The sequence below is a fragment of the Pipistrellus kuhlii genome, unplaced genomic scaffold (genome assembly GCF_014108245.1).
Source record: "Pipistrellus kuhlii isolate mPipKuh1 unplaced genomic scaffold, mPipKuh1.p scaffold_m20_p_1, whole genome shotgun sequence".
In the NCBI taxonomy this organism is placed as follows: domain Eukaryota; kingdom Metazoa; phylum Chordata; class Mammalia; order Chiroptera; family Vespertilionidae; genus Pipistrellus; species Pipistrellus kuhlii.
Genome location: NW_023425404.1, coordinates 107,659,278 through 107,779,835, shown reverse-complemented (window position 1 = coordinate 107,779,835; position 120,558 = coordinate 107,659,278). Strand labels below are relative to the sequence as shown.

Below are 120,558 nucleotides of genomic sequence, written 5' to 3'. Positions count from 1 at the left end.
CCTGTATCTGCAGTAGAAGTGATTACATAGGATCCTTCAGACTCTAAAACAGGCTCTCAATGAATTACTAGTGAATAAATGACTACAAGAACAAAGTGGTAAATTTTACAGGACACAAGAGAAGGTAAAATGCAAACTTTCAAAGTGGACTGAGAACACATAAATGGCACATAGTACACAGAAACACAAAGTGACTCTGAAGAATGATGGGTAGAGATTTATGAGTTCAATGCCATAGGTGGCAGATGGGAAGGAGTGGGGCTACTATTGGTGAAGAGACAGAGGAAATGAGAAGAGAAAGAAGTTAGGATAGTTTCCTCAATCACTAATTGGATATGAAAACTTGGAACAATAGAGTGACATAATCCTAAAAGAATGCTGGTAACACTGATAGGAATATGGGTGGCACAAAAGCTCCCAGAAAATGCCTGGTTTCTCATTAATTCCAAATATGGAGCATTTGGATTCATCTAAACCAGGGGTGTTGAACTCAATCAGAGAAGGGGCCAAAATCTAAAATCCAGCCTAAATCGCGGGCCGAATGGTTTACTGAACAGTCATAAACTAACAATGTTAACCAGAAATGTGAATTTAAAATGAGTGGAACAATCTTTTCCTTAACAGTGCTGTTAACCAACTCACATGCTATCAAGCAAAACAGTAATATTGGTATCAAGCAAAACAGTAATATTGGAATGTACCTAAAATGCTCATTGTTTTGTTTTCTGGCTAGATGTCTGACACCATTTTCCCCGGATCAATGAGTCAATGTTCGGTTTTATTTCTTGGGCTGTAGCAACCCGCAAAACAGCATGGAGGTTGTCATCGGTAATGAGTGATCTGTGCTTGTTTTTGTTCAGATTCATTATTGAAAACATCTGTTCACAAAGATAGGTGCTCCCGAACATGGCTAGAATACGGGCAGCATGAAGTCGGAGCTCTGGCATTGAGTCAGGGGGCAGTAGAGGGTAGAAGTCCTCAATTTCAACATCCTGAAACCTTGATTTCAGGCCACTGTCAGACTGAAGCTCGATTATCTCCATCTGAAGGTGATGGGGCACATTGTTGACATCAACTGTAAAAGGATTGGCAAAGATGTCAAAGCCTGAGTGCTGTGTTCTAAAATCAGAGAAGCGCTGCTCAAATTCACTTAGTAAACGGCTAACTTTGGTAGCCAGCCGACTGCAAGGAAAAGTACCAGAAATAGTGGTTGAGATACTCAAACAAACGGGAAAGTGGGCAAGATTGTCCTGTTCCAGTTGGGACTTCCATAGTTGAAGTTTACGCTGGAATGCTGTGATCATGTCAGACATCTTCGTGATGACTTGTTTGCGTCCCTGCAGCTTCAGATTCAGTTGGGCGAGATGCTCGCATATGTCACACATCATAGCAAAATCACATAGCCAGGCGGGATCCGACAGTTCAGGCAAGGGCTTTCCTTTACTTTCCATGAAAAGAGCAATTTGTTCTCTGAGCTCAAAAAATCTCTTGAGGACTGCGCTCTTGCTCAGCCATCTTACTTCTGTGTGGTATGGCACGTCTCCATGCTCTGCACCCACCTCCTGTAAAAACTGCTGGAACTGGCGATGATTCAGGCCACGTGCCCGTATAAAGTTAATAGTTTTAATGACCACAGTCATTAAAACTATGTCATTCATGTCCAGAACTTTTCCACACATAGCCTCTTGGTGGATAATGCAATGATAAGTAATCAAGGGTGTGTGGCAGTGACTTTTTTGCATTCTTTCCTTCATTAGTCCAACCAAGCCTTTCTTTTCTCCGCACATTGAAGGTACGCCATTGGTAGTTAGCCCCACCAACTTTTCCCAGGGTAATTTAAAATTATTTATAGATTTCTCCACAGCCTCAAATATATCTCTACCAGTCGTCGTCCCATGCATGGCAGCTACATACAAAAGTTCCTCAGTGACAGAGAGGTCGGTCTTCGTAGCACGTATAAAGATGGACAGCTGCGCTGTATCAGTGTTGTCTGTGCTTTCATCGATAGCAAGTGAAAAAGCGAGATAACTGCATGCCTGTTCGGCCAGCTGTGATGATAGATTTCCTGGGAGTTCTTGAACTCTATCTGCAATGGTGTTTCTTGACAAACTGACATTTTGAAAACTCTGTATCTGGTCTGGGCATACTTGCTCACACACTTTTAACATGCATTGCTTCAAAAAGGCACCCTCTGAAAAACACCTTGAAGTACGGGCAATTTCTTCAGCCACTATAAAGCTTGCTTTCACTGCAGCATCATTTTTCGCTGTAGCCTTTGTAAACATTTGCTGCTGTGATTGTAGTTTGCCTTTTAGTTCTTTAACAATTTTATGCTTTTCTTCCAAAGTATATTTGCCATACTTAACATTATGTTTGGTGTCAAAATGACGACGTATATTGTACTCTTTCATCACCGACACTGTCTCATAACACAATATACACACTGGTTTGCCCTCTCTAAGCACAAACATGTATTCATTTTCCCATTTGTCATTAAATTGTCTGCCTTCACGGTCAACTTTTCTTTTCCTGGACATTTTGGGATCAATATTGGCAGTAAAAGATGTAGTTTATTGGAAATCTGCGTTAGAAGGAAAAAGTTGAAAACTGCACAGGGATAGCTTGATTTGGCAGATGGAGTGGAGAAAAAAAAAGTCAGTCAATAAATGCCTGGCTGGGTACAGATAGCAGATTCTGTTGCGATTTTTATGCCTGCACTTTATGCCAGGAACTGGCAGCTTCTGCTGTGTATTTTTTATGCCCGTACACTCACTCTCTCCTCTGCTCTGCCACCCGCACAACCACATCGGATGCCGGACTATATAGGTCATGCCTCCTGAATCTCGTGTGACTTGTTATCTATGCGCATGCGTAATAGATAGCAAGTACGGCGGCCTGCGAGGCGGCAGGGGAGATCACAAGCCTCCTATGTCACCGCGCGTCATTGTGATGGAACGCAGCGGAGTGCAGTGATGACAGCGCGGTGCGGGCCACATTGCAAGGCCTGGCGGGCCGGATTTGGCCCGAGGGCCTTGTGTTTGACATGTGTGATCTAAACTGTCAAGGGAAGGGGCTTGGCCTGCAGTGGTGAAACCCAGTGCAGTTCCAGCCGCCTGCTGCAAGAAAAGCCAAATTCATGAGACAGTGGTGCTGAGAAGGAAAAGGGTTACTACCGTAGTTAGTATTCAAGTGTGGTCACCTGAGAAGATGGGTGACTCTCGTCCCAAAACCCATTTTAACACCTCAGTGCAGGCAGGGGTTTTTATCAGGAAGGAAAAGGAAAGCAGAACAAAGATATGAGGGGAAGAGGGCTGTGGACATGCAGGCAGTGTTCTTGCTGGTCCTGATATCTTTTACATCAGCCAAAGTCTTGTATTCAAGCTGCGCAGGCCCATGCAGGATCCTTCAAAATATATAAAAAAATAAAAAATAAAAACCAGGTTCCTAGTGATTTATGGCAGGCATGACTCACCTGGCCTTTTTTGAAGACTTATGTCCTGTTTTCTGACACAGAGAAAGGTATTGGTCATTGTACTGTATGTTATTTACTAGAGGTTATTTTTCAGGTTAGCGAAGATTTCGAGGAAGATGTGCTGGATGTTCAGGCTACACAGTATGTCTTCCCATCGGCCTGATCTGTGCAGTGCCAGCACAGCCAAGGGTCTGGCAAGTCTGAGGGAGGGCGGGTGAAAGATGAAGAATAAAGACAAAGAGAATAAGCTGGGTCTAGGTGGATCTTCTGTGCCTGGCTGAGGCCACCGGACAGATCCAGACTGCAAAGCTGTTGCTTTATTTATAGTCAGGGGCAAACAAGGTAATTTACACTGTTCTTGTAAGTTTCACTTGTTTTGGCAGCACTTGCTGGGGCTCCCACAGCCCACTAGCTACCCAGGAAAGATCTAGGGAGCAGTCACAAGATCAAGCTTAATTATGCTTAGAGGGCTGTACCCTCCAAGCTGGGACTTGTTTGCGACTTTACCAGCAGGTCAGTCCGAGGCTTAACCCTATAACTGCTCCCTACACTGATCTGGATCTTTAAGGCCACCATTCCTGGGTTGGCCATCTGGCCTTTCTCCCCGCTGAATTCCTGTTGACTGAGTGGTTGGAATTAGCCGGGTGGACCCTGAGGCTGGGGCTCTTCCTATTCTCACACAGGAATGGAGACTATAATGTAAACTAAAGACTTTTAACATCCTTGTTCTATTTTGAGAGAAAAATCAGGTTATAGTAACAAACTGGCTTTAACATTTACTAAGATTGACATGGGTAGCTTTATAAAAATTTTGTAAGCTTACTTTGTTAGTATATTCTTAGTTTGGTTCTATTCCATGGCTACTCAGTCTACTATAAGTTGTATAACACATTCATTCCTGTCACAGAGAGACTCAGTGGAGTTAGAGTCCAGAACGGTCAGTTAAACAGAAGAGTAAGGAGTCTGTCAAGACCTTCCAACTGTACATCCAGTGGAGACAGAGAAGCAAGGAGGGAACAGGCTCGGGACCGTGTCTCCGGAATTAGGCCCTTGCTTTCTGACCCAGCTTCAAGTAATAGCTCTAAAATTGCCCATCCCTGCCCAAGGCCCTCTGTGGCACCTGCCTGGTTGCCACAGAACTGGAACCTAGTGTGCTCTGACCAGTACTCACAGGACAGTGCCCGTGCTGTGGCTTGGGGTCCTTTTTCCTGATTGCCTTGTGCTGGTGTTCAGCCTGGAAGCGCCATAATTCCTGGTGTCAGGTTTCCCATTGTTACTGATGCCCTGTAACAGAGCCCAGCGAGCCATCTCCCCCAGTGATTCCTGAACACATCCACTAGCCTCAAGGGCTCCCAATACCTCCACCATGCTAGCCACAAACCCCAAGACTCCCAAAGTGAACTTCCTCTCATTGTCACAAGCCAGTGTCCCTACTCTGTTTGGCCCCAAGATTCGTTCCACCTTCCCAGTCAAACCTATAATTCAACCACCAACCAGGTTCCTATTCCTGTTCCAGGGTGAGGCAGGAATAGAGGGTCAGGGAGAAGCCCTGGATGTAGGCTGTAAGGCCGGCAAAGCCAAGAAGGGCTGGCAGGCAGATGATACAAAATAGGAATAAGAAGGAAATAAAATACTTGGCAGAACATGGCAACATCATCTTCTTTGCTTGACTTTGAGCTATAGCTCTAACTCCAAGTGCCCAACCTGCCTGCTTCCCCAGCAAGCCTGAAGTCAGCCTTTCTTAAACATAACTACATTTGCAATCCAAGCAACTTCTGGGGGTCATGAGTTTCACATGTAAGCTCACCATCTGTGTAAAGGAGCTAATTTACTCCAGGTTGGTACTCGCATGCCCGTTAACCCCCAGGCGGGGACAGACTCATGGGAGGCAGTTTCTCCTGATATGCCACTCTTACATGTGCTATCACAGGGAGATAGAGGGGTCAGGAGGCAGGAGGGAAGAGGGGAGGGTTGAACTAACCAATTTGTCCTTAATTCAGTTTTGACTCTGCCTTCTGGTGTGCTCTGAGTTTCAAATGTCTTCCTCATGCCTATTTACCAGTAGTAATGTAGTTCTATACCCACCCTGCCTTGACCTAGAAAGAATTTAAAAGGGCCCACCAGGAACATGAAACAAAAGACTGCAGCAATTTAGGAAGAGATTGAAAAGAGGGTAGAGCCGTCCTGTATGTACAGTGTATAGTGCAGGGCTGCCTGCCTTGTACTGTATAATAGGTTTGGTCATTGTACAACTCCAGAGACCATCATTCATTTCTACAGTCATTACAGATTTATGTTTTGACTTTCATGACAATGTAGTCTAACTAATAAAGAGGGAATATACTAATTGACCCTCTCACTATTGCAAAGATGGTGGCGCCCACACAATAAGAAGGGGATATGCTAATTGACTGTCCTGCCCTCAAATATGGCAGCACCCACAGCCAGTAAGGAGGGAATATCCTCAAAGATGACAGTGCCCATAGCCAATAAGGAGGGAACATGTTAACTGACTGCCAGGCCCTCAAAGATGGTGGTACCCACAGCCAAAAGATGGCGATGCCCAGTCCCCTCAGCGCCACCTGCTTCTGGGGTCTCCCAGTTTTCTCTGCCCCCCAGTCACCCAGTTGGCCCAAGGCACAAACAAGCCCCAGATGGTGGCTGCCCAGATACCCAGGGCCACCCAAGGCTCAGGTAACCAGGGCCAGCTGAGGCTTGTGCTACCGGCAATGGCAGCAGCAGAAGTGTGATGGGGCATTGCCTTCCCCTAATCACTGAGCCACCTCCCACCCCTGATTGTTGGGTTGCCTCCCACCCCTGAAGGCTCCCAGGCTGTGAGAGGGGGCAGGCTGTGCTGAGGGACCCCTCTCCAATACATGAATTTCCAATTTCAGCATGTTAGCAGGGCTGAGTCATCTGGATATGGCTGAGGGCATTTCCCCAAACCTGAAAAGGATGCATTAAATGATTGCTTGCTGTCTGACAGCTAAGGGCATCTTAATCTACATGTTATTGTCTTCTACTGGCCAAACACCTGAACAGCCAAGGCAATTCTTCCAATCTGACAATGGATTGTATATACAAACCCTACCTTTTGATGTGTATATCTTTACTTTGCCTTAGGACAAACCCTACCTAATAAAAGAGAAACATGCAAATTGACCACACCTTTGCTATGCCCACAAGCTCTTCCCATGAGCCAATCAGGGTGAGTATGCAAATTAACCCAATCAAGATGGCAGTTAATTTGCATATCCAGACCAGAACAAAGACTGAAGATGCATAGAAAGAAGCCAAGCACTGTGGAGAAATAAGCAAGTGGGGAGGGGAGAAGGGAGGAAAGCAGGCAGGGCAGCAACCACAGCAGGAAGCCCTATTGCAGGAATCTTCCTGCAAGGGGCATCTAGTTGTGTTAATAAAAAGCAAGGGGTACTAAGACAAGGAGAACTTAGTTCCTTTAGCTAAGTCTTCTCTGACTCCCCATAATGCCTTCCAAAATTTGTTTCATCTTTGGACTCTTATTTAATTTATGCACAGTTCCTTCTCCAGGTTCCTGAACCCTTCTAGATGCCAGATCAAGACCACTGACTTTAATTGGTGCCTGAAATATAGACAATTTGGAAATGAAGTATTCACCTGAGTGGATAAGACAATGATGATGGTAAAATTAACTGTGCATAAAACTCATGTTAGCCTCAGAAGCCTGCAGATGCGTAAGTGCGTGGGTGATACTTTTAAAGTCATATTATAATGGGGAAGAATTTTATTAAAAGGCAAAATTATTTTTAAAAATTGGAATATTAAAAAGTACTTTTAAAAATCAGGCTGAAAAAGGAGTGGTGTGGTCATACTTAATGTGGTTTCTTGTTCAAATCATAAAATACCTAATTTGTATTGAGGATCGAAAATCTGTAAATTCTAAAAAACCCAGATCCTCTGCTCCTGATCTCAAAAGTGGCTGGAGAGGGCGGAGCTATCACTATTAGTTCTGTGGCAATGAGATTTTCTAATGTTTTGTTTAAAAATTATCTAAGAAAGCGTTGGGAAAAGCAAAATTCGACAAAAATAACTCTAAGGGCTAGTCATTACTTTGGAAAGCGAAATTGGAAAAAAATTTAGAATCTGTCTATATCTATTAAGCATGCTTTTAATTGGGAAAAGAAATGTGGCAGAATTAAAGTAAGCAGGATGTGGGGAGAAGGGAGACACATAGTGATCCTGTAATATGGACCCCCATTCCCCGAGCATGCTAATTTAAAAAGTCTCCTTTTCGCCATGAAAAGTTTTACAAAATTTAGAAATGTGTCTGGGATTTCTGTGCACAGATAAAGAGATAAGCTAGCTTAAAACAAATGTATGCAACTGTCCTATTTTTGGACATTTAGATAGGTTTTGAGCTAAACTTAAATCTCTTTGCAAATGCTACAGAATAAAACCCAAAAGACTGTTTTTTTCCTCAGAAAGATGGCAGAAATGACATACACTCAAAAAAATAGCAACAAGATTGCTATTTCCATAATAAAAGGTAGTTTATTTAAATAATCATGGACCGCACTCAAAAGTTAACCTTAAAGCCACCAAGAAAATCAATAAATTGTCTCTGTTACAAAAATTTGCCTAAGAAAATACCTTAAAATAATTATAATTGGATTTAAATCTCATAAAAATTGTTGAAACATAGATAAATAATGTATTAATTATAAACTTCCAATAGCTGGGGATGGGGGGAGGGAGGAGCTAGCTGTGTGCCTCTCTAATGGAGGAAGGGGCTAGTCGCCCTTCCCCCAGCAGAACAGGCAAGTAGGCCAAAGTTTCTCTCCAGCAGCAATCTCAAAGGAAAGAATGGTCAATTTACATCTAAATAGACTAAGCTAGTCCAAAACCTGTTTTGGCAGCCTCAAACATGGTTTTCCAGAGCCACTGGCAACTTAAAACTTTAAAGTTTACTAAATCAAATGATAAAAACTTGTTCAATAATCTGAATTTGCCTCATGAAAAATCTAGAGGACAGAATTAAAGCTATTAATTATGTTCTTATATTTTTGAAATTTTTTCTTAAAAATATAAAGGTTTTTATTATTCTAAGAAATGTTAATATTTGACCACTAAAAATTTAAGGTTCAAATTAAATTGGCAGAAATTATATAGTTGTGATAACTAAATGCCTAAAGTATAGAAATTTATTTTTGAGATGATAATTCTTGTATTTTCTCTAAAGAAATTAATAGTTTAAAATATATTGCCGAAACTGGTTTGGCTCAGTGGATAGAGTGTAGGCCTGCAGACTGAAAGGTCCCGGGTTCGATTCCAGTCAAGGGCATTACCTTGGTTGTGGGCACATCCCCAGAAGGGGGTGTGCAAGAGGCAGCTGATCAATGATTCTCTCTCATTGATGTTTCTAACTCTCTATCCCTCTTCCTCTCTGTAAAAAGTCAATAAAATATATTTTAAAAATAAATAAATAAAATATATTAATATGCCAAGTATGGTAAAATTTCAACCTAAAATATAATATTTTATTGGTCTAATTAAAAAAGAGGTTAATTCTGTGATCCCAACCAAAATATTTAATACAAAAACCAGTTTAAATTTAATTAATATCTTATAAGACAATTATAAAAAATATATAATCTTTAAATCATACATAAATGTATGATTATGTAAAAATCTTAAAACATACATTCTTGTTACATTTAAAAAATCAAAAAAGTGAGATGCTGGAAGCCAATTCCAGCATGTCAGCAGGGCTGAATTATCTGGGATGGCTGAAAGACATTTCTCCAAACCTGAAAAGGATGATTGCTTGCTGCCAGACAGCTCAGGGGATCTCAATCTACAAGTTATTGCCTCCTGTTGGCAAAACATCTGGACAGCCAAAGGAAGTTTCTCCCAAACCTGACAATCTGACAATGGATTCTGTACCTAATCCTAACCTTTGATGTGTATATCTCCACCTTGCCTTCAGACAAATCTACCTAATAAAATAGTAACATGCTAATTGAACATACCTTCACGAAGCCCACCAGCCAATCAGGTGTGAGTATGCAAATTAACCCAACAAAGATGGTGGATTAATTTGCATACATAGGCACCAGGAATGCTTGCATCATCACCATGGTGATAACACAGGTGTTCTGAACCACCCCAGCCACTCCAGGACTCTAGGCAGCATGGGAAGGTGGAAAGGCAGCTTTGGGCCAGAGCAAAAGCAGTGCCAGCAACCAGGGGAAGGAAGGCCCATTCTGCACGAATCTTTATGCATCAGGCTTCTATTTGTGTTAATAAAAAAGCAAGGGGTTCTGAGATGAGAATTTAGTTCCTTTAGCTAAGTCTTCTCTAACTCCCCATAATGCCTTCCAAAATTATGTTTAGTCTCTGGACTTTATTTAATTTATGCACAGCATCTTTCCAGGTTCCTGAATTCTTCTATATGCCGGATCAAGGCCACTGGCACAAAACATCAGAACATTGGTGGTAGTATTAAAATTGCTGCAGAAAGTCATGCCACATGACAACAAAACCAATTACCTCACAATGAGGTGTGATCACCAAACATTCTTTATGAGGGATGACTATTTAGAGTTAAATATGCAGACTATAGTTGTAATTCTATAATAGTTATTTATGGCAATGAAATAACTACAGTGTTTTTACCAACATATGGTCTATTTGTTGAAATTTGTTAAAAGTAATAGTGAATTAATAATGCACACACAAAAATAATGTGTTGATTTAATTATAAGCAAATCTTGGTTCAAAGCATTTTAAAATCAATAGGGTGCTAATTTTCACATAAGACATGTGGACCAGAAATTTTGTCCATTAAATCCTAAGTCCATTAATAAATCAAGGTCCAATGATCTCACTCATTTATGGATAATAAAGAACATTATAACCTGATGAACAAAAAGATAGATACAGAGGCAGAGAAGCATCGAACAGACTGTGAAATTACAGCGGGAAGGCTAGGGAGCATTGAGGGTGGGTGTGGATAAGAGATCAACCAAAGGACTTCTATGCATGCATATAAGCATAACCAATGGACACAAGACATGGGGGAAGGGTGGTGAGGGCATGTGCCAGGGGGGTAGGGGAGAACAGGGGAAGGTCAATGGGGGGGGGGGGGGGGGGAGGATGAGACATATACACTACTATTTGTAATACTTTAAACAATAAAATGGAAAAAAAATCGAGATCCACAAAATTGAAGGTTTACTGTCCTACTAAGCAATGACCTGTTGCAATGCCATCCTGTGTTTTTATTTGTAAGTCCACGCCTCATTTTACAATGAAGCACAGGGAAGGGGGTGGGGGAGGCACAAAGGAATCAGCCAAGAGCCCATCATCAAGGAAATAGTCTGTTCCATTTTGTTTATTGCTTCCTCCCCAAAGCCTCTTCAGCCCAAAAGTTCTCAGAGAAAAGAAACTTCAGAAAAATGTAGAACTTTAAAACAAATAAAACCTTCGGCTCTCCTCTTCGGTGATGCTTAGCAACAGGCTACTGACCAGACATTGGGAACAAATGCTCCTCCCTCTCTCACCTGTTTCTTGGAGGAGAAGCAGAGTGTCCCACTGAAAAGGCAGCCTCCACGGGCGAGGGACTCACACGTCTTCTGACTCTGATACTGCCAGATCCCTGGATTTCCAACAGTAAGAAAATGTCTATTGTTTTGAATTCAGAATGTTTTACATTCTCTGATTGGGAAGCTGATAGTAAAAATTATTTTTAAGAAACATTTAATGACCGAAACCGGTTTGGCTCAGTGGATAGAGCGTCGGCTTGCGGACTGAAGGGTCCCAGGTTCAATTCTGGTCAAGGGCATATACCTTGGTTGCGGGCATATCCCCCGGTGGGGGGTGTGCAGGAGGCAGCTGATCGATGATTCTCTCTCATCGATGTTTCTAACTCTCTATCCCTCTCTCTTCCTCTCTATAAAAAATCAATAAAATATATTAAAAAAACATTTAATGTGCAATTTTCAAACAATATTTTTCTTCTTATAAAAGTCATATATGATCACTAACTTTTAAAAAGCTGAGAAAATATTGAATATTAAAAAAAATGTGGCCTCTCTGCCAGAGAAAACAGATATTGATACCTGTTGTAGCTTCGCTTGCTTTATTCTTTTAACATCATTTGGATCATGTTATAGGCATTATTTTGAAGCTCATATTTTTTACTCATTATATTGTCTATTGTCAGTCTTTCTAGTGATAGAATTATTTTAGTAGTCATTTCAAAAATTCACCTTTCAGTTTGGTTTCAATGATCCTCATTATAACTTGCTTTCCACGTCATTAATTTCTCTTTTTTTGTTGTTGTTTTCTCTCCTATTTTTTCTTGTCTTTCCTGGTTCTTTATGTGGCAGACTTTGCTAGATTCCAACTGATATCCATTCCTCCTTATTCCATTTATTTGGGGCAACAAAGTACTCAACTAAAACCCTTCACTTTTCCAGACTCATTAGAAGTGAGGCTCACATGGCAGAGTGTGAGGTCAACATGAGTGGAAGTTTGCTGAGAACATCAAAGAGCAGGCCTCCTGCCTGGAATTGACACCCATGTGGCCCCAGTGAGATAAGGAGCAAGAGACCAAGGATCAAATTGGAGGAGCAGGAAGACTGAAGAAGGAGCCTGGGTCCTGCAGGTATCATTCACGTCACTGCAGGAGTCCTGGCTGCCTGTGCTTGGAGTTTTGGTTGAGTGAGATCCAGTTGTCCAGTTTTTGGTTGATTTGCACCAAACGCCAGCACTTGTACACCTTGACACAACAATGATAGGCCTTGTAATCTTCAGCCTTGAAAAAGGTCATCCTAACCCCTGTGTTCTGTTTTTGTTCACTGCCTCTGCTTCCCCACTCTGAATCTTTGCCCAAGACCAGCACCCACTGTCTGGATTTTAGGCACTTCTCTGAAATCTTGTCACTCCAGGGCACCACTTCAATACAGTGACTTAATTTCTGGTCCTCACGGGACCCAGTGCCTGTGAGAGTGATATTTCCTTCTTTCTCCGTCTTCTCCCGGAGATCCTTGCTTCTCTCCTCTCCTCCACAGGGACCCAGGGCATAATGCCCCTGATGCTAGTTAGCTTTTCTGTAAGACAGGAGGAGCCTTTTATGTCATACAGTTCAGCCTTCTCTGTGCAAAACCCCTGACACAGAGGTGCACGAAAATGTTAACTTCTAGTTCAGGACAGGGCAGGAAACACAGAGATGTGTGTGTGTGTGTGTGTGTGTGTGTGTGTGTGTGTGTATGTGTGTGTGTTAAGTAAATAATCCCAGAATAGTTAATAATAGAAAGTTACCCTTACCGTTTCTTAGAGAAAGTTTCCTTAACAGTACAGTTCCCAGAAACAATTTCCAGCAAACCTTTAATCCAACAAATAATAACAACTTAATTTAGCAAGCACCGGCTTAAAACCTGTTACGTGCATGTTATTGTTATAGTTTGTGTGAAGTACACAGATCTGTGATATCAAGGCCCTGCTCTCAGATGTGCTTTGTCTCAGGGGGAGACCCTGGCCCAATCCCCTGGCCCGCCCCAAACAACCCCGATACAAAGTGGTGGAAGAGTGTGTCATGCGGGGGAGAAGGAATTCCTCGGTCTGATTAAGGAGGAAGGGTGGTGCTTCATTTTTAGTGGATAAAATCCAATGACCAAAATAACTCAATCCAGGGATTTCCATTTTAATTAAACTTTGGAGAACTGAAAGAAAAATGAAAAGATAATCCCAACAAGGGGTTTGTAAAGACTGGGAGCCAAGAAATGGGGCCGCCCCACCTTGGGGAGGCGGCCTCGGCCTCACAGGCTCTGTGCCTTTTGGCCTTTGCACCTTCTCCACCACACTCCTCTGGGCCCCCCCTCCCTCCAATGATCCATTTGCTCATCTGTCTCTCAGTTTTCTCAACTATGAAGTGAGGATAACAACAGAAACTTTCCTTCTGAAGCTGCTGTGAGGATTTACATAAGTTAAATTAAACAGCAATACAATTAATGACTTCCACACAGCTCATACAAAGTGCGTGATAAGGGGTAAGCATGGTTCATCTGTTTTCATGGTGTTATACTCAGGTGTTTATTTAGCTTCTTCCTATGTCACTGTATGTTAGTGATACGGCGCTGGATGAATGGGATGTGACCACTGCCCACAACGCAGTTTGTGAGAGGCAGAAGACCTGGTAAACAGTTCAACCGAATGCACCAGGGTAAGTGCTATGATAAGGGATGCATAGAATGTATTTTGTGTGAATCCCTAACCACATGTTGGGGTCTTGGAAGGTGGATGGCATCTTCAGCATCTTTACAAGCTCTGCTAAGACATTACTGAGAGTGGCTTCAACCCCAGATTTTTTTGTCGTCAATAATCTGCATAATATGCCAATATCTTTGTTGACGATTGTAAGGTTTGCTGGCCTCCATATGATATGGGGGGTGGCCCATAGCCAGAATGGGTGGGGCATTGGTTGTTGGCTGGACTCTTCATTCCCTAGTGGTGATCACTGCCTTAGACAGGAATCCTTGGGGGTGATGGTGTTGATCATCCCTGTGGTAATGGTTCTGGCCTCCAAACTCAACCAAATCATTGTAGTCTGCTTTCTATGCTAACTCTGAAATAGTGGGCTACTATCTCCGAGGTGATAAACGTGTCAAATGTTGGGGAACTGTGATGCTACGACTGGCATGTTCAGAAGAACAGTGTGTGGGTATGTAACCACTTGCCCTCGGCTAGGTCCCAGCAACAGCTTTTGAGTTTGTATCTTAGATTGTTGTCAATTCTCTATTTTGTTTTTCCACAGAATTTTACTACTTGACACTTCAGTATCAGATACAGCAGAAACTGAAATTGTGTTAGTTGAAGAGGACAAAGTCAGAGCTGAAAAAAAAATGCAAGAATTATAGATGTTGATAGCTACTGTGTTGTATCTATTACCGTCTTTGAAATGCCACATTTTTCACTTTGTCATCTTTTCTGTGACTTCAGATTTCCTTTGGTTGGTTGATGAGTGGAGGAGTGACCGTGGCTGTATCCACCAAGAACACCCTCTCATGGTATTTAGGCTTTTGGGGGTTTTTGTCTAAGCCGATGTGGTATGTACGGGCTGGGCTGCCCTCTTGGCTAAATCATTCTGTTCCTTATGAGAGAGGAGTATTTTGTAAGTGGTTCTTGGATATCCTGAGGCTCAGCACTGGGAATACACTTGCTTGAAGATAGTCCAAAAGAATACAGCAACTTGGATTCTCCGAAGATCAACCTCAGGAAAGGCGAGCTGATACTTCCTGGCTTCCCTAAACCTGTTCCCTCCTCTTCTCTGCCTGCACGGAAACCTCAGAGGATTGAGATTTTGCTGACCTTCAAGGAAGAAATCTGGCCTTTGGACAAGAGCAAGGAGGAGCTAAACAGGCGCAATGACTAGATACATCCTGAGAGGCTGCTCCGAGGAAAGGGGTGGCTGCAGAGGTTCCAGTTGGCGGAGGCCCCTGGAGATCGTGCCAGACTTCCTGTGCCTGGGCAGTGACTCCAGTCTGGTCAGGCGAAGGTCCTAACCAGAGTCTTCCTCCATCATGCTCTGCCGCTTTGGATTTGTGGTCCACACCGGGTGGGGAGTGGCCTGGGGGATAACGAAGTACCTGTTTTGTGATAAATACACCACAGCTGCTTGAGACCAGCACAGGTGTGTCAGCCAGGCTGCAGTCCCCATGGGGAGGAGGCTTATAGCAGAGGGAGAGGGCTGGCCAGGTACGCAGGATATGCGAACAGACTCTTCTAACAAAAACCATCCATGCATTATCTGTCTCCTGTTACACATGGAAGCAAGGTCTCAAGAAAAGCCTCAAAATGTCTGGAGGAAAGCCGGGCCTTCTAATTATGAGACCCAAATCAATAACATAAAACACGCTGAGACTGTAGGGGTTTGGCCCATCTCTTAGCCTGGTTTCTCCTTGAGGGAGACAAATCTTGCCAGATGAACAGACTGTCCTATTCAGAGAAACAGGTTCCTAGAGACTATCAATCTCCTACCCACCTTCTCCTCCACTGGAAACTCCCCTTTCTCTGTCACCTGTGAGCTTTGGAATAAACCTTCAGGCTGGCACATGGCAGTCAGCAGAATATAGTAGGACTACCTGGAATTCATTTGAATATGTACTTATTGAATATGATAGGTACTTACTCAGTTTCCCCTTTACCTTTAGCGCCAAGCTTGACTCTGATTTCCAGAAAGTTCAGGAAAAATAAGGAGGGACAGTTGTCTTTGAAGTACTTATTACCATTTTTCTCCAAGAAGCTGATGAGGTTTATTCTGCTCTTTCACTTCTCAAGAGAATGAAATGAATTGCCGAGTTCTGGTGGTCATGAGCACGAGGTTTCCCTTTGCTCCCTTTTATAAGATGGGCCAGCTCTGAGCCAGGGAAACAGACACTCTTAGGAGATGGGAGTCTCTATGAGAGGAACCACTTTCTATTATTGTACACAGCATGGGAAAAAAATGGTACTTTTCACAGATATCTAGAGTTCTATCTGGGACCATGTAATTTCTGGCCTTCCCCTCCTGGATTAAGATTACATAAGAGAAATAAATCCTAAGATTACATAAGAGAAATAAATTCTCAATTCACATATCTTTATGAATGGTGATTATAAAGGGGATGTGGGAACAGCACAGCCTTGGGAAAATGTCTTAGTCCATTCAGGGTGCTATAACAAAATATCACAGGCCTTATAAACAATAGAACTTACTTGTCCCATTTCTGTTGGCTGGAGGCCCATATCCAGGAGTCAGTAGTTCAGTATCTGGTGAGGTCCTGTGTTCTGGTTCATAGGCAGTTGTCTTCTCTCGGTGTCCTCACAGAGACTCTAGTGGGACTTTTTATAAGGACTCTAATCCCACTCATGAAGGTTTCATTGTCATGACCCAATCATCTTCCCTAGGCCCCAGCTGCTAACATCATCACATATAGGGTTAGTTCTCAACATAGAAATGTTGGGAGAGGTCACACTCAGTCTGTAGCATAATATAAGGGAGTCCAGGAAAAAAGTATTGAAGTAGATTTTAGCATCTACAGTTCCTGTTTAATTAACAGACAGAACAGAAAACTGCAGTTTTTGCTAGCTCCCATGCTATTTGGCTGTACTTTCTTTAACCCATGGATTATGCAAGATGTCTTACAGCTTTGGAAAATGCTATCTCAATGCAGAATGATTCCAAACTCCAGTGCTCATCAAAGTCAGAGCCTGGCAGCACCAGACTCTTCTAGGTGCTTATTGAAATGCAGATTCCAGGATTCTGACCCAGCTCTAATCAGAATCAGGAGCACGGGCCCCAAAGACTCTGTATTTTTGAATAAGCTTTCCTTGTGGCTCTTATTCCTCATCAAAATTTGAGAATCTATGCCAAAACCCCAAATCAGGAGCAAGCCCAAAGAGTCTTAAACTCTCTTGCAAGTAAACAGGAAAAAATGTCCTGGCCCCTTTGTATGGTTCTTTAAATCTGCTAGAGAACTCTGTGTACCAAAGCTGTGATCAGAACCCTCAGGAGCAACTGTGATAAGAAAGGTTTTCACTCAACCCGCAGAGCTAGTTGAATGGGATCAATAACCTTTGCCAAAACCTCTCATGCAGAGATGCCATGGATAACTTTACCATTTTAAAGTCCACACAGTACAACCAGGATCTCCAGCCTATTCAGGGAGCCTTTCCAAGTCTGTGTCAATTGATTGGAAGTACTGAAGAGACTCTTCAGTTATAGTGTAAGGTAATTAATGAAGAGAATGGAGAAAAGTGAATCGTACGAACATATTCTAGAATATGAACATACTAGAAAAAGATATAGTTTTAGCTGATTTGACAGAAAATACCAACCCCATCAAAAATTGTAACATCCCTTATAATAAAAGGCTAATATGCAAATAGACCAAACAGTGGAACAACCAAACAACCGGTTGCTATGATGTGCATTGACCACTAGGGGGGCGTGCAGACCATGGTGAGCATCAGCTGCAGCAGGATGGTAGAGCAGGTGAGGTCAGGGTGCCAGACCAAGGCAAGGCATATGTCACTGACTTTGAAGGGAGCCTCTGGTGGTTACTGAAAATTCTTTGCGCCCACACACTGTGGTCCCTCATGGCACTTGCACCTGCTGCTGGCACCAGCCCTGCTCACAGCCACTGCCGGTGCCTGGCACCAGCCCCTATCACTTGGCACTGTCAGCAGATGCGAATGGCTGCTGGCCCTGATTGCCCTTGAGGGCTTCTCCACCTCCCCCTGCTCCTGAGGGGCAATTGGGGCAGCAGCTACTACTCAGACTCACTGATGGTGCTAGCCCTGCTCAGACCTGCTACTGCACCAGCCCCAATAGCTCTGTGCTATCAGTGGAAGCAATGGTTGGAGTGCAGTTGCTGGCAGAGAAGGGATCTGGCCATGGTGGAAGGGGCCAGATGGGCAAGTGAAGGATGGGCTGTGAGCTACCCCTGTGCCCACTGCAGCCTTCTGGCTCACATTTCCTTTCAAGGTGCATGAATTTATGCATTGGGCCCCTAGTTACATTATAAAAACAATGTCAACAAACTGATTAGTGAGTGTCAAATTCAATAATATTTAAGACCAGAGGCTCAGTGCACAAAATTTGTGCATGAGGGGTGTGTCCCTCAGCCCAGCCTGCAACCTCTCCAATCTGGGACCCCTTGAGGGATGTCCAACTGCCTGTTTAGGCCTAATTTGCCTTATTCTGGTAGAATTAGGCCTAATCGGGCAGTCAGACATCCCTCTCACAACCCAGGACTGCTGGCTCCCAACTGCTTTCCTGCCTGCCTTTCTGATTGCCCCTATCCACTTCTGCCTGCCAGCCTGATCACCCCCTACCCACTCCCCTGTCAGCCTGATTGATGCCTAACTGCTCACCTGTCATACTGTTTGTCCCCAACTGCTCTCCCCTGCAGGCCTGGGTTCCCCCCCAACTGCCCTTACCTGCAGGTCCGGTTGTCCCCAACTTCCATCCTCTGCCAGCCTGGTCATCCCTAACTGTTCTCCCCTACAAGCTTGATCACCCTTAACTGCCCTCCCTTGCAGACCTGGTCCCTCCCAACTGCCCCCCCTCCTGGCCATTTTTTGGTGGCCATCTTGTGTCCACATGGGGGCAGACATCTTGTGTGTTGGAGTGATGATCAATTTGCATATTACTCTTTTATTAGAAAGGATAGAGGCCTGGTGCACAGGTGAGGGCCAGTTGGTTTGACCTGAAGGATATTCCGGATCAGGGTGGGGGTTCTCTTGGGACATGGGGCAGCCTGGACAAGAGGTCTGTGGTAGTTTGCAGGCCAGCCACACACCCCCGGCCCTGGTATCTGGGATTTATTTATCTTCTATAATTGAGACTTTGTAGCCTTGAGTGGAGGCCTGGACCCACCATTGCCAGGGAAACCTAAGCCTCCTGCTCTCTCTATGGTTGCAGCCATCTTGGTTGGGTTAATTTGCATACTTGTTCCTGATTATCTGGTGGGTATGGGTGTAGCGGAGTGATGGTTAATTTACATATTACTCTTTTAATAGATAGGATTACTCGCTGCACATAAAAAAAACCCACAAAACACCTCAAAAGCACTACTCTGAAATATCAGTACTTGTATATGAATGCAATTTAATAGAAATCTTTTTATTTTTCACCGTAATCCTAAAAATTTGTGCCATATTTTCATTAGGAAGTTGTTTAGGTAAAAGGATCTTTTCTAAACTATCAAAGGTGTTTTAATTTTTGATCAATCATGCTAAAGATTTCATTATCTTTCTACTCTTTCCATAAAAATAATTACAAAACTATTACTATATAAAGGAGTGTGATACTTAATTTTATATCTATCTCAATTTGACTGAGCCATAGTGCCCAGATATTTGGTCAAGCATTATTCTCAATGATGTTATGAAAGTGGTTTTTTGGTGTGTTTTTTTATGAGAATAACATTAAATTAAATCAGTGGTCTTGGAGTAAAGCAGATCACCCTCCAAAATGTAGGTGAGACTCATCTAATCAGTTGAAGGCCTTAGTGGAACAAAGAGCCAGAATAATTCTGACCACAGACTATCTTTGGACTCCAGATGCAGCTCTTCTCTCACTTTTCAGCTTGCTGGCTCATCCTGTACATTTTGGACTCATTAAGCCTCCACAATAGCATAGCATGAGCCAATTCTTATAGATGATACAGAAGAAAGATAGATATGAGAGAGAGAGAGAGAGAGAGAGAGAGAGAGAGAGAGAGAGAGAGAGAGAGAGAGAGAGAGAGAGAGAACAACCCCTTGGGAAAGGAGACAAGGATGAGCTGGCAATATGGTTCATGTGTCAGATGTGAAACCTCTGATGTATTTTACAAAGAACATGATACTTTAAGGCAAAATTGTTGAGCAAATCTTATTTGTTAAATTGAGAATAAGACATTTAGAGATCTAATTCCCAATAATAGTACCTTTGATTGTTGAATTCTGAGCTGGGTCAATATTTTGAGGAATATCTGGAGGAACTATGCAAGTCATTATGGTAAAATTCATTTTATACTTAGTGTTTTAGCACCCTCTCTGTTTTAAAGAGATAAAGAGTTTAATTGAAAGAATTCCTCTACTAATAAGATTGTTTATTTTAATGGTAAACTTAAATGTAAAGTAAATGGGTAAATATAGCTCATTTAAAAAAAAATTCACATTTAACAAAATCACCAAAATTCAAACCTTTTAAAAATAGACCTTGTCTTTGATGTTTATTTCACATTATCAAAGTACATCCAGTTATGCAAATTTACACTTTTATTTCACATCTTTGCATTCCTGATATACATATAACAGGACAAAGAACACCTCTGCAATATTCAACCTCAAAATCCTGCTTGGTGAAAACAACATTCTCAGCTGCCTTATTCTTTCTGCACAGGTACAAATACGATTCTAAATAATTGGAGTGAAAACTCAAGATTGACAACAACAAAAATGTGACCAAATTTTTATGCCACCTGAGGTTATTTGTACTTGATTTTTAAAATGGTCTTCTAATCCCTGAATTATTATTCAATAGGTAACATTTCTTTGGGAGCTCCTTAAACTATTTCAAGAAGCCTAATTGTTTCTGGTGTTCTTACAACCTACACGCAGTTGACAATAGCTATATACCAATGATGCTTAAATATTGGCATTATTGAGCTATGTACTCACCTAAGATATTTTTTAAATGGTAGTCAACATTATCTCTCTTTTGTGAAAACATCTTGCTAGGTTAGAAAATGAGCAATTATTTCTGCAATTAGGCAAAGGAAAAGGACAGACCAGTGCAACACAGTCCTAACTTTAAACAAAATTATCAGATTGCATTAAAGACCTTAACATTTTAGTTAATCCTATGAAATTCAAATGCACTTCAATCACATTGTGGTTCTAGATGACTGCATGCTCATTCTGTTCAATGTTGCTCACAAGATCTTTTGTGTCACTAGTTCCTGTGCTTGGTCTGCTGTTGAAATAGAGGGTGTTTTCAAAAGTGCTCTCCTGAGGTAAATGCACACGCTTCTTCTTATAAAACATATAGGCCGCGAAGCCAGCACCCACTGCCATCAGGAGGACCACAACTATGACTCCTCCCGCCACACCAGAAGACTTTTTAGTGGGCTCCATCTTCCTAGGGTCAGCTAGAAATAAATAAAACCATTAGGAAAAGGGTAGACGGAGGCGGAGGGTAGGATGGTATGCAGAAAAACATAAACTCCTTTTTTGGGAAACTAAAATATATAAATATTCTTTCCAGCAACATTTGTCCAACAGAAATGCAAGACATGAAAACAGAACAGATGATTATTTTAGATGTTAAGATTATTATTCAGTTGCAAGAATATCTTATTTATCTATGTAGTATAGAGCTACATAGGTAATCAGTGTTTTAGAATATTTATACCTGCTTTAAAATAGTTAAGGCTGCTTACAAATACATTATATGAAGATAAATAGAAGAGTAATAATAATAATGATGATGACAATAAAAAGCCAGTGAAAATATTAGGGGGAGAATAAAGTAAAAGTAGCAGAAATCTGGGCTCATGAGTGTCATTAGTTAACAAACAGCACTCATGAGGTAATAAGGGGTTGTAGCAATCCAGAAATCTCACTGAGTTTTTTAGCAGCCATAATTCAAGTTGTATATAAAATTAAAATTAAAACCATTGCTTAAAAAAAGAAAAAAGCCACAGGGATTATTAAGAGAAATTTCTTCTATGAGTTCTTATAAGGTAACTCTTTGAAATGGAGAAATTAATGTATTTAAAAACATCAGTGGTAAAACCACCACTCTGACTCCAAAGCCTGCTTTTTGAGAGTGTCATCAAGGGAGGCTGATGCCATAATGATAAATTTTTATGTAAAACCCAACTACTGCCAAAACCAGTTTGGCTCAGTGGATAGAGCGTTGGCCTGCGGACTGAAGGGTTTCAGGTTCGATTCCCGTCAAGGGCACGTACCTTGGTTGCTGGCACATCCCCAGTAGGGGGTATGCAAGAGGCAGCTGATCGATGTTTCTCTCTCATCGATGTTTCTAACTCTCTATCCCTCTCTCTTCCTCTCTATTAAAAATCAATAAAATATATTTAAAAAAAAACAACTACTCATCTATCCAATTTAACTAACTACTCTTAGAAAGGAGTATAGAAAAGAATTATTATGGTTATTTAAACAAACTATATTGATACTATACTAATAAGGAACTTGAAATTTCATAATGGCCTTACCTTTTTCTGTCATTGATGTATGGGTAGGTTCAGCATCAATAACTGTTTGTAAAATAAGAAATTTATTAAATACTTAAAAAAATCCATGATAATTGCATATAGAGAGTATCATTTGGTTCACAGATACATAAAATTTTCCATGTTTGGGTTATAATACCATGTATTATATGTTATATATTACTTATATATGAGAGATAGATAGATTTAATATACAGATATAGATAGATTTATTATATCTATTTATACATATTCTATAACAGTATCCTATAGCTGTATGATGAGTTTGAACATATTGAAATATCTGAAAATGCAGAGGTAGGAAAAAAGGTTTATAGCTTTAATACAAATAAATAATACAATAATTAATCCTATATAATAAAGAGGTAATATGCAAATTGATCCTCATGCCCTCACAAGATGGCTGCCTATAACCAGGCTGGCAGGGGGGGAAGTTGGGGGTGAAGAGGCCAGCAAGGGGGGGTAGTTAGGGGCAACCAGGCTGGCAGAGGGGGGGAAGTTGGGGACCACCAAGCTGGTGGGGATGGGGGCAGTAACAGGTGCAGTTGGGGTGACCAGGTGAGCAGGGGGAGCAATTGGGGGTGATTAGGCTGGCAGGGGGAGCAGTGACCAAGCCTAAGGGATGACCAGGCCAGCATGGAGGACAGTAGGGGCAAATCAGGCCAGCACACAGAGGCAGTGAGGGGCAGCAATCAGGCTGGGGGTGGGGGGGAGGCAAATAGGGCTGACCAGACAATTAGGGGTGACCAGGCAGGCAGGCAGATGAGAAATTAGAAGCCAGTGGTCCAGGATTGTGAGAGGGATGTCCAACCACCTGTTTAGGCCTGATCATGGAGACCCCCCAAAGGGTCCTGGATTGGTAAGGGTGCAGGCTGGCTAAGGGGACCCACCCCAGTGCACCAGGCCTCTAGTAAATAATAATACAAGAATAAACTGATTCACATACTCACAACTATAAAATTACTATTGCCCACCCCTGTACAGTTCTCCAATTTGCATTTGAGTCTCTGATACTGACCCTCAAAAATCTACCCAATCTATCCATAAATGTATTCTAGGCTAGCAATTCTGAAACTGACCCATGGAGGCCTTAGGTATTACAAAGCATTTAAATGAAAGTGAACTAAGACTCCAGCATTGCACCAAAGGGTGGATAGTATCTTAGAACAGAGTTTTAAAAGACTGAAGAACTATAAAATTCTAAAATAATAAAATCTACGGGGGTGAATTCATCTAATTCATTTACTTACATCTATCATGAAATTAACAGTTTTATCTGTTGGGAAGGATATTATATGAAGTGGGATAGATAAAAACATCATTAATGTCCAGATATCACATCATGAACAAATAACACTATTTGCCCAATCCCTGTCCTTCCGTGGTCTGCCACTTGGTCTCGGTAGGAGGCTTACTTCGTCTTGGAAGAGTTAGTCCTTAAATCTTACATGATGGAGTCTTATACAGGACTTGCTGTAATAAATCCTATTTCCCTTCCACAACCTGGCTCCTTCTGGTTTGCCAAGGTGACTGTCTCACTCTTTTCTTCTCATGATATAAGGCTTTTGTGGCTGGCTCTCCAAACTGCTGCAATTTCCCAATTCCATATTAATGGATATCCCATTATAAATCAAACCATTTTGTCAGCTCAGCAGGCACGGAGTGTTTTTTGCTCCCTCAGAGCTGCAGATAGCAATAGGTCACTTATGCAGGGAGAACTCACAAGGAAGTTGTATTCACATTATAATCCTACACCTGACATCTTGATATTACAAAGCAATGGTAGCCTGTGAACATATGTGCCATAGGGCAAATTCTTACTTACTTTTTGGTCTTTTACAAATAAACCCTTTGTAAGAAGAACAGTGAATATTATTCCAAAATCCAGAAGATGCAACTAAACAAGCGCAGTCATTTCGTTCACCAGAGGGATCTCCCGTGTTCCAGTTGACAAAGGAGACTGGGTTATTGTTTATCCATTGCCACTTTCCTGTTTATCAGATGCAGCCAATAAAAGCACAAGTTAAAAATAACCCATCTTAAATGAAGTTCAATTTGTCCAAGTAAAACTTGTAAGCATACTATACACTATAATTAATAATTGTTTATAGTCAGACTTTTAATAGGCAAGATTATAATGACTACAGGGAAGTAAACTGAGAATACAGCTCTTGGTGAAAATTTATTACTAATTAATACAAATATGAATACATATTCTTCCCTAAGTCTTATTCTGGCAAAGGCAGAAAATATTTTCAAAGCTTCTTAAACTAACTTAGCTTCTGAAGTTACTTTTTAAATTAGCATCTTTTATATATTATGGGTCATTTAAAATTAGCAAATTTTAAATGACCCATAATATATTTCAGTTCTTGTAGCAAATGAAAATATGTTTGGATAGTTCAAATTCTTAACAAATTAACCATTGTTTAAGGCAAGACTTTCTGGAATGGAAATCTTGTTTACCACACAATAGTTTGACATATTTGTGATTAAATCATCCTGAAAAAATTACCTTCAACATTTCTGTACAATCCTATCCAAAAATTGGTTTTGCTTTGAAGTGGCTCAACTCGGAATGACAGAAAACTTGCTTCAGCAGCACTTTCAATAGAAGCCAAAGAACCCCCTGCAAAATATAAAAGAACAAATATGCTGGAAGTACATTTAAGTAGCTGAAAATATTTTTATCACAAAAGTATTTATATTAAGACCAATATAAATCATTCTAACATGCCCACTTAAGGAAAGTTTTTAAAGAGTAGACATTTGTCTTTTCAGAATTTCAGTTTCTATTCTGAAAATACATTTTTTAAGCATCATTTGTGTACATACACTGAGTTGCTGCAGGATATGCAAAAACATAGAATGTCTTAAAAGGGTTATCCTATAGAATAAAGAGGTCATATTCAAATTGACCCTCACACCCTCACAAGATGGCTGCCTACGACCAGGCCAGAAAGGGCGTTAGTGAGGGATGACCAAATGACTGAACAGCAGGCTGCCTGGAGGACCAGGATGGCGGGGAGGTTGGGGGGAGTGGCAGTTGGGGGTAACCAGGCCAGCAGGAGAAGCATTTGGGAGTGACTAGGTCGGCATTGGGGGGGGGGGGGCAATTAAAGATGACCAGGCCTGCAGGGGGGGCAGTTAGCTGTGACCAGGCTGGCAGGGGGTGGGGTGGGGGTGCAGTTGAGGGTGACCAGGCCAGTGGGGAGGGAAATTGAGGGTTATTAGGCTGGTAGGGGGTGCAGTGAGGGGTAACTAGGTTGGCAGGAGGTGACAGTTGGGGGCAACCAAGCCTGCAGTGGGTCAGTTAGGGGTGATCAGGCTGGCACACAGAGGCAGTGAGGGGCGATCAGGCTAGCGGAGGGGGGGAGGAGTTAGGAGCAACCAGGCAGGCTAGCAGGTGAGTAATTGGGAGCCAGTGGTCCAGGATTGTGAAAGGGATGTCTGACTGCCGGTTTAGGCATGATCCCCAGAATGGGGCTAAACCAGCAGTCGGACATCCCCCAAGGGGTCCCGGACTGGAGAGGGTACAGGCTGGGCTGAGGGGACCCCCCCATGCATGAATTTTGTGCACTGGGCCTCTAGTGATAATATAGGTAGCTATGAGTTAAGAGTATAAAAGAATATATTAGAAGATAACATAAATACAATATGCTATTGACATGTCAAAGTAGGAGAGAATTTATTTTAGGTGAAACAGATAAAAGGCAGCATGGAGGAAATAGAATTTAAGATATTAAGGAGCATTGGATTTCAAGTAGAAATAATAGAAAATAATCCCAGGAAGAAGAAGAATAAAATAAAAGACAAGGAAAAGAGAAGCAGAGAGCTTCTTCAGGAATAGTGATGGCTCACAAATACTGGAGTCCTCTATATTGGTGATATGATATAGCTAGATAATAGATAGATGATAGACAGATAGATAGATAGATAGGTAGATAGATAGATAGATATAGATATATTGGGAGGAATTAATAGTGTTAACAAAAAGTGCAGTTTTGCTGGACTAATATGATAAGTGGGTGAAAAAAGGTGGGTTAGGCCTCACTGCAGATGGCAGGAAATGGGTATTTAGGGCAAGGTGGTAATAAAAATCATTTAGTTTTTTCAGGCATCAGAATGGTGCAATGCACTACAGGAGTATTAATCCAGCTGTTATGTAAGGACTGTACAAAATAAGAAGAGGGAAAACTGAAAGATTGATTCAATGACTATGACATTGACAACATACACTAGATTAAATCTGATTCAGTGTCAGCATTAAATTTTATAGTAAATAGCTATATTCTTAATAATAACAACTAATATAATTGAGCACTTCCTGCCAGACATTTTGCTTTGGGCTTTATAAGCATGATCTCACTAAAATTTTACAACAACCTTATTAAATGGGTACTATTAGTGCCCATTTCATAGTTAAATATAAATGCAGAAGATAAATAATTTTCCAAGATTGTAATGATAATAGAGGGCAAAGTCATGGCATGAAACAGGAATTCTAAATGTTGAGCGCTTAACCATATGCCTGCATCCCATGTTACTGGGTCCTTTGGATGTTTGATTTGATCACATGTTACATAGTCCATTAGTAAATATATTTTATAGACAATAGCTATTTCAAAATATTTGTGATGTATTTTAATATATGAGAATTGTTTACATTACTTACAGAAAAATACAGTCACCTAAAACAAAGTTTGTACATATTCATTGAAAATTTAAAAAAATACTCAAACATAAAATAAAACATATTTTGATTAAAAAAATCCAAAACAAAATTCAGTTGACATCATAAGACAGGGCAGAGTAAGGACCCCTGAGTATCCTCTGCTCCTCAAAAGCAATAAGAACACCAACAAATTTGTCAAAAATCAACTTTTTTCAAAACTAATTATGTGTAACTACCCAAAGGAAGCATTTATTTAAAATAAAGATTGGCCCTAGGCAGTTTGATTTGGTGGATAGAGCATCAGCTTAGGGACTAAAGGGTCCTGGATTTGATTTGAGTCAGGGGCATACCTTGGTTGCAGGCTCCTTCCCGGCCAGGGCCCTGGTTGGGGCACATGTAGGAGGCAACCAATTGATGTGTTTTCTCTCACATCAATGTTTCTTTCTGTCTTTCCCTCTCTTATCCACTCTCTCTAAAAATCAATGGAAAAATATCCTTTGGTGAGGATTAAAAAATAAATGAATAAATGAATATTGGATTTTGGTAAGAACATTGAGTTTCATGGTATTATCACTCATGCTAATCTCATTGCTCTTTGGCTGCCTTAAAAACCAACAACCCCCAAATAAAAGTGAAAACCATTAGCCTAGAAGACATTGGAAAAGTCAAAATGGTGTTGGAGTTCTTTGAAAGTCCCATTATTTGATCTCCCCGACAGTTCTCTGGAAAACCTCGCCTGCAAAACCTGCCTTTATTTGACCTGACTCAGAGCTCATCTAGTGTAAACAGCCTTTCCTTCCCTGGCAGTGTTTCTCAACAGCTATCGGGGCAATTGTGTCAATTGCAGCTACCTGAGGCAGTGATTATAGTGAGGAAAACAACAAGCTAACCACAAAACATAAGAGGAAAAACTGAGAAATAAGGCTTTAAAAAGCATTGGCCTATTCTGGGAATCTAGAAGGCCATAGACATACTGAAGTGGCACATGCCCAGGACTATGTGCATTCTCATGAGAGATCTGAAAAGTCCCTAACTCTCACCTCTGGCTGACCTTGAAGCACTGCACAAGTATGAAGAGAAGGCTAAGACAGAGTTTTAAACTGTCTTTTTTTTTTTTTTTTTTTAGATTATAATTCTTTTAAAATATGATTTGATCTAAGGACACTATAAAACAATAATAATAAATCTGTGCTGATGGACATACAATGCATAAAGGTGTACTTGTATGAAAACAGTATCACAAAGGATTGCAGGAGGAATAGAGCTATAGAAGAGCAAAATTGATATTAATCTAAACTAGATTGTTGCATATTATTAAGATGTTAATTGTCATTTCCCAGGGCAACCACTAAGAAAATAACTAAACAAAATATAGTAAAATTAAAAAAAAAAATCAAGAAAATTAAAGGTACACTAGAAATCATACATTTAATATGAAAGAAGAAATAAATAATATAGAGAAACCAAAAGATGTAAGACATATAGAAAACAAATGGTAAAATGGCAGGAATAAATCCTTACCAGAAGATACATTAAATATAAATGGTTTAACTATTCCAATTAAAAAGGAAACAGAGATTGGCAGAATAAATAAAAATAAAAATTTAAGTTATTTAATCACCAGAGGCCCAGTGCACAAATTTGTGCACAGGTGGAATGCCTCAGCCTGGCCAGTGATCAGGGCCATCTCACCCAGTACCAATTGGTGCTGAGGGGGCCAGCTGGCTGGGGAAGTACTGCAAGAGGTTGGCCAGCTGGGGAGAGACATTGGTAGGGCTCCAGGGCATGTCTGGCCTTTTGGCCTAGTTTTGATCAGCCATATCCCAGCAGCAAGCTAACCTACTGGTCAGAGCATCTTCCTCCTGGTGGTCAGTGTGTGTATAGCAACTGGTTGAATGGTCGACTAAAAGGTTGACCGATTGGTCAGACACGTAGCGTATTATGCTTTTATTGTATAAGGTATGCTGCCTACAAAAGACACACTTGAGATTCAAAGACACAAATGGGTTGAGAGTAAGAGCACAGAAAAGATATGCAATGCAAATAGTAACTAAAAAAAGAGTTGGAGTGGCTTTACCAATATTACACAAAATAGACTTTTAAACAAAACTTATTAATAGAGACAAATAAATACATTTTACTAAGATTAAAATTTCAATTCATAAAAAAGATGTGACAATCATAGACAGATATGTATCTAACAGTAAAGTCCCAATAACTGAAAAAGCAGACTTCATCTGACTTAGAATTCATAGGGAGAGACAAAGATGACAACATAGAAAGCTCCTGAACTTTTCTCTTTCAATTGACACATCAAATGAACAGCTACACATGGAACAATTCCCTCAAAAAAATCTAGACACTAGCTGAGTAACTTCTTCCTATTGAGTGACAGAGAAAATGCCCACATCTAAATGAATAAAGACTAAGACATACTTTCTCCATAAAACCCATCCCTAGAATAGTGCTAGATAATAAGAAGGAAACCCCCAACTTCCAGCTTCTTCAGGAAATGGAGTGAAGAGTTTAGACCACACATCTAGCACCCCAAGTTTTAAAGCTCCTTTCTGTGGGACATTCCCCCCAAAAAAACGTATTTTCTGAAGTTAATGGTACATGCAGCCACATAACCATAAAACTATAGAAAATAAAAAAGCAATACTTAATGGTACCCAAGGACTCATTGCAGCTATCCCTCTTTCCTTCCTCAAGGGTTTAGCTAAAAGGAAGCAGTCAAAAAAGCCCCTCTCCAAGTCTTTCCATGAAAGAGGATGGACCACATAAGTTACATCCAGTTGCCCAAGGGTTTGGCTGCTAATTTGCATGCATCTAGGGGCTAGCTGTGTTCTTCCATGGAGCCTGTAGGAGCGGAGGAACACTTCTGCCACCTTTTCCCTCTGGCTTGCTGCAATAGCAAAACCAGGTCATCAACATCTCTCTCGAAGGAGCTTGTGCACATACTTTCTCAACTGCTTCCTGAGGGTTCAGCTTCTAATCAGCCTGCGTTTCGTTTCCCTTTGGATACTGTCAGGTCCTGGCACACCTCAGATGCGAGGAGTTACGTAAAGCAAAGCTGGTGGCTCGGACGGTCACAAAGGTTTGAGAGACAAGCAGGGCCTAACATCATGCTGATTGATGAGGCTCATCTTCTGAACAAGACCAATCTCTCAAGACTAGGAGAGATGTCTGTTTTCTCTAATGTGCAGAAACTAATGCAGAGAGTCAGAGAAAATGATGAAATAAGAGAATATATCCCAATGAAAGAACCAGATAAATCTCCAAACTTATGTTAATAAAACAGAGATAAGTGACTTACCTGACACCATAAATCACAGAACTAAAGATTACAATAAAAAATACACTAAAAACTTCAATAGAAAAAAAAAGAATAAATAATAAAAACTTCAATAGATGGGTTCAAGGGTTAACTAGATAAATTGGAGGGGGGGCGGAAGGGGGAAGAACAGTTAACTCAAAGAAAGGACAGTCAAATACATCAGGGCAAGCGATTATGTTTCAATGTGGGTCTCTTTAAATTCATTGTATTTGGGACTCTGTAGGCTTCCTGGGTCTAAATGTTTATTTCTTTCTGCAGGTTAAGGAAGCTTTCAGCCTTTGTTTCTCTGAATAAGCCTTCTGCCCCCTTATTTCTCTCCTCCCTTTCTGGGACTTCTATAATTGTTTACTTGTTAAGTCTCTTACAAGGTCATTATACTGAAACAAAAGGACACCAATTAGTAATTCAAAAACATTGAAAAGATAAAACTCACTGCTAAAGGTAAATATAAAGTAAAACTCAGAATACTCTGACATTATAATGGTGGTTGGTAAATCACTTCTAACTCTAGTATAACAGTTAAAAGACAAAAATACTAAAAATAACTATAATTTAATAATTTGTTAATGAACACACAATATAAAAAAATGTAAATTGTGCCCTAGCCAGTTTTCTCAGTGGTTAGAGCATCGGCCTCAGGGTTGTGTGTTCGATTCCAATAAAGGGCATGAAGGTTCAATCCCCTGCACCCATCAGAGCACATACTGGAGGCAACCAATCAATGTCTCTCTCACACACTGATGTTCCTCTCTCTGTGTCTTTTCCCCTCCTTCCATTCTCTCTAATAATCAATGGAGAAAATACACTTGGGTGAATATTAACAATAACAACAAAAAAAGTAAACTGTGCCATAAAAAACATAAAATGGGAGGAGGGGTTATAAAAATGTAGAGCTTTTATATGCCTTCATAGTTAAGTTATTATTAACTTTAAATAGGTTATTATAGCTATAAAATATTTGATGGAAGTCTATGGTAACTCAAGGCAAAAAGCTAGAGTAGATACATAAAGAAAAAGGAATCTGAGCATACTGCTACAGAAGATAAGATAAAGAAGATAAAGAAGATAAAGAAGATAAAGATAAAGAAAAAGGAATCTGAGCATACTGCTACAGAAAATGATCAAATCACAAAGGAAGAGAACAGAACAGAAAGAAAGGGGCAAAGAAACTATAAAGCATCCAGAAAACAATGAACAAAATGGCAATAGTAAGTCCATACCTATCAATAATTACTATGAATGAAAATTGACTAACTTCTCCAATCAAAAGATATAAAGTGAGTAAATAAATTTTAAAAAATCCAACTATACACTGTCTACAAGTAATTTATTTCTTTATGGATACCCATAGACTCAAAGTGAACAGCTAGAAAAAATTATTTCACATAAATGGAAAACAAAAGAGAGCAGGTTGGACACTTGTTTCAGAAAAAAAAAAAAAATAGGCTTTATCCAAACCTATAATCAGAGACCAAAAAAAAGTCATTATCCTATCTAATAAAGCAGGAATATGCTTATATACCCTCATGCCATAGCAAAGATGGAGGCGCTAGTAGCCAATAAGGAGGGAATATGCTAATTGGCTGCCACACCCTCAAAGATGGCAGTGCCCACAGCCACAAATGGTGGTGCCCAGTCCACTCAGCTCCACCGGGGTGGCAGGAGCATGGCAAGGCCAGGCCTGCCACGCATCTGACTCTGGAGTTCCCCAGTCCTCTCAGTTCCCCAGCCATCAGGGCCAGCCCGAGGTGCAGGCAAGCCTCAGATGGCAGCTGCCCAGCTGTCCAGGGCTGACCCGAGGTGTAGGCAAGCCTCGGATTGCAATTGCCCAGACATCCAGGGCCCAAGGCACAGGCAAACCTCGAATGGCAGCTGCCCAGCTGGCCAAGGCCAGGTAACCAGGGCCAGGCCAGGCTTGTGCTGCCGACAGTAGCAGCAGCAGAGGTTTGATGGGGCGTCACCTTCCCCTGATCACCAGGTTGCCTCCCATCCCTGAGGGCTCTTGGACTGTGAGAGGGGGCAGGCTGGGCTGAGAAACCCCCCTTCCAGTGCATGAATTTTTATGCACTGGGCCTCTCATATAATGATAAAGGGGTCAATTTGTTAAAGAATATAACATATGTAAACACATATGCACCAACATTGAAGTACCTTAATGTATAAAGCAAGTATTAACAGATATTGAATTGATAAACATACCTCAAAACAATAATAGTAGAAGATTTCAATATACCATTTTCAACAATAGATAAGTTATTCAAACAACAACCAAAACAATAATGAAACATTCCATACAACAGCTAAAAAATACATATTCTTCTCAAGAACACAGAACTTTCCCAAGGTAGATCATATGTTAGGCCACAAAAAAGTCCCAATAAATTTAATATTGAAATTATATCAAGCATCTTTGCTAACCATAATGTTATAAAACTAGAAATCAATTACAAGAAGAAAACAAAAATCCACATATATATGGAGATTTAAAAACATGCGACCAAACAATCAATGGGTGTGTGTATGATATATATAATGAAATATTACTCAGTCCTTAAACAGACAGAAAACCTGCCATTTGCAACAACATGATTAACCAGGAAGGCATTATGCTAAGTGAAATAAGCCAGACAGAGATAGACAAATACTGCATGATATCAGCTTTATATGTGGAATTAAAAAAAACAAAACAAAAAAAAACCTCACAGAAAGTAGAATGGTCGTTGGTAGGGGCTGAGGGGTAGGGGAAATAGGGAGAGGCTGGTAAAGAGTACAACTTCCAAGTATAAGTTGAATAAAGCTAAAGGATCTAATGTAAAATATGATGACTATAATTGATAACATTGTATCAGTTGAAATATGTTAAAGAGAGTAGAAATTAAGTAGACCTCACCAAAAAAGAAAAAAAAGTAAATACAGTGTGATACAAAAGTATACTTACAGTTGTTCATATGGAAAATAATACAATAATCCTACATAATAAAAGACTAATATGCAAATTGACCGAATGTTGGAATGACCAGTTGCTATGACATGCACTGACCACCAGGAGGAAGCTGCTCAACACAAGAACTGCCCCCTGGTAGTCAGTACACTCCTGCAGGGGGAGCGCCACTCAGCCAGAAGCCAAGCTCACAACAGCCCTAAGGAGCAGCAAGCCTGGCTAAGGAGCAGAAGCCAGGCTCATGGCAGCACTAAGGATGTCCGACCCCCGGCTTAGGCCCACTCCCCAGTTGGACATCCTCCAAAGGCTCCCAGACTGCAAGAGGGCATAGGTTTGGCTGAGGGACCCCCTCCACCCAGTGCATGAATGTTGTGCACCAGGCCTCTAGTTAATAAATACATACAAGTATAAACTCTATGTTTCATGTACTCACACCTGTAGACCTACTTTTGCCCCCACCCTATATATGAAGTAATGGTATATTAATTAACTTGATGCTGGAAGTCCTCTCACAATATATGTATGTCAAATTATCCTGTGGTACACTTTAAATGTATTGTAACTTTATGTCAATTTTACCTCAATAAAACTGAAAAATATAAACATAGAAGTCAAAAGTCAAGGTTAACTTCTGAATGGTCCTGAGGGAAATGAGGCTACAATTCTCGCATACCATTGTCAGATGAAGAACACTGATTTAGGGCATAATCAAAATTTAGTAAAACACACACACACACACACACAAAAGAAAAACAGTAAAAATATTCAATGAAATTTAATTAAGTGAATTTTTAGACATACCCTACAAAATTAACTTTATTTGACATTTTTATTTCAAGGGGAAATTTATTCACTTATGTCATGTCTAGCTGAGTTTTCTTTTGTTTTTCTTTACAAATAAGATACCCAGATATGAAAGCTTTTCCATCAATGGTAAAGCAAAATGGTTCTTGTGAAACCTGAGCTTATTGGTAATAGGACATGAATACAATACTCTGAATAACTGAGAATTAGAATCCTAATGGCTTAGTATATTAGGCTACAATATTAAAAATTATATTTTGGGGAGGGCATGATGTTGACCATTCTGTTATAAATTATTAAATATTCTACAATATAAATTATTATATATTTTTACATTCCTTGTGTTTTTAATGTACACAATGTTAGTTGTATCATAGCAATCCAGAATAGATGACTGTGGGATTTTCACACAGTAAATATGGCACTTACCCATTCGAAGACATTCCAGAGATGCTTGGCCCCAGTGCCTCGTGTATGAAGACTCAATATAGTAGCAGTGACCATGGAAAGGAATCCATGCTGTGTTTTCTGACTCCGGGCATCTTCCAGGCAGTTGTGGAGGTTCGGTGGCAGGGATTTCTGTTAATAAAAAGACATTCAAAATCAAGTACAGCCTAAAATTTCCATAGTTTGTAGAGTAATTTATTAGCAGCTATGGGAAATTTCATTACCTATCATTTTTTATTGTTTTAATATATATATTTAATTGATTTCAGAGAGGACGGAAGAGGGAGAGAGAGAGAGAAAACAAACAAACAAACATCAATGATGAGAGAGAATCTTTGATCATCTTCCTCCTGCACAGGACCCACTGCAGATTGAGCCTGCAACCTGAGCATACGCCCCAGAACAGAATAAAACCATGGTCCCTTCAGTCTGCAGGCCGATGCTCTATCCACTGAGCCAAAAGGCTAGGGCCCTATCATTATCTTTTTTTAAGTTCTAATGCCAATCATTTGAATCTACCATTTTTATTGTTGGGTTTTCTTTTTCTTTTACCTTTTGTTTTCATTTTAAATATATTTCAAAATAATGTACGAAGGTATTGTGGCAATCAATCACACTAATAAGAAAGTAGATGTTAAGTTCTAAAGAATAAAATCACCAACATTAATTTGCAATGATAGCCCCCCGTCAAGGCACTCTTTTTTCGAGGGGTGTGGGAATCCTCATCCCTGTAAACCCTTCTTAGCTATGACTGACATCTGTGATAAAACTAAGTGTTATAGTTAAAACTATAGGACTTTTCCACCTTTATCCATAGCTAAGACTGCATTCTAGGACTTATCACGGTAATATCACTGACTGATGAATCAACAGGTTATCAACATCAAAGTAATCATAATTTCCTAGGGAACGTGACATAGATTCAGAAAATAAATCTCAATAATAAGATTTCAGAAATTTACAAAGAGCAAATAAACTCTTGCAATGAAGGAAATTTCTATCTCCACTGTTTTGATCTATGTACGTTTGTTTATCACCAAGTCAGTCTTTTGTTAGGTAAAGGAATATGTTTTATCTTACTCTTAAGCTACCCAAGACATGTTACAGTTTAATAACATCAACAGTGTTATAGGTTAGCTTGTTGAGAAAATTGAAAATCCCCGGATGGTTTTTGTGTGTTCAGTTACCATCTGATCTTTTGCAGAGAAAATAAAAACTTTCGTTGCAATGTGCCGTCTTCCAGGAGCCATCCACATCCATATACACACATGCTGTTTTCAGCTGGGGCTCATCAGTAGCCCAATTAGTATACCTCACCCTCCATTTATCAATCCAACTGTACTCCCCATTGGTCTGCAAGAACAAAAACAACCATCCATTTGAAGTCTTGCTTGATTTAGAAACTATCAGAACTAAGTGAAGAGTATATTTAAGACTATGATATTACAAAGAGCTTTTGACATTTAGGAATTTTAAAAAACAACATGAATCATTTCTACCCATTCAAATTCAGTAAATGCAGCCCTTCTTAAAAAGGAGGCCACAATAAATACATATTTGGAAGATAATTTTAAAAACTGACTTAAAAAGCTATGTCATTTTCTATGAAATTCTTTCTGTTTGTAAGCTTTCAGGGCCATACAAAAGTTTTATCTCCTGAACAAATAAAATATTCATCATATCACCATTAAAATATTAATAAAACTTAAGGAATTTCCATTAAACTCATAGACCCTGGAAAGAAACATTTCTTCTCATCTTATTGTTCAGCTATTAAAATAGTCCAGTGACAAATAACTTGGTAAGGCCCTAGGAATAAAGAATAGAGGGATGTAGGTCTTGCCTTCCAGTTATGTGGTCTTTCAACTATAACTGGTCATGATGGCATTTTAAAAAATATTATTTTATTGATTTTTTTACAGAGAGGAAGGGAGAGGGATAGAGAGTTAGAAACATCAATGAGAGAGAAACATCAATCAGCTACCTCCTGTACACCCCCTATTGGGGATGTGCCCACAACCAAGGTACATGCCCTTGACTGGAATCAAACCTGGGACCTTTCAGTCCACAGGCCGACGCTCTATCCACTGAGCCAAACTGGTTAGGGCAATGATGGCATTTTTTTAAAGCTAACTGTTTTATTCAATTTGCACACTTACTTTCTTATTAAATTTAGTCAAATTCATGGCCACATAAAAGTTAATTGACAACATGAAAAACATTATTTATCAATAATCATTTTAACTGTCTAAAAGAGATTTCATATGTATGCCTAGGAATATATGGTATATAACATTAACCAGAGAAAATAGAATTTTTAAACAATTCAAACAACCGTTCAAACAACGTCTAAATGCATTATTTAATTTACCAAGGCAATTACTATAGATTTAATGAAAAAATCAAAAGCCTGTGTTATCTCAAGTTAGAATTTTGTAGTATTCTACCATGTTTAATCAAATAGTCTATAATAACAAAAGTGTTATATGCTAATTAGACCAGCCCTCCTATCCTTCTGGATGTCCTTCTGGATGACCTTCCTGATAAGCAGAGGCTGCAAGGAAAGCCAGAGGGAGGCTGGTGCCAGCAGTGGGGGAAGGAAGCCTACTCTTGCACAAATTTCTTGCATCGGGCCTCCAGTGCTTACATAATCTTTAACTCCACAGATGTAAGGAAAACAATAGTATGTATTAGTTGTAAATATTTGTATGGTAGAAAGCCATTTAATCTTTCTAAAAACAAATAAAATTCTCATAAGAGAATTCTGACTACAACTGTAGAAGAAAATGAATGAATTATCAAATGAATTAATTACTAAAATAGCGCAGACATAAAAATGTCTTGCTAAGTTTAATAACAGAAATCATTATGGAACTACCTACTTTTAAATATTCACTTCCTTACTTGGGAAGTACCTGTGGCATAAAGTATAAATTTTAATCTCTGCCTCATGGCATTAAAAGCTGTTTAAAATCTGACACCAACCTACTTTCAGTGTTATTCCCTTCTATCTTTTTCTCTTTTTGGTACTCTTCCCTTATGATCCACATCCCAGGCTACATTTTACTTTTTCTGAGAAGCGCTCCTGGTCCTCTCTCATGGCTAACTGACCCCTTTTCTCTCCTATTGAAGCATTTTTATAACCTCTCTTTGACTCTTCATGTAGTATCTCTTAATTACTTCTTGACACCTCTGGCTCTTCCTCTAAGAAGTTTTGCTGGTTGACTAGCTAAATGATAGATGTAAGGACGGGGGGTAGGTAGATCACAGGGCATCAGAAACAACTCATTTTGAGAATGTTTTGGCAATTCCATCACCATTCTTAGTTTTAAGGATCATCTCTTACTCCACCCTATTCTCTGCCACATGGAACACAGGGAGTGACTGCTATGATAGTTCTTACACATGGATGGAAGCTCCACAACTCCAGGACTGAAAACAACTCTGGAATGGCATGCCCCAAAAAATAAACAGTATCTTGATCACCCAGGAATTATACCCCTGACCTGCTTTCTTAATTCCCATGCCATAGTTGTCATTGTGACACAAATTAATAAAAAAAAAAAACTGTTTAGCTGCAGAATTTAATTTTAAAAGCAACAGGAGAATTGTCTATCAATAGATGAGTGGATAATGAAGATATAGTACATATACACAACAGAATATTACTCATCCATGAAAAGACCATTTGCAACAACATAGATAAACCTAGAAGGTATTATGCTAAGTGAGATAAGTCAGAGAAAGACAAATACTATATAATTTCACTTAGTTGTACGTATAATATAATATACAATACAAAAAACATATAAAACCAGAAATAAACTGACAGATGCAGAGACAAAACTGATGGCTGCCAGAGGGGAGCGGATGCAGAGATGAACAGAAAGGGGAAGGGGTTAAGAAGCACAAACTTCCCATTACTAGATGAATCACAGGGATATAACGTACAGCATAGGGGATAGAGTCAACATTCTAATAACTTCGTACAATAACAAATGGTTACTAGACTTATTGTGGTGATTGCTCTGCAAGGTATATGTAAATGTTAAATCACTATGTTGTACACCTAAAACTAATATAATATTTTATGTCAACTATAAGTCAAAATAAATTTTTAAAAGCAATATAAGAGTTAATATAAGTTAGGCAAATCTTTGACTCCCAACATACATCACTAGCTTACTACCGTGTTTCCCCGAAAATAAGACATCCTCCAAAAATAAGACCTAGCGCATGGAAAGATAAGACATCCCCTGAAAATAAGACCTAGCACAACTTTGGGAGAAAAAATTAATATAAGACACTGTCTTATTTTGGGGGAAACAGGGTAGATCCTTGAAGGCAATGGATATTTGACAGACAGTGAGCCCTCCTGTTCATATTAATATTATTCATATACCTCAGCACAGTTTCTCATACGTAACAAGTGTTTAACAAGATCAATAGAAAGAGAATCATATTCTATAGCAATTTATCAATCATGTCAAGTCAAACATGTGTCCACATCTTACCAGGTTACTGTTCAGGCCGATCCACACAGGTTCATTAAATGTTTGCATTTGCATCCATGCAAACGCATTACTATAGGGATCTAGAACGCTAGCCATAACAGAATTGTGAAGTTTGCAGTAACTTTCTGCTTCGTGCCATTGTAACTTTATCTTCATGAGAGAATAGCTACTTTCACCATACTTAACAAAGCCATCTGTTGGAACTGTTGCTGGAGAATGATGCAAAGAAGAGTCTGGAGTACAAAGATCATTTTCATTAGTTTTATCAATAAACATTACTTGAGTGCTATCAATACATATCTACTATATTTCATACATCATAAAAACAATTGCAATAGCACAAATCCAAACACTTGGGTGTTAAAAATATTTCATGAGCCATTTCACACCTAAAAAAAACCCTCTATTTTTAGTCAGTGTGCCTGATTGAATTAAATAGTTTCCAAACTGTATTTAGAATATTAAGGTAATTATATAGTCATGTTTCTAAATTTAAAAAAAAAAAAAAAGCTTGCAAATTGAATGAGATATAGTATCTGGGTGAAATAAATGACAGTTTCATCCCATCAATTAAAGAACATCTATCATCCTATCATTTCTAATCTTTATTTTTCCATGTTGGTCAAAGGTCAAGGTCAAGAACAGTCTTCCTCTCCTTCCCCTATCTGTTCCATTCTATCCATGAATTTGCATATATTTGTATCTCAGTGAGCCCTCCTGTGAGTTACTCACAGGAGGGCTCACTGAGATACAAATATATGCAAATTCAAGAGGCAGATTTGAGTTCTGGAATAAAGCCATCTATGAGTGCCTGGTTCATTTACCCTTGATCTCAGGTTCAAGCTGTCCCTGCTCATGACTTCCTGTGCCCTTCACCAGGCAGCCCATATCTTATCCAAAACGACTCGGGCACTGGAGCCCTTTTAAGTCAGAATCATTTTGGCTTTCTGAGCTTTCCTCTTCAATCTCCAGAGTTGAGTAGTTGCAGTTGAGATTGCGTGTTCTGCAAAGCCTAAAATATTTACAATTTGTTTCTTTACATGAAAAGCTTGCCAACCTCTGATCTTGGGTTCTAGATAAGCTTGCATATCGATTTTGTCTTGGCCACTTTTCTGCCTATTCCACTGTATATCAGCCCCACCCACCATCTGCCTTGTTCTGCCATTACGTAAATGCCAAACTTCCTTTTGATTTTGCTGGGAAGGCAATTCCAATCCAGCAGGTGGAGGCAGCTTCCTCTTTCTTCTGCGTTGCTGCCACCTTGTGTTGGTAGAATATCATTAAACCAAGAGACCTAGGCCAGGGTCCTTAAAATGTTTCATTTCTCAGCTTGGGTTTATCTTAAACATTGGGGGGAAATTTTGGGACCATGAAAAGTAGAAAATGAGGCTTGAGGTAGAGAAAAACAACAACAATTACTAGGCAACTTAGCTCATCTGTCCAATTGGCTTCTTCATGAAAAACTTATTTAAAAAAACTAAAATATTGAGAAGTTAGATTGTGGGCAATATTTTCTCTTCTTTATATTTTTTGTATTTTATAAATTTCCAACAGAGAACATATGTATTTTAAATAGTTTTTTATACATATTTTATATTTTTATTTATATATTTGTATATGTTATAGAGAGATTTTGAAAAATCTGATAAATGAGGGCACTGACCATCATCCTGATCCCACTATTCAAATATAGCCACTATTCTTATTTTCATTGTCTTTATTTAAAAGAGTGTTCATAGTGTCTTGTTTTGCCTAATTGACAGTCTATAAAATGTCATGGTCTGCCTTTTTCACTTTACTGCTTTAACACCTTTCTTTAAGCCTAAATCTTCAAAATATTTTCATGGTTGGCAAATGCCCTATCACTTACATTTATAATAATAGGAAAAAGATTTTAAATCAGCATGGGAATCATCATTCACTCCTGGAAGGAGCCTCTTCTCTTTGCCCAAAGAACAGAGGTACAGATGGCATTACTGGGCCTGAGACTCTGGTCTGTGGGACACAGTGCAGAGAGAAGTGGCATGGCCTTTTATTTTTTAAATTGTAATCATTAATGCAATAGCTGCCTCAATTCCATTCATATAATAAAAATGATGACATAATAATAGTTTAAAGCTGATGTAATCTCAATTTTACAAGCTAATTATGAGTGAAAATAGACTATTAAAAACAGAAAAAGATAACATGTCATAGTGCTCAAAGTTTCTGTAACTTTTGGTAAGGCTTACATCTAAATCTGACACAGAATTCTCAATGACATTGAAACAGTTCTTTTCTCAGCCGCATGGTAGAGATGGGTGCTTTGAGTCTGGGAGAGACTGGCTTTGGGATTAATAAAGGTTAGAATGTCTGCAATACTTTTCAGTCATCAGCAAGGACCTGAAGTGATTTTCAGGCATCGTTGGCATTAGTCAGAAGCTGGCACTAGTTCCCTGATTCCCCAGGAAGTAGAAAAACATTTTAATTCTGGAAGAAGAGCTTTCTAATTTAAACTGATCCCCCAAGAACTGTGCTTAGGATGACAGCAAACCCCACCTCAACCCTTATCTCTAGTTGATTTTCTTAATTTCTGGCATTCTTCTTGTGTAGCTAGACATTTTTATTCTAGTTTCGCCAGAAAGTAAGATGCATACAGCCATAACCTTAAATCTCAGTAAGTGTCCCCATACTCTGTTTTATTTTCATTTAATAGGCTTTCTAAGCTGAAAAAGTAACACAAATCATGTAGCTACATTTTTTAAGAAACACCATATATGTATATATTATGTTTTGTCTCGATGTTTATCAAATTATGCAAGTTGAAATGGAAATTTTTACTCTGACTTTTTTTTTTAAGTACAACTAGGCAAACATGCCGAGTTTCTAGCAAAATTAGAAGAGTTCCAACTTCACATTTAATCTGCACAAACCTTTCTGGTAATGGATGCGAGGGCACACTCATGATTTACAGAAAATATCACCCATTTTGTCTGTCACAGGTATGCACAGATTATCGTAAGAATCAAATCCGCTGGTGTGTAAGGGGATCCTTTTTAAAAATAAAGCTTTAGTTTTTAGAGCAGTTTAAGGTTCCCAGGAAAAAAATGAGGGGATCATTTAAAAAAAACAAAACAAAACATATTTAACGGCTCCAGCTCTTACAGGTGGAGAGGCTGCAGAACTCACCGGGAGGGGTCTGGCATATGTAGCCTCGCTTACTGCCACAGGTGTCGTCCATCCACTTTCCTGCCTCTTTGGACTTCGTTCCAATAATAACAACACAGTCAGCCTGCATATTTAGGGAGGGGGAGAGTGGGAATCAGCAATTATTTAAATCAACTCATTAAGAAGCCTAAACTCCAAATTTGAAATTGTCCTCATTCATTTACAGCCAGTTCAGTTCATCCTTCTTTCCCATGCACTGCTCCAGCTTCCCAGGTGGATCCCTCACAATGAACTCTGGCCATTTAACTGTAAGTCAAATAGAGTTGGATAAATTTTGGACTTAGTTCTGAGAAACTCTGCTCTCAGAAATTTCAATAATTTCTATATTCACAGCTAACACAGCTATGATTGTCTTCTCCACCTCCCTGCCCCTAACCTCACTATCCCAAGAGTCTTGACAGTTAGGAACCCCTAATCCTATATTTAAAAGGTTCTTCCCTCATACCCATCTCCCTTCTGTATTTATCTTTCATCGTCCTAGTTCAAAATCTCTGATGTGGTTTTAAAAACTTGTATACAATAAGCATGTTTCCACCACAAAATGCATATGAAAAGTTCTCTTCCACTCTCTTTAAAATATATATATAATTGAGTTTTTACAGAGAGGGAGAGAGGGATACAGAGCTAGAAACATCCATCAACTGCCTCCTGCACACTCTCTACTGGAGATGTGCCCACAACCAAGGTTCATGCCTTTGACTGGAATCGAACCTAGGACCTTTCAGTCCACAGGCTATGCTCTAGCCACTGAGCCAAACCGGTTTTGGCTCTTCTACTCTCTTTATCAAACTGTATTTCATCTTTCCATTTTCCAAGTCCTGAAATTGTAACATCACCATACCTGTGTTTTGATTCCTTTTTTTTTTTAATATAAAATTTTAGACACTCTAAGAATAAGTCTAGGTATAAAATCAACAAGAAGTAACAATGCTTTTTAACTAAAGGGTGAGATTACTGATTTTGTTTGTGTTGTTTCTGCTTTTCCTTATGTTCCAAATACACGTGTACAATAATAAAAAATTTTCTTTACATGAAATTCACCTCTTGTCTCTGAAATCTCACTAAGCAAAATCTCTCATTCCGTTCTACTTTAATTTCTCCAGTAAGTTTTCAGGCCTCATTAACGTAAAGAGGAGTCAAAGAACTTCTCCACAGAAAATCACTTACCCATCACCAAAATGTACCCACTCTGCAAATTAATTCTCATAAAGGAGTCATTTGGACCAGATCAGTTTCCTGCTCAAGCCTTTCACAGGGCATCTAAATTTCTCTAAATTCTGTTTTTCGCCTTCCAAAGCTTACTTCTCCTTCGTCGTCGAAGTCTTCGTCTTCTTCTTCATCATCATCTTCTTCTTCATCTTCTTCTTCTTCCTTGTATTTTGCATAAAACCCCTGTTACATCCGAAACTAGTTATTCCTGAACAAACCTACCTGTGCCTTTCTCTGAGAGACTACTCACCTTGCCCACCTACCAGGGCCTTCCCCTCCTCCTCCCAAATGCCCCTCTCCATTCTGTGTTAAACTTCTTGAGAAAAGGACCCCTAGCGATTCTTCCTCAAATTCCTTCCCTCCACCCAGTGAAGGGCTCCACAGGTAAGTGCTGACTAATTAAACCGCTCCACCCGATAGTAACTTTCTTTCCTCCGAACTACTACATCCTTTAGAGCTGGTGCTAGTTATGCACTTTCATTTCTTTGCTGTCTTCTTTCATATATAATACTTGTGGTCTGGCTTCAGTGTGAGCTTCTTTAAGGACAAAATCTTAATGTTTTTTGAAAATGCTCAGCACGGTGTTTAGCACTGGTTAGTTGACAGTTCGACGATATGAGATTAAAAGTAGTAAAATAAAGAAGCAATCATCTGTCTCTTAGGTTAATGTACTAAAGCCCTTAACACAGTGTTTGGCACACAGTAAGCTTTCTACAAACATTCGCTCAGTAATGATGATGGGGAGGGGGAAGACATCTTTAGAAGTAGTGGTAGCTTCCAGACCACACTCCAAACGCTACAACAGCTTCGGGAGTTCAGGGGCAGCTGATAACGCTGGGTCCCAGTTCCCTCCTGCCTATCACCAAGGCCCACCATGGAGCTGGCTTTCCCTGTCCCTCACTGAAGAGTTCTTAGCTGAATCTGAACCCCTTCTTTCAAGGCTGGCTTAGTCTGAAACGGTTCAGATCTGCAAGAATGAATCAGACCTCGGAACACTCTAGTTGAGTTTTCACAGATTAATCTCGAATATGATGACTTTAAACAAACTGGCAGGGTGTAGAGAGGTGACTTGGAAGTGATATTTACATCTTCATATGAAAGACTGCTCCTTCTTCCTCCGGGGTAGCCTTTCCCCCAGTTGGTGTAGTGAACCCCTCGCCCATCGGTCCAAAGAAAAGTATGCTCCGAATTGACGTCATTCAGCCCAATCCAGGCATTAAAAGTGGAATCTTTCATGTGATAGGTGATGAATGCTGAAAGAAAGTATCACGAGATAATTTGTAACTTTGGGGAAAAATACTGAAAATATGGAAACTATTCAAAGTACATTAATTTAAAAATATCAAGCATGTGATCAATGTCTCTATTATTATTTAAAAGTGCATACCATGAAAACACACACATTCTGACCTTGCATTGTGTTATTGCTTCAGCTCGGGACTTGAAAACGTTTCGTACAATAGAAGGCCAGGTTTTATCTGGGCCACCACACGCGGTTGTGCAGGTTGTGCCCTGCCCAAGGGTCCTGGGGCCCTGGGACAAGGGAGCCTAAAGTCTCCCCGCACCCGGTCTGCACTGCAGCTGCCACAAGCCTGTAGAAGAGGTACATCTCTCTAAGTCCTGCCCAGTCGTGCTGAGTTAGCACACATTCTGATTCCGCTTAGGGGCAGAGAGGGCTCTTCATCCAGAAAAGTGTTTTCAATGAACGCTGTTTATCAAAACAAGAACTGTCAAGTGATCACACCATTTGCCAAACCAAAAGAGCTGCCCAGCTGGAACTACCCTGGGCAGCCAACTCCTAGGGGTCAGCAGCTGTCCAGTGAGTGTGCTTGGACCCAGAGGGCACCCTGATGCTAAGCACTCACATCATTAGGAGAGATCTAGAAAAATTCAAAGAATGTAGATCAAATATTGCCTCTTGCATCCTTACCAATCCCGTGGCAGAGGGGATGGTGGAAAATATCCTGAAGCAGTAAAAGGCTTAAAGGTGCGTGTACCCCTCCCGCCTCCCTGAGGCCCTCCCCATGTTCCCCACCACAGCTATCTTCTGGGCCAGGAACACCTGCTGGCACCTATGGGCACCAAGGCGGATAAGCACCAGTTCCACAGAAGGACAATTTCTAAATATTTATGTGCAAACACGACTCTTCTGTGCAAATAGAAAAACTGTCTAAGCACTAAAGTTACTAATAGAAAATGCAAAATACAGAGAAGCCTACAAACAATTATCTGTTTATTCAGGAACAAACAATTCCACCTTAACGGTTTGGCTCAGTGGGTAGAGTGTCGGCCTGCAGACTGAAGGGTCCCAGGCTCGATTCTGGTCAAGAACATGTACCTTGGTTGCAGGCACATCCCCAGTAGGGGGTGTACAAGAGGCAGCTGATTGATCTCAAAAGGCAGCTGATCTATCTCATCGATGTTTCTAACTCTCTATCCCTCTACCTTCCTCTCTGTAAAAGTCAATTATTTATATATATATATATATATATATATATATATATATATATATTTAAAAAATAACAACAATGCTAATGTTTAAAAAAAGAACAATTCCATGGGAATCTTATTGCTCCGTGATTACTCTTTTGCAGAGTAGTAGATGCTCATGGATGTGCCTATTTTTCAATTAACTAAAGGTTTAAAAAATTGTTTTGTCTTCTAATATTTTTCAGAGAAAGAAGAGCATGGGTAGATATTTATTTTAGTTTTATTTCTCAAAGAAGATCATAACTTTTTCCCTATCTCCAATTCAAAATTAAATGTGGAAAAGCTCTACTGCCAATATTTGAGCACTGACTTTTTTTTCTGCCAAAAACCACAATAAGAATTCAACAGCATGTGCCTGTTTTGCCAGGAATAATGTTATTTTATGTGAAAATTGTTTCCTTCTGCACATCTCTATTACCCAGGTTCTAATTTTGTTGTGCCAGGAATCAGCCCTTTGTGGTTAAGAGAGGGATCAATTATTGTGTTCCTCTGCTGGATAGCAAAGCCCAAAATGTGGTAGGCTAGTTAGAGAAATGTGGATATTATATTTTTACTTTTTTTTATTGTACTAGTATGCTATGGTTTGACCCTCTTGCTTTAGTGTCTGGCAGGTTCAGTAACCTGTCGAAAGTGCTCAGTGAAAGCGTGGCTGGTTTAGCATACAACGTACATTGTGTGACTACTGGCCTAGAATCAGTCGGTGGCAGTTATAGGGAAAGCAGACAGCACACTGACAGCACATTCGACAGACAAGCTTCTAATTTTAGCACACAGAGAGCAGACAGCACATTGACGGAGCAAAATGAACATTTGGGAGAGTGTGATACAGGGTCTAGTGTCTTTATTTTTTCTTATATTTATCTGAGATAATACCATTTATCCATAATGTGATTTTAGACGTCAAAGAATATTGGAACCAAAAAGGAACTTAGAAATTACCCAGACCATATCTCTCACCTACAACACTGCATCAATTCATTTGTACAACAAACATTTATTGAGCATCTTCCACACTATGTACCAATCCAGTGGTCGGCAAACTCATTAGTCAACAAAGCCAAATATCAACAGTGCAAGTACTTCTTCAAAAGAGATTCGCCCAGGCCATGGTATTTTGTGGAAGAGCCACGCTCAAGGGGCCAAAGAGCCACATTTGGGTCGTGAGCCGCAGTTTGCCGACCACGGTACTAGTCAATATGTAAGACTCTATCTATAGCATCCATTTCAGTGCCTCCCAGTTTAAGCAATTTCCTTTAGAGGACTCATGAAGCAGCCAATCCAATCAATTCTAATGGCTAGAATGACCTCCTAAGTTTAAACCTAAAAATATTTCCCTGTAACTGCCACTTACTGGTTCTAGGCCAGTGGTCAGCAAACTCAGTCATCAGAGCCAAATATCAACAGTACGATTGAAATTTCTTTTGAGAGCCAAATTTTTTAAACTTAAACTTCTTCTAACACCACTTCTTCAAAATAGACTAGCCCAGGCTGTGGTATTTTGTGGAAGAGCCACATTCAAGGGGCCAAGAGCCGCATGTGGCTCGCGAGCTGCAGTTTGCCGTCCACGGTTCTAGGCCTTCCTTCTGGAACCGCGTAGGATGATCCTTGAAAATCCCATCCTCTCTTTTCTAGGCTGTGAAACCGGAGGTGCCTCTCAAACATTTCTCACTTGCCATTTGCTGTGGTTTCCAGCCCTTCATCACTTTAGTCACTTTCATCCGAATAGCCTACAGCTGGTCAAACATCCTCCTTAAAGAGGCAAGTCACATATTCAACCTCATATCCATTTCAGATAACGTGGCTCAGAGAAGTCCATGCTGAAGTGATCAAGCATCTTTCATCTGAGAGCAGTGAATTTTACAACCTGCTATATGGCTAGGGTATGTATTCTCCTTCAGTGCTCTTCTTCAGAGCTCTGGCTTATCCTTATATTTTATCAAAATGCATTTCTCAGTTTGTTCAAAGTTTATACTCAAAAATCATTTTTATTATATTATAAGTTACGTGGTAAAATGACTAGAAAAGCAGTAAATGGGAAATCAGCAATTTCTCATTTACTGCTGGAACAACTCTGTTTTTCTTTGCCTCTTTGGGGAGCAAGCTGGCTTGGTGGGAACAGAATGGGGTGTAAACTGGGAGACCCAGCTTGATTCCCAACCCTATTGTTTACTCAGCAAGCTTCTAATATCAGGCTCTCTGAATACCACTTTCCCACTCTCAAAGTGTGATAGTGATACCTACTTCACAGAGTTATTCTGACAATGAAGAGGAACTTTATATGCAAAACTAGAGGCCTGCTGCACGAATACATGCATGGGTGGGGTTCCTCAGCCTAGCTTGTGATTGGAGCCAATCTGGGCCATTTCACCCAGTCCCAATCGGGACCTGTCGGGGCTGGCCTGGGAGGGACCACGGGAGGTTGGCCGGCCATGGGAGGCTGGCTGTGGGAGCACACTGACCACAAGGGGCAGCTCCTGTGTTGAGCATCTTCCCTCTGGTGCTCAGTGCACATCATAGCTACCTGCTGGTCATCTGGTCATAACAGTCGCTTAGGTTTTTATATATATAAATGCCCAGCATGCTGCCTACAACTGAACAAAATAAAATAGTTCTCAGTATGGGCTTGGTTTTCCCCCCCTTTTTACTTTTTCCTTTTGAAAACCACAAACTTATTTACAATCATAATCCTATATAATAAAAGGCTAATATGCAAATTGACCAAATGGCAGAACAACCGATCACTATGACATGCACTGACCACCACACTCAACACAGGAGCTGCCCCCTGGTGTTCAGTGTGCTCCCTCAGGGGGAGTGCTTCTCAGCCAGAAGACAGGCTCACAGCTGGCAAAAGAGCCTCTCCCACCTCCACTGCAGCGTTAAATATGTCCAACTGCTGGTTTAGGCGGGAAGCGGGCCTAAGTCCTCAGTGGCACATTCCCCGAGGGCTCCCAGACTGAGAGAGGGTGCAGGCCAGGCTGAGAGATCCCCCCAAGTGGATGAATTTCATGCACTGAGCCTCTAGTGTTCCATAATTTCATGAAGAAATTACATGTTCAAATGCACAATTGATTGTACAATGGCCTGCATACCTTGCTCTTTTTTATTGAGTACGGATACCAGATTTCCTCCAAATCCTATGCAAGCTTTTCGTGCCTCTTGCCATGTTTTTCTTTCTTGTTCAACAAATCCAAAGATTTTGAGACACTGGGATGAAAGGGGGAAAAAAATCCAGTGATTAACTAAAGATACTAGTAAAAAGTTTACTGAAATACATCAAAATTATTTATAAAGATTAAAACTAAATATAAGTTTCCTCACAACCAAATAGAGATCTAAAATATTAAGTAAGTCTTATTACAAGATTATTTTGCAAACCCCCTTTCTCTTTTTGGTCACAGGGTACAACAATTTGGTTAATATATTTATATATACTCTTAATTTCTGTAAAGAATTTGACATGGGAATCTCTCCCAATTCTTGCCTAAAATTTTCTAAAATGATGAAGTAAAGCAAAAGTTAGTTTTAAGCTGAAAAATTTGCATTTCCACTCTCCATATAAGAATCAGTGTCAAGATTGCAACTCATTTTGTTCTTACCTTGTTGTTGTAGAAACTCCAACCTTCCTTACAACCTCCAGGGGCTGGGGCCACGGTAGGAATAGCTGTGGCATTGATGCTGCTGTTATGTCGCTGGCAAATGAAGGGATTTGGATAACCACAATTAATGTCATTCCAAAGCCCTGGCAAAGAAAAAAATAGTTAAATCAGATTTGCATGTTTAAAAATGCATACACACACACACACACACACACACACGTGTATATGTGTGTGTGTGTGTGTATATATGTATATATGCACACATATATCCTATCTAATAAAAGAGTAATATGCAAATTGACAATCACTCCAAGACACAAGATGGCCACCCCCATGTGGTTAAAGATGGCTGCCTCCATGTGAACACAAGATGGCCACCATAAGTTGGCCAGCAGAGGAGTGCAGTTGAGGCAGACTAGGCCAGCAAGGGAGGGCGGTTGGGAGGGACCAGGCCTGCCAAGGAAGGCAGTTGGGGGGACCCAGGCCTGTAGGGGAGGGCAGTTTGGAGAACCAGGCCTACAGAGGAGGACAGTGGTGGAAGGGGGGGCCTGGCCTGCAGGGAAGGCATTTGATGGGGGACCAGGCCTGAAGGGGAGGACAGTTGGGGGGGACCAGGCCTGCATGGAGGGCAGTTGGGGGACCAGGCCTGCAGGGGAAGGCAGTTAGGGATGACCAGACAGTCAGAGGAGGGCAGTTAGGGGCAATCAGGCCAGCTGGGGAGCAGCTAGGTGTTGATCAGGCTGGCAGGGGATTGATTGGGGGGTGATCAGGCTGGCAGGCAGAAGCAGTTAGGGGCAATAAGGCAGAGGCAGGTGAATGATTGGGTGCCAGCAGTTCTGGATTGTGAGAGGGATGTCCCAGATTGTAGAGGGTGCAGGCAGGCTGGACTGAGGGACAACCCACCCTCACCGCCTGTCCATGAATTTTGTGCACTGGGCCTCCCTTATTACATATATATATATATATATATATATATATATATATATATATATATATATGAAAAGTTCTCAAATGTTTTTTAGACTACAATCAAACTTTAATTAATGCAAGTGGCTCAAAAAGCCAATGCAATATTCTTTCACTCTTTCACTTGAACTAATAATAGTTCAATTTTATAAAGAGCTTCCTATGAGCCATGTACACACTTGGAATTACAAATATAGCATCTAAATAGCCAGTTATAGCAAATGGTGATAATATTATAACAAACTTTCTATATACTACACATTTATTTAGTGATTTAGAAGTATTATCTTGTTTAATTTTCTCAACAGATAGGTTTTATCTTTATTCTAATTTAGAAGAAAAAGACTGGAGAGAGAGATAAAGGAGATAAACATTCTGTATATTTTCTTCAAATCAGAACATAAAGAAGTACTTCATAAAATGAGAAGTGAGATGACTGTATAATTTAATAGAATAAATGTTAAACATTCCTTCCCTTTATATATTTAATGATTAGGTCGCTAAAATTAGAAATCTCCTTTATGCTCTCTTCTGTCTGACTTAATTGTACAACCTTCTACTTTTAGCCAAAGGAGGTAGCAAATGACACATCACACCACAAGCCAAACTCAAAATATGTATATTGTCTACCTGAATTTGTATACATGACTGCACAGTTTTCATCGTCATTTGCAAAATTGGGTTCACCTGGGGCCCAAGCCACAAATTTCACCGTGCTTCCATCCATCCAACTGGAAAACAAAATTCAGGCATTTTTAATAACAGTCCAATCATTAGAATAACTGGCTACAGCCTAGTGGTGTGAACAGGGAAGTCTATCAAGATGAAGTAATTACAGGATCCTAAGCTGATAGAGCAGAGTATTCTAGAGAGCAATACTAGAGAGAGGGTTCTAGACAGAGGGTTCTAGAGAGAGGTTCTGGAGAGACCAGTAGGAAAACCCCAAAGGTGCATTGTGCTCCTGGAGCAACTTGATGCCTTGGCTATTCAACTTTCTTTGCCCTCCCTGGAAGACACTGCCTTTAGCCTTGAAATGGGAGGAGAAATAGAGATGCCTATTACTTCGGAAGTGGGTCAGAGCAAAAATCCTCCCATAATACTTTGTTTTTTAATAAACAGAAATTTATTTCTCACAGTCTGAAGGCTGAAAGTCCAAGATCAAAGCTCTGGCAGATTTGGTGTCTGGTGAGAGCCCGCTTCCTGGTTCATCTCCCATAATACTTCTTAGGCATCATTGCCACAAATACAACCATAGAGAGGCTTGAGAATATAGAGTTTCTCATGAAGCTCATTCTCTAATTTACATATTTTCTCTGGTTTTTCTTAAGTTACATGGACCAATATTTGTTTTAATAAATTAGGAATCCAGAGACATTTAGCAGGAAAAGGACCAAGAGATCACTGAACAGATCTCTAATGCCTATCCAGAAGAGCTTGAAACATTTCTGATCTTTAAAAATAATGAGTGTGAGTTTAGGTCTTGTTACACAAAAATGGCATTAATAGCCAGAGAGAACATATGTGACTAAAACATCTATCTGTGCATGAGCCAGGAAGGCATATCTGCTCTTCAAATTTAGGAGAACAAGCAGAGAAACCCCCCAAACTTACTAATTTCCTTCCTCTCATAGCTTTCCTGGCCCCTATGGACAACAGTAGAGTAATTGCTTTGAAAGGAAAGCATCTCATGCGGTTAACACAATTTTTCAAAGCTGAGATGTTAAAGCAGTAAATGGAGGAACAGAAAAGGACCCTTTGGTCTGGCGCCAAGGCATCCAAGTGGAAATTGTAATTTTTAAAATAAATTCAGTGTTTATATGTATATAATACACCTTCTTAGCAGATGATTTACTAACAGGTGACAGCATTCAAAAACAAAGACAGGTCAAGTTTTGCAAGAGTAAATCAGATTTTGAATTCTTTGAAAATTAGAATGCTGGAAAGATTTAACAGGATTATTTCTAATTCTTTTTGGTTTCATAAAAGATACTTTTAAGGTTAATTTTTTTTAATGCATTCAGCAAAATAAAATCCTCAAAATAATTTAGGTGTTTATCTGATCACCAGCTTAAGCAAAATTGTTTTATTTTTATTTACTTACGCAAACTTTTTATCCAAGCTGATAAGTAGACCAATAAAATATGCTGGCTGTGCATCCATCCTGTTTATCTAAAACATGGAAGTTTATATATAGTTCAATTTATATTTACATAATAAACAAATTCTGAAATAAAACCTATTCATTAATGAAGCAGTCTATTTGGGACTTCTTCTAAGGAGAGATTCATGTAGAAATGTTGTATATTCAATGTTATGTTTTTCATAAAAAGAAAAAGATGTACATTATATAACAACTTGCATTTATAAAGCAAATATCTAAAGCAGTTCTATAATGTTGAATGTCTATAGTAATTAGATTGTTTGAAGGCCATCTGTTAAACAAAGTCACCATTTAGGATTATGTGTCTAAGAAAAGACTTCTTGATCCATGCATATATTTGTGCAATATAAGATAATTTCAAACCCAGGTATATCTACAAAGATGAAGATTAGTCAGACTACACTCTTACTACCTTTGTAATCAAATAAATCTTTATTTCTCATTACTGTTCAACTTTTTTTCTGCTCTCTTTCCTATCCGTTTTCTGGCAAAATGCAAAGATGCCATGAAAATTTTTGCCATGAGAAAGATTGAACCAAGAACTCTTAGAAAATACAAATTACACCTTCACTCTCTGCTGACAAGAAAAATTTTTAGATGAATAATCAAGCTGTACTATCTATTAACCAAAAATTTGGTCCAACTAAAATAGATTTTTAAATTAATAATCAACCTGCACTATACACAAAGAACTGATATAAACAACTAGTTAGATATTACAATCTTTGAAAATCAAATTAGTGAACTCAAAGCCATGAAGTCTGGATCCCCACAAAGCCCAGACTACAAGAGGTTTCTGTGATTCTCCACTGAATATTCAAGCAACGTGTCATTTATTTCTATAATGGCCAACATCCCCACATTTTTGTCTTTACCCTGACCTTAGAAGGTGACAATTCATCACATAATTTAAAGTTGCACCGCAGGGTACCAGCTATAGACATTGTCTTGGCCTAACACATGTCACTGATCCATTCTTAAATTAATCATTTTCTTACATGTTTCCATAGAAACTTCTTTTCACTTTCACTTTGAATGGAAACAAGATCACCAAAATTCCTCTTGCAAAATCCTCGTGCATTGTCCATTGTTTCCGACTTTTTACTAAAATAATACTGGTGGTCTTTGTAAATAACCCACCCATCTTCAGTGACTGGTGGATCTGAAAAATTCATGGAAAAAGGTGATGGATTTTATTTTGGTGAATTCAAGAATCTGGTATGTATGGTACATACAAATGAAAAGAGCAGGGTAGCTACCCTATCAGAGGTGTCTGCAACTCCAGAGTCAACAGGATGCTTATGCTAAACACAGACTGAAATGCCTAAGGCCAGATTGCCACTTGCCACCAACTCTGTGCAAGCTCAGGACTTTCTCTTCCCAACTAAGTTCCATAGACTGGTATCTCTATTGGGTAAAAGAACTTCCACCTTTACCTTCATCAACAGGTTCACATAGCTGGAAGGATTTCCATCCATGCATCAGTGATGTGCTAGGTGCAAGAAGTGGAGGCTGTGAGAAAGCATCTTTTCTCTCAACATAACAAACAACTTGTAACAGATGGACTAGGGTGCTTCCATGTATAACATGAAAACCAAAGAATTCACAAACCAGGAAGGTTCCTAAGGCTTCTGCCAAACCATAAAATTCTATTACTCTGTTCTGATGTAGACTGAAGAGAAACCCCCAGAGATATCTAGATCCTAATCTCTGGAATCTGTGAATGTTTCCTTACACAGAAAAGGCACCTGGTAGATGGGAATGAATTAAGTGAAATGGAGAGATTATCCTAGATTATGTGATTGGGCCCTAAATATAACCTCAAGTATCCTGATAGAGGAAGATTTGACTCCAGAAGAAGGGAACAATGTGACAAATGAAGCAAGATTCCACCTTGCTGGTTCTGAAGTTGAAGAAAGGGGCCATGAAATAACAATGCCAGGAATGCAGCTCTCAACGCTGGTAAAGGCAAGGAAATTGAGCCTTTGAGCCTCTGGAGGGAGCATTGCCCTGCCAGTGAAACAGAGTTCATATTTCATACTTCCAGGCCAGGGAATAAATAGCTGTCACTTTAAGCCACCAAGTTTGTAGAACTTTGTTACAACAGCCCTAGAAAACCAATACAGGTACTAACAAAGAAACAAGTGAGCTTAGATTTGATTTATTAACATTCATTGTACTAATAACTGTTTGATATTTGTGTTCATGAACATCTGTCTGGAGAGAAAGATCCAAACTTTCATGAGATTTTCAGAGATATTAAGAACTTCTGCTCTCCCCCTTCTTAGGGCAAGTTTTATTTTTCATTGTGAGAGAAAAAAAAGAGCATAGAAAGGCTATCAATACAGAGATTAAAAAAATAAAACACTTACTGTCTTCGGGAGTTGGTGTTGGCTCAGGTTTTGGTGTTTGGCCTGGAAAACAAACAAAAAAATTAATATAAAGTATGCTTCACTTCTACTATTACATATTCTTCTAGTTTCACAATTTTCATGGGACAATATAGCTAAAATCTTAATTATTCTCTTTTCTTTTCCTCTCCCTCCTTTCTACTCTCCAATTCTCCTATCATATTATAGAGGAGGAAAGTGAAGGAAAACAGAAGTAGGAGTAAAAAGATAAACAAAGTAGATGCAATAATAGCCAAATCAAAAGAGAATCTTTAGGCACAGCAAGCAGTGTCATACAAAAGAAAGAAAACCAATTGTATAATCAGAAAGCCTAGGTTCAAATTCCAGACCTGGGTTTAAAATGCTTGCCCTTAGTTTTGTCAACTGTAAAAAGGAGTTAGTAATTATGTGTAAACTAGTGGCCCAGTGCACAAAATTTGTGCATGGGGTTGGGTGGGGTCCCCTCATGCCAGCCTGCACCCTCTCAAATCTGGGACCCTTTGGGGGAAGGCCAACTACTGGTTTAGGCCTGATCCTTGTGGGATCCCTGTGGTATCAAGCCTAAATTGGCGGTCAGACATCCCTCTTGCAATCTGGGACCACTGGCTCCTAACTGCTCACCTGCCTGCCTGCCTGATCAGTCCTAACTGCCTCTGCCTGCCTGCCTGATCAACCCTAACTGCCAGCCTGGTTGTCCCCAATTGCCCTCTCCTGCCATCCTGATCACCCCTAATGGCCTCTGCCTCAGTCCCCACCACCATGGCTTCGTCCAGAAGGAAGTTGGACATCTAGAAGATTGCCCGTCTACCTGGTATAATTAGCCTTTTAATAGTATAGAGAGATTATATAGGATAGGATTGCTTAAACTAGGGGTTAGGGGTGCTGGGCAAAGAGGGTCTTTTTTAGCAGGAGGAGATGCTCTTGGCAGTCAAAAATACATAATCCCTATATCTGGACTGATAGCCAGCCATATGCACTACACTGCCAAACCAGTCATTAAAAAATTGAACTGCTGCCGAAACTGGTTTGGCTCAGTGGTAGAGTGTCGGTCTGCAGACAGAAAGGTCCCAGATTCAATTCCGGTCAGGGGCATGTACATTGGTTGCAGGCACATCCCCGGTGGGGGTGTGCAGGAGGCAGCTGATCGATGTTTCTCTCTCATCGACGTTTCTAGCTCTCTATCTCTCTCCCTTCCTCTCTGTAAAAAAAACCCAAAAAACAAAAAACAAAAAACAAACAAACAAAAAAAAAAAAACATTGAACTGCTTTCTTCACCTTAAACCAAACAGCTGTTGCCCTTAAAACCCCTCCTCAGCCCCCACCTTAGGTTCTGCTTTTGCAGTTCACCCAGATTAGGTTTTGATTGGTCAGTTTCTATGCCAGTCAGCATCAAAAGCTCCACCTCCTAGGCAGCCATTGGCTTCTCGCACTTCACCCAGATTTAGCTCTGATTGGTCAGTTTCTATGCCAATCAACATCAAAAGCTTTGCCTCCTAGACAGCCATTGGCTCCTCACACTTCATCTCTAACTACTCTCTGATTGGTTGGTTTCTATGCCAGTCAGCATCTCCAGGCCTATTAATGGGCATTATCAGAGAGGCAGGGCTAATTAGCAGCCCCAGAGGAGCCCTGAGAGAAAGAGAGGTGTGGCTGCTGGCCAGGGCCAGAGTGAAAGAGAGAGTCAACAGCTGATCAACAGCTGCCACAAAAGCTACAGATCAGACCGTGCTTCTCTCTCCAGGACTGGCTTGGGGCCTGATCCGCAGCTCCCTTGGCAGTCAGTGCTGGGTTGGTGCCCATAGTGGTGGCAGTCAGTACTGGGTGGCCATAGCAACCCAGCACTGACTTCTAGTGGGTCAAGTCATTGTTCATTTTGGATGTTATGAAGCCTAGGTTTTTATATATTAGGATAGCTGAGGTAAAATACATGAATTATTTGTATTTAGAAGGTGCTCAATACATATTAATTTTATAGTCACACATATTATTATTAGCTATGAAATTACTTCAAATTTCATTATTAGAAATAATTACATATGAACTACTTATTTATAAAATATACTTTCTTTAAAGAATCATATTTTTATTAAATGTATGTTTTACTGAAAGTTAAATAAAATAATTTTCTTTTCAAATGGTTGTTGATATATCTGGACTCTGTTAGAATCTGATAAAAGGAATCAAGTTATTTAGATTTTGGGTTAATATAGTAAACATCCATAAGAATAGAAGTAGCAATGACCCATAAAGAAATAAGGCATAATGAAACAATTTTTAGCTAGAACTTTGAAGAAAAACTAGTTATTCCTCCATTTTGAAAACCCTAGTCTAAGCAGGAGTAAGGAAAACAAGCAGACAGATACCCTGTTTCCCCGAAAATAAGACAGTGTCTTATATTAATTTTTTTCTCCCAAAGTTGTGCTAGGTCTTATTTTCAGGGGATGTCTTATCTTTCCATGCGCTAGGTCTTATTTTTGGAGGATGTCTTATTTTCGGGGAAACACGGTAGCAACACAGTGTCTCCAGCAGTAAGCATTGAGACTGTGGCCAAGGTTTCCCCACAGCAGAGGGCAATGTGGTTCCATTTATCTGTTTACAAAGAACAAGTTGAGGTATATTTTGGTTCAAGGGTGGGTCTATTTGTGTTTTTTAAACATAAGAATCTGGACCTCTGACCTCCCTGCCTGTCTTGGATATGTGGACCTTTCTGAGTCAAGATCATGACTCATAACATCACTGCTACTTTTTGACCATTAGTAATATGGTGGGTCCTCCAAATGGTGTCTGTTCTTAGTGTTGAACATTTCCTCAAGAAATCAATATTTAGAATATTCGAACTTAGGAAATTTTTCATCTAATGTAAGTCTAAGGGTGACAATTCCAAAAAAGAAATGGCATAGGCGTTGCTCTTATCACAGAGTAGAACGTCCATCCACTCCTACCACTGTGGAGACTGAGCCAGAAATCAGAGCTTATGGGAACTATTCCCAAGGACGTGACTCTAGTCTAGGAATCCCAGTGGCCTTTTGATCTTCTGTTCCTTTGGAACATTTATCTGTGTTCAGCGACTTCATTCTCATCCTGTGAAAGGATGGCTCCTGCCAGTTCCTTTATTTTTTATGTTGTTTGTTTGGTTCTGCTAATAAAGGGATGTTATCAGAATGTCAGGAGGTTAGTTTTAGCTAAGATAAAGGAAAGAACAGGTATCATACCTTTACGTATCTGGCAAATCCAGTTCTTAAGATGTTCACAGTTGATATCATTCCAGGACATACTAGGGTCACCTTTCAGCTCTCCACAGTATTCAGTATTTCCATAATTATTAGGTTCTCCATAAGCCCAATTTTCATAGGAAACCTATGTTAAAAAACAGCAGCAATTTATATCAGCCCAATGCCAATCATTTACCCAAACAGGAAAGTAAATATATATTTATATTTTTAAAACCATCTCCCTTTCCCCCCCCCCATAGCTTTGCTTCTAAAGCAAGATTTATAAACATGAATGGAAATGAGCTTTCATTACATGGAAACTTTTGGAGTTGAATAGAATATGCTATTGATTATTAGAAAAATTTCTTTAATTAAATAGAATGGTTTTAGAGCCATAAAAATGAGATTTATATTTAGAAAGGAGAAAGAAAAAAAAAAAGCTTGGCAAAGAGCTCCACTGACCAGTGTAGGAAATTCTTACATTTATAACTCATTCTTAAGAGATAATATTTCAGTGAGATGTTGGAAACTTTCTCTTTATTTGATGGTAGCATAAAGATAAGCATTCATTCTTTTTACAAAAGAAACAGACCTATGGAGTGTTGCTAACAAAACTACCAAATTTTACCAAAATAAACAGTGGAAATAAAGGGGGGCTGGGTTTAGGTCCCCTGAAATGTCTTCAATGTGAAATCATAGTCCATAGGATTTTAGGCTAAGCATTATAATCTATTTTTCAGAGATATGATATGTAAAATCTAATATCAATGGATCTATTAATATACCATCTTACCCAAGTTCTTTGAGAAGTTGCTGGTGTAAGAGGAGATAGAACTAAAATCACACAAAAAAAATGTGATGACTAGTGTCCAAAATGCCAGCAAGTGCCCAAGCCTCCCACTTCTCCATTCCTAAGAATGGAGAAGTCTAACATAACCTAATGGATATTAATGAAATACCAAAACTTATTTCCAGATCTCCTGATCTATAAGAACACTCGATGTCTAAGAAGATTAACTACTTGCATATCATTTTTGCATACCAAAATAAATATATTATCTTATATTTGTTTTAAACTACAATGGGTTTCCAATTTTTTTTTTTAATCTAGCCAACATGATCACACCTTGGGTGAATAGGAAAACTATACTAGAGCAGAGACAGAATAATAATCCTAAAATAGCATTTACTTTTCATAGAAAAATGTCTCTATAAGTCTTACCAAAAATGTATATTAAGCCAAAGGATAACATTAAAATAAATACTGCATGATAAAGTAAGAAAATGATATATTAAATCAAATCACTCACAGGAGAACCATCACTCCAAGTAAAGCCCTCTGAAGGACTTTCATATGTCAGCCCCAACCAAAACAGTTCATGGTAGTTTCCAGTAGTCCTGCAATATATAAGATATAAAGAAAGCTTATTCATGAAACAAATTTGGTTAGCTATGAGGACTAATCAAATTTGAAAATTACACAGGTAAAGAGATTCAATGATTAAATATAAGCATTATTCAATAGATGTACATTTTTGGTAGAATCTATAAATATCTTTAAAATAAGCTACCCTTTGAGAATAAATAATTGTAAAACACTGAAAGATAATCACTCAGTTATCCATATAACAATATTTATTGAGTGTCTTGTACTTTCATAGAGCAATTCATCACAAGATTTACACTTATAAAATTAAGGCATTCACAAATGAAACTAGATTTTAAAAAGCCTCCCTCCCCTCCAAAAAATAAAATAATAAAATAAAGGGCCCATAGATTTGAAATACAACATATGAACTCATAGCAGCACCATGAGCCAACAATTTGGGGAACATAAAATGTTTCTCAACATAATTAGCATAAAATAGATAAAAGAAAATAATATGATATAGAAAATATACTTACATTATTAATCGCCATACTGCTTGCTGTTCCTCTTTATTATTGATACTTGCTAGATCTCCACCAATAGCTTTACAGAAATCTCGAGAATCAAACCATGTTTTCTTCTCATGCAATCCTTTTGTAAATAGCTAAAGATGATATGGTTTCAGGAGTTATTTTACACTGCATAGCTTATTAACTCAAGATAAATAATTATTTACTTTTGGTGAGATTTCCTTTACAGAAAAGCAAGACATTGCAATGACCCCACACAACATAATTCTCTTGGATAAAAACAAATTTATGAGCAAATATTTGGGTAACAAACTTTGGGAGATGATTTTGTTAAGAAAATTAAAAAAAAAATAAGTTGATAGCACAGGAAGAATTAGCTTAAAATCTTAGAAGCTATAGGCATATGGGCTCAGCTAAGCTCCTTGTTGAAGACAGGTTAATTTGATTAAGTGTGAAAAATAGCGTTAAGATGGAAAAAAAATTGAAAGAAATATTTGATACAAAATTTGATGAAGTATACATGATAAAGTATACAAGAATAAAGAATACTTTAAGAAAAATAAGCTCCCTAATATTCTGCCACAGATTGCTATTCTGTTAGGCTTAACAGGGAATAACCTGGCAGCCTTTCAATGCTTCATTGGCTGTGTCCTTCAACTCCACCTTGTCTTTTCCTTATAGATGCCTACTTTCACAACTACTGGTATACATGCTCAGTACCAATCTGTCAGAGCATCTAAAAAGGTGGGTTATAAACTAAACCTAATTTGATAGTTTAATAATTTAGGGAATATGTCATATTATCCAAAAGATTTCAATGAAAAGCCATATACAGTGACAGGCTGGGAAACACCAGTACGCAAACAGTGTAAGAGTTCATTGCCTCCACCAACATTTATAACATTTATTCATTGTTTCTCATGAGTCTTGGCCCCATCATCCAAGGCCTGTGGAAAAAGAAATTTGTTTCCAACCAACTGTGGCTGCTCAACTGTCATCATGCAATCCAAGGCATCCTTCACTTTGACCCTAACTTGAGCCATTTAGATTCTAGACAAAGGTGATCTGACCAAGTTTCCACTTAAGTTATCCTAAGACTTCTGTGACTGCCTCAACTTGCTAGACTGTGATATAAGATTTTATTTTATTAAATCAATTTACTATCAGCTGAATTTTAACAATTCCCATACCTTAACTTGTACAAAGATGGTCAATATATTTCCAAACAAACCCTACCCCAAGCACCTCTAAAACTGTAGACTTTTTAGTGACACACATCTACGGATTTGATAAACACACACCTGGGTCATCTCCTGGAACCTTCCCAGCTCTGGAGAATTCTGCTGCTTCTCTCAAAATTCTGCAACAAATCCCCACAGCCTACTACCCTCAGGCAAATATCTTGTATAAATAAATTTGGTCTTTGAATAGTAACTCAAAATTTTCCTAACAACAATAAATATCGAATCCTCCCCTGTTTAACCCAATATACTAGTAGTCCCTTCTATATAAATTATGCTTTTAACCAGACTGGCTAATCTGGAGTGGATAGTTCTTCAGCTCCATTGCTACTAATGGGAGTTTCTCACCCAATTAGCGACACCCCTCACGTTAAAAAAGATTAAGCAGCATCATTCTAACGCACATTGACAATTCAAGTTCTTCATTAACACTACATGTCTTACAAGGCATGCCATGGCCATATGCCATTCACAGGATTGAATAACAAAGATCTTGAGAGTGTAACTTTGAACACTACTAAGCAGTCGAGAAGTAAATCTTTCATTTAGTTAATCCTAACCTTCTCTAGAAAGTATAGAACTTACAAGAAAGAGAAGGGGGAAAGCCCCAAATAAGTTCACTGGGGTTTTTCTTTGTTCATTTGTTTGGGTGAACTTGCTTGCGTAAGGAGAAAATAGATGATCCAGCCCAGGAGTGTATAAAACAATCGCAGAATATCAAATTGCCATTTAAAGGACACGAAGACCCATGTACTCCTACCCAGACCTGCCCCCATCTCCCACAGGCATTATCACCAGGGATTAAGTCAGTACAATGCAGCATTACCTCTAGGATACTCCTGAGGCATTATTACACATTCATTTATCAATTCAGTTAACTGAAAGCTTGGTCTGTAAGAACAGGGCAAAAAGTGAGAGGCAATGGGAATGAATGAGGGGGAGCAACAAACATTCATTAAGATTAAAAGAAACGCTAGGTCAGACGAGGGCCAGAGAGCCAGGAGAGAGGGGAGGCAGCTGCTGTGATCTGTGTGGTGCTATAAGTTACTTTGTGGGTCTAAGTACAACTCTGGTCATTAGCATTCATCCAAGGAAAGCTCTTTACAAGTAAACCATGCCGAGCACCCCTTCCAGATCAATCAAGTCAGAATTCCTACAGGTGAAGCCTGAACATGGCAGTATTGGGTTTTGTTTTGTTTTAAATCTTAGCTGATTCTTTAGGCTGAGGGACATCCCAAATTCTTCATTAGTTTTGCAATTGCAACTTACCTTGTAACACAAGCTTGTTTTGCTGGCGGTGCCCCAATTCTCTGGACATTTGGGTTCAGGTGTTGTTGTGGGCTCCGGTGGACGAGTTACTCCCTCTGCCCAGTGCTTGCACACAAACTTTGACTTTTCTTCGCAACTCAAAACATCCCACAGGCCCCCTGCGATCCCAGTTTTCATGGCAACGCACCCAGCTTTTCTCCCTGCGTTAAACATACAGACTCCACTTAGCAGGTGCTGCTGTGGGCCAGCCATGCTCGCAAGAGACAGTGCAGACCCGACTCAAACTGTCTTGTCACACCTCCGTGTGCAGAGGAAATGAGGAGGAGAGATCCCGTGGCATTAGGCAATGTATGCGTGCTCTTTGGAATCGTTATTTACCTTTCCTTTGTGACCCCAACTGAATTATGATCTCAAAGGTCACGTCTTTGATAACATTTTGTATTTCTAACATCTGGCAGGATGTCACCTTATAGACATTTAATGATACAATAATTTCTGCATAATAACATTTACTGCCATGGCAAAAATAGTAGTTCAGCATTTCTTTTTTTAAAAACAAATTTTTTCAGGTCCCTTTTTTCCTCTAGGGTTCATGTAGATTTTCCAGAACAGAAGTTTGTTATGGACTTGAAACATCTGAGAGATTTTAAGTTAAGTTTAGTTACTCAATCGCCCTGAATTTGTTCCTCATATTAAAATGCAAATATCACTACCTACCTTACAGAGTTTAATGAAATTTTTCATGGTTAAAAAAAAAAAAAGTACGTAAAATAAACTGAGGACTATGTCAAACTTAATAGATTATAATTCTGGTTGACGGTTATAATAATTTCCCATAGTAATCAATTAAGACAGAGCTTTGAAAACATTAGGATTCCTTCTGCTTAGATGAGGTAATCTTTTATCACTATTCTTTTAAAGGTCATTAAGTGTTTAGGGGAACTCTCAAAGTTCTGGGGAGGTACATCTTTTTCATAATATCTTCATTAAGATTTCTGACTTCCTATAGTTCCAGTTTAATCCATTTTTGTTCTCTAAGAACATCCCAGGATTAATTTCTCCAAATCCTATGGTTGAATGAACTCCACCTGAAACATTAGAAGTTTGTCTTAGAGTAATAATTACCACTCCTACCAATATTTTTAAGGTGTGCGCTCAGCTCTTAATATATTGCCCAGTTATTTAAAGATGAACTGAAATCTTACCATTTTTCAGAACATGCAATAATTTTTAAAGAATCACTCTATCCAAAATACTGACCTATTTACCTCATTAAGAGCTGAGAATACAAATGAAATGAACTCCTAAAGATTAGGACTTGTTTGACTAAGTAATAAATTCATACATTTGAGCTTTTATTTCTTCTTTAGCTCTTTCCCTGGGTACAGTGAAACATTAGCCATAAAGGATTTTGAATTTCCTGGGGCTGTCACACAAACTAAGGTCATAAACTGTGATATCAGTGTATAAAGAAGGCACAGAATCTATCAGAGGCCATTTCCGAAACTACCTACTAGGGAAGCAAATCAGCACTACGGGGAGGCAAGTGGTGTTGGTGCACATAGCACAGATTTGGAAATTGCACAGATTAGTCTAAACTCATGGTCAGAAGCTTTCTAGTCACATAAATTTTCTGAGGCCCTGTTTCCACATCTTTAAAATGAAGATACTTAAACTTACCTTGGATGTTTCTTATAAAGAAAAAATGAAATCCAATGCATATAAAGGACTAAGCAGGGCAGCACATGCCAGACACAGAAATGAGTCCCACGTAAGCACTACCTCGTGCTCCGCCAGCTCAAGTACACTAATATCGCTGTTCATAGTTGCACCGAGCTGATTTGTGGCCCTCTAGTATAGTTGTAAGCCTTCAGAAATGTTAACCATTTGGAACATTTGTGGCCATTTAGGGTTTCATAAGTATTTTTCAAATAAGAGCAGTACCCGATAACCTAGCAGTTTTTCTTGTTTTCGTAGACCAGTGGTCGGCAAACTCATTAGTCAACAGAGCCAAATATCAATAGTATAACGATTGAAATTTCTTTTGCGAGCCACATTTTTTAAACTTAAACTTCTTCTAATGCTTAAAATAGACTCGCCCAGCCTGTGGTATTTTGAGGAAGAGCCAAAGAGCCGCATGTGGCTCGCGAGCCGCGGTTTGCCGACCATGGTATTAGACCATTGCAAACTAACGGGAACTTTAAAAAAAATAAATAAATAAAAGCCCTAGCCAGTTGCTCAGTGGTTAGAGTGTCAGCCCACGGACCTAAGGGTTGGGGGTTCAATTCCCAGTCAAGAGCGGGTACCACCACTGCAGGTTCACTCCCCACCCCCCTGGTCAGGGTGCGTGCAGGAGGCAACCAAAAGATGGAAATTTTTCTCACTATCTCTCCCCGCTCCTACCTCCCTTCCAAATTGTATGAAAATCAATGGAAAAATGTCTTCGGATAAGGATTAAAGAAAAGTAGGACATAGGATTAAAAAATAGCAAATACTGAAAGTACAATCAATTCACATAGTCCATTTGGACAGGTACGCAAGGAAGTAGATTTTGCACGATGGACGTGTGCACATACCTGGCATTTCGAAGTTCCAGTGCGTGTACTGAACCTCCTCCTCGATGGTCCACCGGAAGGTCCCTCTGTTCTGGACATCTGAAAGGCCTGTCCAAAAGTATTTCTCAGGCCTCAATCCAACCCAACTAGTGAGGAAGGCTTGCTCATACCTAAAAAGCAACAATAATAAATAAATGTTTAAACAGTTAAACTAAATTTTATAAATATTCATGCAAACTTTCTAATTATCAACATGAAACTTACCTCATTTCTATGTTTGAGCTATGATTTGGTTGGTAACTCAAACGTATTTTCTTATATTTATGTGTCATTTATATTACACAAAATTTACTAAGAAAATTTGATCCTATGAAGGAAAAATACTAAACAGCTGGATGAATAAAATAATTTAAATATATTCAAACATGTCTCTCTATTCCTCATCAGTCCCTCTGCCCTTCTCAAAAGGTTAGAGAATTCTGAACATGTAAAGGAGAAAACTATAGCATTTTAAAGTACACTGTTTAAAAATCAGTCCACTTTTCAAATATTTCAAATGTTCTGCACAATTTCTGATTTAGTAAGTTGAGAGGTCATAATGTAATCAAGGATGATACAAATGGAAAATTGCATCCTCATTATCTACTCTCAGAAACAGAAAATTATCAAGAAATACAGAGAAGCAGAGATTCACTCTCTAGAAAGAACTGGGAACAGAATCACAAATTCCAACATTTTCTCTCCCTCTGCATCTCAGCTGTGTGCCTGGCATAATAGAATTTGGTTAGTACAGGTATCAAAGTTTGTCTTAATGGACAAGCACTAGACAATGAGGAAGCAATGTATGCAAAAAGCTCTTTTGGGGACATCAGAAAAGTGGTGCCCAAAGTTTCCAGGAACGCAGAGAAGTGTGGCTGACTCCAAAGAGAACAGAGGGAAATGTAAAGAAAGCTACAATAACAGAACATTTGCTTGCCCAGACTGAATAATTCCATTCCCTAAGCTGAACAAGCACCCCTCCAAAAATTAAAGTTCCAAAGTCAATTTTCCTAAAATCAAGTCTAACCACAGAGGAAGTGACCTCCCTGGATATAAATATCATAGAAAACACAAAGAAAAATGCACCTAAAACATAAAATATAGGATCAATTTTTAAAATCTTTGAGCTGCAGTAGGCCAAAGGATCAATGACAGTGTAGATAAGAACATGTCCCCACCTGACTTAAAGATATGCAGCTCACCTCCTTGTCATAAGGGTATCTATGTTCTGATTTTCAAATGTTAGCATTATATCAAGGTGCTACACTGTATTAGACATTTAACTGTACATGAAAGAAGGATGTGGGTTGAAATACAAGTTCTTTTACAAAGACCACCCAAATTCTATCACATCTTTCATTTGTATCAAAGGATTTTTTATATCACTGGCATCCTCTACATTTTATTGAGTCTGCCTTAAGAAGCCACTAAATATAATTTATTGAATGAAAACTCAATATTTTACCTTTTTTACTGCAAATGACATGGACATTTTAAATTTTCTTCTAAGTTTCTCCTAGACTTATTCCAGTGCTTTGCAAAGAGTAGGGGAAAATGACTAAACACTAAAATCTTAAAATGGATGGGACTCTAGAGGTCAGAAGTTATATAAAATCCTATATATCCCTATAATTTCCTTGGCCTATAAGTCTAGTAAACCTAGCAAAGAAAAGAAGAACATGGAAGACTGGGAAAAATGAATGAAATATTCAGTAAACCTCTCTGCCCTCTTTTTTGGTGGGAAATATAGTAAAGATAGAAAGTGGGATTTTTGTACTTTTATATATCTGAAAATGTTATATCTAAATTACATTTATTAGGGTACTAATAAACAGTTTAAAATATTGCCTTATAGTACTAAAAGTACCAGAATATTTTATAATGTTTGCAATGAAGAATTCAAATAAGGCTCAAGTGGCATGGCTCAGTGATTGTGCATCAACCTATGAACCAGGAGGTCATGGTTCAATTCCCGATCAGGGCCCATGCCCAGGTTGCAGGCTTGATCCCCAGTGTGGGGTGTACAAGAGACAGCCAATCAATGATTCTCTCTCATCATTGATGTTTCTATCTCTCTCTCACTCTCCCTTCCTTTCTGAAATTATTAAAAATATATTTTTAAAAAGAATTCAAATAAGAATATTATTTTTAATCTTCTGCTTTTACAAACCATACGTCATGATTCCATGTAGTTTACTTAGAAATTTAGAGCACATTGAGACCTGGGATTTCTGAAAACTTTTCATTATTTGACATTGTAAAATAAAATTAAAATTATTCCATACCTGTCTTCAACAGTTGTTAGGTAAGCATTCTCTTTCACACAGGTTTGGTTTGCTTCTGAAAATGTTGAAAGTGTGTGTCCAATCATATAGCAGTAGAAGCCATGTCTTTTCCAGCCCTATTAATGATATCAAACAGATTATCAAAATATTATTTTAATAATCCCTCTGTCATGATATAAATAATAGAACTAAAAGAATACAAATTTGAATAATTTGAGATGCAGTGAGAAGCACTTATATGAATAAAGAAATCAGTAGTGTGTTATTCCTCATATGACAAATTATGATACAAAGTGGGGGGAACAGTCATTCTCTCTCCTTCTGAGGCACCCTCCAACAAAATGATTCATGAAATGTTTACCAAAGCAACTGAACAGAATGGATACAATTTTAGTTTCAGAATAGATAACCACAGGGAATAATATGCAAAATAACAAGCCTTGTTGCCTTTTGAGGTCAACAGTAGGTGGTGAGTATAAAGCTATATCATCTGGTCACAGGCACCAAAAAGCAGTAGAAACTTAAAAGTTGGAAGGGAAAGTGCACCAGCTGTGACTGAGGGCTTCCAGAGAGCATCACACCTAGTTAAGTACTAGAGCCCAGGATCTGGGGTTTTAATGTCTACACAGATTAGGACATTGCCCATCAGCCCACCTGACCTGGGAGATGGAACTGAAATCCTTGCATGCAGATGATATCCATTAAAGGTAACCCCTCTGCAAAGGAGAGCAAAATTCTCTGCCCACAAGACAAGGAAATAACGGAAATTCTTGTCATATGCCTGGGGTTCTTCTGTTTGAAAATGAATATAAAGTCTGTGCCACAGATGGGTGCTGGCCCCAACTTTACACTCTTCACACTGTCTGAGAACTCACAGACAAGATAAAAGTAAAACTTGGTCTACAAAAAAGTAATCTCCTAGGTCAGTGGTCGGCAAACTGTGGCTCGAGAGCCACATGCATGCAGCTCTTTGGTCCTTTGAGTTTATAGCAAAGGCTAGTTTAGGAATACCCTAATTAAGTTAATAACACTGTATCTACCTATATAGTTTAAGCTTAAAAAATTGGCTCTCAAAAGAAATTTTAATCGTTGTACTGTTGATATTTGGCTCTGTTGACTAATGAATTTGCCAACCACTGTCCTAGGTACTTAGAGAAGTAAATTCAATGTGTGGCAAAGTAAATACAAAAATATTTTTACATCTAGGTCATGTGAGACTATGTGATTTGAAGGTTAGAGTGGACTTTTTCAAAATAAAAAGTTACAAATCATATGAGAAAATGTCTTTTTTCGAGGGATAATTAATAATTCAATATAATAAAACACCTGGAAAAATATATAAATAATTTTTTGAGATTATTTAAGTGACAAAAGAATAAATAAAATCAATAATGGAAGATCAAAATTCCATGAACAATGAACAAGAGGATTTGAAAACACACAAAAAATATAGGATAGCAAGAAAAGAAAAATATAAAGATAAAAAGTGAAACTTCAAAATTGGAAACAAACCAAATTTCAGAAATTAAAATTGAATAAAAATAGCCCATTTTTTCAGATGGTTTTTAAACTGATTACTAAGAAAAAACAGAGATTAACAAAATCATAGTGCATTTCAAGTGGGACATATTCAAATATCTGCCTTATGTTGTACAAGGCAACTAGGGAATTATAGTTGACCATGTTCATTCTCTATAAACAACATTCAAATAAAATACTCCCCCCAAAAAAAATCTTATTGACCAGATTAAACATAAAAAATAGGGTTTCAGAAGGATTAGCAAATTGGATAAATATAGCAGAGGAATGAAAAGAGGTTAGAAATTATATTGATGAAAATAGAACAAGAACATCAATCTAAAATAAATGTCAGAAGCACTGAATAAATTAATGACTGATAATTTTTAAGAATTGAAAGATAGATACAAGTCCTCAAAATGAAGAGGCAAACAGACCCAATAAAATTAATCCAAATCTCAACACATTGTACTAAGCCTGAAGAATGACAAAAACGATAAAATCTTAAAATCAACCAGAAAGAAAATACAGATGACCCACTTTTTGAAAAGGAAAGATTAGTCTAATAATAGGAATTCCAATGGCAAAAATAAAGGCCAGGAGAAAATAAAACAATATATAAAGTAATATCAGAAAACAGCTGTCAATCTAGAACTCTGGAATGACCTGTCTAAATTATTGTGCAAGGAGATGATAAATTCAAGACATTTTCAAACAAGATAGAAAATTTTCCTCTCCCAGATTACCAGTGAAAAAACTCCTGAAAGGTTTATTTTGGCAAGAAGGAATTTTAAATCAAGAGGAATATGAGTGGGCTAAAAGTATACTGAACAAAGATATTAATAAATGTCTTCATAAATCCAGGTCTAATGTACAGATAACAAAGTTGGCTAATTGGCTGTAGAAAGTTAAATAACGAAATATAAGATCTGTAGTTTAGTTAATAGTATTGTATTCATGTCAATTACCTGGTTGTGATAATGTACATTAGTTTGATGAGATGTGATTATTGGAAGAAACTGAATGTTTATTAGAGGGGAATTCTGGGTTCTTTTTGTTCAATTTCTTGTGAGTCTAAAATTTTTCAAAATTAAAAAAAAATTAATGCTTAAGTAGAATAAGAATCTTCATTTTGTTCAGAAAGAAGAGAGAGATACTTAATAATTTTAACTTCAGGTCAGGAATGCATGTGAAAAGCATAAGGTTAACCATTTAAAAAACAGAAGTAGCATGTATAATTCCCAAATGTGTAGGAAAGAAAAATGGATTAAAGATATTCAATAGAACCAATGGGGTGCAGGGAAGGAGATGAAAGAAAATAAAACTGAATTGTCAACAAAATAAAATGCAAAATAAGGCAGTAGAAACTAATGTACACTAATATCATAAAAGGGTAATATGCTAATTAGAAAGGACATCTTTCGGACATCCCTCCAGACGTCCTTCCAGACAAAGCCACAGTGTCAGGGGCTGAGGCAGAGGTGGTTATGGGGTATCAGGCCAGCAGGGGAGCAGTTAAGGGCATCAGGCAGGCAGGTGAGTGGTTAGGAGCCAGCAGTCACAGATTGCAAGAGGAATGTCCAATTGCCAGTTTAGGTCCAATCCCTGCTCAGGCCTAAACCAGAGTCCCCTGAGGGGTCCCAGATTGGAGAGGATGAAGGTTAGGTTGAGGGACCCCCCATACTGTGCACAATTTTTTTTAATTTTTTAATTTTTATTTTTTTGTGTGTGCACCGGCCTCTAGTTCTATATAATAAAGAGCTAATATGCTAATTAGACCAAACAGCTGAATGACTGTCCAGACAACCTTCCAGATAAAGCTGAGGCTATGAGGGGCTGTGAGGACCAGCCAAGGCTGTGAGGGCTAACCGAGGCAGCCTGGGCTGTGAGGGCTGAGCCCCTTGCATGAATTTTGTGATCGGCCTCTAGTAAGAATATAGCAGAATGTAAAACAAATTTAAACTCTAAGTTTGTCAGTTAACACGTTAAGTGCCAAGCCTGTTTCGTCTTCTTTTCCATTTCAGTCACCCGTAACTGTCATGGCGCTTAATGTATTAAAAGCCATGTAATTTAAGGTACTTAAATTAGATTAAAAATAAAAATATAGATATATGTTTATAAGAACAGTCAGTCCCTAAAATAGAATGATTAAAAGAAATTAGTTGGAAAAAGAGGTTCTAGGGGAATATCAAGCAAAAGATATTTTCTGTAACAACATTACTATCATTTAAATTAACTTTATGATTTAAAAAATCTTATTATGAATAAAATAATTACATAAAGAACTGACTCATTAGGAAGGCATAACACAGATTAAAGTATATAAAGCAAAAATTGACAGAACTACAAGAGAATATTTTGTCAAACACAAAATATTAGGAATATAGAATATCTGGATAACATAAGTGCTAAATTTTATCTAGTCAACATATGTCATTCTGTTCAAGCGCACATGGAATATTTACAAAAACCAACTATGAATAAGATAATTAAAAATCTCAACAAATACCATGTTTCCCCAAAAATAAGACATCCTCCAAAAATAAGACCTAACATGGAAAGATAAGACATCCCCTGAAAATAAGACCTAGCACAACTTTGGGAGAAAAAATTAATATAAGACACTGTCTTATTTTCAGGGAAACAGGGTAACAGAAACAACACCTTTATATGCTCACAATGCAGGGAAATTAAAATCAATAATACCTCCCAATTATTTAGAAACTAAAAAACAAAGTACCGGTACTACAAAACCCCCATCACTATTAACATACATACCCATATGCACACATGCGTGTACACAAGTGCATGTATCATTCCTGGGTGAAAGAAATCTTAATGGAAATAAAAAATATTTATAATTGAATCACAATAAAACACTACATAACAAAACATGGTAGCTATTCCATAGTTTCAATTATTTCTTTTACTTCTGTAAGCATTTTAAAATACATTCACTTTAATATTGTAGCCATTAATTCCATCATCTAAAGCTCCTGATGGTATCCTATATAATAAAGACCTACTATGCTAATTAGACTGAACAGCAAAACAACCATCTGGACAGCCTTCCGGATGAAGCTGCGAGTGCTGGCCAAGACAGCGGGGGCTGCGGGGGCCGAGCCCCTTGCACAAATTTCATGCATCAGGCCTCTAGTATTTTATATTTTTTAATTTCAAACTCATCTGTGGGATTCTTGGTCAGCTTGGTATAAAGAGAATTCACATTTGTATCTGCCAGACATCCTAGGAAATTAGTAACTCAGGACCACTTTATGTTAATTTCTTAGCTCAAGGTTTCCCATACAAGTAAGCAATGAATTTAAAACTGAATCCCAGATATTATGACAGCAGGCCCATGATTTAGAATTCTTAAAAAGATCCCTACACCACTACCCAGTGCCCAGGCCCACCCAGACACAAAAAACTATCTTATATTCCTTTTTTTCTAGTGGACTTTTTTTTTTTTCTAGGCTTCTTAGACCTTGGAGGAAATCACTGCTTAGAGCAGGTGTTTTTAAACTGGCCAAATTATTTAATATTTCTGAACTTCAGTTTCCGCTTCTATCTAATTGGGAATATAACATGTGTCCTTTATAGTCAATGAGAGCATAATAACTGCACTCACAAACAGTTGCTTCTTACTAAAATATTTTTCTGTTCTCATCCTAATGATTAAATTGGATTTTATCAGATTACTCGAGGCCTGATGCATGAATCCATGCACTGGGGGGGTCCCTCTGCCTGGCCTGGGGGGATCAGGCTGAAACCAGCTTTCTGACATCCCAAGTAGTCCCAGATTATGAGGGCACATGCCAGGCTGAGGGACCCCACCAGTGCATGATGAGGGCCAGGGAGGGACTTCAGGAGGGCTCCAGGGTGTGTCTCGCCTGTCTCACTCAGCCCCGATCGGGCAGACCCCAGCAGAAAGCTAACCTACCAGTCAGAGCATCTGTCCTCTGATGGTCAGTATACATCATAACAACTGGTCAAATGGCTGAATAGACAGAGGGACAATTAGCATATTAGGCTTTTATATATAAAGACTAGAAGCCCGTTTCACGATATTCGTGCAATAATAGGCTCCTGGCTTCACTCCCAGCCATCCAGGAGCCAGCAAATCCCTGCTCCCCACCCCAGCCTCCCGGGAGCCGGCAAATCTCTACTCCCAGGCCACTTGGAGCCAGCAAGTTCTCACTCCTACCGGGAGCCGACATGTCCTTGCTCCTCAACTGCCCAGGAGCCAGCATGTCCCCACTCCTACTGGGAGCCAGCAAGTCCTCCTCCCCAGCCACCTAGGAGCCGGCATGTCCTCGCTTCTGTCTGGAGCACCACTCCAGTAGCTACCTCCACTGCCTCCCTGCCCCTCAGAGCAGGCTTCATACCACTCTGCACCTGCATATGCAAATTAACCTCCATCTTTGTTGGGTTAATTTGCATACTCACTCTGATTGGCTGTGGGTATAATGGAGTGATGGTTAATTTGCATGTTTCTCTTTTATTAGGTAAGATGGCTATAAGAATTAATTGCCCTGGCCAGGTAGCTCAGTTGGTTAGAGCATCATCTAGATACCACAAGGTTGTGAATTCAATTTCCAGTCAGGACACATACAGGAAACAACTAATGAATGCATAAATAAGTGGAATAGCAAATCAATGTTTCTCTCTCTGCTTCCTCTCTCTAAAATCAATAAATAAAATTTTTTTAAAAATTAAGAATCAATAACTCTATTTATAACTTTGATCACATAGAAGTAATAAAATTTAAGGATTATTTATTTATAGAAAATTATAATATACATACACATGTGAGTAGGCAAATACTATATCAGTGTACTGGGAATGAAGCCAGTAGTGAAAGTGCAGTGTGCTGGTGACAGGAGACTGGAAGTTAGTCTTGCCTTGGTGGAACTCTAAGAAAGTTATCACTTCTCTGAACTGAAAGTTCCAGAATGCAAAAAATTAAAAGGAGAATTTTGTCACCATTAAGAGCCTTTATACTTCTAAAAGACTGTGATTTTCTGCTCCATGTTGCTTCATGGTTTATTTGTACAGAGCTAAATTATGATTCATGAATTCTCAGCCAGTTGGTGTTTGGTATAAGATGATTTGATCACAACATGATACTCTTGGAAAGAAAATTCATTTCTGCTTTATTTTTATCCAAGAGAAGTGAGAAAGGAAAAGATAAGAAAATGGGCCACTCAGCAACCAGGAAAATGATAACCATACGCCATGGTTTTCTGTAAGTTCTTTTCACTTTTACATAGACCATTTACTTTAACCTCAAAAAAAACCAACAAGACCACAGGGAGATACTGCTAACTGTTATACAGGTCCAGTTGACACACAGTAGGAGGGCATGGCTTTATTCAGTAATTTAAAGCAGTTACTGCCGGCCACTAGCAGTTAGAGTTTAGATCTCCTGCCTCTACAGGGAGGAATCCTCAGAAGTAACTCATCAGAAATGTTATAAATGGAAAAGTGACTAAGGATTGTTTGCTATCTACAACTTAAGGTTTTCTACTGAAAATGTCCTTGACAACCCATAGGTCCTAGACTGCCAATACCCCGATGATAACTTGTCCCATGACCTGCCTTAATCTTGTTACCCTCTCCAGGCTCCATTCGGCATATCATTTTATTCCCCGTTCTTTTTCCTCCAATTCCCACGGCATTCTGAAAGTTGCTACTGACCACACACACCCCATAATAACTGTCAAGAAGCTTTAGAGAGAACAGTGATACAGAACACTAACAAGAAACCATTACATTTTTAAGCAGTTGAGGCACTTGACTGTCTCAGGCAAAAATAAAGCCAAGTACGGCATGTAATATGTGCTGATCTCAAGTTATCGGGTACATTGGTACTCACTTTCCGGCAGCCTGGTTCTACTTCCACTACTCCTGACCCTTGGGCTTGTGATTTCATCTTACAGATGTAGCCCAGAGATCGCTCGCAGGCCCGATCTGCCCAGTACCCATCCTGCGGGAAGCAAAGAGGAAAACTTCATGATTACCGGTTGTTTGACTGTGACGCTATTTTCTCATAATTGTGCTTCCAGAAAGAAAAAACAAAGGTTTGAGGTTATTAAAAGAAAATGGCACCTATGCGAAGGAAAGGTAAACTGACGTTTTACAAGTAATGGTGAATTTTATTCTGGCTACAAAGATGTAAAGGGAGATGGCAGCCCCCCAAACGTGTTTATATTTTAGATATCTAACCCACAGTTTAGAGGGATCTTTTTATATTTGGCACCTCCATATAAGCAAAGAAGAAAAACAAACTAATGTAAACTCTCCAAGCACAGCTTCAAGGCTGTGGAGCCCAGAATAGGTCTAAGTAGGTCTATAGCTACTCAGAGAAATCAGTTGAAAGGAGAATCAAAGCTCTGAATTGATTAACCAATTCACCATTTAGAACCCAGCGCAGGTACCATATATGAAAGTTATTGGTTGATTTCAACCTTGACTCGAAAGTTTCTGTTGGGCCTCTTGAAAATTTGACTGCTAAACAATTGAGAAAGATTTAAGACATTGAATTTGAGTTTTAGTTCAACCTTGACCTATGTCAATTAACCTAGACCAGAAACAATAAGTACTATCAATAAGTGGGGAAAGTTTCCTGTGGCTTTTGGTAGCTATCAGTTATTAAAGTTGCCTCACCTTGCCTTTCATCACAACACAGTCTTCCTGCCTATTGTTTTCATGGCTTGGTTCTCCGCGAAGCCACTTGGTAAATGTCACGGGGGTCCCATCACTCCATTCAAAATACATTTGAATCTTGAGGTCATTTAGGCCAATCCATAATTCATCATTTGGCTCTAAACCAGGAGAAAAATACAGAAGTGATTTTCACAAAGTTTGCATCCCAAAGGTCAGGAGGTTATCTGGAATGAAAGGCCCTCTGCTATCAACAATACTTCTAGTCTGTCGATTCTTAACTAACATAAAGGACCATCCTCTTGAGTGTTAATCTGATCTGCATGGTGTAGACTGAGAAGTGAGTGACACCTGACTGTCAATTTTAATTGTGTAACGTACTCTTGTTTTGTTTCTCTTGAATCTTTTTTTAAATTTAATTTTATTGTTCAAGGTATTACAAATAGTACATATGTCTCCGATTTTTCCCCCATTGACCTCTCCCCCGCCTCCCCTACCACTCCCCCCCCCACTTGCCCTCATCCCCCCGCCCCGAACCCAGTGTCTTGTGTCTGTTGGTTGTGCTTATCTGCATGCATACAAGTCCTTAAGTTGATCTCTTACCCCCACAATCCTACCCTACTTTCCCACTGTAGTTTGACAGTGTCTGTTCAATGCTTCTTTGCCTCTATATATTTTTGTAACGTACTCTTCACAAAGTGAATGTGACTGTATTGTTTTGTTGTGCTACTGCAAATTGTATCTCCTAAGAATTGCAAAAATGAAATTGAGATGCATCTGTCATTACCCTCTATCTCGTGAAGCTACTTTTTTGTTATAAAAAAATTATAACAACTTACTTATCGTGTTGGAAATATGGCATTTATTTATATTTAAATCTACTTACTACTATTAAACCTATGTGTGTTTCAAAATAATAAATATTATGTGTTTCAAAATAATAAATATTAAAAACCACATTTACTTTATTGATTGTGCTATTAACAAGAACATTTTATTTTATTGACTGTATTGTTGTCATGTGAAAATGATCTATACAGTGAAAAGACACATAGACTGGGGAGTTGGGCTGTGTCCCAACATTTGGCACTTATTTATTAGTCTATAAACATGAGTGAGTCTGGAATTATTTTCACCATTAAACACAAGAAGAATCCAAATAGCAAGTAAAGGTTAAAATAAAAACAACCAGGACTAGATATAAAAGGTGACCATTTTGTTTTAAAATTCTACAATTTTCATTACTGATTTAATCAGTAGTTATAATTCTAAATATCCTGACTAAAATGGGACAACATTGAAGACCTGGTATTTCATAGCTAAAAACAGATACAATTCCAAATTTAATTAAATGAAGGAATACAGAATGCATTATCAATTGCTCTACTGTGACTTCCATCCTGAGTGCCTGATTTATGTTCTTTAAGCTGTAAAATAAAATTACCTGCCAAAGGATTTTAAAGAAGATTTTGTAGTAGAAAATGAGAAAAATGCCACACCGTATAGGAATTTCCCTAAACGGTTTATCTCTTCCTCCTAAAGTTGTCACCCAACTTTGCTTTGGAGAAGTCCCTGACTGGCCTAGCGCCAAGACCAGCAGATGTTTCCAGCACCATAAAGAGTGACTGACATTGCCATCATGATCTCTTTTCCTTTCACCTCATTTGGCAGATCATAATCTTTTTGGGCAGCCCAATATAGGCTTCAAAATGGCCTCATGTACCCACACCTTAAGGATTTAGGTTAAATACTAATGAAAACCTAACTCCCAAGTCTCACAACTATAATAAAGTATTAAAGAGTTTTCTACAAATATTTTTTTCTCACTGAACTATTCTCCCCCTACAGCTTTGGTAATTCCAAAGCATAACTTTGATCCTACAAAAATATATAAGATGTACAAGTAAACGTGTTAAGCTGATTCTTATAAATCAGTAGGGAGGCTGTCTTGGTTGATATAGTTATAATTTATATGTGCAGGTGCCAATTTACCCACTGTCTTTCCATTAGTCACATAAAAGATATTTCAACTAGCTAAAAAAGGTTTTCTAGACTTTTGTTTTTATTCTTTTGTTGTTGTTAATCCTCACCCAAGGATATTTTTTTCCATTGATTTTTAGAGAGTGGAGGAAGTGACAAATGAGGAGAGAGAGGAAGAGAGAGAGAGAGAGAGAGAGAGAGAGAGAGAGAGAGAGAGAGAGAGCGAGGGAGCGCTATGTGTGAGAGGCACATTGGTTGGTTGCCTCCCTCACTTGCCCTGACTGAGGCCAGAGATCAAACTGGAAACCTAGGTATTTGCCCTTGACTAGGAATTGAACCCTCACCATCCAGTGCATGGGCCAATGCTCTTACCACTGGCCAGGGTAGGCTTTTGATTTAGAAACAATTCAATTTTGTACCTATTCTTTATTTTTATCAATATCATTTTCATTTTTTTAAAGAAATCATAATGGATAATAAAAATAGGTTTCATAAGTAAAACTTTATGAATTTTCAAGCTGAATAAAAGCAAACTTTGTCATCCAACTTCCCAAAAACTATAGGAATAAACATATAAGGTTCTCCCATTATTATATCATGCTACATAAAGTAGAGCAAAATTTGCACGTTACCCCTACAGCATCTTAACTAATCTGTTTTCCACTGATTCATTTGTAAACTTATTATTTATTGTAAGTATCATAACTTATATGTCATGATATTACTCAGATACATCAGTTTTGACTACATTATCATCCAGGCAAAGAGAGAAGAGGTAGATAGAGAACAATCAGGAAGTCGCTTACAGGCTGCAGCCGTCAGCGGGCCCAGGGCCCAGTCAGCTCAGAGGGAAGCAGGGGAAGGATAGCGTCTGGCACAGGTGCCTGGAGTACTAGGGTTTGGGTCTTTTACATCTTCCTCTGAAACTACTTTTCTATTTGTCAATTGCTTTTCCTCTTCCCTCCCTCCAAGCCTGTCCATTGTCAGGCAGCATCAGGAAGCAGTCCCACCATCGCCACCATCCATTTCCTCCTGTTTTGTTCGCTGGAAACGAGCAGCTGCAGCCATTCACAAGCCTCATCAGTGGAAGCAGAAAACCATCATCATTGAATCAGCCAGCAGCGAGGAAGCTCATTATGATGAGGTTCCTCCTCACCCTCCTCTTTAGGGTAAGGTTGAATCCCCAACTCATTCTCCCCACTTTTTTTAACAAACTTTTTTCAATTTTTGAAAACTTTGCAATATTTTTGTTATGATGTTTTCTAAACATTTCTTAAGTGATGTATCTAAAATGGAGACATAAATTTCTTTAAAAGATTGAGGCCAACTTCCAATAAAATATCCTATTTCTTGCACTGCTCAACATCCAGCAGCATAAACAGGTCCAAAGTATGAGATGCTTCATTCAGAGACCTGGCTTGTGAGATAAAATATAGGCCTTAAATATAGATAGATGATAGATAGATAGATAGATAGATAGATAGATAGATAGAGATAGAGATATATGTATCTATACATATACACATACACACATGCACAAATAACTACAAAAATGAAATACTGTTGAGAAATGTAAGGTAGACTGCTCTGAATCCAGATTATATATAGAAAAATAATATTTTTTAAAATAACCATAAAGGGATTACATAGTAAAAGAAAAATAAAAAATCCAATGAGCTCTTAGTGATAAAAATTATTTTAAAACATATACAATTTTTACATTTTAGGCATGATTCATATATATTATTAAGTTTATTACATTGATCATTGAAGTACTAGGTTGAACTTAATATATTTCACATTCATGATTAAATTTTCTAGACATGAGCAGAGAGTGGGAAAGACTCAAGTCAAGCAAATTATTGATGTAAGTTCCTACCGTAACCCAGCTGGGAGATAATGAAGTCAAATTCCTCGATGGTGTGGATACTTGCTAGATCGCCACCTTCCTTTCTGCATGCAGTCAAGGCCTCTCTCTGCATTTTCTTCTCCTCTCTGTGAATCTTGTAACAGTTCCCCGTGTACGGCCACCACTGAGCGGGGCAGTTGGTAGGCACATCAGTTTCTAGAAGAAAAAAAGGATTTGGAAACCATTTAAAGGGGAAGGTGTTGGGGCTTATTTTATTGTAATGCCATTTTCTACCATTCTATATAGAAAACAATTCATAGCTATGGACAAATAAAAGTGAGATTACTTTTTACTTCTTGCCATTTAAAAAAAAACTGCATTGTTTTTGCTTTAAGACTAAAAATATGTGAATGCATCTTTCATTTAAAATAAAGCTACATGGGAAATCTCTTTTTCTTTTTTTAATTGTACCCCCTGGCCGGTGTGGCTCAATTGGTTGGAGAATCCTCTCGTACACCAAAAGGTGCAGGATTCGGTTCCCAGTCAGGGCACATAGCCAGGTTTCGGGTTTGATTCCCTGCAGCAATCAAGGTTTCCCTTTCAAGTCGATGTTTCTCTCTCTCTCTCTCTCTCTCTCTCTCTCTCTCTCTCTCTCTCTCTCTCTCTCTCTCTCTTTTTCTCTCTCCCCCGCCACCCACCTTCCCTTCCTATCTAAAATCAATATTAAAAAAAAAATACCTGTACTTAGTACAGGCCACATAAAGATACAATAGACTGTCTCATTTTATCTGTGTTTCTTCACCCACTACTCTGAACTAAGCATGTTATGTGAATGCTGGAAGCACAAATGGTTTGACATATAATGTATTGCTTACAAGATTTCGATTTATCTCTATTATATGAACACCAGGGAGCCAGACATTGCTTGGAGAAGCACTATTAGGTGGGCATGAGAAAGAGGTGTTTAAACCAGGAATAGAACGGGGGCGGGAGGCAGGGGGCCAGCAAGGAGCTTCTGAAACTTCAGCAGTTTGCGCTGGCCACCCGGGCCCCTGAACCAGCCCACTACCACTGACTTGCTCCCAAAAGATGACATGTAATATTGTGGAAATCACAGGGGTTTGATTAAGAAGTCTTTCAGGCAAAACCTGGATTTGCCACAAGTGTGTGATCATGGGCAAGTCACATCACATGAGCCCAAGTGTCCATATATGTAAAGCATTTCTAATAATAGTAATATTAATGCTAACATTAAGCTACCCATTCTCACTGTTTCTGACTTAGAAAACATTTGCGATAATATGACTATAAATTACAAATGCCACACATTTACTATCTCATCAAACCAAAAATAGTGACCAATATCCCAATTATTGCTGCTTATAGGTTATGGTCAAGTTTCATAATTTTAATTATAAATTACAAAAATATATTATAATCTATTATAATGGTAATGAGCTGGGGGAGGCAATACCTTGGAAGACAGGGGTATTTTATATTTTAAACTGATGTACAGCAGTTTATAATTACCATTTTATAGACATTCTTTCAAACAGCAATTTAACATCACACTTTGCTTAAAGAGGAGGTATGTTACCAAGGGAACATCAATTTATCTATTTAAATTTGATATTAACTGTTCTCAAGTGCGCTGCCTGAGTAACTGTTCTGGAGGGCAGCTCTGCATTTAATGTGTCAGACCTATTTTCTCTTAAAGGCTGGGACTATCTGTAACATCTTTGTGTAAGCCCAGGGTTCTGTGCACAGTAGTCATTCAAGTCAATAGGTGGTCATAGTGACCAAACACACTATTATTGTAATAGAAAAAAATGCATATTTTCAAAAATTCTCTCAATGCAATGTACATTTGCACACTTCCAGTAGTTACCAAAAAGAAAATGTGTTAGTATAGCTCTGGAGCCCTCTGGTGGGATATTTTAATTTTGCTGCCTATGAAACTGAAAATGTCAGCAAACGCTCAGGACTTCTAAGCCTGATCAGATGAACTTTTAAAAATCTCTAAAAACATGGAAGCAGGCAGTGAAAGAGAGTTCCGAGAGGCAGCCACAAAAGACGGCTTGTTCCTCTAGAGCAGACCTGTCCGATAAGTATATAATGTGGGCCACATGCACAATTACAAATGTCCTAGTTGTGATGTGAAATAAACATAAAAAGAAAACAGGTAAGTTAAATTTTAATAATATATTTCATCTAATCCAATTTATCCAAAATATCCATTTTAACATGCTATCAGTTTTAAGAAATTAATAATGAGCTATTCCCCCCTCTTTTTTTTGCCTAAAAAGTCTTGGAAGTCCAGTATGTATTTTACATTATAGCACATGTCCATCGGAACTAGCCATTTTCATGGCCACTGGTGGTTAAGAGGCTACTGAACTAGACAGCACAGCTGTAGGGGCCCAGGAATTATGGACAGAGAGGGTGATGTTGCAAGGACCAACAGGTTCTGAGGTGAAATCCTTGCCCAATAGGTCAGCAGTCAGGTGCTATATAGTTTGATCTCTGCTATGCTTTTCAAAATCTGGTTTATTTGACCCAGGAAGTATATAGAGACATTTAAAAACCACTCGGACGGGAAGTGTTAGCAAGTGATGTAATTTGAGGAACAGTGGAGAAATCAGAATCATTTACTATGTGTTTGACAAGATGAACCAATGCTCATAGGAGGAATGGTTATCAATGTTCCCACTTCAGAAATGAGGAGCCTAAAACTGAGGGATTAAGCAACAAGGTCAAGTTATAGAATTCTGCCTCCTGAACCAGAGAAACTATGAAACAACCATTCTCCGCTTCCCCAAAGGGTCACCTCCCCGTCTTCTGAAGGAGAATTGTAAAGCTCTTCCAAGGAAGGAGAATGACACTATTTCTCCCATGGGAGCAACAAAGGAGATACAATACAAGGAAGAAGGAGGTCTCCAGAGTCCTAATGGTGATCCTGTCAAGTATGATCAGGCCAATAACCAGGACCCTCATCTGCTGGTACATTCATTGAAGAACTTTGCCATATCTCCACCTACTGACATTGCAAACACAGCTACTCTTTGATCAGCAACTTCACTTCTAGGAATTATCACATGTGTGAAATTCTATGTGTATAAAGTTATTCACTCTAGGACTGTTTGTAACAATAAAAATTGGAAGTAAACTAAGATCCATTAATAGGGCACTTGTCAAATATATATAATATATATATTCTCTCTGTGAAGGCTTATTGCACAGCCATAAAAATTCACACATAGCCGAAACGGGTTTGGCTCAGTGGGTAGAGCGTTAGCCTGCGGACTGAAAGGTCCCAGGTTTGATTCCTAGGCATGTACATTGGTTTTGGGCACATCTTCGGTAGGGGGCTGTGTGCAGGAGGCAGCTGGTCGATGTTTCTCTCTCATCGATGCTTCTAGCTTTCTATCCCTCTCCCTACCTCTCTGTAAAAAACAAATAAAATATATTTTTAAAAATTCACACATAATTTTTATGCACTATATAGAATGATGTCCAAAATTGTCATGAAGTGAAAAAAGTAAAGAATATATGTATAGCATGCTTCTACTTGTATGGAACAGATAAAAATACTCATAAACATATTTGTTTACATATCCATAGAATGATTACATAAAGATATACGTCCAAAAACAGTTACTCAGGGATGGAATGTGGGAGTTAGAAGTAATTGGTTGGCAGAAAATATTATTATTTATCATTTGTACTTTTTTTTTTAGCCATGTCTATCATATTTTAAAATAAATAAAATTGCTTTTAAAATTCAAGAAGAAAAAAGTTAATAATGACACATAGATTTCTCAAGCACAATACATTCATACATACATATATGCATATATAAATATGTATTTATATAAATTTCTTAAAGTACTGTGTTCCTACAAAAATAGCTGTTAGGGAAAAATATGTACTTTGTTTGCTTTGGCCAATTTGTAAAAAGAATGCAATCTTGCCTTAATAGTTAAATTCTTCCATAAAATTATGATAGGGAGCATAATTGAATTTTTCCCTCTGTTGTTGCCTATATGTAAAATTCAATTATTACTTTTGGAATGTTTTATTCCATTTTTGTGAAGACATCAGTGTACGATGTTAATTTGAATAGCATCAGAGCCCAGGTAGACCCTAAACAGTGAGGACATTTAAAAAATATATATTTTTCAACCCTTGCTGGTTTGTTCAGTGAATAGAGCAACAGCCTGAAGACTAAAGGGCCCAGGGTTTAATTCCAGACAAGGGCCCGTGCCTGGGTTGCAGATTTGATCCCCAGTAGCGGGTGTGCAAGGGGCAGATGATCAATGATTCTCTCTCATCACTGATGTTTCTATCTCTCTCTTCCTTTCCCTTCCTCTCTGAAATCAATAAAAAATATGTAGTTTTAAAAACTCTTTCAATCATATATTTCCTAGCTTGGATTCTGATTTTGTCACATGTGCATGTTTTATATCGCCTTTGAATATCTTTCTCTCACCTGTAATGTGAGAATAAGAATACCTAACTTGCCGGGCTGCTGTGAAGATAAAATGCTAACGTATTCTGTCAAAGGCTTTGCACATGCCTGAACCCCACAGCACACTCGGGAAATGGCAGTGGTCAGGAGCAGGAACCAACAAAAGGAAACGTGGTAGGAATGTCATTAAGTCGCCTCCATAAATTATCCACCAATCCTGTCCTTCCATACAGTGTAACTCACCTGTAACTTTGTTGTTAAGTTATAATATTTTGTGTGCTTCAGATCAAATAGATCACTCACCTAAGGGGATAACAAAAGGATTCAAAGTTGTGTTGCCCTTTTTACAAATGTAGCCTAGTCTCTGAGCACAGTTCAGATTTTCCCATTTCGCATTCTTCCCAGGATTTAGTGACACACAGATTTGTCCGGGTTCTGCTGATGGGCTTCCTTTGGGGACAAGGAGAAAAACAAAATGGAAGTATTACAGGTGTTCCACGCAGATAGCCCCCTCAGCCCACATCTCCATCCTCGGGGATTACTGGGTCCCCATCCCATCCTTTGCTGCACATTCACCAACAAATGTTTATTGACTGCAGAGTGAAAACCACGTTGGGTGTCTGTTTTCTTGTTGGATCATTTCAATGACTAAAATTTTAATTGTGCAAATTTACTTCTTTAAAATAACTTATTTTCATAATAGCAAATAATAAAGTTGGACCTTAAAACCTGAACAATCTTCATCCTGGGGTATGGGTGTATAATAGAGATGGACCTAACCAATAAACAGTTCTATTAAGCACTGCCAATATCCACCAAGAAAACAAAGTCAAGCTCACTGTGAAGACCGGACTAGAGCATTTCTGGACATGGGAAGACTTTTTCCAATTAGAAAGAGGAGACAGAAAAGAAAGACGATGGAGAGGAGAACGACAAGGGAAGGGTTGCTGGAAGCAGGAATGTGTGTTGAAAAGTGCACCCAGAACGATGACTCAAGATTTTCAACTCAGCCTGCAAAGAATATTTTTAATATCTGACCCTGTACCCCGCCCTTAATCAGAAACTGATTAAAGGACCAGATAAAGTCAACTTTGTTAACACAAGAGATGTAAGCTGGTTCCATTGCACACCTGAAGTCAGGGTGAATAAGCCACATTTTGTTAATGACTGCTTTCTGACTTTTGATGTATATAACCTGCGTCTAGACCTCACTCTCCCTTTCTGTGAGATGGGAATCATGTTACCTGCTCCATAAAGCCTTTGTCAACATTTTTTGAAAGTTGCTTGAATAGCATACAAAGAAAAAAAATTGTTAGTGATAAGAATAAGGATGTTTTTAAAATGTGTTGATATTGTGACAAAACTCACAATATAACAACTAACAGATAAGGTGTCAATGTCAGTACTAGAAAGAAACTTTCAAGAAACAATAAGTTTTATAACTATTGGTTAATATGTTAACTAATAAAGTATGTTATACATTTATTTATCAGTACAACATGATGACCAACTTCAATATATCAATTATTGTCCTTAAATCGTTACCATAGTTATATATTTGAATTTATACTTCTACATCACCAAATAAATGAATTTAAATAAATGTGTTACTTGGTCATAACTACTCAATTGAATCTTTGATTGCACAATTTAAATAAAAATTGCTAATATCCCACAAAGTTTCTAATTTTAGTTGAAACTCTCATACTATTTCATAAGGTGACTTAATTTGAACTTACTTCTCAGAAACTTGATTTAATAAGGAAGATCACTTGTTAACATCCTAATTTCATTGCTCACCTTCACTAAAGTTAACCTCCAAATTTTCTCACTGAATTCTTAGAATGCGGGTGGCTAAATATTATAATCATCACTCCCACAAAGAATAATAAAGTGACCCATCCTGCCTAATGTTTTACAATAATTAAGCAACAAAGAAGAATAAATTCATCCCCTCATAAATGATTATTTTTGTCTATTGATTTGATTGACCCCAACTGGTATTCTCCCGTTTAATTTGGCTGAGTGTGTAGGCAGACAAATCAAATCCTCACTCATAAAAAGGACACCTCGTATTCCTTTGCAGCAATGCTTATTCCCATGTTCTAGAAGAAGACAGAGCTGATGCTATCTGGAGGACTCTAGTGACAGCCTTGTAACCATCATACATTGAAGGTTATAGCTCAGTAAAATCTAAACAATCTAAACCAAAATAGATTCTCTAAAAATTCTCTCCCATGCTTCAACATCTATTTTGAATATTATTTTTCTGAAGTTGTTTTCTTTTAAATAGCATACCTCAAAAATATAGAAATGGAGAACTCGATTATCTAAACCTGTGGTCGGCGAACTGTGGTTTGAAAGCCACATGCGGCTCTTTGGCCCCTTGAGTGTGGCCCTTCCACAAAATACCACAGCCTGGGCAAGTCCATTTTGAAGAAGTGGCGTAAGAAGAAGTTTAAGTTTAAAAATTTTGTCTCTCAAAAGAAATTTCAATTGTTGTACTGTTGATATTTGGCTCTGTTTACTCATGGGTTTGCCGACCACTGATCTAAACCAAAGCAAAAACTAATGGCTTTAAAAAATAAATGTAAAAAAAAAACAACAGCAAATCAGTTTTTTTTTTCCATAGCAGAACCTATAAATGAGGGTGTGACCTACAGGTTATGCCCTTCCCACATGCATGACAGACATCACTAATTGTTCTTTGCGCTCTTTCTTAATGACATGGGGTTGTTGGGGTCAATTCATTGCCTCATGCAACTTCTACCATTGGCTGGTATTGGTGAATAAGAAAAACATTTTTTGTCATCATTGGTCTTCTTGTTTTCTCTGAATAATTGCTGTATATGTGGAACATATTTATTATTTAGCCTCCTTTTTTGTTGTTACCTGTATGTAGAAATAGTTAGTTCAGAGCATTCAGACAATGTAGAAATAATTAGTTCAGAGCATTTTCTGTCCTCCAGAAAATTAAAAAGTTGTGAAAGGCTTGGTCACCCCCAAATGTTTTATACCTAGCAAATCAAGAAGAGTCTTAGAACTCATACTGTAACAGAGACTTGTATTGATTTGTGTGATAATCCTGCCTGACAAGTCTTCATCCCAGGAAGCTGATATAATCCTACAGTTTCAGTTTATTCAAATCTAGTTGGCAGATTTCAAGTCAAGGTGAGACATGAACGGAATTTGATAGTATCCCAACTATTTATTCTCATTAAGACCTACACATGAGATGATGGAAAGTCCCAATGGTATCAAGAAAAATTAAATTTAGATGAATTCAACCACAGACAAGCTTTACCCTACCTGGTAACCAGTTCAAATAGCGGAATGGACTGCCACCACTCCATTGCCATCCACTGTTCAAACCCAGACTGTTAAGTCCAATCCAGAGTCCTGAAGTCAAGGAATTGGTTAATCCTATACAACAAAAAGCAAAAAACAGAAACAAAACTCACATTCAGAAAAGACAGTGAAATTAAATTCAGAAGTAAGCACTCTTTAAGGGATATATTCATTCTTTGACATTCCTCATCTGCTATAGATATCTCAATACTGCTGTAATTAGCTAGTTGTTAATAACTGGAGGCCCAGTGCATGAATTCATGTACCAGTGAGGTCCTTCAGCCAGCCCTGTGGGATCAGGCCAAAACCTGCTCTCTGACATCATCTGAAGGGTCCTGGATTGTCAGAGGGCACAGGCCAGGCTGAGGGAATCCACCCGTGTACAATCAGGGCCAGGGAGGAACGAGGGAGGTTGGCCAGTCAGGGAGGGACTGAGGGAGGGCTCAGGGCATGCCTGGCCAACTCACTGAGTCCCAACTGGCCGGACCCCAGCAGCAAGCTAACCTATTGGTCAGAGCATCTGCTCCTTGGAGGTCAGTGCACATCATCACAAGTGGTTGAGTTGCCTTGGCATATCATTAGCATACTATGCTTTGATTGGTTGAACAGATGACCAGACCACCAGACATATTAGGCTTTTATTATATAGGATAGGAAAGAAGCAGAATAGGAAGGCCAGACATTCATTCTGGGCATGTCATTTGGGCAACTTCACCAGGAAGCCGCAGCTTTGCACTCACCAGGGAACAGCCCTTCTATTCCTTACAAACAATGGGGAAGGGTTCCAAAAAAAGGAAAAATAGACACATGCCGAGAAAACGTGGTGTGACACAGAAAAGGTACTTTCCTGTCAATCACACCTGGGACAGAGATGGTTGGCCAGAATGGGCAGTGGCCACTGCAAGCATGGAAAAATTTGGGAACACAATCTTTTAAACAAGGGAATTCCCTCTCTTGTTGCTCTTATGCTCTTGGCTCACTCCTGGCTTCCTCGCATTCGCCTGTGTTTCCTCCACAGCCATGCTTTCCTGTGTGCCCACCTGCAATGGGCTGATGGACTGCAGTGGGGAAACACAGAGTACGCTAGCCTGATGCTGGATCGGACTGTGCAGACCTGGGAAGAAAACTCTGGACACGGGTTCTGCCGAAGCCCAGCTTCACTTCTTCAATGACTGGGCAAAAGGAAGTGGGACTTTGGAAGCCCAGGGGTGTAATTCCATAGAATGAAAGCTTTCTACTGTATATCATCCTCCTATGGGGGCCTCCGGAAAAGCTTATTCCAGTGGCACCCCAAGAACCTCATTTCCATGAGCACTAACTGGGGGAGAAGAGGCCCTCTCCTATCCTGTAACACTTCTAGGCTTGTTTTGAAGAATTAAATTAAGTATTAAAACAAGACCTGACACACAGTATGTGCCCAAAAAATGTAAGCTACTGCTATCTTTATTATTATTATTATTATTATTATTATTCCATGTGAAAGTCAGTTTGGCAAAAAAGTGTGATTTCAAAACAAAACTCAAACTTTGTGTCAAATATATCACTTAAAGCCGATGAGCATCAGCCACCCTTTTTTCTCCGATGCGCTTCTGTAATTTTATGAGACCAAGTTTTTTTACTATGATATTATTTTCTATGGCATTACTATAGAAAGCATTAATTCCACATGCTACACATTTTGATCATTAATTTTTCTGAATGTATTATCTGAAATAGTTCTATACCTACTTTTGAACTTAGTTATAACAGAGGAAGCATGAATGTCCAATATTGCATTGGCAATTTTTTTCTATATTGAAGTCCAATTTCTTTTTCAGCCGGCAACAACGGAAGCTGGCAAAAACAATCAGAGCAACAAGCCAAATTTCACTTCCTATATCTTCTTTCAGTTCTGTAAATCCTAACATGCACAAATGTAGTTATAATTCTGATTCAGGAATTGAGGGTTAAATGCAGTGTGCCAACATTTTTGAGGTTAGAAACAGAAGTGGGAATGATGAAAGGATGGTGAGTGATGTAAGAATGGGCTGCTTGAGCAGAAGCAGTTAGCGCTGCAGATACTGTGCATTCAGATTGTCAGTTTAGAATAAATTTACTGGAGTGAGGAGTGTTGACATATAATTAAGGATTTTATTGAGGACCACCAAGTCCTTGATTGCTATTTGTTAGTGAGACCCAGGCAGAGTGAAATGGAAAGACAGCACTGAATTCCAATTCAGCCACTTTCTCAACACAAGACATTAGGCAAGTATCTCGTTTCTATTCCTAGTCTGTTATCTCATCTACAGAGCTGAGGACAATAATATTCATTTAGGAGGTGGGTGTGAGCTGTATAAATAAAGTCACATGTCTGCCACACGGTAGATGCTCAATAAATGACAGGTCATTTGATCTCAGAATCATAAAATGGGCTTACACTTTTTAAAAATATTTTTTATTAATTTCAGAGAAAGGAAGGGAGAGGGAGAGAGAGAGAGAAACATCAATGATGAGAGAGAATCATCAATCAGCTGCCTCCTGCAGGCCCTATACTGGGGATCTAGCCTGCAACCTGGGCATGTGCCCTTACCGGGAATAGAGCTGTGACCTCCTGGTTCATAGGTTGATGTTCAACCATTGAGCAACACTGACCAGGTGAGTTTACACATTTTTAAAAAAATAATATTTACTTCAAAAATCCTCACATAAAAGAAATCTTATCTTAAAAGTGTAACTATTGGGGCGGGGGAAGGGGGGGGGATTTTCATGCAAATGAAAGTCTCCACACAAAAAATCCCTAATTTTTTGTTTTCTGTTTTTCATTTTAGTGGCATGTTTCCCAAAATGGAGTAGATCAAAATCGCCATTTATACCATTATTTTTTAGATTCTTTCCTGATCTATCCCAGTAAATACCAAATATCATGAATATCTCCCCTCCAAGGGAAAAAAAAAAAATCTGTTTGTTTGTTTTTTAATTCTTCATCAGACTCTCCCTCTCCCTCCCCTTCCCTCTCCCACCACCTCCCACCCCTCCCCCACCCACACACTTATGCATGATATTGTTGATTTTGAGAAAAGCCGGAAATGTTGAAAATATGCTGACTAAAATTCTAAAGGATTGGGTAAGATTTAAGAATCTGAGCTGAACTCAGCCTCTCAATCTCTCCGAGCTTGTTTGGTCTCTGAGGGACACAACAATTTCCTCCATTGATTAGGGAAGCATTTCCTGCCGCTGGAGCCTGACAGTGGGGCCAGGCACCGGGAATGGGCCTAGAGTTGGGCAGAGCTGTTGTCCTGCCAACATCATCACTTTCCTCTGTGTAACGGGGAAGAAAGTTAGAAAGTAATCTGTGTCCTGTCCTCTGGCTTCTCAAAAGCCAGGAAACAAGTAAAACTTGAAAGAGTCAAGATAACACAACCCCAAAACAAATTCCTTAAAATTAAAAATAAACAAACAGCCAATGGAAACCATTTCAACTCTGAGAGGTTTTTCTCTCTCTTGCAAGTGTGCACAAATAACACCAGAATTGTCTCAAATCTTTTCTCTTCCTTAATCATCTACATGAGTTTAATTTTGTCTCTTTCTGTGCTTTATTCTCCTTCTGATCTTTATACATGGTTGTAAATATTAATCACCCTGATACTTTGTGCCATTATTAGAGAGACCCAAAACACCAATCCCAAACAGAATTACTGGGCAGCCTGAGGCATAGTCTCATCTCTGAGTTTATGAATGCACACTGAGAGGTCAGGTTGCTTTTCTATCACCAATCTCCGAAATAATAACTGAAAGGAAATGGGGAGTTGCTGCCTAGACTGAAAGGAGAAACTTAATAAATGTTAACCTTGGTGCTCAAGGATTGCAAGAAATACTGCACTACAGTAGAACAGTCCATCATACAGTTTTGAAAAATGAACTAGGAATAGATAAATATTTCTTACCCAGTTACATTTTGTTTGTGTATTTCACAAGGTTGTGCTAAATAAATGTGTTGTCATAATTTCCACCAAAACAAAAATGCAATAAATATCTTCAAATTCAATTAAAAATGAATTACTTATGAGAGAGGTGTGTTCTGGTTGATGAAAAGTATCATCTGAAAAGAGTCAGAGAAAGTGAAATCCTAGGAATGAGGTAAAGCTGAGAACCTGCTCTAACTCTCCCCTTTAACAAATTAACTCACGGAGGCATAGAAGTCTCAGGGGGTCTCACCAAGGTTCCCCAACTGTTAGGTGGGAAGTTAGACCTGAGCGCGGGGCCTTGGGGTCCTGAAAAGCCAGCAGACCGCCAGCAGGCAGGTCCAGAACCAGCTCAGAGGCAAAGGACACGACTTCAATGCAACCTTACTATGGCTCTGAACTAATTGCAATAAAATTTTCATTGCGGTTTTGACACTCCACCCCATGGGGTTTTTTTTCATGCATTATGGATAAGGAGAAATAGACTTATATAACCCTTTTCTGTCAATCATCCTTGAATGCAAATGAAAGTCTCCACCCAGAAAATCCCTCATTTAAACCATATAACCCAGGATTTCGGGGCCATTGTCTCTCTCCACTGGCTTGCTCCTCGCTTGGAGTATATCTCCAATAAATCCCACTTCGCTTTACTTTCATTTTTATTGATCTTAAAAATGTTTTCTGGCCCTAGCCAGTTTGCTCAGTGGATAGAGCATCAGCCTATGGACTGAAGGGTCCCAGGTTTGATTCCTGTCAAGGGCATATGCCTGAGTTGCAAGCTTGATCCCCAGTGGGGGGCATACAGGAGGCAGCAGGTCAATGATTCTCTCTCATTATTGGTGTTTCTCTCTTTCCCTCTCCCTTCCTCTCTGAAATTAATTTAAAAAAAATACATTTAAAAAATTATTTCTGCATTGATGAGAAGAACCAAGGTCCCAGCCTGTAACTTCAATCAGTAGCACAGCTTCACAGAGCTGCACCCAGGCTGGCTGGCTCCAGTCCATGCTCTTTAGCCTTCCACTCTGCTACCTGGTGACCCATCAGATGGAATTGTAGGCACTGCTGACACAGTAGGTACTAACGTAGTGTGGTCATCTGGAAGGCTAATAATATGCAAATTCCTGGCCCACATCACACCTAGTGATCTAAAATCTCTAGACTTGCACAAGACACCTTCACTTTAACAACATTTTTGGTGATAAATAAGCAACTTGGCATTCAGGAACTATCCTTCTTACTGCCCTCTTGCCATAAATTGACCGTTTGTCCAAATATGAGGCTGATTGCTAAATACTTATTCTGATTGTGCTGTTTCATCATTTGTCAGTCAGCAGACATTCATGGAAACTCTTGCCCTGGGAAGCTTCTGTGTGATGCCCTTTGGGGTGGGGGCAAAAATATTCACGAGACATTCCTCATTTTCAGCCATTTACCTGCATAAGCCATTCTCCACACAGCCTTCAGTTTGTTTTCTCGATGGCACTTAACTATAATTTGCATTTATTTGTTGGTTGGTTTTCTTGCTTGTGAGTGTTTTCCCCTTTGGACTTTTAGCTCCGGATGGATAGCACATGTCTGGCTTTGGTCACCACTGTGTCACCAGGACCAGCATGATGCCTTTCCCACAGATACCAGCCATCTTGTTGAATGAATGAATAAAAATACCAAACGAATGTATTTACACCTTTGGAGGGGTAGCAGGGCATGTATGTAACTACTGTTATAAAAGTAGTAAACAAATGAGAGACATGTAGATGGAAATGGAGAAGCACTGGGCTTCAACTGTATAAAGTTTGTGAAATTCTAGGTACAAGAAATGGCATGGGGGAAGATGTGGACATGAGAAAGTATGGCACATGGATAAGGAATCCAAAACTTTTCCTTTATCAAGGCTAAGAAATGCATGAAGGAGAACGGTAGTCAGTGGGCAAATGACAGCCACTGAATGTCAGGCAAAGGTGTTTGGTGACTTATTTGATAGGAAAGGAGAAGCCACTAAGGTTTTTTCAAACATAGAAGTCACAGGATCAGAGATATACAGGTGTCCCCCAAAAGTGTATGCACCCTTTAACAGCTTATAGCTCAAGTTTGAAAATTATATCTATTTTAGCAAACACTGCCTTTATAATTATTCCAAGTGTGTGTAGACATTTTGGGGCACACTCTATTTTAGTCTAATAACAAAGTCAGGATAAACTGGGGAGAGGGCAGGTATCGGGAGCAAGGAATTGGGATGCTTTTCTCTCACACTCATTTCTGGTCCTAATCTCTCTGTTCCCCAAAAGGAGTGTCGAAACTCCAACAAATTCTTTCATTTCAAGCAAACATTGGCCTTTTTAATCTTCACAAGAACAGAACCTTTAAAAACAAACACCGCATCGTGGAAAGAGTGTCATTAAGTCCTGCAAGCCATTACAGCAGTGGTGTTCAACCTTTCCGATGCCATGACCCTTTAATACAGTTCCTCATGCAAATACCTGTATTTTCCGATGGTCTTAGGGGACCCTGCTAGCAGTTCTAACCTGTAAATTGCGACTGTAGAGAACTGCTGCTATAGAGCCTAAGACCACTGGAAAACACAGATATTTACATTATGATTCATTAACAGTAACAAAATTACAGTTATAAGTAGCAACGAAAATAATTTTATGGTTGGGGGTCACCACCGCATGAGGAACTGTATTAAAGGGTCGCGGCATCAGGAAGGTTGAGAGTCTGGGAGTTCTAGAAAGGGGAGACAGGGAGGACTCCGTTTCAGAGCAGCTCTCGGCGGCCCTGCTTGTGGTGGCAGCACTGCACTTAACGTTGTGAGCTCTGTGATGCTCATGGAAGATCTTTGGCTTCAGGTTAGACCTTCAGTATTTGAACAGCATGGTATCCATGCCTTATGCCCCAAAATCACATCACTAATTAATTGTGGCATCATCTACTGTAAGCCGAGATAAACACCCAGAGTCCTTATTAGCACAGGTTCTGTCACAACTGATAGAACAAAGTTGACTCCTGGCAACAAACCAATTTAGCCTCCAAGAGTGTTTTCAAGAGGCAAATTTGTCATACCACCTGCTTAGGGACTGATTCTATTATGATGTCTACAGTCAACTGTGTTGTCTGCTTTTAAGTTAAACTGTACTGAAAGAAAATAACCATAATCTTTACTTACAAATTTCTCTTTTTGTGCCATTACCTGTCATGTATGTTTGCTCATGTATTTCTGTGATGCTCAAGAGTTCCGCACTCTGTTGTTGGCAGCTCTTCCATGCTTGGTGCCAAGTTAGAGCAGATTTGGAGTTTATCTGGTAGGAAATGCCAGTGAGTGGATCTTTGTTCCATAGGTTTTCACTGCCCTCAACTGCAAAAGAAGTCAAATGGAATTGGTTGTTATGCCTAGAAAAGATTTTCAGTGAACAATATTTTTTAAAAATCCTCAACGCATTACTGCCTCAAGCTTTATATTTCTTTTCCTTTTTTAAAAACTTATTTTTAAAGTGCCTATGATATTTTCTTTGTTCTTAAAATGAAGAGGGGCAGTTTTCAAAAGCTAAACCCACATTCCATCCTTTGTATGCGCCTAAATTAAAAAAGGAGGGCATTCTCTCCCTATTTTTCTATTGGCACGTGTGGGATCAGATGAACTGGGAAGTGAGGCAATTGCAAAAAACTAAGAATAGAGACGCCATCCCAACTTCCTTAATCTAAAAAAATGTAAAGAGAGAAGAGAAAATAAGTATATGTCTTCTCTCAGCAAGTGAATATATTGCCTGCACATTCTAGTTTGGTCATTTTATTTTATTTTTAATATATTTTATTGATTTTTTTACAGAAGGAAGGGAGAGGGATAGAGAGCTAGAAACATCGATGATGAGCCGAAACCGGTTTGGCTCAATGGATAGAGCATCAGCTTGGGGACTGAAGGGTCCCAGGTTCGATTCCGGTCAAGGGCATGTACCTTGGTTGCAGGCAAATCCCCAGTAGGGGGTGTGCAAGAGGCAGCTGATCAATGACTCTCTCTCATTGATGTTTCTAAATCTGTATCTCTCTCCCTTCCTCTCTGTATAAAATCAATAAAATATATGAAAGAAAGAAAGAAAGAAAGAAAGAAAGAAAGAAAGAAAGAAAGAAAGAAAGAAAGAAAGAAAGAAAGAAAGAAAAGAAACATCGATGATGAGAGAAACATCGACCAGCTGCCTCCTGCACAACTGGGGGCGTGCCTGCAACCAAGGTACATGCCCTTGACCGGAATCAAACCTGGGACCTTTCAGTCTGCAGGCTGACGATCTATCCACTGAGCCAAACCAGTTTCAGCTAGTTTGGTCATTTTAGACCAAAGGCATCAAAGGGGAGGTTGTGGCCGGCTGGCGTGGCTCAGTGGTTGAGCATCGATCTATGAACCAAGAGTTTGCAGTTTGATTCCCAATCAGATCATATGCCCAGGTTGCCGTCTTGATCCCCAATAGGAGGCCTGCAGGAAGCAGCTGATCAATGATTGTCATCCTTGATGTTTCTATCTCTCTCTCTCCCTTCCTCTCTGAAATCACAAAGGCATGGGCTTTTTTTTTTTTTTTTTTAAAGGAAGGTCGTGAACTACATAGATCCTATACTCGCTTGCTGCCCTGTCATTCACCAGTGGCTTGATCTAAGTTACAGGGTTAACTTTTGAAGTCTTACTTCCTCGTCTCTAGAATACAGTCAGTAAAGGTAGCTCCTAGCAACAATAGATGCTGGTTAATTTTCCTTCCCTTAGAGTAAAAAAATATTTAACTTATTTTTCTTATTTTATAATTTCCAAAGTATTCTATAAACTTGGTTATATTATATGAAAGGCCAATAATATAGGTACATAAATTTAACATGTAGCCTTTTACTTACATTTGGAAAATTAGTCAACAAGTGAAATATTTTGTGTGCTTCATGTTATGGAAATTTCTCTTTTTAATAATAAAAAATTCTACTTACAAGTCATGCAGAGTAATAAAATTTTCATTTATTTGCAAGGAAGTGAGAGAGAATTATGTAACTTCTCAAATTATCTGAGAAGGATTGAATTTGCTAAGAAACTAGGCAGTTTTCCATAAGCACATAGCCTGTGCTGCTGTAATTCTTTCTCTTGACAGGAAGTGACCTTTATCATGCATGTACCACAGACTATGATATGAAACCTATGGTCCCGTGGTACACCAAAGAGGAAGAAAAGCAAATCAAAATTTCAGTCAGGCAACAGTATAGAAATTTCTAAAATGTTTTAAGTATAAAATCAATACATAAATTTATGTTAAAAATAAGTTTGAGTTAGTGACATTAAACTTAAATTAGCACAGTGTGAGGCCTTATTATTTTAAATGTCCAAATGGATTATTTTCCACATGAGATCATTCAAATGAGATTGAAGTTTATTTGAAGATGGAAATGTTCTAAATAAATATTTTTAGAAACTAGAGGTTTTGTTTATAATATAGTAAAGAAATGTGACATATCAAATAAAAGAGGGAATTATTTTCTTATCCAGGAATGGAGAAAAGGGATATAAGTGACCAAAGAAGAAAATGCAATTTGACTTTTCATTTAAAGAAAGAGTATATTACATTTTAAATCAAGGAATTAAAATCTATCTGTCACTGAATGTATAGGTTTGCTGACTATACATCTCCCCCAATTCTTCAAACTCCCACAGTCAAAGAGTACAACTGGCCTTGAAAGCTAAAGTTGAAAGCTATGAAGAATTGAGAGAAAGGAATCTTTTTTCTTTTTCTGTTCTTATAATATTTGAAAACGAGTGTTTAAACATTACAATGAACAATACAAAAGATATATATCAACTATAACTAGGTCAACAAGTTTCATTTTCCTGTATTGAATTTATTGGTTTTAAGATTAATATGAAACATAATGTTCTTTTAAAAGGAACACAAAGCAAGGAAATGAAATTGGTTAGGAAATTTGAAAAGCCCTTTTTTAAAAGGCAGGAAATGTATAAAATTTACTTTAGATTTTTAACGTATATTGAAAAATCAATAATTTTTTTTTTCTGTAGCTTTTTTACATTTATAGGAAAAAATAAGTTACAAGTAAGAGGACTTAAAGAGTATTTTAGAACATACGCAGGATATGCCTCCAACACACATCTATTCTAGGTGGTGAGTTTTCTTTGTGATTAGTGACTAGCCATTTCTCCTCCATTAAATGACTGCCGTATTTTTCGGACCATAAGATGCACAGGACCATAAGACGCACCAGTTTTTAGAGAAGGGAAATGAAGAAAAAAAGATTCTGAAACAAATAGTGTCCTAAAATATTTTATGTGCATTAAAACCCAACATCACAGTCATAAACACATGTAATCAACCCTGTAAAGTAAACAGCAGCATTTAGAACCATTTTAGAGCCGGGCAAGCACACAGAGACCACATAGAGCCGGGCAAGTAAAAAAACTTTTTTTTAAAGTATATGTGTAGGCTATATTTGGACCATAAGACGCAGGGACTTTTCCCCCCCACTTCTGGGGGGGAAAAAGTGCGTCTTATGGTCCAAAAAATACGGTAAATCATACTTGCACCCAACAACCTCTTTGCCAGTACCACTTAGGTGCAGGATGCTATAGTTGGATCCATGAAATCCATACCCCTAAAAGACTCAATAATAAGACATTTAGAAAATGCCATTCTTACAGTAAAGGAGAAAGACACTCCTCAATCACTGAAAAACAAGGATTGCTTTATATTAAGGAAAATACAGCTCAATTTTTGCATTCAGACAAAGAGATTTCTAATACAGAAATCAGACACCTATAAACCTTCCATGTTAATTAAACCTTTAAAGGTTGCTAATAAGAGAGGGGAATACACTGGTCTAGTGTGATTCTGTGGTTGTGTTAATTCATGAACCAACAGGTCGCCTGTTAGATCCCTGGTCAGAGCACATAGCACAGGTTGCAGGCTTAATCCCTACTGGGGGCCATGCAGGAGGCAGCTGATTGAAGTTTCTATCTCTCTCCCTCTTCCTCTGTCTCTCTAAAAAATCAATAAAAAAACTACTTACTTTGGAAAAAGAGAGAAAAAGAGAGAGATGAATACATTTACCTCACTCAAGAATGAGAGAGCAGTGTCATTATGCATGGGATGCCTGTGAGTTTTGTTTGGGCTTTACCCAGAACAGAGGGACCAAACACAGAAGAGAATTACAATATGGGGAGTTGACAAATTAAATTTATTTTAATGAGATATTTAGGGACTGTAAATCAAAACATATAAATAAGTACAATTTTTGAAACTCTGGCTTTCACTTGACAAACTAAAATATTTTTTTTAATAAATTGGGCTAATGTACAATAATGCTTGGAATAATGTGATTGTGTGTGGATGTGTGATCCCAAAAGCTGAGTTGTAAGTAATGCTATTTCAGCTCAGATGGCCTCACACCCATCCCAGACCACATCTGATGTTCTTCCCCTGTACCCACCCCTTTACAGGATGGCAGTAGAGAGAATTCTGGGTAGTAGCAGAAACCAGGAGTTGCTCTGATCCATAAAGTCTGTATTACCAAGAGGTCAGAGGGTAGGAGGTTTAGGAGGAAAAATTGGAAAGGGGCAGGAGGAGGATGTGGGGTGATAGGGAAGTAAAACAAAAGAACATATGCTTTTCCTTCTTCTTCAACCCCATCCCTGCCTCCAAATACAATTCTCCCCTGCACCCCACCCCAACCATGCTGTACTCTATAGATTCTTGAGTGTGGAAAGAACACCAAGAATTCTTACGCTCTGTTCCCTTTCCAATTTTGCATTTCTGCAATACTATGTAAATTTTCATTTTAAAAACACTTTCATTTGATTCATTACTGTGTTAAATACTCTTTAAGAAGAGTATCATTACTATCTTTTTTCACAGTGAAGAAGCTCTTTCCATTACATTCATACAAAATTCAGGAGCTCTTCATAGCTCTCTGTCTCTTTTCATCAAATCACATGCTTCTGACATGGTTTACATTCTGTTTTTAATCTATGTTTAATATGGGTGCATCAATCAAAGTTTGGGGAATGGCATGTTTACCTCTACTATTAAGTATATATTGAATTATATGCAACACACACTGAGTGGCCAGATTATTATGATCTCTGAACACATAATAATCTGGCCACTCAGTGTATATCCTACATAATAAAAAGCTAATATGTAAATTGTCCCCTTGACCAGGAGTACAACCAGCAGGCAGGCAGGCCAACCACCCATGTTCCCTCCTCCTGGCCAGGCTGGCCAGACCCCACCCATGCACAAATTCATGCACCAAGCCTCTAATGTATATATAATATTGACTCTTCAATTAGAGATCATATGATCTGGCCACTCAGTGTAATTTGCTCTAAAGTATTAGAAAATTACTGACAGTAAATCAGATGTTGAAGAAAAATAGTTGATTAAAATAAAGGAGTTATTGAATACAGTCCAGGGCTGAGAGTCAAAAGATCTGTGTTCTAGTCTTCGGCTAGCGGGGCACTTTCTCCATTATAAAGTGGGACAATGACGTCTCTAATGGTTTGTGGAAGGACACGAGGAAATAATTAATGTGAAATAACCTTGGGGGAAAATGTTCCTAGATAAATTCAAGATGTTATCACTACACTGCAATACTAAATGTGAAAAACTTTTCTTGATAATAAAATTACTTACATTTCAGTGGACAATATCCATATAGCTTATCTGTGTCATAATCAGCAGTGGTTGCACACCAGAGCCATCCATGTGATGATCCATCCTTTGTGCAATCCGCATACCACTTTTCTTTAAACTTGAATGGAAATACACAGGTCGCTCCATTTGCATTGCCCATTAGTGTGTACATGGCTAAAAGAAACATATTGATTTGCACTTAGAATATAAGTGATGCTTCTGAACATTGACTCTTCAATAAGAAGCATTGCAAAACACTGGTCTTACTCTTCTGATCACACTTGGTGTCCCCATGCAAGGGATTCCCTTTAATTTCTCTTCTCTCTCTACCCCAGCCTTTGCTTGGTAAGTATAATAGTCTTTAGTTAGAAGTAACTCTACCACCACTTCATTTCTGCTGTCTTTTGGAACAATTTTCCTCTTTCCTCTTGCAAGGCAAAAGTAGCCAGCTCGATTGACACCAGCTTTGATCTCTGCCTTTCCTCCTTCTTCATGGTGGGAAGCAGAGAATTATGAAATCTCTGGCTTGAAAATTATCTTATAGCTGTGTAACCCAAGCACACAATTCACACTGCAATCCCCTACATTCGCTTTCTGCCAAGACAAGCCTCCACCTGCATCCCTCAGCAGTGGCTATGGGAAGGGCAGGGGTTGAGCATAGCTCTAACCCTCATCGCTCAAAACCATTAGACACCATTTATAATCAACATTTCCTTTTCAAAAACTTAATTCAAACAGGTCAAAATAAGAAGCTCTGGGTTCATCTAGAAAGGAAATTTGAATATATAAATATATATATATATATATATATATATATATATATATATATATATGTGTGTGTGTGTGTGTGTGTGTGTGTGTGTGTGTGTGTGTGTATATATATATATATATATATATATATATATATATATATATCCATTGATCATTACGGTTTGGTTTAAGCCAAAAGGATTAGAGAAGCTCAAATCTTCATTGACAACCAAACCATTTCATCTCACTAAATTCTCCAGTATATTCAAAGTTTCTATCTTTATAGGGAGGTTTCCTTTAGGAGTTGACCCTCTACATTGAAGTGTTTAGCCTCTTTCTGCAAGATGATATTCAGAATTTGTTCCAGGTAAGCCTACACTTTTCTTAGTTAAGTTTTGTGGATTCATGACTATAGAAAGTCCTTGAAAGACATCTTAAAAGTAATTTACATAATGTAAAGTATAGAAAATACATAGCACGGCACCTAACATATTAAGAGTAAAATAAATATGTGTGTTTTTTTTTACCTCCTTTCCTTCTCCTTTACTCATACTTCTCCAGTACTCCTTAAAAACTAGGGATAATTTCAAATACCTCAAGATTACTTTTTTGTCAATTAACTAATTTGACTTTAGTCCTTTTCCTACTAAATTACAGGACTAGTGTTCCAAGTCACATTGTATAAGGAACATGCTAGTTTCAAAAATAATTATGCCACTCTTAAGCACTGGGTACCTGTTCCTTCATATGAAGAAAACCTGTGAAGTCCACCTCAAAATAGTTGTACTGTTCGCTAAATTAGCCTAGAAATTTTAGTGCTGGATTTATAGATGTCCATCAGGAATGGTCTTTTCAAGACTCACTTGACTTACTTATCAAACCTCTGATGAGGCCAAAAGAACCAAACTACACTCCAGCCACCTCACTGACAAATCATGTGACTGCAGTCAATTCACTCTTCCTCTTGTGGTCCAAACTTCTAGTCAACCCTGAGGTCCTTCTAAGTCTACAATTATGACTGTTATTCTAAAATAATACCAGTTTTCTTTAGAAACTCAACATATACTCACTCCACATTATCTTCAGTGGTCATATATATTCCAATGAATAGATTCTAAGATCACTCTGAAGGGCTAGATGTCTACCAGGCATATCTTAAGCGCTGGGAGACAATTGGAGAACATACAGAGTGTGATCACTGGGCTATCTACATCCAACCATTTAGGTGTTCCTAAGAATAACCCAACATATTGTTAGGCCCTCCCCCCAATATGCTAGCTTAGAATCTGGGTGGGAAGGGGACCTTGGAATCTCCATTTTCAGCAAGATCTTCAGATGATTCTTAAGCTGATTGAAGTTCAAGAACCACTATCCAAAATCCTATGCATATTTTCCTCAAAGCAAACAGAACAGCTAAGGGATGGGGCTACAGAAATTCAGTGATATCCTGTCTAATAAAAAAGTAATATGCAAATTGACCATCACTCCAGTACAGAAGATGGCTGCTCCCATGTGGTCAAAGATGCCCACCACAAGCTGGCCAACATGGAAGGGCAATTGGGAAGGACCAGGTCTACAAGGGAGGGCAGTTGTGGGAGATCAGACCAGCAAGGGAGGGCAGTTGGGAGGGACCAGGCCAGCAGGGGAAGGCAATTGGGGTGGGGGGGAATCACGCCTGCAGGAGAGGAGGCAGTTAGGGGTGACCAGGCCAGCAGAAAAGTTGGGGGTGACTGGGTCTGCAAGGAAGGGCAGTTGGGGGGAACCCAGTCCTGCAGGGGAAGGCAGTTGGGGGGGGGAGGGGGGAGGAGAGACCAGGCCTGCAGGGGAGAGCAGTTAGTGGTGACCAGCCTGCAGGGTAGGGCAGTTAGGGATGACCAGGTCTTCAGGGAAGGGCAGTTAGGGGTTATCAGGCCTGCAGAGGAAAGGCAGTTAGGGGCAATCAGGCTGGCAAGGGAGAAGTTAGGCCCAATCAGACTGGCAAGGGAGTGGTTAGGGGGTGATCAGGCTGGCAGGCAGAAGTGATTAGGGAAAATCAGGAAGGCAAACAGGCAAGCATTTGGAAGCCAGCAGTCCTGGATTGTGAGAGGGATGTCACAGATTGGAGAGGGTGCACGAATTTCAAGCACCGGGCCTCTAGTATTTTAAAATAAGATAAGAAGTCCGATGTCTTAGCACCAAGCCAACTTGTGTTGAATCTCTCAGTCAGGACTATTGTCTTGTCTGGAATTTGACTCAGACGAGTCTAGTTCACCTTTATTCGGCCCTGTAATTTTCCATCAAGTTTCTCCTGAAAGATTATACTACACATAGGTGTCACTATGTAACTTCTAAACATATACACTGTTTAATAAATGTCTTGGGGTAACTTCTTTCTGAACCCTCCTCCTACTCTTTATTTTTTATGCTCTCTCCTCTTTATATAGAAGAATAACTGATAAATTATTACCTTAATGATCTAAATTCCTCTACCCTGCATAAGGACGATAGTTAGATTCAACTTCAAAGCCTCAACACCATAGGCGTTTTGGAGATGAGTACTCTCTTGTTCCAAAAAAGGCAAACGCTTTCTCTAATCTTGAGGCCCTTCTAGATAACCCTTCACAATAACTGAGTGTCCAAACTTGGAATGTGGTTTAACACCTTCTAAAGGGCTTCCAGTTCTTTTAAAAAAAAAATTTGTTTAGTCTTGTCTTTCCTATGCAGCCACCAGAATGACATTGGGCCAAGAGAAGATGAAATACTCTGATTTTTATTTAAACTTCAAGAGCTTAATGAACAAACTACATATGAAATTATTTCCTGCCCCACTGGAGCTACTACTTTATAAAATAGCTGACTAAATATGCTGCATGTTAATTCCTCAGCTTTTCAAATCTTCTGTAAACTACTGCAGTCTGTAAGTACGCATAATGTGACTAATCAGAAACATTTTGAAACCCAAACTGTCAAGCAATGCCAATACTTCATTTCATCTTACTCACTTGATAAAGAACGTTGTTCCATGGGTTACTTCTTCAGGGATAACTTAAACCCCAGGAAAATAAACATTGTTAAATTAGTTTGTCACTAGAACCGCATAATGTCAAATGGGCAGCTTTCAGTCAAAAATTCATTTCTAAAAATTGTAACCCATCGTTCAAAAAGAAATCTTACCTAGCCCTGGCTGGAGACACTCAGTTGGTTGGGCATCATCCCAGGCACCAAAAAGTTGCTGGTTTGATTCCCGGTCAGGGCACATGCCCTGGTTTCGGGCTCAATCCCCAGTGGGGGGCATGCAGGAGGCAGCTGATCAATGATTCTCTCTCACATCTATGTTTCTTTCTCCCTCTCCTTCCTCTCTCTGTAAAAATCAATTAAAAAAATGTTTTTAAAATATTAGCTAAAGTTTACAAAAATGTCTCTCCATTAATTACAAAAAACTAAAGTGTCACTGAGGACTTTTTACCAAATTTATTAATCATGTTCTCAAGAACACAAACTTAGTTCAAAAAACATAGGTAATCATCAATATTTCTAGTAGAGACTTAACAAAAGTATGCTTGTATTCTTAAATTGGTTTCCAACTGAGAAGATGAAAACAAAATTGAAAAAGGTTTAAAAATGTGCTTCTTACCTTCATAACCTCTAGAACATAAATTGCCTGTGGTCCCATAGATCTTCCATCTGCTCCACGCACCGGATCCATGGTAAAGCATGACGTTCTTTTCTTGTCTATTGCCATAGTTAAAAAATAAATCTTCTCCCTCAATCCCCAAAAGTGTGTCATTTTTGCATTCCCATTTCTGAAATTCGCTTTTTGAGTCGCAGGCATAGAGAGTGATAGCAACCCAATCCGTTTTTGATGGTACCCCCAAGCATAATTTAAAGGCAATACTCATAATCTGGAATTCTGACACCCATCGGAATTTCTGTGCTTCGTTGTCTGGATTGCAAACTGCTGTTTGGACTGCACTGGGGCTTATTGCTTCCACACAGCGCTTGTGATCTTCATTATATATTAAAAATTGCCTTGTACCTGTGAAGAAGAAGAAGAAGAAGAAGAAGAAGAAGAAGAAGAAGAAGAAGAAGAAGAAAAAGAAGAAGAGGAGGAGGAGGAGGAGGAGGAGGAGGAGGAGGAGGAGGAGGAGGAGGAGGAGGAGGAGGAGGAAGAGGAGGAGGAGAGGAGGAGGAGAAGAAGAAGGAGAAGGAGAAGGGGGGAGGGGGAGGGGGTAGGGGGGGGGGGGGAGGAGGAGGGGGAGGAGGAGGGGGAGGGGAAGGAGGGGAGGGGGAGGAGGAGGGGGAAGGGGGAGGGGGAGGGGGAGGAGGAGGAGGAGAAGGAGAAGGAGAAGGGGAGAGAGAGAGAGAGAGAGAGAGAGAGAAAGAAGGAAGGAAGGAAGGAAGGAAGGAAGGAAGGAAGGAAGGAAGGAAGGAAGGAAGGAAGGAAGGAAGGAAGGAAAGAAGGAAAGAAGGAAAGAAGGAAAGAAGGAAAGAAGGAAAGAAGGAAAGAAAAAAAGAAAGAAGATGTTTAAATAGATACATGTGACAAATATAGTATTTTAGGTCAAAAGTTCCCACTATTTCGATTTCCTTAAAGACTTATGGTCACAAGAAGAGGGTGAAGTTGGCTCTATCTGAGCCAGCTCAGCTACCTGTGGGAGATCCCTGAGTCTGGAGAGAGGCTGGGGTGGGGGGAGCACATGGCTGTTGGCAAGCGTCCATTATAAGGAACATTATGAAAAGGCCTGCCTTAAATGCATACTAATTATAATGGAGTGAGCATAAACAGTAGGTAATAAGGAAAGAAATAATGCCCATCAGAGAAAAAAATCTGGATATGAATACAATAAGCTATAAAGTTAAATGCATGTATACTCTGAAATAGAATTTTGAAGTCTGACTCACCCCTACCCTCTTTGAGATAGATGAAACTAATGCACAATTATTCTAATTATAACTTTAGGGAGGTTTTTTGTAACTTAAAAAAATAATTTTATGTTAGAAAATTTACTTTCATTTTAAGTCCAGCAAATTTTTGAACTAAGGGCTTCCTCATAGCCTAGGTCTGGGTAACTAGAGAAATTTTTTGTTTTCTTCTCCAGGGTGACTTAGAGACCTACCATCTAGAGATAAGTTAGAGTCTGTATGCAATTTTAGCTTTGATTCACTGGCATACTCATCCTAACCTATGTACAATGAAAAGATACAACAATGTATTTAAAAGCATAATAATTTGTGCCCGGCTGGTGTTGCTCAGTGGTTGAGCGTTGACCTATGAACCTGGAAGTTACTGGTTCGATTCCTGGTCAGGGCACATGCCCAGGTTGCAGGCTCGATCCCCAGTAGGGGGGAGTGAAGGAAGCAGCCAATCAATGATTCTCTCTCATTGATGTTTCTATCTCTCACTCTCTCTGCCTTCCTCTCTGAAATCAATAAATATATTTTTTAAATATATAAATAAATAAATAAATAAATAAATAAATAAATAAAAATATAATAATTTGCAAAGCACAGGTTAAATAAATGTTGTTATATCAATTAAGGTAATATTTATAAGACTAACTTTCCAAATATCTATTCTTTATACTTATGATTTGGGGCTGACAATGTAAATAAATATGTATAGGTGGTTTATACTTATAATACACTTCTGCTGATTGGCAAAACTCAACTTCCCCTTGCCAAAAATAAAAAATAAAAAAGGTCTGGTAAGCATGTTTTTTCCCCCTTAAAAATGAATTTATGTAAAGGTTCTTCCTTTTTGTTGTTTATTTTTTTAAGAATAGACAAATGAAAGACGCCATTTTAATTTTGAGACATAAATATAAATTACACACTGTACCATTCCTGTGAAAATATCTGAAGTTTTTTACTAAACTCCTTCTATTTAAATGGTTCTTTCAAAATGAGCTGGTAGTATTGCGGATTCTTGAGGAGCTAACTAAATGAATTCATTATTTTAAATCAAATCATGACATGAAAACTAACATAGTAATCATAGTACCACTAGCAGATTCCTTCACTCTTTACAAAGCACTTTGTCACCCATATATTGTAGTATTTATTGGCCTCAACACTCCTCTGAGGTCGGCACCACTTACACTGCGAGGTCAGTTCTTGAACCACCAACTCAAACCCTATCATGAACTTTGCCTCAATCTGTTCTTGACCCCCACTTGTTACAGACCTCCTGCCTCTGGGTTCCTAATTCAGTGCTACTTCCTGAGATGGCTTCCTCATTTCTGTTGGTTTTATTTCTTGTAATTGGGGGCTCAACAAAAAATGAATTCAGAACATCTGTTTCTGTTGTCTTCCTTAAAACTGACATCTGTCAGCCCACCGTGCAATGCCAGGCTGAATCTGCTCCCATCAAGCTGAACTCCTGCCCAGGTTTGATTACATTTTGTTGTTGCCCATCTCATAGCGCAGTGCTTTTCAACTTTTTCATCTCATGGCATGCATAAAATAATAACTAAAATTCTGCAGCACACCAAAAAATGTATTGTATTTTTTTGCCAGTTTGACAAAATTGGTTATAATTTTTTATTTGCAAAAAAAGGGAAAATAACCCTAACTGGTTTGGCTCAGTGGATAGAGCATCAGTCTGTGGACTCAAGGATCCCAGGTTCAATTCTGGTCAAGGGCATATCCCCCGTGGGGACTGTGCAGGAGGCAGCTGATGGATGTTTCTCTCTCATTGATGTTTCTAACTCTCTCTCTTCCTTCCTCCCTGTAAAAATCAATAAAATATATTTAAAATAAATAAAATAATAATAATAACAGTAATGAGCTACCCGTTTTACTCCAGAGTAACTTATGTTAAAAAAAAACAGGTGCCGCCGAAACCAGTTTGGCTCAGTGGTAGAGTGTTGGTCTGCGGACTGAAAGGTCCCAGGTTCGATTCTGGTCAGGGGCATGTACGTTGGTTGCGGGCACATCCCCAGTAGGGGGTGTGCAAGAGGCAGCTGGTCAATGTTTCTCTCTCATCGACATTTCTAGCTCTCTATCCCTCTCCCTTTCTCTCTGTAAAAATCAATAAAACATATATATTTTTTAAAAATCGGGTGCCTATAATTGTATATAAGAATTACTGGTATCAAGAATTAACCAATCAGATACAACTTTATTATGGGACATGACCAATAAGATGCAACTCTGTTATATATATATATATATATATATATATATATATATATATATATATGCAACCATATATATGCAACCATATATATATGGTTCAAGATAAGGCAATCACCCCAGATGGCTATTGTGCTGGCTTTGGCCTTTTTTTATTTGACTATGTAAGGCAAAAGAGGTCAGTGCCCCCTGACTGCATAGACAGGTACTGCATGTTTTTAAAAATTCTTGAGGCACGTCAGTTGAAAATTGCTGTCCTAGCATGACAACATGAGTACCTTTCTGCACTGACAATAAAGTTAAATTTTTAATAATATGGTGTTTTGTTCACAGTAAAATACCAAAAAAATCAGAAAAATAAAAGGTTCTTTTAAAATATTACTACATGCAAATGTAAATCTAGGCTCCTCTAATTTAAAAAGGTAATAAATTCTGAAAATTTTGTCATATACATCTATAAACTCAACTATACTGTCTTTAAATTTACTCTGTGTTTGCTTTTCCACCTATTGTCTTCCTGCATAGACTTACCTTCCACTTTTCAGAGTAACATCTCATCATCTAGATATCTTCCACCTCATACTTTCAGTCATTTGACTGTATTGTCAAGCACCCAACACTTATTAACCACTCAGATTCAGTCAACCAACCAATTGATAATCAGCCATTTAATGAAAATGTGCTTGAAATTCTTTATGAAACAGTATTCCTCTTCCAGAGGTTTTTATACTTATTTGACTTTTATTTCATGCACTTAATTTTCATGTGTAGTTTCATCCTAATTTTAATCTAAATATGATGGTATTTAACACACAAACATTCAATATTCTCTTTCTCATGAATGGTACCTTCATCCACCCAGTCCATAAGCCAAAAACCTATGCTTAATCCTGGATTCTCAGTTTTCCTTTACTTTCCTCGACAAAAGCAGACTCTATCGGCCTTACCCCTAAATATACTACGTTAATTGTATGTGTTAACTTGGCTAGGTCTCAGTACCTAAATTTTTGGTCAAACTCATCTATCAATAGATGTTGCCTTTAAGATATTTTTGTTTGTTTTCTATTTTGTTTTTTGTTTGTTTGTTTTTAGATAAGGTTAATATTTAAGGCAATAGGGCTTGAGTAAAGCAGATTATCCTCCATTCTGTGGGTAGGTCTCCATCCAATCAGTAATAAAATTGATTTCTTTTTCTTCTACCTTTGTGAGAGGTTTCCTAGGTGGGGAAGAGATTTTGTTTTAAACGCCATTGTCCCAGTATTTTAAACCCTTGAAAACTGTACTACTGCGCACAGGAAAAATATAACCAGCCTCCACACCACAGCTCACTAGGATCCAGCGGAACTACCCTCTGCCCTAATTGCCTCCCTCTCTTGACCTCTTTCACCACCTCCCGCCACAGGGCCTTTCTGTTCCTCAAACACCTCAGGCTCATTTCTACTTTCGAAGCTTCCTATCTCAAGTTCCTACTTCTTGGAATGCTCAGTAAGGTCCCAGCTCACGTGTTCACTCCTTAGCAAACTGGCTGTCCCAATTTTACTTTTATTTCCTATGTAATTCATAACCATCTTAAAGTATATTCTTTTTAAAAAAATTTTTTACTTATGTTTTGTCTGGTCTCCTGATGGAATATAAATTCCAAGAGTAGAAAGACTTCATCTTTCTGATTTAATACTGTATTCTCTCTTTTTTGGAGTATAATCATCTCTCAACAAGTAATAGTTGAATGAATGAAAGAGTTTTTTATTAAATCTGAAGCATGTTCCCTAGTAACCCAGATACATTATTTTATTTAATAACTGATTAATGATTAGAAGTCTATTTAATATTAGTTTTCCCCCAAAAGTTCAATTAAAGATCAATTTATAAATGTTTGTACTTATAAAAGGAGTACTTGGAAATGGAAAGCTTCTATTTCAAAACATACTTATCTATTCTTGTTTCCTGTATTTATCTTTAACACTAGGAAGCAGTGCAAGTTTGATATTGCCTTTGCCAGACAATACAAGGAAATGTAAAATTATCATTTTATGTTCCTACATTCATACATTATTCTCCACAACGAGACAACAGCTTTTATCACTGTTCCTGTACACCGTCTCTGACTCAGGGCCTTGACCAAAAAGCAGCTGGTGACCTTTTTGCCACTATGAACCACATTATTGTTCTACACAGGGGTGAGCAAAAGTAGGTTTATAGATGTTTGCATGGAAAATAATAATTAATAAATAGTAATATAAAAATAAACTCTGATTACAACTGTAAACCTATTTTTGCCCACCCCATATGTAGAAATATTCTATATTTTGTTTATGTTAATTATGCTGTAATTGAAATATTGCAAAAAGGTGAGCAAATGAGGACAGTTGGATAGCTAGATTCATTTATCTATTCCAAGAGTAGATAAATAGCAATTTCAGTTACAGACTAAAATGTGTGTTTTCTCTTTTTTTAAAACACGTCAGAAATTTATTTACAAAATTGAAGAAAGCTTCCTTGCATCTTCACTCCATCTTGCTAATCGCACATATTTCCTTCAATACATATGTGCCAGGTGGCGTGCTGGTGACAAGACGAGAGACAAGTTCCCTGCCACAGTGCGCTCTCACCCTAGTGTGGTTAATTCAAGGGCAGAACATCAAAGGTCAACATACATTGAGGCAAGAATCTCTCAGGTAAAAGTAACCGACATGCAGCAACATGGGTATGAATTTTCTTTTAAGTGGGTTTTAAATAATTCCATAACATTGAGCAAGTAATTAAACTTCCAAACTTACCACCAAAGAAAATTAGGTTATTAAAGGTGACCGTTTGGATATATGCTATATTCCCTTATACATGTTTAGATTTTTCCCTGTCAATAAATAAAATGATGACATGAATAAAAATAAGAAAATAATTTCTGGAAGATAAAGAAGCTGGAAAAGAGTAAAATAAATATGTAGCAAATATTGTCAGAATTCCACTTATTTCTTCTTGCCTTTTGCCATTTTAGTGCATGCCAGCTCCAGTCCTCGGTGACAGCACTACACCATACCACACCGCTGGGCCTGGGGGTATTTTCTGGCCCCCACAGTCCCCTGTGCCCACACACTGTGGGGACAAGAAGAATCAGAGAGCTAATGCCTCCTACGAGCAGAGTAGCCCTCACCAGTGACCAATGGGAGGTGATGAATGAACACCCAAGTCCTTGCCCTTAAGGGAGGAGCCTCTGAGACACATGCACAACACTGTTACCCAGAGCACCCCAGCAGCGCACAGCTCCAGTTGTCCACGGGGTCACTGGCTCCTCAGCACACCCTGACCAGTGCCTTCGCTTCTGGTCTCACTGCCCCTTCCTCTCCCCGTGTCTCCCGGGACCCCTCTCCCAAATACACCATTCCCATTGTTGTAAAACGTCAGTCTTGACCAACCCAAATAAAGAAATCCATGAGCCTGTCGATGTTTGCAAAACCTACATATGTGTCCCCACAGATCTGAAATTAACTAAAAAGCAAATATTTATCAAGTACCTAGTCCATGCAAACAAAAACAAACAAACCAAAAAACTGTGCCCACTGCTGGGAGCACAGGGAATACTGAGATCCAGTGCTAGGTTTTGCAGTACCAAACAAACAATTAAAGGAAAGTTTGAGAGTTATTTTATTTTTCACTTCAATCTCTCTCCCTCTCTCTCTCTCTCTCTCTCTCTCTCTCTCTCTCTCTCTCTCTCTCTCCCCCTACATACTTCCTTCCCTTACTTCCACTCTCTAACACCAATGGGAGAAAACATCCTTGGGTGAGGACTTAAAAAAAAAAAATCTTTATGTATCATTTCAACCTGATCCTGACATAATCAGAGCTTCACTGCTAACTGGCTGTGGACCTTAGACAAGTTTCTAAACTACTCTGTTCTTACTTTTCCCCATCGGAAAAAGAACAGGACCTGCTGGTAGTTGTGAGAATTAAATGAGGTCATCCAAATAAAGTGCTTAGAACATTTCTGACACAAAGAAATTTGCTTGATACATGTTACGGTACTTCATTGTTGTCATTAACTTGGAAAGTGTGGAAGGGTTCAGAACAGGATGAAGCTAGAGAAAACAGAGCAGCAGCCCACACAGAGGGACAGATGGACAAGGACAGTGGGGAATCGGAGTTCCCACCCTCAGGATGTAGAGGGTGCGACCGAGAGAGGTACACTCTTCGGGGCCAGCACACTTGCAGTCACATTCTGGTTCCACCATTGACTAGCTTTGTGGCCTGGGTTAAATTCATCATTCTAGCCTCAGTTTGCTCATCAGTAAAGTGGGTGTCAGAATGCTTTCTGACAGAGTTGCTGTGAATTTCTAAATGATTTATATAAAGTGCACAAGGTGTCCTGTGCACGTAGTTAGCACTCCAATGTCAATGCCCTCCCTCCCTGTCCAAGTGAAAGGTCTAACAATTGATACAGAGTGACCGAGTCTTCCTCCACGTACTGTGGTTATGTCTTTCTTAATCAACACATCCCAGCTGGAAAGTTAGATCTACTGCTTAGCCTCGGAGCCGGAAGATCACGATCAGGAATGAGCGCGGGTCCTTACTGGCTAGTTGGCTGGTAAGCCTCAGCTTTTTTCTGTAGTAAAAGGTAGATGGTAATACCTACCCATCCTGCCTCAAGAGGCTGATGTAAGAATCTGATGAAGGATCTGAAAGTGATGAATTCATATGGTTAAGGATCCGAAAGTGCTCTGTGACCTTTATTTGGTTTCTAATTTGAACACTTTGTCTTCAAATTATTTCTTCTTTTGCTATCAGTTTCAAGTCTTCTGGAAAGGGTCCTTGTCTTTTTATCTCCTTCACTCTCACTTTTGTTCAACCTGGTTTCCACTGCTGTGCTCTGGGGACCAACCTAACCATACTTTTATTTTTTTTTCATCCAACACTGCTTGATGATAGCCAAGAGGTAAGATGTCACTACTGGCTGAAACCGGTTTGGCTCAGTGGATAGAGCGTTGGCCTGCGGACTCAAGGGTCCCGGGTTCAGTTCCAGTCAAGGGCATGTACCTTGGTTGCGGGCACATCCCCAGTGGGAGGTGTGCAGGAGGTGACTGATTGATGTTTCTCTCTCATTGATGTTTCTGACTCTCTATCCCTCTCCCTTCCTCTCTGTAAAAAATCAATAACATATATTTAAAAAAGATGTCTCTACTGTTCTCGTTTGACATCAGTTTTACTCCCTCTCTGCTATGAAGACACACCCTGCTTCAGAAGCTACTTCCCTACGTTCAGCTCACCTGTGGCTCTGAGACCTGCTTCTCCCTTAGTCGCTCAAGGTTCGGGCCTCTTGTAGGCTGTGAGGATCTCTTTCCGGTGTGTGTGCTGACACAAAACAGACCCATCACTCTCCCGCGTAATAACTTGGATGTAACTATGATCCATCTCCTTTGTCTCTAACTGAGATTGAGCACTTTTGATTATTTAAAGTTCACATTTAACCTGTGATGACTTTCTTACTTAGAAATTAGGTCCAACACATTTAGAAGACACCAAAATGCATGCAACAAAACAATTATTTTACCAATATCTGCAATACCCTCCACACACATCTGATGTTGCTTGCAACAATAACAAAACAAACAAAAAAACACAGAAAAATATAAGAGTAATTAAAAATGAAAGATGACAAGAACTTGGTTTTGCTCAACAACTGCAGAGAGATGAGAGAATAGAAATAAAGAAAGGTAGAAATATTATAAGGAAAATCTTGTGAAAATCAAAACTAGTAAGGGAATGGCAATGTGGAATTATTTCTTTCTTTTTTTTTTTTAAAGCTGGGTAAGTAATGCTTTTATTTTTATTTTTAAATTAATCTTTATTGTTCATATTATTACAAAGGTTCCTCATTTCTTGGAGAAACCCTACATTGATATTAAACCAATCAATCATTCATCCAGCAAATATGAATTGCTTCTTTTTAAAAATAAACTATGTTTATTATTAATTTTTATTTACACTAGAAAAGATAAAATTAAAGTTCAGACGTAAAGTCACAGAACTAGTCAAAGAATTGCAAATCTAATGCATCCTCTAATTCCAGAGAGCACTCTCTTTCCAGTGTGTGTGCGGACACAAAGCAGATCCATCACCTCTCCCACAGAACAACTAGGACATGACTAAGGACACCACAGGCCCACGGGTCTGCCCCCTTCTCCGCTCCGGTCATATCACAACGGGATTATCATGTTCAATTCTGGATGTGTCCAGGGTCTGAACTCTAAATTTTATGAAGGAAAGCTGCAGGACCTGGAGGAAAAGAGCAGCACTGCTTCTTTTTAATAAAACTCTCCACTGGAAGTCAGGATTCTGAGTGCTAAACAGGTTGTTGCCCTAACGAGCTATGAGACCCTGGGAAGATCACTTAACCTGTGAGGAACCCAATGTTTTTAACCATAAACCAAGGAGGCTGGATGTGGCTTGGGTCTGTGCTAGAGATCAAGTTTACACTATTTTTTTTTTCACTTTCACTGGCTAGTGAGAGTCTGCTATTGGCATCTCTTCCAAACTCTGCCCCCCAGGAATATCACATTGGTAGTTTGAAATCAACCATGGTGTGAGTGTTACATCATGGAAATCAATAAATGCCACAAATCAATGCTATTTTTCTTCTGAGAACCAACTGTTTTTACCAAACACCAAACCGTGCCAATGAACCAAACCATGCCATGTGAAGCTAAACTTTTCTGCTGTGGTCCAATCTCTGCATCTAAGCAACTTTCACTGTACCCCTGCTTTGATTATATCCCACTGAGATCTAAACATCAACACTGAATGCAGTTCTTTCTGCTAAAAGCAGAGCAAGAAGAGTAAGAACGGGGCCCTGGTCAGGAAGCTCAGTGTTGTCTGGATTCCTCAAGGTTGAGGGCATAAACAAAAATCAGCCAATGAGCTCTGGCCAGTGTTCTCAGTGGTTAGAGTGTCCTCGATTCCTGGTCAGGACACATACCCAGGTTGTGAATTTGATCCCAGTTGGAGTTTGTGGGTGAGGCAACTGATCAATGTTTCTCTCTCCCTCTCCCTCTAGAATCAATGAAAAGTGTACCCTCAGGTGAGGATTAAAAAAAAAATATCAACCAATGAATATGTGGAACAACAAGTCTCTCTCTCTCTCTCTCTCTCTCTCTCTCTCTCTCTCTCTCTTTCTATCAAAAATATTAATTAATTAATTATTTAATTAATTAATTTTAAAAAACTAAGAAGGGAGAGTGGCTCCTTCTGTGAAGCTTGGCCTGCTGGGTGTGGCCTGGATGTCCATGGTGCTGGTGATGTGGCTGCTCTGGGGGATGTGGGAGAAAGGGTTCTGAGTGGAAAAGACATTATCCACAAGGAAGAATGGAGTTTCCTCAGTAAATAAAGAACCAGGGAAGAGTTTCTAGGGAGTTGAACACCCAACCTTCTCCGGCTAACTAAGCAGGTATTCTGCTTTTATTCAGACACCTCTGATCATGTGCCACTTAAAGCCAAGTAAAAGTAAAATAAGAATTGTAGTCTTTAAAAAATAAAAATAAATAAACCAACACTGGAAGGGGCTCCCTTGCCCACATGTTTGTTTGTTTCTTTATTCTCTAACTAAACAGTAAAAAGATGTGCAGCACCTCCCTGCTTCTCCAGTATTTATGCCTATCTAGAGGAAGACATTCTTCAGGGTAAGGTACCCTGCTGTCTCAAGGAGGGAAAAATCCCTCAGCAAATTAAGAAACACTTTCCCCCCCAAAGCATTAACAGTTGGTTTAAAGAAAAATAGGGGCTGTACGTGTGCTGCCCAATGTGGTATCCATAGCCCCATAGCACACCTGATGCAAGGCCAGTCTGATTTCAGATGTGCTCTAAATGTAGAATGCGCCCCAGGTTTTTAAATTTTCATTTTTAATGTTGACTAAAAATATTTTTGATATATTGAGTTAGATAAATATATTCATAAAATCAATGTCACTTGTTTCTTTTTGCTTTTTTAAAAATATGTTTTTCGTTGATTTTTAGAGAAAGAGAAGAAGAGAGAGGGAGAGAGAGAAACATCAATTGGCTGCCTCCTGAACATCCCCTACTGGGGATGGAACCACAAGCTGGGCATGTGTCTTGGCTAGAATAAAAACAAGCAATTTCTTAGTGCAGGGGACGATGCTCAAATAAGTGAGCCACCCCGGCCAGGCCTCTTTACTTTTTCTAATGTGTCAATGTAATGTGGCCTATTATGTTTCTATTAGAGGCCTGGTGCACGAAATTCGTGCACAGATAGGGTCCCTAGGCCTGGCCAGGGATCAGGGCCGATCTCTGGAGTGACCAGCAGGGTGATTGGGGGGACCCCGCTCTTGCACCCACCTTGTAAATCCGCCTCCTGCTAGTCCTGCCTCCTGCCACTGCCACCTCTGCCGGGTGACCGGTGGAGTGATTGGGGGTGCCCCTGCTGGCACCCACCTTGGCCGGCCTGGAGCCTGCAGGCTGGGGCAGCTCCCCTGTTGAGTGTCTGCCCCCTTCATAACGACCAGTCATTTGGCCGTCATCCCGTTGTTGGGTTAATTGGCATATTTTGCTTTTACCATATAGGATTGCACTGAGCTGAGTCAGAGCCTGGGTTCCAGACACAGCCCTTGAACTGGTCATCCAGCTTCTGTGTGAAGACCTTTATTGACGGGGAACTTTCTCCTAAGCAGACTATTCTATTGGAGACAGTGAGCCCTCGGAAAATATATTAACCGTCCTGCACAAACAAGCTTTCGAGATGCACACTGATGTCTAACCCCATGCTGGGGTCTCCACAGCACGAGCTGCTCGCCTTCAGCGCCACTTACTGGCTGAGGTGCGAATAGCTTTGCAGCCAGGATTAAGGCGAAATTATCTCCTCAGGCTCTAGAAATCTTTTCTCAGCCTTGGGAAACCTCTCCTTAAATACTTAATATATTGTTTTATTGGACAATTACTGCTAATTAATCACTGCTATTAATAGCTAACACTCATTGAATTACTGCAACCAATGGATGGGGCAGGTAATATTGATAAGCTCCCCATGTTACAGACAGGGAAACCAAAGCACAAAGAAATTAAGTCCTGACAGGGTGCAAACCACACTGCCTTCGCCTGTGATTTTATAATACTACGACTTACTGCTCATTATGATAGGACATTTTTCATGATCAGATACTCTCTCCATGGAAAGCTTCCCGATTATACAGGCGCTTCCATCTTACTCGTGTCCCCCCCAATCCTGCCCCCACCATTGCAGAGCACATGGAGTGCCATTGGCACCGGGGCAGTCAGTGTGTGTAGATTTGAGCCCTGGCTAGGTAGCTCAGCTGGTTGGAGCATCATCCTGATACACCAAGGTTGCCGGTTTGATCCCTAGTCAGGGGCACATGCAAACAAGTGTAACAACAAATCAGTGTGTGTAGATTTGAGAGAAATGAAGGGGAGTCAGGAATCAAATATTCAAATTTGAAATCCCTTCTTATCTCAGAAGAGAACTGGAAGCTTTCTAATTTTAAAAAATATATATTTTATTGATTTTTTATAGAGAGGAAGGGAGAGAGATAGAGTTAGAAACATCAATGAGAGAGAGACAACAATCAGCTGCCACTTGCATCCCCCCCTCCCCATGGGGATGTGCCTGCAACCAAGGTACATGCCCTTGACCAGAATCAAACCTGAGACCTCTCAGTCCTCAGACTGATGCTCTATCCACTGAGCCAAACCGGTTTCGGCGCTTTCTAATATTTTATACCAAAAAAATCACGAACTAATGAAACAACAATAGAAAATTAACATTAATTTTAGAAAGAAAGACCCCATCCAGGCAATGAGTTTGGAAAGTTATCTTTAAACCTGTGTTTTCTAAAATGAGTCATATCTTCTAAATATCTATTTCCGTTCTATAATAGCAATTTTAAATAAAACACATTCATATCAATTTGTATTAGGTATATAATTTTTTAAAAATTTGATTTTGAATCACAAGAATATGCATTCATTAATAAAGATCATTTATGATCAGAAAAAGAGGAGAACTGGGAGTAAAAACTCTCCCAGATGCTCTCATTCTTAAGTTTCAGCGGGTTAAATCTAAAGCAGTGATTTTCAACCGGTGTGCTGCAAGAATTTTTGAAACATGCAATACTTGACTATTTAGTTAGGGGCATTGACCTCTTTTCCCTTGGATTGCCAAACAAAAAAATGACAACAGGCAACACTATAGCCATCTAGTGTGAATGAATCAAATTATACCTATTATTTTGGTCAGATAAGCAAAAACTATATTTGTGTGTGTGTGAGTGTGTGTGTGTGTGTGTGGCAGAATTTTAGTAGTTTTTGTGTGCCATGAGATGAAAGAGGTTCAAAATCACCGATCTAAAGAAATAGAAATGATGTCTTTGAGAATTTGAAAAGCTTAGAATCTGTCCCTCCTGAAAAAAATCTCGTCTCCAGAAAAAAAGAAACAAAAAATAATAAGAAAGGAAAAAAAAAAACACCACCAAAGGAATAAATCAGTTTGAACCACTTGGACCCCAGTGAAGGATGAACTTTCTAGCAGTAAAAACTATGAATGGTTAAAACGGTTCACAGGAAAAAAAAGACGAATTGTGGAAATGCCATGGAATGCCCGTGGGGGTGATCTGGGATCCTGTCCTCAGACCTCCGATGAGGAGAGACACGGGAGCTGCACCTCCTTCAGCCAGAAACACCCGGAGCATGTTTGGGATTAGCCATTTATGTTGTGGAATGAAACTAGCGAGCTCAGACCACGGAAGAACTCCCTCTAAGGATACACTAGGGGAGGAACACGGTGGATGAGAGGAGTCAGGAGGAGGACAGGGATTCCCTGGGGCTTAGGGCACCTCTGGCCTGAGAAGCAGCGCCCCCGCCCCTGCCCAGGCCCAGGCCTGGCGTCCAGGCAGAGGCACAGGTTCCCTGCACAGCTGGTGGCCAGAGCAGCTGTGCTCTCCTCCTCAGCACAGGTATGGAAAGGAATCCCTTGACAAGGACCCCCAAAAAAGCGGTGCCCTAGAGCCAGGCCTCCCAGAGCCGACTTACCCAGCAGCTGCACAGCACCTGGAATGAGAAGCAGCACAGCCAGGAGCAGGGGCAGCCTCATGGCCAGGGTGTATCCTTTCTTCCAGGGATGGGAGGAAGGCGTGCGAAGGAACCAAAGCCAGGACGCTGCCGGGCCGCCCCTTCCCCTCCTCAGCTCTCAGAGCAGCCCTGCTGAAAGGGAGGGTGGAGGAAGCTCTCGCTTTTAAAGGGCTTCTCAAATTAGGGAAAACCTCCAATAAGGAGATATCCTGTCACATGAGGGTGGCTGGAAAAAACAGGAATTCAAAGTTACAACTTTGCTTCGTAAGCGAACTTTTGAGAAGAGCAGATAGAGAGGAAGGGGAGAAAGGGACACATGTGGGAGAAGCTGAGGAAGAGGGGGAGGTGAACGGGCGAAGGGGGAGAGGAGGGGCGAGCTGGCAGCGGGAGGCAGAAGTGAAACAGCTTGGGACCTGGCAGCCTCTGCCCTGGGCTTGTGGAGGGCACACGGGGGCCATCATTACCTGGCTGGACAGGAGGCTCCCTCAAGAAAGCAGCTGAGCCCAGGGCCCCTGGGCAGACAACCCCACTCTGTGGGCACAGAAAAGGCAGGAGCTAAAAAGGGAGTTTTGGGTAGAAACATTTTCTTAGGGGCTGAAATCAATCGCCCTCATGCCCCATATTCAGTGCTTATGGCTGTCTTTTTTTTTCTTAGAAAGCTTCAAGAGAAACCGATCACACATAGCTTTGTTCCTTTGGCTAGGAGAAGAGGGAACGAGAGGCTAAACCTAAGGGAATTATAGTCATGGCCGGGAGGGAGAAAGTTCTAGAAGTCTTTCTCTTGACAGTTCTGGAGAAAACCAAAGAAAACTTCACAAAGGATTTGCAAAAAAAGCTTTGCTGTCCAGCCTCCCCAAGGGATCCTCTTCAAGTGTGAGAGTGCCCTCTTGCTAGCAGTAATTCTGCTTGTTTGATCAAAAAGAGGCATGTAGTCATTGCAGCACAGGTAAAATTCTTTCTTTAAAAAAAAATAAAGGTAACAAATTTATCATTGAGCACAATACTAACCCCTGAGCATCTATTTTGTTATTTTTCAGAAGTAAAACATGAATAAGAACATTTTGAACCAGATATTAGTAGATAGATAAGCAACCCACAACTAGAGCATGGGAAATGCTAGCAATTCAGAAAGAAGCTGCTGCAAGTGTATTTTCTGAGAGTTTAAAGAAGTTTCTCAAGTGGACAGCTCCAAGATTCATTGTCTTTATGCTAAAGTTATAAAGTTTTCTTGCTGATAAGAAATGTGTTATTCTCTCACTGGCTTGTTGTTGTTGTTGTTGTTGTCATCGTCGTTGTTTTTAACATTCATAGTTGAAGATGATTCTGACAGGAGGAAAAAGATGGTGAAAAGTAGGATGCAGGACAAACTGTTTCTTTTCATTTTTAAGCCTATGCTTAACGGACAAAAAAAAAAGTTGGTTACAAAACAGAGCAGATGAAACAAAAAATGTTTCTTTCTAAAATATTGCTTCACTGATTTATCATGAAAGAAAGAAAAAAAGCATTTTGTATGAATCATTCATTGCTTTTCCAGGCAAATAAGTTGTATAAATTTAAATTGTTGGCCTAATTTGGATTTACATCCATTTCAGAAGCAGATACAATTTAATTGAATTTTCTCTGTACTCACATTCAGGGTGTTTTTTGTATTATATAAATCTGTCATATGACCAACTAGGATCAGTGGTAAAATCTGTGGCTTTAAAACAA

General features: G+C 39.2%; 1 protein-coding gene across 1 annotated transcript; it reads right to left on the bottom strand.

Moving 5' to 3' along the window:
• Positions 1–20,183: 20,183 nt before the first annotated feature.
• MRC1 (mannose receptor C-type 1) lies at positions 20,184–119,053 on the bottom strand. Its single transcript, XM_036459378.2, has 30 exons — positions 118,810–119,053; positions 104,267–104,668; positions 99,904–100,077; positions 94,431–94,595; positions 87,264–87,377; positions 84,258–84,404; positions 79,517–79,702; positions 75,661–75,818; positions 74,870–74,980; positions 67,477–67,592; positions 65,174–65,322; positions 62,598–62,797; positions 60,094–60,221; positions 59,499–59,586; positions 58,189–58,333; positions 54,959–55,000; positions 53,585–53,748; positions 52,527–52,594; positions 51,056–51,156; positions 49,460–49,602; positions 48,953–49,067; positions 44,457–44,623; positions 42,123–42,225; positions 38,955–39,187; positions 35,628–35,793; positions 34,423–34,572; positions 24,752–24,865; positions 24,062–24,226; positions 22,219–22,260; positions 20,184–21,129 (listed from the first exon to the last, which is right to left on the bottom strand). The coding sequence occupies exons 1-30, from the start codon at positions 118,868–118,870 to the stop codon at positions 20,879–20,881; spliced, it is 4,368 nt and encodes a 1,455-aa protein (XP_036315271.1). The 5' UTR covers positions 118,871–119,053; the 3' UTR covers positions 20,184–20,878.
• Between the last annotated feature and the right edge of the window lie 1,505 nt (positions 119,054–120,558).

Coding starts and splice junctions, on each gene's coding strand:
- MRC1 (XM_036459378.2), bottom strand. CDS start 118,870: ATGAGGCTGCCCCTGCTCCTGGCTGTGCTGCTTCTCATTCCAGGTGCT. Junction 84,405..87,263: donor CTATTTGAACTGGTTACCAG/GTAGGGTAAAGC, acceptor TTGTCCCCAAAG/GAAGCCCATCAGCAGAACCC. Junction 49,068..49,459: donor GGAGTTTCTACAACAACAAG/GTAAGAACAAAA, acceptor CTTTCATCCCAG/TGTCTCAAAATCTTTGGATT.